General features: G+C 43.4%; 4 protein-coding genes across 6 annotated transcripts; 3 read left to right on the top strand and 1 right to left on the bottom strand.

Annotated features, from left to right (window-relative positions):
- Positions 1-2,048: 2,048 nt before the first annotated feature.
- LOC137096287 (dnaJ homolog subfamily C member 21-like) lies at positions 2,049-9,216 on the top strand. The gene is made up of 4 exons (XM_067465386.1): positions 2,049-2,173; positions 4,721-4,830; positions 5,729-5,779; positions 7,538-9,216. The coding sequence occupies exons 1-4, from the start codon at positions 2,049-2,051 to the stop codon at positions 9,214-9,216; spliced, it is 1,965 nt and encodes a 654-aa protein (XP_067321487.1).
- Positions 9,217-10,597: 1,381 nt separating this feature from the next.
- On the top strand, positions 10,598-31,222 carry LOC132765347 (dnaJ homolog subfamily B member 2-like). The gene is made up of 8 exons (XM_067465463.1): positions 10,598-10,689; positions 18,895-19,004; positions 19,844-19,903; positions 20,824-20,940; positions 25,320-25,421; positions 27,957-28,059; positions 29,461-29,531; positions 30,625-31,222. The coding sequence occupies exons 1-8, from the start codon at positions 10,598-10,600 to the stop codon at positions 31,164-31,166; spliced, it is 1,197 nt and encodes a 398-aa protein (XP_067321564.1). The 3' UTR covers positions 31,167-31,222.
- A 4,784-nt stretch (positions 31,223-36,006) lies between these two features.
- Positions 36,007-61,113, top strand: LOC132773638 (dnaJ homolog subfamily B member 2). 3 transcript variants are annotated; one of them, XM_060772971.2, is made up of 12 exons: positions 36,007-36,242; positions 36,860-36,935; positions 45,821-45,912; positions 48,089-48,198; positions 48,941-48,994; positions 49,979-50,095; positions 51,078-51,155; positions 51,432-51,537; positions 54,041-54,111; positions 55,809-56,051; positions 57,747-57,801; positions 60,116-61,113. In XM_060772971.2, the coding sequence occupies exons 3-11, from the start codon at positions 45,848-45,850 to the stop codon at positions 57,773-57,775; spliced, it is 873 nt and encodes a 290-aa protein (XP_060628954.2). In that variant the 5' UTR covers positions 36,007-36,242; positions 36,860-36,935; positions 45,821-45,847; the 3' UTR covers positions 57,776-57,801; positions 60,116-61,113. The 3 variants fall into 3 exon arrangements, with proteins under 3 accessions (XP_060628954.2, XP_060628963.2, XP_060628973.2); XM_060772980.2 differs by having other exon boundaries at positions 36,007-36,237; XM_060772990.2 differs by lacking the exon at positions 57,747-57,801 and having other exon boundaries at positions 36,011-36,242.
- Positions 61,114-61,794: 681 nt separating this feature from the next.
- PTPRN (protein tyrosine phosphatase receptor type N) lies at positions 61,795-119,457 on the bottom strand. The gene is made up of 23 exons (XM_060772955.2): positions 119,097-119,457; positions 89,760-89,810; positions 87,999-88,112; positions 87,281-87,386; positions 86,164-86,347; positions 84,614-84,908; positions 84,329-84,412; positions 83,556-83,593; positions 82,830-83,152; positions 82,388-82,474; positions 81,191-81,270; positions 80,570-80,634; positions 79,381-79,593; positions 78,407-78,622; positions 77,019-77,166; positions 76,649-76,722; positions 75,422-75,499; positions 73,678-73,797; positions 71,483-71,649; positions 65,409-65,462; positions 64,651-64,715; positions 64,295-64,368; positions 61,795-62,871 (listed from the first exon to the last, which is right to left on the bottom strand). Exons 1-23 carry the CDS (start codon positions 119,443-119,445, stop codon positions 62,800-62,802), a joined length of 3,057 nt encoding a protein of 1,018 aa, XP_060628938.2. The 5' UTR covers positions 119,446-119,457; the 3' UTR covers positions 61,795-62,799.
- Positions 119,458-123,174: the final 3,717 nt, after the last annotated feature.

Below are 123,174 nucleotides of genomic sequence, written 5' to 3' on the forward strand. Positions count from 1 at the left end.
TGCGGAGCCCTAAGAGAACTGCTAGGTTAAGGAATCCATATAAAGTGAGTTTTGTTGCTTTCACTGTTGAATTGTGGTGGTGGTGGTGGGGGGGGGGGGCACTGCTTAATTGTTAACATCTTTGCCATATCTTACCATAGTTAATTTAATTTACAGATAGATAGCGTAAATTATTATCAACTTACTTCTTTGGTTCATATCACATCTGCACAATACATATTTCAATGACAGGCAGCACTGTGCCTGTTTGATTTGTCATAGTCTGTGGACTTTATCACATGACACAAGCAAACTGGCATTGTAGTTAGACTATCATCTTTGGTGACAATAGCATTTACATGATGCTGTATGCACCTTCTTACTGGTTTGCTTCACACACCCTCCTTGTGATTCTACTATACCTTTTAATTGAATTAAATCCATAGATAACTCTTGATCCCACTATTCTTCCATCACCTGCCTGACTGCAATGAGACCCTTCCACTTCTGTGGCAGTATGCCAACTGTCACGTGGCATCAGTGGGCAGAATTATTTAATGGTTCCCCATCCACCTTGCTTTGCTTTTAAAAAGATCTTTGTTAGTCTTGTGTGTGTGTATTGACATTGCAGAATTGCATTAAAAATTAAATTAATTTTAAAAATTAAATGAACCGTAAGGCATGCTGGGTTGGGAATAGTTCAGGAAGGCAGAGTTAACAGAGAGTTTGCAGAAGAGTTGATTGCACAGCTACAGAGTAGCAAACCAGAGCATGAATGCAATAATGCACTAATGAAGAGCAGTGTGATACTGAAGCTGCTCACCTCGGTGTGTATCCATTATCTGCACTAATATCGTAGAATGGTAGGTTGCTGTGGTGAAACCCTATGTATGTGTTGTGGTGTTATCTCCCCAAGATTGAGTATATCTGGATGTTGTGTTTCCTATTTGTTGCTAGCCAATCACAAATCATGGGTGAAAGGTGCAAGTCCCCTGACATCACAATAAACCTTTTTCCTTACTCCAGGCAGCAACCCTCAGAGATTATGGCTTTGCCTTATATGGACAAGGACAATACCAAAGGATGTGACAATAATCAGGAAAATAACTTTGACACTGTGAGGTAGGGTATTGGTTTCACTCAGATGTTCACATATTTTGTTAAATTGTTCATCTAAGACTATTTCTAATTTTTTAAAAAACACTCAGACTAGATCTTTTTATGACACCTGAAAACTGGTGCTTGATTTTAAAAAGGATTCAAACCATTGTGATATTTAGCATGCTATAGAGAATAAATAATTTAAGAGTTCATTTTAGAGTAATGTTACAGTGTCAAGATATACAAATATTCCTTTTTGAGTAGTAGTTAACATTTTGAGAAAAAAGTTTAAGATCTTGATAGCTTACTAGTGCATAGCATCTGACCCTTACAGGACCGTGCCGTTGCTTATCCTCTGCTTTCTGTATTGAAGAATTCCACCCTGACTGGCACAGATTGATACAGGTTTGTTTTTACAACCTATTAATGATAATTTTATTTCAAACTATGCTCTGATTATCATGGCAGTTGACCAATTCCTAGTTTTTTGTATATACGCTGTAAATCAGCATCAGCTAATTTAATGACCTAGCACTAATCCAAGATATTTTTTGTGTGTGTCGGGAGTGACTTGAGAAACTGCAAGTCGCTTCCGGTGTGAGACAGTTGGACATCTGCAAGGAACTGCCCAGGGGATGCCTGGATGTTTTACCATTGTGTAGGAGGCTTCTCTCATGTCCCCGCATGAGAAGCTGGAGCTGACAGATGGGAGCTCACCTCACTTCCCAGATTCAAACCGTCAACCTTTCGTCAGCAGTCCTGCCAGCATAATGGTTTAACCCACTGCACCACCAGGGCTCCTACTAATCCAAGATAATTTTATAGTTTAGGCCTTTATAGTATTAGCCTTTGAGTAGATTAATGGAGTAATGAAGGTGCAACCATTATACCCAGGACTAGGTTGATTGCCTTTGCTTTTCCATCCTATAGGCCCAGGTGTTTTCAGCATCTACCTGTTCCTACCCTCCATGGGTCTGTCAAGGCACCCCAATGTCTCTTCAGCCGTCTCTACAAGAGGGAGGAAAGATGAGATGGACTGTTATGAGATCCTAGGTGTTCCTCATGGTGCAACTCATGATGAGATTAAAAAGGCGTAAGTTAGCCTTTGGAATATTGAATATCTCTAACTGACAGAATTTGAACGTACCTGGAGACCAGTGTCCTTGCTGGGCAGATGGCAGGATTATAGTGTCTAGATCCATGGAAGTCATACTACCCCTCTATTCTGCATTGGTTAGACCACACCTGGAATATTGTGTCCAATTCTGGGCAACACAATTCAAGAGAGATATTGACATGCTAGAAGGTGTCCAGGGGAGGATGACTAAAATGATCAAGGGTCTGGAGAACAAGCCCTATGAGGAGCGGCTTAAACAGCCTGGGCATGTTTAGCCTTCAGAAGAGAAGACTGAGAGGAGACATGATAGCCATATATGAATATATGAGGGGAAGTCATAGGAAAGAGGGAGCAAACTTGTTTTCTGCTGTCCTAGAGACTAGGATGTGGAACAATGGCTTCAATCTACAGGAAAGGAGATTCCACCTGAACATTAGGAAGAACTTCCTGACTGTGAGAGCTGTTCAGCAGTGGAACTCTCTGCCCCAGAGTGTGGTGGAGGCTCCTTCTTTGGAGGCTTTTAAACAGAGGCTGGATGGCCATCTGTTGGGGGTGCTTTGAACATGATTTTCCTGCTTCTTAGCAGGAGGTTGGACTGGATGGCCCACAAGGTTTCTTCCAACTCTATGATTCTATGATTCTTTGCACTTTACATGAACAAACCCTGCTAAGAAAACCCCCTGATAAGATCACCATAAGTCAGAAGCACTTGAAGGCACATGACAACAACATGTATTGATCTGGGCTTTAAGAAATGGAAAGGCATATGACGCTTACATCAGTTCTATACTGAATTCTAATATTCTCTGTCTTAAAACCTGAAATTAGTTTTCCCTTTGTTTTTGTTGAATCTTGTAGGATTATATCATGAATAGGTTTGTTATTGACTCCTGGAGTAAAGTTTTTTTTAAAGCCTGAGGTGGATTTATGGGCCAGAATAGTGTAGTACAGTGGTTCTCAACCTGTGGATCCCCAGATGTTCTGGTCTTCAACTCCCAGAAATCCTAACAGCTGGTAAACCGGCTGGGATTTCTGGGAGTTATAGGCCAAAACACCTTGGAACCACAGTTTGAGAACCACTGGTGTAGCAAGAGACACTAAACCAAACAAAACAAAGGAATCAAATACAAAAATTATCTCATCATGTTCCCTACCCATAACACCCCCCTCACTTGTCAACTAAAACTAAGGACCTCATCACATTGAGGTCCCAAACGTGGGCAACAGTGAGGGGGTTCAATAAGCAGCGTGGAAAATCTGTGGGGCAGAGGAGGAAAATGTTGCTCCATGCGCCGCATTGCCACTTTCCCCATCACACGGGAGAAAGCATTGTTGACCGGCTTCCCCCTGTGCTCACTCCGTTCCAAGTAATGAGATCATTGGAATCCTCCCATGTTCTCTGGGCTCTGTTTCAGGATGCTCCCAGGATGGAGCCGGGATGGAGTCCTGCCGGAAGTAGCCCTGTGGCGTGCGAAGAGCTCTGACGGCCTCCATCCTGGCTCTGTCCTGGAAGCATCCTAGGACAGAGTAAGAAGGCAATGTGATGGAGTCGTAACAGATTTTTAAAAGGGGTTGGGATGGAGTTCAAGGGCCGTTTTTCAAATAGAAACTAACCCAGGTGTTGATCTGCACATCACTTTCTGTTGTAAAACAACAAAAAGTCATGTCCTGGTTTAAAATCAATTAGAGTAGGTCCCAAATAACAGGCCTCGTGGTGGTGCAGTGGTATAAACCACTGAGCTGCTCAACTTGCTGATCAAAAGGTTGGCGGTTCGAATCCGGGGAGCGGGGTGAGCTCCCCCGTTAGACCCAGCTTCTGCCAACCTAGCAGTTCGAAAACATGAAAATTTGAGGTACTGTTTCAGGAGGAAGGTGACGGTACACCATGCAGTCATGCTGGCCACATGATCTTGGAGGCATCTATGGACAACGCCGGCTCTTTGGCGCAAAAATGGAGATGAGCACCCCCCCCCCCCCAGAGTTGGACATGGCTAGACTTAATGTCAGGGAAAAACTTTACCTTTACCTTAGACCCCAAACATGACATTGTTCCCCTCATTTGGAACAAAACATATATCATTTCCCCCCCCGAGGGTGAGCTTTCTAGGATCTAATGTGATCTTAATCATTCTTATTTATTTATTATTTATTTATTAGGAACATTTCTATCCCATCCTTTTCACCTCCGAAGAGGGACTTAGGACGGCTACCAACAGGGACCATTCAGTGCTGAACAATAAAAACAAAGCATAATATACATTTAGCATACATTAAAACAATTATAAATACTGTCGAAGGCTTTCATGGCCGGGATCACTGGGTTGTTGTAGGTTTTTCCGGGCTATATGGCCATGTTCTGGAGGTGAAACGTCAGGAGAAAAATTGCCTCCAGAACATGGCCATATAGCCCGGAAAAACCTACAACAACCCAATTATAAATACATTAAAACCAAATTATTTATGGCTTTTCCCGAAATTATCTATGCCTTATCATTATTTATGGCTTTTCCCCATAACTGATAGATACAGAAGAAAACTAAAGAAATGGCATCCTGACAAAAACCCTGATAACAAAAAGGAAGCTGAAGAGAAGTCCAAGGAGATCACGGAAGCATATAAAATGTTGACATTTGGTAAGGCTCAGTCTCCTCTCTTCTGCTGCTGTTCTCTCACTTCCTTGCTTCTCTTGTTTTCCTTGTGATTTACAAGGTGACCCAAGAATCTCCAGAAGAATTTAGATGTTTAAAAAGTTGCATATCAGTCTAGCTAATGGAGAAAGCATATTTGTAATTCCAGAAATGTCTGCTGTTGGTTTAATTAATGTAAAGAAAGCCAATTAGTTTATGTCTTGGGCTTTTTAAAGCCAAACCTGTTGGGCTTCTTTTTATTTTAATAAACATGTGGCTACATCTCCTTTTTCTTTTGATCCACACTATGCTTGCTGCTGTTTATATCCCATCATTTAATTCTACCAAACTTTTGGGAATTACTGTGGGACCTCTTCTACAGTTGCAGAGTTGTGAGAAAGCGGCAGTACAGTATCAGTTTAGGATGCAACAACACTTAAACATACAGAAACAACTGATTTGGGAGTCAGGAAAGGGAGACATGTTATTAGTTGCTTTATTTTTATTGTTATTTTTAATGCTACAATTACTACTAGTTTAGGAACAGGGGAGAGGATTTTTTACTATCTCACTTACAGCTGTATAATGTCTTAGGCTGGATCTACACTTCCCTATGTCCCAGAATCTGATCCCAGATTATCTGTTTATCCCAGATGATCCAGCAGTGTATACTCATGTAATCCAGTTCAAAGCAGATAATCTGGAATCTGATCCTGGGATATAGGGCAGGGTAGATCCAGCCTTAGAGATTTTATTTCAGAAGAAGGAATGAGCAGAACTACCTCCCAGTACTCTTTGCCTAAGAAAACCCTGTAAAATACATGGGATTGCCATGAAGGCACAAAACACATATAGTATAATATGCTTGATAATATCAGAATGCACAGTATTTTCTGCCTTTCAGAGAAGAAGCACATGTTTGAGTCTTCCTCCAAGGACAAAGAGAAAGAAGCTGGTGAGTGATTACAACAATTCCGTTTTCTAAAAGTTGACTGCAAATCATGTAATACCAGAGTTAGAAATGTTTCTATAAACCTGTTCTCAATTTATTGAAAGATGTGGAAGCTCAAACAATATATTATGAGGATGTGACTGCCAATGTCATACAGCTCCTCTTCATACTATACTGAAAATGTTTAATTTTCATTAATTAACATACAGGTAAACCTCAGTTAATGAAATAGATATGTTCTTGAGCTTTGCTTTTTTGTACCAGAAATAGAGGTAATATGGAAATAGCAATAGGTTTCTATATCCCGCTCCAGAAAAGGAGGCGCACAATGTGGTTCAGCAAATTTTTAATTCAAAACTAATGTTAACAGATGTGAAATCAAACAACTTAGGTAAGCTTTCCACAAGGAAACAAAAATATTTTGAAACTAGAGACCACTTGAAAGTTTTTTCTAAAATACATTCCAGAATGTTTTTTTTTTCTTTCCTTCGCTTGTCTTATGATTTTTATTTGGGAGCCCAAATGTATAGATCTATGCTTTTTCAATATGCCAGTATAGCTGGTGAGGCAGTCTAATCACTTTTACTCCTTTTTTTCTGTTTTGCTCTCTATACATGCTCAATAAATACATAATTCTAGTAGCAGCAGTTCAACTTGCTTTTTGTATGTGTGGTCACACAGTTATAGTACTATCACCAGGATTAGAATCCCATTCTTTCCCAGAATAAGATTTATTGCATTGTTTACAGGAGACATGCTGCCACAGCCCAATATTGAAAGCCTGCCTTGTCCAGGCCCCTTTCACCATCTCTCCAATGCCAATGCTGCAAAAAACAAACAAACAAACTCACCTTCAAGCCAGGCAGAAAACAAAGCTTGGTTTCCATTAAAGAAGTTTTGTAAAAGGAAGCTTCTTTATTAGAGGTTTTATTAATTGAGGCATGTCTGTATATGATGTTGGTGTGGTACATGTACTCTTGGTCACTGTTCCACTCTCCATTGGCTACCACATGAAGAAATGAAGAAATGGAAAATTGAGATGATGTTACATCCCATACCACCTTTAAACACATGTTACTAAGGAGTTGCAGGCTGGCAATAGTTATATGATCTTCTTAATGTGCCTTCTGACCTAAAGGAGCACTAACTGCTGCTCTGGGACCAGAATGAAGAGAGGGGCCAGGAAGATAGTTCCACCTTGACTCCTGCACTGTGCTAATAATATAATATAAAATATAATATACATACATATAACATTGATAATATTATAATGTAATACAATATAATAATACTACTACTAATACGATATTATAATTATATATTTCATATTACATGTAATATTATTAATAATATTGCAATATAATGGTATAGTACAATATAGTAATATATAATACTAATATTGTGCTATGGTTATAATATATTGTATTTTTACATATTACTTGTAAATTGCTCTGAGTCCCCTTTGAGGTGAGAAGGGTGGCATATAAATGTTGTAAATAAATAAATAAATAAATAGATAAATAAACTGCCTTCATCCAGCTTTGTCTCAATCCCACTCAGGTTGTATATGGGTTGGCTGATTTGCATTGGATCTCAAGTCAGCCATTGACCAGCCAGGGGCAACAAAATTAATGTGAGATAACTATCTGGTGAACTAGGACTGAGAAGTGGGGTTGTTGGGCTGAGATGTGGGGTTTATCATTGTTCAGTATCTCAATTTGAATTATTCTTTAAATAAACTAAAATTCTGGTTTCCTACAGGTGTGTCATCTGCTCATGAAAACCACAAGGAAAAGACAAAAGTGGAGGAATCCCAAACCAAACCAGACCAACTGAATTCTCAAGAAGATGGCAAATGCACTCCAAGGAACTCCAAAAACTCCTGTTCTGAATATGACGACTCATTGTTTGAATCTGATATTGAGTCATCGCATTCAGAGGATAATTTCAGCCCTGAATGTGAAGATGCATCCAATGAATCAAGTTCAGAGTCCAATTCTGGACCTATCAAGTCGGATTCAGAGTCCAGTTTGCTTACCAAGTCTGATTTTTGGGCCAACTTAAGTCCCAAGCCAAATAAGTCCCTTCCTGTGAGTGTGTGCGTCAAGCCCAACAGAACCTATCAGGAAAAAGAAAACAAATTGAGTCATGGGAAAAAAGATTTCCCAGTTGTGAAGCACAAAAGGCGCCGGGACAGGAAAAACAGACTACAGAGCAGGGAGAAAAACCCACCTGCTGTGAAAAATGAGCAACTTACCAGGAACAGAAAGTCCAGCAAAGAACCCCATCCTGAGAACAAGGAGGTTTGCAACTGCAAGAGAAAGGCCCAAATTGAGAAGAATGGGGCCCATGCAGAAAAGATCAGCTCACAGGACGAAAACTGGGAGACTCATACTGGGAAGACAAACCTCCCTAAATTAAAAACTGATTCACATTGTGAGGAGAGGAAGAGCCATACTGGGAAGAAAAAACAAAGAAATAGGAATTCTGAGATGCGTTCCAAGAAGAAAGTTGAGAAAGAAATGGCCGATGATCCCACTGAAAAATGTGAAATGCAGACCAAGAAGTCTAGATCAAAAAAGAGCAGATCTTATCCAGAAAGTGAATCTAACACAGAAACAGAGCAGCAAACTGTGCAGAAAGAACAATCTAACAAACCAAATTCAGGCACTGGCAGCCCATGCCTGAGACACGCTAGGAAGAAAACTGCTTCACCATCCAAAGCAAAGAGGACCCCAAGTGAGAAGGCAGAGTTACAATCAACAAAGAGTGAACCAAAACTGGGAAAGACAAGATGTCTCCAAAAGAGGGAACTGCAAGCTGAGAGAAACAAGTTGCGTGTTGGGAAGAGTATGGTGAATGTCCACAAGGGACAGCTCCAAACAGAGAGGGGCAAGATAAAAATCCAAATAAATCAGCTGTATCCTTTGAGGAGCAATGCAAACACCCAGAAGAGGGAGCTGCACCTTAGGAGCGGCATAACACATATCGAAAAAAGTGAATTACATAATGGGAGAGGTAACAAAGCCACCCTGCTTCAATGCAAAGAATCTGCCAGTGAGAGCAATGTACCAGCTTATACATGGAAAGTCCCAGCAACCGTCTGGTTTGGCCCAGCAGAAAATGCGGCACGCTTCCTGTTTGGGGAGACAGTGGAATTTCCTGGTGGGCAAACACCTCTGCTAGGTAAAAGGCGGTCATGTGGGCCCCAACAGCCCTTGCCTGGAAACCAGTGGGCAAATATCCAGACCTGGAATAAAATTAACCAGATATATCAAAAGAAGAATTTTCTTCCCTATATCAACAATCCAACTCAGAATGGAAAGAACTGCCCCACTTCATATGTAAGCAGTCACTCTTCAGTCACTAATCCAGATGCCTCTGATTCCTGTTCAAAATGTTCCCAGTGTTGGTGCAAGTTTTTTCATCAAAGCTCATGAAATCGGGCGCTGGGTGTCTACCATCAGAAATTGCTTTAATATACACAAATGATCCAATAAAGCAAGGATCAGGAACCCATATCCTGTTTCTGGTATATATTTATAATCAATAGGGAGAGGCAAGGCAGATGCAATGGGAAAAACTGTCAGTACTTGGGTGAACATAAAACAAGACACAATGTTGGGGCGTTTTGTATCATCCTTGTAGAGTTTGGGAAACCTACTGACCATTCTGAACAGGAGTACCGAGAGCTGAAGTCTCAGAAAGTAACCTCCAAGCACCACATATTTATCAGGTTCATCCTAATTTCCTTGTCATTTTAAAGCACTTGCCACCTAGTTTGAATGTATTCCCTTGGCACTCACTGTTTTCCCTGACAGTTTCTGCTGTGTACATCGATAGTCCCCGTGCCTTTAAATATGACACCTATAATCAAGGGTTAGGATGGTGTGCACAAGTGAAGAATCTTCTTAGTGGTGACCCAAAAGCTCTTACACCCTCTACTGACATGCAGCATGGCGCTTTGGTATTTAGCTAACCATTTCAAAACAAACCAAAATACTAGCTTAATGAATGCCTAATGGTTAATTTGTAACAATTTTGCAAAGTATTCTGCATGTTTGTTACTTTGGCTGTCCTATATCCTGCATGTAGCTGGGCTCTTTTTTTGAGGGGACGACGACACTATTTGCCCAGAAAAGAAGTGAAAATACTAACAAATAAACAAGGGAAGGAAGAGTCCGAGACACCAGTAGTACAGAAACAGGCATACATGAATGCAAAGACAGCATGCAAGAGGCTTAGCATATTCCTTGGACTTTATTGTACGGAGATGGTCAACACGCACAGTAGCAAGACCGCTACCTTATTGCACAATGCCATACAATATGTGTTGCAGATCCACCACCTCCCCATGATGAGACTGACATCATGGGGAAGGCTTTGCCCATCAATTGATTGCACCACGATCCTAGAACTTATCTTGTGCAGTGAGTCCAAGCACTTCTGTGGTGACATCTGTCGCACAGAAATATCCCTTTTAAAATTTTGGTCTGCTATGATTATATAAAATTCTTATTAGCCAAACATGTGCATTCTTAGTTATTCTTCCAAGTGAGACTAGATTAGCATATTGTATTATATTAGCATATTTGACTGGGCTGTGGCCCAGCTAGTTAGTAGCCAGCTGCATTAAACCACTACTGCCTGAGAGGTCATGAGTTCAAAGCCAGCCTGGGTCGGAGTGAGCTCCTGACCATTAATAGTCTAACCAAAAGACAGTTGCATCTGCCAAGTGGGAAATTTAGGTACCGCTTTCTGCGGTGTGGCTAATTTAACTAATTTACAACTCTATAAAACCTTCTAGCAGTGTACGTAAGAATGAGGAAATACTTCATCAAGGAGTCGGTGTCACACGTGCACAGTGAAGCAGCAGCTCCCCCTGTGGCCGAAATCAAGCATACCTTCATGAAGTAGGAAAGATGGAATGTTAAATTGCCTCTGTGTCTGTCTATATATGTTGTAAGTCTAATGACGTCGAACGTTTGCCATTTATATGTGCATTGTAATCCACCCTGAGTCCCCTGCAGGGAGAGAAGGGCGGAATATAAATACATACATACATACATACATACATACATACATACATATTCACACACAATAGCCATTCCCAAGGGTTGCATTATAATGCCTAAAATCAACAAATGTAAAGGGTACCAGGTTGAAAAAAATACACAGCATGACCATTAAAAAATTAAATAATGTGTGTTTTGGTTGCTATAAGAACGAATGCAGCCGTTAGAGATCTTGATTGAGAGCAAATGCATTAAGGGCTTGGAGAAATAAATACTCCATTCTAAAATGCAGTTGATAACTCAGGGTGCAGATCTAAGCTGGCTACCTACACCTCTGAAGGATGAGAAAAGACTCATGGGAAGAAGAAGAGGTGCAGAAGCACCCTAAATTTACAGCAGAGGGGTCAGGATAAGTGGACATAGCGGAAAGACACTTTAGATAACTTTAACTCTATTAGTGCTCCTCACAATGAGGTACTCTCCATCCTTTAATGGAAAGGATTATTGCATTTCCAATAGCTGCAACGTTTTAACCTTCAAGAGTCATTCCAAGTCCCACTGCCATTTATTCCTTTTCTGGGGATTTGATTTCTGAAACTGCTGGATTTCCTGGATCCCATTTTGAAAAATGGCACCATGCACACTCCTTATCTGTATATGCTCACACAGTTCCTTATCAATCTCAGGGTTTACAAACAAACTGGGATTATATGCTCAAGCAAAGCAATAAATGTTTCAAAGCTCTGTGAGGCACACGCACAACAATATCAAGGATGCCAAAAAACACTGAGTGTGTTGAGTTAGCCCTGTGCTACTTGGTAGGAGTTTTTTTGAGTCCTCGGGTGTGTCCACACTGTGGAATTAATGCAGTGTGACATCACTTTAATTGCCATGGCTCGACGCTATGCAGTCACGGGAGTTGTAGTATTACAAAATCTGTAGGCTTCTCTGCCAAAGAGAATTGGTGCCCCACCAAACGGCAACTCCCAGGACTCTAAAGTTTTGAGTCATGGCAGTGAAGTGGTGTCAAACTGCATTAATTCTATAGTGTAGATGCACCCCCTGTTAGCATCATGGTCAAATGTTAACAGCTGCTCAGTAGTAAAGAAAGAATTGATTTGTGTTAATGGCTTTATTTTATCCCTCCCACCTTCTTCCATTAGTTTGGCATCTGAGGCTGGCAATACACATGAAGGCTGAGGACTGAATGGGGATTTTCCCCTTTGTTATTAACCCACTTCTCATAGCTACAGGGGAAAAACATTGATAATCAAACAAATGGATTTGTTTGTTTGTTTATATAATCCTTTTAACGCCATCTTCCATTGGCTTTGCTTGCAGGTGTCGGAGATGTACACCAGGGGTCCCATAGCCATCCATGGATAACTTGAATAGAGTTTGTTTTGGGGCCCAATGCTTTGTTGAGCTCTTTGTAAATTCTGGATGCCATCAGCAAAAAGGATGAAATGCTTCTCTGCTGTATACCACCTGTTGCATCACTTACCATCAATAAAGCTTTTAGCAGTCATATACAGACGCGGAGTTACAAACATCCAACTTACAAATGACTCATAGTTAAAAACTTGGGTGAGTCAACAGGAAGTGAGAGAAATCTACCCATTGGAAGTAAAAATCACTCCTGAAAGAGTTATCATGGGGAAAAGGGGTCTCCACTGAAGCTTTATCACCAACCCTTGTTTCTATAACAGGCCATTTTTTTTTTTCAAAATCCAATTCTCACAGGAACAGAAAGTGAGGTGAAATCTTCTGATCAGGCCATAAACAGCAAAACAAGCACCACAGGGGTGTTAACCCTTCCCTATGCTGTCCAAAGCAAAAATACATATATTTGTGGAAGTTACATTTTAAAAATGTGTGCCTGTTTTGACTGACATATAGTTTCAACTTAAGAACAAACCTATCTTGCTCATAACTTGGGGACTACCTGTATGTCAGTGTCCACAAAGTCTTGAAGAAGCCCAGAGTTAATGCCAATTCCAGTACATTTCACTTCTTAACTTCATATAAACAGCCCTTCTCTAAATATTTACCTGCCTATTTTCTTCGTAGCTTGCCCAAACATTCAATGTGGAGAACTCTGCAAAACTAGGCTTCTTATTCTCATAGATCATGTTATTTGGATATATCTTTTCTACTAAGTACTAAAAGTTTTGGAGAATTTCAGCTCCAAAGGAAATTCTGGTATGCCTGTGAAGTCAAGAGAGCCTTCTTTAACATTGGCTGCCCTAGGACAAGCACACCAATATTCACATGACCACAAACATTTCATTGCTGTATCAGTGGAACAGCTGTCCTATTGAACCTGCATTCAGCCCTAGTGGGAAGAGGATAAGTACACATGTAGGAAATGCACAAATGGTATAGTACAGCAGACATGAGCACAATTCTCCTGGAAACTTCACCAAAGCTTCTGAGAAGTCTCCTGAACTGGTAAGGCTTTGTCTGTGGCTCTGACAGCAAACTGTCCAACATCCAAGGCCTGGCTGAACACAGAGAGGTTTATCACCAGAGGGGCATCCACCAGACAATGCCTGGCAGTTATGAATACAATGAGAGAGTTCGTATAGGTGTGACTTGCATCAGCAGTGGGATTAACTACACCAGAGAAACCACAGAGCACAAAAATTACCTCCTATACATAAGTAGACCAGTATGTTAACCATTCTGCAGCAGATGTATGTTAATTATGATTTTACTAAATTATAGCTTGTCTCAAGCTTCCTTTATAGCACAGTGCCTATTCATTACATGACATGTATCACCTACTAACAATTATATCTACAGTTTGGCTTGAGAAAGTTCACAGATTCTTTTTCCCAAGAGGAGGAAAGAGGATAGAGTCCCTTCTGGCATCTTCACTTATTTCATGATGAAGCAGCTTTTGGTAGCCACCAATACTATGCTTTTTAAAAATAGTTTCATAACTATACTCACAAGGAAAGGCCAAGAAATTCCTTGTATGCATTTTTAAAATTTGCAAAGTAGGCTTCCTTTTCAATTATTGGTGAATGAAATTCCCCAGCCACTATGTATGTCTAATGTACACATCAAGTACAGTAGTTGTTTGAAAAACCTAGATCAGAGTGGTACAGAAAGGGTATCTTCTGACTGATTTTGAAATTGAATTTACTCCTGGAAGAGTTATAATGCGGAAAAGGTGTCTTTACTGAAGCTTTATCACCAATCTTTGTTTCTAATTTTTTCAAGATCCAATTATCATAGGGACAGAAAGTGAGGTGAAATCTTCTGAACAAGGGCATAGATAGCAAAACATACACTACAGGGTGTTAACCCTTCCCTATGTTGTCCAAAGCTTACATCTATTGATCAAACAATCGATTGATCTATCTATCCCTGTTCCAACCTGCATACAAATTCAACTTAAGAACAAACATATTACTAATTTACTTCATTTATATACAGCTTTACTCACCCCTGAGCGTTTCAAAGCATTTCCCAATATATTCACTGCAAAATTCAGTGCCTTACAAAACATGAAAACCTAACATAAAACAGCAGTAACATAAAACTATCAATTAAATAATAAAAAGTAACTACATTAAACATTAAAGCTATCTTTTTCATAACTTGGGGGCTGCCTCTACTCTGTTGATGCTCACAGGTGTGTTCTTTCAAAATTATATATTTTAATATGTCATAGGATTGTGTCTTGCTATTTCAATGATCGTTCCCTTATTTATTTATGTATTTGCCTTATTTAAATCCCGGCTCTAGCTGCTACATCTGTTTCCCTTGCTTGGAACCCCCTTCTCCCAATTTCTAACTTCTCCTGTTATCCTTCATCTTTGCCATGGCCAGGAGCTTTCAGCTGCACACCCCTGACATCACAATCTGCAGAAGATTGCCATTGGCTGCAATATATGCTCATCCAGGGAAAAGGATAATGAAGACCTCCTATTGTCCTTTCCTATGCTCAAAGAAACAACAGGCCAAAACCGAGGTAGGGCTAGTATGAAAAGTAACTGACAATAATCCTACAATGTAGACAAAACTATTCTCCTTCATTCTTTCTCTTCTGAAGGACAGAGCATAAAGAAGTTCCATTTTAGGCTATAACTCAGGCACGGGCAAACTTTGGCCAGGTGTTTTGGACTTCAACTCTAGCTTTTAAAAATCCATGGTTTGCTGTGGCATTCTAACTCACAATTGTAACTTGTCCTGGGCTTGTTTCTCAGTCTGCTCATCTTGACAAAATTTCATTTATATATTGAATTTATACTGTTCTTTGTCTCAGACTGGAATTCAGTCTGGGAGAAGATGGAAAAAATACAAACCAAGTGTGTGCAAGATCAACCATGGTTTGTTTGCTTTGCAATTTGAGCAAAACAAAGTTAAATCCGTTAAATACGGATTTTTGTGTGAACTGTGAACATACTCAAAATCTAAAGCAGTGTTTCTCAAACTGTGCTCCTCCAGGTGTTTTGGATTGCAGCTCCCACATTTCCTAATAGCTGGTTAACTGGCTAGGATTTCTAGGAGATGAAGTCCAAAATTCCTGGAGGAGCACAGTTTGAGAAACACTGGTCTAAAGCAATAATGGCCAATTTATAAGACCAAACATACTCAGTAACATGTGGCAGGGATGCAGACCCCAACACTGGCTGTAAGAGATTGGAGAGTTAATGAGTGATGTTTCTTCTTCCTGTGGCTTTGTCTAATACCCACAGCTGTTTCCTGGGGCTCTTGCCATTCCTGAAAGTGCTGCTGGTCTGTCTCCTTACACCTTGCTTGGGCTTTGACAGCTACTGTAAAAGATCTTTATACTGTAACAGTTGCACTTAGTGCTTAGCACCTTTCTGCACAACAAAAGCATGTCCCAGACCCCTTCCACAAAACTGTATAAAATCCACATTGAACTGAATTATATGGCAGTTTGGACTCAGATAATTCACTTCAAAGCTGATATTGTGGATTATCTGCCTTGATATTATGGGTTATATGGCTGTGTGGAAGGGCCCACAGACACACCCCTGCTTCTGTCTGATATTGCTGTTGATAGTGCTGTATTCTAGCTTTTGGCAAAATACAGTAGGAGTAGAGTGCTTATAAAAGCAGATCTATTAGTTTTGCCTCATCTGTTTTTTTTAGGCAGATATATCAATGCAGGACAGCCTGAATGAGCACTATGGGGAAAGCAATGAAAATGGAGAAGGAGGGATAAATATGGGCAGGAGAGATTTCTATTTGTTCTTTGCAGCAGTGATGGAGACTGATTCAAGCAGATGAAAATCCTGACATTTGGAACAGGGTCTACAGGTGTAAAACCAGTGAGCCGGCCAACAGTGCAGTAATTCCTGAAACATAACCACGTGGGGTCTGAAATGCTGGGAGGAGAAATGTTCTACCCCCCCCCCCTGAAATTACTTTCCTGCACATCTACCTCAAATGACTTTTGAACAGTTTGCATTTGGAACCCACATGTGTTTTGTATGTGGGGTGTGTGTGTGTGTGCGCGTTATTCCTGGAACAGGCCTCCAGATACTGTTAGCTGGGTTTTTTGGAAAACCAAGAGAGTGGGCAGGTTGTTCATGTTACTTGTCATTTCTTTTGCTTTACAGCTGGCCTCTGCCAAAAATAAATCAGCACCATGGTTGACTATTACCAATCACTGGACATCCCACAAACAGCCTCTTCAAGTGACATTAAGAAAGCGTAAGTCGTCTTCTATTAGAGGCTCCTTTCTTAACAATCATTAATGCCATTGTCTCATACCATGGGTCATATGACTTTAGAAGCCCAATGTGTCATATTGGTTTGAGAAGTGGATGACTCTGGAGAAGAGGGTTCAAATCCTAATTGGCCATGGAAGCTCACTGGGTGACCTTGGGCAAGTTACACACATTTAGCCTCAGAAAATCCCAGGATAGGATTGTCTTAGGGTCACCTTAACTCAGAAATGACTTGAAGGCAAACAACACAAACAAATATAACATTAAGCCAGACTTCCTCAATGTGGTACCATCCAGATGTGTTTGCATTACAACTCCAGTCACCCTAACCATGTCAAATTGTATTTCAGAACCACGTTGCAAAAATCTAAGTTAAGCATTCTTTGCCTTTCTCACTGCCTCTTTGGGAGGGATAAATGAAATAAAAATAAGGAATACTTTTTCCTGCTTTGACTTGAGAAGTCCAAGCCTTCATTCTAATAGTAATAATTTTCATACAGTGAGTGACATCAAACTCCAATTGTATGCTGACAGAAATACTTGGAAAGTTGGAAGCTATAACTATTTTAATAATCTGTGATGAAGTTCTGAAAGCAGTCAATAGGTCCAGGTTCTGAGATAAGGGATCTTGCTTTCGATATTTGAGATCTGAGTTGAGACCTTCAGTTACAATTGCTGTAAAAGGGGGGGGGGGCAAAGTGGATGATGAAGAATGGGGAGCAGGCAGACTGTGTATGGCACACAATCCCTGGAATTCTGTTGGGTTTTTCTAGTTAGAGAAAACTCATTCAATGCATTAATGAGCAGCGAGTCAACAGATAGGTAAATTCAATTGATTCTATGAGTACATTGTAGTCAAGACTTGTAACAGTGGTCAATGTAATCTTATTCTTTGTCCCTGGTAGAAAATAGACTTAAACTAATCCCATCTCTTCTGTGAAATAAATCTTCCAAAGACTAGAAAGATGAATTGGCATATGTTGGGTGAAGATTCAACCTGCAGTGCTATTAATCTCTCCTGCAGTCCCTAAAATGATTGGCTGTCCACAAGTATATCTCCAGATTGGATTGCTGTAACACACTCTACGTGGGGCTGCCTTTGAAGATAGCTCGGAAACTTCAGTTGGTTCAAAGATCTGCAGCCAGATTACTAACAGGGGCTAGTTACAGGGGGCAGTTCAACCCCCCTGTTTAAACAGCTCCATTGGCTGCCAATAAGTTTCTGGTCCCAACACAAAGTGCAGGTTATTACCTATAGAGCCCTAAACGGTTTGGGACCAGCCTATCTTCATGATCGCATCTTCCCCTACAAACCAGAACGTAATCTAAGATAATCTGGGGAGGCTCTTCTCTTGCTCCCACTGCCATCACAAGCACGAACGATGGGGATAAGAGAAAGGGCCTTCTCTGTGGTGGCCCCCCGGCTCTGGAACTCTCCCCAGGGAGATCAGATAGGCCCCCACTCTGTCCACTTTCTGCAAAGAATTAAAAACTTGGTTGTTCCGTTGTGCCTTTGAGTAAGCAGCTCTCCAGAGAATCTTAGATAAGATTCAATAATAATAATTATTATTATCCAGAGAATAATAATAATTATTATTATTGAATCTTATCTAAGCTCCTGCACCTTAGCCTGGCCACTTTAATGGTTTAAGAGCATTTTGCCTCTTAGCCTGGCCTTCTGACTGTCACAGTTTCCCTATGGTTCTACATAGGAATCATTGCACTGAGAAATCATGAGCCCGAACCCATCATTATTTACAGCCATTATACTGTTTTTTATGATTTTATTTTATTATGATGTTTTTTATTGATTTTATTGTTGACTGTATTTTCTGTTCTGTATTTGGCTTGTCCCTTTGTAAGCCGCCCTGAGTCTCTTCAGGGAGATGGAGGTGGGGTATAAAAATAAAGTTGTTGTTGTTGTTGTTGTTGTTATTATTATTATTATTATTATTATTATTATTATTATTATTATTGTAGACATTGTCCCATTGCCAGTATTCAAGTAACATTTAACAATCTGATTGACTTTTGTATGAGGAATGAAGAGGAGGGGAGACTCCATCTTGTTTGCCTCATAATGCCATGAGCCAGCGATTGGTTGTTTAAGCCATTGATTCCCATGTTTCGGACTTCAGATTCCAGAATTTCTGACAGCTGGTAAGATGACTGGGATTTCTGGGAGTTGAAGTCCAAAACAACTTGAGGACCAAAGGTTGGGAACTACTGATATATGCTTTCCTTTATTTGGTGCTCTCCTCAGTCGTTGCAACATGTAGGTCAGCGTGTCCAGAGTCACCAAATTAGGAAATTCTAGTTTATTTAAATTGTAAGCTCTACAGACAGCTCTTCCTCACCTTCTGTCTTTTTCTCTCTGCCTGGAATGTTGCAGGTACAGAAAAAATGCACTCAAATGGCATCCAGATAAAAACCCAGGAAACAAGGAATACGCTGAGAAGAAGTTCAAGGAGATAGCAGAAGCATATGAAGTGTTATCAGACAGTAAGAGGCCAATCCCCTGTTTCCACACATTTCATTGAGGTCTTTCAGTCCCCGAACTGCTCCTGTTGACTTGCTGTCTGCCCACTGGTTTCCTACCTCGTAGAAGCATTCCCTATAATTTCCCATGCTTCTCCTTGAGATACAGCTGGCTTTGTAGTCTCAGTTCCTGCATGTCATGGAAGCAAAAACTTGGCCTAATTACAGCCTATCCCACACGAATTACTGTGAAATCATTACCCCGCTCACCTGAAATTACCTGGTTAGCCAGCTTTCTCTTCTTCCTTCTCTTTCACCTCTTGGAAAAACCCCCCCAGAGAAATGAGCCTAGGGGTATTTCTACAAGTCCATCTTTTCTGCCACTGAATGCTTTTCTGCAGCTGGCCATGGCCTTGGAGTATCAGTGCTGGAGGCAATGGGATCAGATGTCTCCATGACCTAACCCCACTGTTCATCCATTATGAGCTCCTCCCCCTCAAATACGCTTTTCTACAGCTATCTCATCCAGGGTTTTATAATTTTATCTTGTGCATTTGGCATGCCTATTATGTTCTATTTTTCATTATGTTATTTTGCACTGTTTATTTTATCTTGTTACTTTATGTATTCTATTGTGATCTAATTTTTCGTTGCTTTGTATTTTATTTTGCTGTATTGTATTTTTGGGCTTGACCTCATGTTAGCCACCCTGAGTCCCCTTTGAGGAGATGGTGGCGGGGTATAAATAAAGATGATTATGATTATGATTATTATTATTATTATTGAACCTTTACTAGTTTCTAGTAAAATCTGCATGTGTTTTAAAAATGCTTTGATCCCAAAGTGTTCCTTCTCTTTTCCAGATTATAAGCGAGATCTTTATGACCTCTATGGGACTGATGGGCTTATGGATCTGAGCATAGGTAAGTGTCCTGCCCCTTGGCGATTCAAAGCAGGCTGCTCCAATACAAGGGAGGTGCTCTCCCAGTAAAACTGGGGTGTGCTACATGTCTTAGGTCTGGTGTCAGTTTTCACTCTGCTCCTACTTATAGTTTCCCTGAATTGTCCTCCTTTGTGGTTAAGGCATTTCTTGCTATCTTGTTGCTCTGCATTTAAGTGGAGACCTTTTCCTTATATATATATTATTGTAAGAAAATTGATCATTTCAAACATATCTGAGAAATTTTCCAGGAGAGTGGGGAAGTGCTGCAACTGTTCTTATTTGTGGCAACATAAACAGCAAACAGTCTCATGACATTTTAAAAAACACTTCATCTGATGCATGGAGTATTATCTCAGTTGGCCAATCATTCCACAAATGCTTAGGTGGGTGGAAGATCTTGATGACTGAGACAAGAATGACCCATGATTTGAGCAAGGAAGCATGTGTGTGTGTGTGTGTGTGTGTGTGTGTGTGTGTGTGTCCATGTCCTTCCTTGTTCAGAACATGGGTGCAATGAGATCAGAGAGAACTGAAATGCAATTAGATACAAATAGTACTCATTATTTAAGAATTGGCCATTAGGAAACAATAGTTGGGTGGTAATACAAACATACTTGTTCTGATGAGTTTATTAAAACACACACACATATTAATTGTCAATGGCCACTTTCCATATTTCTATTTCCTCTCACCAAACTGAGAACAATCCTCCAGTATCTGTTCACTCCTCTTCCCAGACACATTAATAATAAACTGCCAAACAAAGCATTCTTTCCATGAACTGCACTACTGTCCAGAAAAGCATAGACCAAATAGCATTTAAAATTTTTAAAAGACCAAATGGCATTTGTTAATCTTTAAAGTACCACAATGACAGGTGCCTGATTTGCTTTCTGCAAGGAACTGGCCTTTATCCGAGCTCAGCGGGGACTCCTGATCTCATGTTCACCTTTCGGGATGCGGATGAAGTCTTCAAAGAATTTTTTGAAGGACAAGACCCATTTACTGAAGCCTGGGGTACGTTCAGCTAGTTTTATATGCGTTTTTATACACATATGTGTTTTATTTTATTGCATTTTATATTGTGCTTCATTTTTATGCCATCTGTAAGCTGCCCTGAGTCCCTTCGAGAAGATGGTGGCAGGGTATAAGAATAACGTTATTATTATCATTATTATTACAAGAGGAAGAAATCACAGAAAATCTTATAGCTTATTTATTGATGCTGCAAATGGAATTCAGTGCTGTCCACTTTCATTGGCAGCCCTTCTGAGGTCTCGGGCAGAAAAACCCTCCCCTGACTGCTGTCTGAGGCCTCTTTGCTTAGCCTGGAGATGACAGAGACTAAACTCGTGAAGCAGCTCACACTCTTCTCTTTGTACATATTGCTTTTTCCATAAAAACTGAGAATTATAATGTAATTTAATTTATAAATTAACCAACAGAAGCTTTTTACTCATGGAGACAGAGACAAAATGTGCACTTTTACAGAGCCCCCGGTGGTGCAGTGGGTTAAAGTGCTGAGCTGCTGAACTTGCTGACTGAAAGGTCGCAGGTTCGAATCCGGGGAGCGACATGAGCTTCCGCTGATAGCCCCAGCTTCTGCCAACCTAGCAGTTCAAAAACATGCAAATATGAGAAGATCAATAGGTATCACTCAGGTGTGTACTGTTCCATGTAGCCATGTCGGCCACATGACCTTGGAGGTGTCTACAGACAACACCGGCTCTTCAGCTTAGAAATGGAGATGAGCACCGAACCCTAGAGTCGGACACAACTGGACTTAATGTCAGGGGAAAACCTTTACCTGTACACTTTTCATTTAAGAGAGTTAATTCACCAGATTAAAAGGGTCTGGTTCTAGTATTAAAAAAGGATGAATTATAGAGCAATTAAAATAACCTAGGTATTTATTTACTGCATTTGTATACTGCCTTTCTCAGCCAGAAGCGATTATAGCAAAAAGTACATCATAGAAACATAATGGAAAAGCCCACCTGCTTATTGACATGTTCATGCTGCCCTTTACCTCAACTTGTCAATAGGAAGCTATACTGAGTAGCCCCATCCTTAGCATGACCATTATGTAACTCCCCTCTCCCTCCATTGGGTGTATATTGCTGAAAGGAAGCCTTCACATATACTGCTGTTCCCACAAAGGGCTCCATCCCACATGGAAGCCTCCATGCACACACCTGTATACCCAAGAGTAGTTCCCTATGAACACTGATGTTCAACAGACATGGATGGGAGGGTAGTAGTCGCTTAAAATGTGTGATGTTGTGGTCTCACTAGGGAACTTTATTTTTTGGGCAGCAGTTCTTACAACCCCATAGTCCTCCATGACCAGGCTGTTTGGAGGATTCTGGGAGCTGTAATCCAAAAAGCAACATCCCCACATTCCGGCACATTGATTGGTAAGGTTAGTAAACAGAATTTGAGGGTGTGTTCTGATTCATTTGGCTGCTGTTATATGGCCACCGTAGTGTTTTCTAAGAAAGTTTGGTAAAATCAGGCATTTCCATGAAATGCCATTGTTGGTAATCTATGGAACAGAGCAGGTCTACCAAAACTTCAGTGTGATAAACTCATTTCTGCAAATGGAACAGTCCAACAGGTGGGATGCAAAAACGTCAGATGATCCAGGAAGCACCAGATGGTCAAAAGTCTTGCTCACTGATTGGGGGAAGTAGGTATTTTGGATTAAACCTTCCAGCTATGGCAGTGGTTCTCAACCTGTGGGCCTCCCAGAAATTCCAGCCAGTTTACCAGCTGTTAGAATTTCTGGGAATTGTAAGCCTAAACATCTGGGGACTCACAGGTTGCGTATGACTGAGCTACGGGATCATTTCAGAGCAATTCAAGTTAATGAATGTGAATACTTCAGAGCTCAAGATAATTAGCCCCACATCTCTTTAAATGGCCTTGGCCTTGTATTAGTATCCTTTTACAGACTGTATAGGGCCATTGAGAGACTGAAGAAGATGAAGTAAAGCATGAAGAAAGTTTGACACATAAATGATGAAGAGTGAAGATTTGGCTCTCCTTGTTCAGTTTTGCAATGTGCAATTTGCTCCCATGATAATGGGGGCTTAACTGTGAGAACAAGAGGGTGGTTCTAAGGCTCCTTAGTGATACACCTCTGTCTAATATACTTGATTTGAAATACTATTATCTGTTACCAGGAGATATATTACAGAGCAGTGGTTCCCAACCTGTGGTTCATGGGCTACCAGTGGTCCACAAGAACAAAAATATGCAGCCTCACCGTTACTACACCGTTGTACCAACTGGTCTCGCAAAACCTTCTTATAGTGTTGAGGCTTATTAAATACTAGCTGTGCCCTGCCACGCGTTGCTGTGGCCTATAGTAAAACTTATCAAAGTTGAGGTAGATATCTGGACTATTATGAAAGAGAGGTACCTACCTATTCCTTGCCCCTTTTCCTCCCCCTTTCTCTCCTTTCTTCCTTCTCTACCTCTTTCTTTCTTTCCTTCTTTCACTACTTGGTTTCATCCTTCTCTCTTTCCTTCATTCCCTCCCCCTTTCTTCCTTTGCCTTTCTTCCCTCCCTGTTTGCTTCCTTCTTTCACTTTTTATTTCCTTTTATTTCACCACCATCATAACAATAACAATAATGCAATGCATTGCCTCTGGGACCTGACACCTCTCCCATTCCCCCTAAAAGGGTCTCATAGGAACAATAGCATCATCATCATCATAATAGAAATAACAACCTTTACCCGCCACGTGTTGCTGTGGCCAATCTTCCCTCTTTCTCTCCTTCTTTCCCTCCCTCCCTCCCTCCTTCTTTCCTTCCCATCTTTCCTTCTCCTCTTCTTTCTCTATCTCTTTCCTTCCTTCCCCCTTTTTCTTTCTCTTCTGCTGTCTCTCTTTTCTTTACTTCCATCTTTCCTTTTCTTTCCTTTTCTTCTTCCTCTAACTTTCTTTCCTTCCCCCTTTTTCTTTACCTCCCTTTCTCTTTCTTCCTTCTTTCCTTCCTTCCTGTCTTTCCTAGATTTTGACAGGGCGGGAAGGTGCGGGGTGGGGTTTGGAGGTGGCGTGAAGTAAAAGGAGGTAAGATTGGGGCAGGGGAGTGATGGAGCGTGGGGTTGCGTGTGTGTGTGCGGCGGCGGGGGAGTGGGGTTGCGTGTGTGTGCGGCGGTGGGGGGAGTGATGGAGCGTGGGGTTGCGTGTGTGTGTGTGGCGGCGGGGGGAGTGGGGTTGCGTGTGTGTATGCGGCGGCGGGGGGAGTGATGGAGCGTGGGGTTGCGTGTGTGTGTGCGGCAGGGGGTGTGTGTGTGCGGGAAGCGGCGCGGCGGGGCTTGGAGTGGGCATGGTTTCCGCAGAGGGAACATTGGCCGGAAGGCCATGTGCGCGCGCCAGGGAACTTGCGGCTGGGCGCCAATGCGCATGCTCAGTTGTTTTGCCGTTTTGTGAGTGTGTTGTTGTGTTGTTTTTCATTTTGAGTAGATATGTTTGTACCTTGTGGGTTGTGTTATGGGTATGGGAATTTTGGTTAAGTTTCGTTGGGGTTTTTTTGAGTTTTGTTCTTTTGCCGTTTTGTGAGTGTGTTGCTGTGTTGTTTTTCATTTTGAGTAGATATGTTTGTACCTTGTGGGTTGTGTTATGGGCACGGGGATTTTAGTTAAGTTTCGTTGGGGGATTTTTGAGTTTTGTTGTTTTGCCGTTTTGTGAGTGTGTTGTTGTGTTGTTTTTCATTTTGAGTAGATATGTTTGTACCTTGTGGGTTGCGTTATGGGCACGGGGATTTTGGTTAAGTTTCGTTGGAGGATTTTTGAGTTTTGTTGTTTTGCCGTTTCGTGAGTGTGTTGTTGTGTTGTTTTTCATTTTGAGTAGATATGTTTGTACCTTGTGGGTTGTGTTATGGGCATGGGAATTTTGGTTAAGTTTCGTTGGGTTTTTTTTTGAGTTTTGTTTCCTCGTTGGATGCCCCTAACAAATTTATATATATAGATGGTTTCCTGTAGTTGAGCTGATGGCAACTACTGGATGACATATGTTCAGTATCAGAAACTAGAGCTGCATTGGTCTATCCAATGCAATTTTCTGAATCAGCACCTCAAATAACTAAACAAAATCTAAAGTTGACCAAAAACTGATTTGCAACCCTTTTGGCACTAATGTTGGAGAGAGGTCCCTGGTCAAAGTGGTTCCTGGTCAAAATAAAATAAAATAAAATAAAATAAAATAAAAAGGTTGGGAACGACTGTTATAAAGGATATTGCCTGCAGACTTGTATATTCCAAAAACTGTGTGACATTTACTGTAATAAGCATTCACATTTAATTAGTTTGTGAATTATAACGGGTATTGTGATGTGACTAGAGATCATTGCCAAAATCCAATGTAGCCATCTTCTCCTTCCATCACAGATGACTTCCCTCCGTTTACAGATCTACAAGGAGGAACGTCCCAGTGGACTAACCCGGGTGATGGAACATACTCTTATTGCTCCTATTCTCCAGGCCAGACTGGTAAGAGTAATGACTTACCAATGGTGCATTGTTGCCAGCTTTTATTATTTATTTATTTATTTATTTATGTAGAACTTTTATATACCGGTCTTCTCACCTCCGCAGAGGGACTCAGGCCGGTTCACAACCAAAGATTCACAAACAGTAGTTTAAAATATCACACCACATAATGCACTAATACATAAAATACATTAAAATACAATCATATAATTACATAAGGCCAAGTCATCAGAATGAAATCACAATTCATCACCTTCTGTCTGTGTGGTCAAGAGTTATTGACTCACTCACCGAATGCTAAATTCCAGAGCCAAGTTTTCACCAGCTTTCTAAAAGTCAGGAGAGAAGGGGCAGTTCTAATCTCCAGTGGGAGAGAGTTCCAGAGCTGAGGGGCCACCACTGAAAAGGCCCTGTCACTCGTCCTCACCAGACGCGCTTTCCAGATTTTATCCTTTGCATTTCTCCAAATCCGATTCTGTCCATGTTGTCAGCTTCCTTTTCTTAAAGCTCTGATTCGGTCAAGTCTCTGCTTTTGAAATGATTGTGGAGCCTTCTTACTTATACCCTCCAATTGTCCCAACGTAGTAAAAACAGTTCACTTAATCTGTTGCCCAACTTTCTAACCTGTGTTTAAAATGACCCAATGTTTTTCTCTTCTCCACTAATACCTCTCCCTCCATCCTCAGCTTACTTCAGTTTCTGCAAGAAAAGTGCAAAAGTTTGCATTTAATTAGACCAATAATGGGGCAAGGAGAGATGGAGGCAGAATTTTTCCTTTCCCTGTAGATTCAAAAGAAAAACAAACTACTGCAACCTCTCCAAGTTGCATGTTCATCCCCATAAATGAAATGGTCATATTATTTGAAATTCCATAACCTATTGGAAATAAGTGCACTATAACCTTATTGAAAAGGTAAAAATAATGTCATCTCCGTTTGGCAAATGTAAATCTTCATGAACATGTGGAGACCACCTTTTGAAAACCACTAGTCAAGAAAAACATGACCTTGTTAGAAGTCAACCCTTTGAACAAGTGATATTCATAAACATTCATGTAATGGCACATAGGTAACTCAGCTGTTAAACTGAACCATGTCTTTGCACTGCCAAGGATAAAGACATGCTACTACAAAAATATATTTGGTTAGCAGAGGATGGTTTTTTCTTTGCAGTTGACAAAAAAATATTCACTCCCTTGAAACCCCTTCATTAAAATATGCACTCAGAGATTTTTTAAAAAACAAATCAGTCTTCTTTGAAAAAGAACGTATCAGGTTTACTCATAAACAACTTGCATATATTCACCATACGGGCACATTTCTTATTAGAGTTCAGTTAGATAAAATAGACAATTGTCCATAGTCTTTAAGTATAGCTGTACACACTGAAGTCCATAAGTCATACTTCTCTACTAAAGTCCGAACAGCAACATGCATTCACCTCCACTGAGGTCTGATGCAAAACTAAATACAAAATGAAGACCTGTGTCTGAAGCCCCTCCCACACCAAAGGAATACAGTCAAACTTGCAAACCAAAATGTACGAAGGTTGAATGAAACGTAATGCCTCCACCTTCGTTACTTGGGTTTGGATGGGAATCTTTTCATAAATTAAATGCAGAAATAATCCTTAGAATGTTCTCTTTAACTACCACTATTCACTTTTCCATAAAATCACCAAACAACTGTATTCATTTTTGCCAATGATCAACAAGTTTTCTGAAGCCGTCACGGAAGAAGTCGACACTCTGTTTCCACAACCCATCATGCACATTTCTTCCGATAGCCAAGCAAAGCAATAATGTGACCCACACTTTCTTGTGAAATGCTGATTATGCTTGAAATTTCTCTCTGAGTGATACGACGATTGTCCTGAATCAATCTGTCAACCTTTTGCTTGTGAAACTCAGTGGTTATTGTCACAGGATGTCCAACTCTTTGTTTGTCATGCAAGTTAGATGTTCCCACCTCAACATCCTTAAACTTACTTGCCCAACGATGCACAGTACTCAGATCAACACAATAACCACAAACAGCTTGCATTCTCTGATGAATCTCTTTTGGGGTGACACCTTCTGCTGTCAAGAATTCAATGACTGCACGTTGCTTAAGTTGCATTAACCAACCGTCAGTGCAGGGTTTCATACTTCGCACTTTAACAACATAATCATTCACTGCTAAAGCTTCCTGCCAAAATGGAACTGTAGAGGAGAGCCTACTGAACATGCCAGTACCTGCTGCATACCAGTATTGCCATCTGTTGAGGAGTTAAGAAGGTGGAGGCATTAGTTTTCATTCAACCCTTGTACATACCATATAGGTTAACAATTATACACATTTACAAACAGTGGAGGGTTGGAAGGTTGCTATTTCCAACACATATTGACCACACTCTGACCATGTCCTAGTTTTTATTTATAAAATGAAAATAGTGTGTATTAATCATTTGGGGAAATCTCTTTTATTACTCTTGGTTTAGTGGGCTTGACATTGACCATGACCCCTCATCAGTGATATTACTGCTGCTTTTCCTTAGATTTCTTCACTACTTTTGGCCCTGGTGCTGAATTGGGAATAGGGTTCAATTCCATCTCTACATCTACAAAATACATAAATGGCAAGCGGATAACTACAAAAAGGTGAGGCGACAAGTGGAGCAGAAGGGATTAATTAAAATGGAGGTCATGAGAAGGAAAGGGGGAGAATGAGACTGAAGAAAGAGGAGGACTGGAGAACAACACTCGCCTGCCCATTATTACACAGATGGATGGCATTGCATTTGAAGCTCTCATTTACCTTCACATGGTTTTGTGCATTCTGTTTCTTATTAACCACAATCACAAGTGGTTAAAATAACAGATGAAAGCTAAAAGGCATTTTGAGCCTCCTGTGTCTTGAACTACTTTTATAAATTGGAAATCTTTCTAGGTGTTTAACCTAAATGTACTTCCTTGCAAATTAAGCACATTATTTTTGCCCTTCTAACCCCTTTCTTCTCTTTTCCTTTTAAATATCTGAAAGCTGTCGGCTAAATTCAACTTCTAACAAAGCACTGGAAACAAAGACTTACCATTTGCCATGTAGAGTGCTCTCTTTTGCTGCATGCCTTATTGCTCTTCCTACTCAGACCAGCCTTTTACTGGGAAAACTTTGAATTTCTATCTTATCTGTTATAATATTAGCAAATCGCCTCCTCTTTTTGTATTACCGAAAAATCTCATTCCTTCATTGATGAATTCCTGAGAAAGACCAAAAAAATAACAATAACCAGGTCTGATGCTGCAGAGCACAGCTGAATAATTCTCTTTCCTTCCTCAAATTGATCTAAGGACAATTTCCGAAAGTCTAGTCAACAGCCAGGGTTTGTTTGTTTTTTTTTTTTGATCCCAGGATAATCCAAGAAATGCATGAAAATTGTAGCATCTTAGTAGTGCAGTGGGTTAAACCACCGAGCTGCTGAACTTGCTGACTAAAAGGTTGGGGATTCAAATCCGGGGAGTGGGGCGAGCCCCCGCTGTTAGGACCAGCTTCTGCCAACCTAGCAGTTCGAAAAAATGCAAATGTGAGTAAATCAATAGGGACCACCTTAGCAGGAAGGTAATGGCGCTCAATGCAGTCATTCTGGCCACATGATCTTGGAAATGTCTATGGACAATGCTGGCTCCTTGGCTTAAAAATGGAGGTGAGTACCACCAAGGCTGTAGCCAGGGGAGAGGAGGAGGGTAAAAGTTCAACCTTGCCCTGAAATGTGTCAGGTTAAAAAAGAAACCTGTTTAACTCTTAGCATGGTTAACCAGTTAAAATTCTTGAGTAAACCAGGTTTTTTTTGGGGGGGGGGGGTTAGGCACCTTAACACACACACCCCGCCCCCCGGCTACGGACACAACTAGATTTAATGTTAGGGGAAACCTTTACCTTAGTATCTTAGACAGACCCAGGGACTGCTGCAGTTGTGAACTAGCAGAAGGGAATCAGGGAAGAACTCACCAAGAATACCTATTGTGCTCTTCAGTTCCTCCTAAAGTTTGGTTCTTTTGCAGGATTCTTGAGCATGGGCAGGAGAGGGTAGAGATCAATGAGGATGGAGAGCTCAAAGTGGCAGAAGAACATGGTAAGATATTGAATCTGGTGATTCCAAAGAAGAACAAATCCTTGGGGGGAGGCGGGGGGGGGGGGGATGCCAAATCCAGAAAGTATATTGATATAATGGTGTGTTCTGAAAAAATTACAAGCTGCTGGAGAGTTCACCCTAGGATCAGTTGATCCTTGGAGGGAGATGGGTATCCTACGTCATGAGTCACTTGAAGCTATACATAGCAACCTTTCCCCTCACTTAGGGTTGCACTCCCTCTTTGGGGCTGCAGGAGTGGGAGTTTAGAGCATCTCATATTCTCTCTACCATCAACACCATCCCACATTCTTAATGTACTTTAAGAATCCCAAGCATTTTAAGATCACAACCACCCACCCACCCCACGCACCAAAGCATAGATAAGTACACAATCCCTCCATCAGTTCCCATAATCTACATACATACTATCAATCTAGTCCATGCAAGCACAGACACATACCACAGCCTGCTAGTCATGGCAGTATAGAAAGGGATAGGAAAATTGAAGGGGAATGCATAAAATAACACTGAATTTTGCATATACTCCCTGGGTTGCCTATCTTTCTAAATTAGGCGATCATAAGCAAGGTTATATAATTGGTAACCCACAGCATATTGAGCCTCACTGGTCATCATCACACTGTAGCACCATATTAATTCAAAAGGGATATTCCTAGGGATCAGGACTCTGTGATTGTGGCGGTAGGGTCCTCCTTGCATCAGTGTTACCAATGGAAACCTTGGCTAGAGAACAGGAGGATTCTTCTTCCTTGATGCTTCTATTCCCAGTGCTAAACAATCCCACTCCCTTTCTCTAATCTGTTTCACACTACAGAATAATGGCACTGTGATTCTCCTATAGCTGCCATGAGTGTATCCTATGGTAAAATGGCCAGAGATACTAGAATTCCCTGAATGAACACTCTAAGTACTCCTTCTAAATTACACATCCCAGATTTGTATACAGATTTGTCTATACAGGTTTTGTTGTTGCAGGCTTTGCGGTGGGGAATACACCAGCAAGTGGAAAACAATAGGGATAGGCTGCTCCTTTTTGCTGTTTATCTCTCCTTCCCATCACACCTTTTTTTAGATTTGCCTCATTCAGATGTCACCAACAACTTGAAGGCCAAGGTGGAATACATCCAGAAGGAGCAAGCTGAGACCCTAAGTTCTCCAATGGACATCCGGAGTCTGCCACGGACCCTAAGTATCAGCTCCTCTTTTTCTTACCCTGAGAGTGAAGACAAGGAACTGCACCGGGCCATGGCCTGCAGCCTGTCTGATATGGAGAATGTGGGGCAGCGGTCTATAGCCTCCTATGGCTCCAGGAAGAGGCGAGGAAGCTCTCGGAGGACAAACAAAAAATCCCACAAAGCCATTGGCAGGTCAGGTGTGTCTGCCCCTTTGCCCATCCGAGCCCAGAGTCCGGGAGCAGGAGATAACATGGGAAAAGAGAAGGAAGGCAAGTCGACAGAAGGGCTAAAGGCAGAAGGTAACCAAGGGGTGTTAAAAAGTCCGCTTCTGCCTGGCGCTGAGGAGAACGACTCTGCCCTTTGTGACATGCGGTACCTCTTTCCTGAAGTCATTCCTTCACGCAAGGAGAAGGAATCGATCACGTGTACCATTCTCTAATCTCCACGACCCAAGAGGAGAGAGAGACCCACCTCCAGTAAAGTTCACAGTCAGGCTGCTCGTCTCCATAGTTGCATTATTTTGAGGGGAAGCACAGGCTCAAATGGGACAGAGTTTTGGTTCTGCTTTGGTATTGGGAGATGCATTAATTCCCCAAGTGCTGGGACAGGACATGAGCACTTAATTCAGTGGTTCCCAACTTGTGGGTCCTTCAAATCCCAGAAATCCTAACAGCCGGTAAACCGGCTGGGATTTCTGGAAGTTGTAGGTCAAAACACCTGGGGACCCACAGGTCAAGAACCACTGACTTAATGGGTAAATGGACTGAGATGCCAAGAGCTTGGCTTTTCTGGGTGCAGATATTTGGAAGGTTTGGCAGGGGAAGGTTGCCAAATCAGGAGATAGCAGAGATGATGAAGCAACAATGACTGCATACTAGTTGGAACCATCTTTAGGGCTTTCCACACACATACAAAAAGAAGGAACGCCTTGCCAGAAAGTAGGAAAATTAGAAACCATTGTGTCTGTTATGACTGGAAACACTGCTCAGGGAAGGAGTGAGGAACATGTAGTCCTCCAGGTGTTGCTAAAGTGCAGTTCCCAGCCACCACAACCATCTTAGCTAACCGTGAGGGATCATGGAAACTACAGTCCAATATCAGCTGCTCATTCCCCATTCTTCACTCATGTCCGTGTGAGTAGTAAGACATGTGAAGGCCCCAAACCCCATATAGTGTCACTTCTCAAATAAAGGTAGCTTACCTACCCAATGTCTCTCTCTCGAGTCGGGCCAGTCAGTGAATCCTAAATAACAAGTGAGGTTACTGGATGTAAATGAAGACAGGCACCCTACCTCTTAAATTGTTGTGCAGAAATGGGAAATTCAATAGGACCACCTAAGACTCAACAAAATTTGTGGCCATTTTTTCTCCACACATTGACAAAGAAAGAAGAAAAACCCATACAGACATGGGAAGAAGACCATTTGGTTTGGGAAAAAATGCAATTTTAAAATATTTTCCTTTTTTATAAGAATATTAAACAGTGCCAGTGGGTACTGCATAATTAAAAGATTATTTGCTGTTCCTAGTGGCTTCCAGGAGAGGCGATTCCCCTAACCCAGGTGTGCTGTTGCACCAAGCTGCTCTAAATGTCTTTAGCGCTAACATGTCTTAACTTTATATCGGCTTGGGGGATGCTGGTTTGACTTTCTATTTGAGCAAGAAACCCCACAGAATCAATGTCCACACTATTGCCTTCACGAAACAGTAAGGATTTATTAATTGGGCCTATCTCCACCCATGCACAATCTTGGTTTCCCCACAACAAAGTCCATACTTAAAGTTTGAAGGTAACTGGTAGTTCTTGAAGTTGCTGCTCATGGATAACTCTAGAGATGAAGGACAGATGAAAAATCCCTCTGCTCACTTTCTCTGGTAGAGGGGTCTCTGGGGCACCCAATGTCCAAAGTGATCAGGCCGGAGATTGAGAGAGCACGTCTCTCCTATTGAGGCCTGGCACCTTGCTGAAGATGCTGAAAACTCCACAGGCTGTCACTGACCAGCGGTAGATCAGTATAGCCGCATGAGTTCCCAGAATAGTACTGGTAGTAGTATATATAATATATATAATAATATAAAACTTTGGGTTGTTGTAGGTTTTTCAGGCTGTATGGCCATGTTCTAGAAGCATTCTCTCCTGACGTTTCACCTGCATCTGTTGCAGGCTTTCCCAGAGGTTGTGAGGAAGGGGCCAACCAAGGGCAAGATGGATGGATGGCATCCTTGAAGTGACTGGATTGACCTTGAAGGAGCTGGGGGTGATAATGGCCGGCAGGGAGCTCTGGCGTGGGCTGGTCCATGAGGTCATGAAGAGTTGAAACGACTGAACGAATGAACAACAACAACAACAAAAGGCCGGGAAATTGAGGCATTATGGCTGTTGTATGGTTGTTGGCTGGCTTCCCAGTGGAGAGGGGAAGACAATCTACCGTGCTGTGGGAGCTGAGATGGGATCATGGGGGGAGAGGGGTTCATGACAGGTGGGTTGCTGCTGGTCCTGGGGGGTCCCGAGGGACTGCGGGAGATGGAGGTCATTCTCAATTCACTATGGCCTCCATCCTTGGGAGAACTACAGATTGCGGGATCCACATTATGTGTATCTTTTATTGGGGTGGGGGCGGGAGGATCTGGGATCCTTGATATTAATGCCTGTAAAAGTGGTGTCAAACTGTATTAATATTACAGGGTAGATCAGTTGTTCCCAACCTTTTTTTGACCAGAGACCACTCTCTAACAATAGTACCAAAAGAGTTACGAATCAGTTTTTGGTCAACTTTAGATTTGGTTTGAGGTGCTGATTCAGAAAATTGCATTGGATAGACCATATCAGCTCTAGTTTCTGATACAGAACATATGCCATGGTCAACAATAGGGAAGGAATGGCAGGCAGTGCGAAAGGGGCAGAAATAAAATAAAATAAAATAATGGACTTAGATTTGGATTTGTCTCTTTTAACTTTTGATAATGTTTTAACTTATGTTCAAGTGTGTTTTTATTATTTTTGTTGGCATCTAATGGTTACTTGTTGTAAGCTGCCCTGAGTCCCCCTCCGGGGGTAAGAAGGATGGTATATAAATATCGGAAATAAATAAATAATAATTAAAGAGGAAGGAGGCTCGTGAACCAGTTTTTCATCCTCATGGCCCACAGGTTAAGAACCACAGGTGTAGATGCACCCACAGACTTCTTTGAAATCCCGGAGACTTGACAACCAGCCTTGCTTCCAAATTGCTGAGTCACTGCATCTGGCCATTCCAGGCTCTCTTTTCTGCCATAAATGCAATGTCATGGCTTAGCTCTACTGCTGCTCCCGCCCACTGCTTTCCAAGAACAAATAACATTCTGGCATCTTGTCATCTGAATTGTTCTGATATAGCTGCAGTCAATTACTCACCTTATCTCACTCATTTATTTTCTTTCACACTGTCAAGTTTAATAAAACAAGGCGTGGAAGGGTTTTGAGCCAACCTGAAGATGGTCAAAAGTACTTCTGATCTGAAATACAGCCAGTGTGGTGTATTGCTTTGAGAGTTAGACTCCGGTTGCATGCGGTTTGACACATCTTGAACTGCTGTGCCTCAATGCTATGGAATCCTTGGATCTGTAGCTTGGTGAAGCGCCATCCCCTTTTGGCAAAGAAGGTTTTGTGAAACCACAACTCCCATGATCCCATAGCACTGAGCCAGGGTAGTTAAACCGGGGACCACAATGCATTAATTCTACAGTTTAGATGGGTCTCCTTCATGCTGGTTCTCATACTGGGAATGCACAGTTAGGAAACCACACACAGCAAAGGACACACTAAAGTTGCATCACTACCCTATAGACTTAATGCAGTTTGACCTTACTTTTAACTGCCATGCTCTATGCTATGGAATTCTGGGAGCTGTAGTTTCACCATAGCTTTCTTTTTCAAATAATACCGGTGCTTCACCAAACTACATGGAGTTGGGTTGTTGTAGGTTTTTCCGGGTTATATGGCCATGTTCTAGAGGCATTTTCTCCTGACGTTTCGCCTGCATCTATGGCAAGCATCCTCAGAGGTAGTGAGGACCATACTACCTCTGAGGATGCTTGCCATAGATGCAGGTGAAACGGCCATATAACCCGGAAAAACCTACAACAACCCAGTGATTCTGGCCATGAAAGCCTTCGACACTACATGGAGTTCCCGGTGGTGCAGAGGGTTAAACCCTTGTCCTGGCAGGACTGTTGACCGAATCCGGGGAGTGGGGTGAACTCCTGTCTGTTAGCTCCAGCTTCTCATGCAGGGACATGTGATAAGCCTCCCACAGGATGATAACATATCCAGAAGTCCCCTGGGCAACATCCTTGCAGATGGCCAATTCTCTCACACCAGAAGCGACTTGCAGTTTCTCAAGTCACTCCTGACACAGAAAAACAAAAACAGAACCAAACTACATAGCAGTTAAACTTGCAGTGGTTCTCAACCTGTGGGTTCCGTAGGTGTTTTGTCCTACAACTCCCAGAAATCCCACCCAGTCTCTATTGAAGAGAAATATCCATAAGCTGGAATGTGACCAGAGGAGGGTGACCAAAATGATCAAGCGACTGGAGAACAAGCCCTATGAGAAGCGGCTTAAAGAGCTGGGCATGTTTAGCCTGAAGAAGACAAGGCTGAAAGAAGACATGATGGCCATGTATAAATATGTGAGGGGATGTCATAGGGAGGAGGGAGCAAGCTTGTTTTCTGCTGCCTTGGAGACCAAGGCATGGAACAAAGGCTTCAAACTACAAGAAGGGAGATTCCATCTGAACATTAGAAAGACTGTGAGAGCTGTTCAGCAGTGGAAGTCTCTACCCCGGAATGTGGTGGAGGTTTCTTCTTTGGAGGCTTTGAAACAGAGGCTGGATGGCCATCTGTCAGGGGTGCTTTGAATGCTTCTTGGCAGGGGGCTGGACTGGATCGCCCATGAGGTCCCTTCCAACTCTATGATTCTATTGAAGAGTTTACCAGCTGTTAGGATTTCTGAGTTGAAGGCCAAAACATCTGGGGACCCATAGGTTGAGAACTACTGAGCTAAAGAGCTAAGCTCCATTCATTCTGTATTGTAGAAGCACCCCAAAAGAGGAAAATACTAGCACCAAAGCAGGCTGGATGCGCGCGCATGTCAGGGGGGCGGGACCTAGCAAGGCGAGTTGCCAATCACTCCCTATGTCCCCGCCCACCCACCCAGTCCAGAGAATTCCACTCTCCTCTCGACCCAGCTGTTTATTCGCGGCGGCTTTCTTGCCTTACGTCACCAGTTCAGAGTGCGAGGCTCGCGGCGTCACAATAGGGCTGGCGCGTTCCATTGGCTGCGAGGCTCCTGTCAATCAGCGCGCTCAGCCCGGGTCTGCCTTCTCCTCGGCCCGCTTGCCTTCCTTTCCCTTGACAGCCGACGGCGGAGCTTCTGCAGGGAGAGATCGAGCCGCGGAAGAGGAGGAGGAGGAGGAGGAGGAGGAAGATCGGCGGCCATGGTCCATTCCGGACGCTGCCTCCGCGAGTGGTGAGGTAGGGCCGCCTCCCAGTAAACAATGGGAGGAAAGGGAGGAGAAGGAGCTGCATCCTTTGAGATCCAGCAAATGCAGTCTGGTGCAGGAGTGCATCCACACTGTGGCATTTAATGCAGTTTGGCATGGCTCAGTACTATGGGATCAGGTAGTTTGACTCTTCTCTGCCAAGGAGAGCTGGAGCCTCAGCAAACTACAATTCCCAGGATCCTAGAGCATTGATCCAGGCAATTTAAGCGGTATAAAACTGTATCAATTGCACAGTGTAGATCAGGCATGGGCAAACTCTGGCCCTCCAGGTGTTTTGGACTTAAGCGGCTGAGGGGGGAAAGGAAGGGGCCTGAGGCCAGGAATTATGGGAGTTGAAGTCCAAAACACCTGGAAGGCCAGAGTTTGCCCATACCTTTTCTAGATGCACCCTCTGATCTGGGTCTCTGGAGGGAATATGGGGCATTTACATAGGCCTAAACCCCATAGTTGAACTCCTCAACTAGAGTAGACTAATGCAATCCTTAGTATTGTTTACATGTTAACAGATTGTTCAACCATTGTTTCTGGGAGGTTACGATGTATCTAGGTATGCATCTTAAAGGAGGAATCTTTCTGCTTCTTTCCCAGAGGAGGAAGCCCTCTTCCCTACTGTGGAAGCCAGCCACCCCTTTCCCGCCTGTTCCATCAAACCACAGGTCTGAAGGTAAGAGTGCCAGTTTCTGGTGATTCAAAGGAAGGAAGGTGTTGGAGGAAGCTACCTTCGCAAGCCTCCTGTATGTGAAATTTGTCTATTTTAATACACGTTGTTGTATAACCTGAAGTATATGTCTTATTGGATTTGCAATTTCCTTATCTCTATATACCTAAAGCAGTGGGAGGGGCTGCAGATCACGTGACTGCTCAGTGACAGTTCAGAATGTTTAGTTCTAAACAGGATGACAGTTAGAGAAGTCAGTTGCGCAGTTGAGGAATGACTGTTAGAGAGAAGTGTTGGGTGAGCCTTGTGTATAGAAATACTACTACTACTAGTAATAATAATAATAATGCAAAAGGCCACCCTACTTATATCTGCGTGCATCATTCAAGGTTTGAATTCGGGGAGAGTGCGGATGAGCTCCCTCTTGTCAGCTCCAGCTCCCCATGAGGGGACATGAGGGAAGCTTCCCACAAGGATGGTAAAACATCCGGACGTCCCTTGGGCAACCTCCTTGCAAACTGCCAATTTTCTCACACCAGAAGCGACTTGCAGTTTCTCAATTCGCTCCTGACACAGAAAAAATGCTGATACATCAATAATAATGCAAAAGGCCACCCTACTCGGATCTGTGTGCATCATTCGAGGTTAAAATCCAGGGAAGGTGCGGATGAGCTCCCTCTGTCAGCTCCCGCTCCCCAAGCGAGGACACGAGAGAAGCCCTTCCACAAGGATGGTAAAATATCTGGGCGTCCCCTGGGCAACGTCCTTGCAAACGGCCAATTCTCGCACACCAGAAGTGACTTGCAGTTTTCCTGACACGGAAAAAAAATGTCGATACATCACACAGTCCTAGACACTTGGGAAGTGTCCAACGTGTGCTCATATACAAAAGCCAGCATACTGTTCTCGTTTGCTGTGTACTAGTCTTGTTATGTATCTAATAATAATAATAATAATAATAATAATTCAAAAATACATCACACAGTCCTAGATGCTTGGGAAGTGTTCGACTTGTGATTTTGTGATATGAAATCCAGCATAGAGATCTCATTTGCTGTGACATACTATGGTTCTGTGTCAATAATAATAATTTATATATAATCCACCCTCTCTCCCCAGAGGGACTCAGGGCTTGGCCAGGTAGCAGCCTTGGATAAAGCAACAGCAAAGGGAGTTTTGGTGATGCTTTGGCAGCGTTGGTAAAGGTGCAAGAGCACTATCCTCCTTTGACCCTGGAAAGGGGTAGGCAAAGTCCTGAAACATGCTGACATTTGGGATGGGATTTTACATCATCTCTAAATTTTGTAGGGGACAGATGGGGAAATAATAATAATAATAATAATAATAATTATTATTATTATTATTATTTTGAAACATGGTGACATTTGGGATGGATTTTACTTCATCTCTAAATTTTGTAGGGGACGGATGGGGGAATAATAATAATAATAATAATAATAATAATAATTATTATTATTATTATTATTATTTTATTTTTATAACCCACCTCCATCTCCCTGAAGGGACTCGAGGTGGCTTACAAAGGGACAAGCCCAGAGAGCAGAGAGTTAAAAACATAACACAATAAAATAAAATCAAAACCAAACCAAATAGAAACATATCACAATACAATATAACATCATAAAAAACAGTACCATGGAGAGCAATAGAAGTGCTGAGTTCAGAGGGCTCTGAGTTTGTGCAAAATTCCTAGATAGAGTTAAGGGAAAGAGTGGATAAGCCCAAAGGAAATGGGGCCTTATTTATTTATTAATTATTTTTATTCACCCTATTTATACCTTGCCTTTCTCTACCCCAGAGGACAAGGGGGACAAGGCAACTTACATATGGCAGCTATTCAATGCCTTAAACACATACAACATTAAGATTAAAATCAATTGAATTAAAATTAATACGTATTAAAAATTTAAACCTTGCATTCAATATTAAAAACATGCCATCCAAAAATTGTAGTCTGAGGTATAAGGGACTTAAATCTGTTAAAGGAGAAGGCTGCATTGCCCAAATTGTATCATCCTAAAAAAGGATCACATTCAATTTTCTATCTTTTTTTAAATTCAAATTTTTAGCAGAAGAAACACAAAGGAAACAGTGGTGGTGCCTATACATTACATTAACATACTTCAACATTTCCTAACATTTACAAAACTAACTACACATTTTTCCCACCAACCTACATCTCTACTCTAACTAAACATAAATATAAGATGCAAACATGTATACATAAATTGATCTTAGATTTGAGAAGAATAGAGTTGGATAAGTACAGACTAAGTTTATATTTATCCAGAGCCTAGGAATAATAATAATAATAATAATAATAATTATTATTATTTTGTGTCAGGAGTGACATGAGACTCTGCAAGTTGCTTCTGGTGTGAGAGAATTGGCCATCTGCAAGGTTGTTGCTTTCGAGACCCCAGGATTGATGTTTTACCATCTTTGTAGGAGGCTTCTCTCATGTCCCTGCAAGGGGAGATAGAGCTGACAGAGGGAGCTCAACCCACTCTCAGTGGATTTGAACCGCTAACCTGTCGATCAACCAGTCCTGCCGGCACAAGGGTTTAACCCATTGCACCACCGGGGGCTCTAATAATAATAATAATAATAATAATAATACACTTTATTTATATTTTGCCCTTCTCCCCTAGGGGACTCAGGGCGGATTAAGCATTAACATTAATAAGCAAACATTCAATGTCTTTCCAATCATATATAATGAGACACACAAACACAAACAAAGGCAGAGGCTTCTCCTTTCATTTATGGCTTCTAGTGGCAGTGCTGATCTCTGGCTCTGGGGAGGTGCTTTCTTCATTTTCAAGCCAAGGAGCCTGCATTGTCACTTGGTTGTGTGGCTAGCAAGATTGCTTAGAGCATCTATTTGCCTTTTCCTGCCAAAGTGGTACTTATTTATCTACTCAGATTTGCATGTTTTCAAACTGCTAGGTTGGCAGGAACTGGAGCTGACAGATGGGAGCTCACCCTGTCTCTTGGATTCAAACTTAGGAATAAGCTGTGGTGCATCTACTTAGAATCATAGAATCCTAGAGTTGGAAGGGACCTCAAGGACCATTTAGTCCAACCCTATTCAGTCATGCTTCTGAATGGGATTGCAACTTGATTCAATCGATAGCCCTCCCTTCCTCAATGGTTTTCCTGTTTATTGATGCCGCTGCAGCTATTCTTGCTTCTCCTGGAAGATTCTAATCTATTTTAGAAACACAACGGCAGCTAAACCGCTTAATGCATAAAGATCCTTAATGAGAAAGGTCTGGAGCAGAAGCATTCTTAGACACAGTGGGGATAGGTCAACTCAGGTGGATGTTCACTCATTCTGTCCTTTGGGAGGATTGAGCCCCGGCAAGACCCCTAATACTCCTGAGCAAATTGCAGACCTCCTTATGTTTTGAATTCTCCAGATTCCCTTTCTGGCTAAGGATGATGGAAACAGCAGTCCAGGGATGTCTGGATAGCCACGTGTTGTCTGTTTCCAAGGCCCAATTCATGGAAGGATAGGTGCGGTGACTGCACTGTGATGAAATACGGATATGTGGATGCAGTGCCTCACAATAAACCCTTCACTGTGGAGCATCTCTCCATTTAGTTGTAGCTATTTTCACCACAGGAGGTATCAGGTGGCCGCAGCTCAAATGACATCAGGAAGTTCCTGTGTGGAGTTGATCTCACATAATTGTTTTTCTTTCAAGCAGCAGTTGTGGTGCTCTGGTGACACATCTAGATTGGGCCCGTGACTCCAAATCGCAGTCAGAAAGACCTCTTTGGACTGTAAAGACTCTTTAGGCACCAGGGGGCATCAGCCAAGTTTGCTATCTCCTTTTTAAAGGCATTTGTTTAGAACTAAAACACCTATAGGTCATGAAAGAAACAAGCAGAGACCACCCAAAAGGTGTCTGTTGTATCGTGCCCTGTTACTCTCTCCACATTTGCAGGATTTAGGGGCTTAGGACCCCTGTAAAAGTAGAAAGATTGGAATACTTTTTAAAACCAGAGACAACACTTTTCTAGGCATCACTAGGTCCTCTGAGACAACTCTGTCCTTTGTTTCCAGCTGAAGACCTAGACATGAGGATCTTGAGGTGATCATGATTATAATCCACCCCTTTTCTCAGAAATGAGACCCAGAGTGGCTCATATTTTTAAAAAAGCAATACAATTAAAAATATAAAAGGTAATTTTCCCCCTTGACATTAAGTCTAGTTGTGTCCGACTGGGGGGTGGTGCTCATCTTCATTTCTAAGTCGAAGAGCCAGCGTTGTCCATAGACACCTCCAAGGTCATGTGGCCAGCATGACTAAATGGAGTGCCATTACCTTCCTGCCGGAGCGGTACCTATTGATCTACTCACATTTGCATGTTTTTGAACTGCTAGGTTGGCAGAAACTGAGGCCAACAGCGGGAGCACCCCACTCCCCAGATTTGAACTGTCGACCTTCCAGTCAGCAAGTTCAGCAGTTCAGCGGTTTAACACGCTGTGCCATCGGGGACTCCATTAAAATGTACACAGGGCAAACATTGAAATTGAATTAAACCTATGCAGTTATTGAAACCAATTACAGTAATTAATATAAATTAATAAAAACGTTTAATAACAACTGAACCAGTGCAAGGCCCTAGCCCATTCTTTTACAACTTTCTGCTTTCAAAGCTTGTGTGAATAAAAAGGTTTTAGGCTGCTGCTGGAAGGACAAGGACAACAGGATGGGCTCCTGAGAAGGGAGTTCCAGATTCAAGAGACAGCCACCAAAAAGGACTTCTTTGTGTTTGCGATGGTTTTGGAACTGAGAGAAGAGCCTCTCCTGAGGATCTCAGAGCCTAGGCTGGCTCATACAGGGAGATTCAATCTGCCAGATAGCCTGGGCCTGAGCTATGCAGGGTCATAACCAGCTCTTTGCATTGTGCCAGGAAAGAAATTAGAGATAACATATTAATCAAGTCTGTAAAACTTAAACTCACAAATGCAGAGGGCTGACTGTACATAGTTTTCGCCACAAGTCTCCTCCAGAGCCTCTTGTAAAACCAGATGCCTTTCCACCCACCTAAGGAAGGGAGTGGCACTCATTGAATAACACTACGCAACATGATTTTTGTTCCTGGGTTATAAATGTCATTTCCTAATTGGCCCTTCTCTCGGTCTCGGCCCTTCTCTCGGTCCCGCCTGCCTCACAGGCACGTCTGGCGGGGACGAGGGAGCGGGCCTTCTCGGTGGTGGCCCCCCGGCTGTGGAACACTCTCCCTGCTGAAGTTAGACAGGCGCCCTCCTTGATGGCCTTCCGTAGGGGCCTAAAAACTTGGCTCTTCGAGCAGGCCTTCAATTGAGTGTAGTTAAATTGACACTGGAATGAACTAGGACTACGAATTTCGGCTATGACCCCAGGAATTGACGAAGCGGATTTTTAGTATAAGTATATGTTATGTTGTATCTGTCTGGTTTGTATCGTCCTGACTCACTGTACACTGTCTTCTTTGTTGTTGTTCACCGCCCCGAGTCGCCCCCGGGCTGAGAGGGGCGGTCAATAAATGCCAGAAATAAATAAATAATAAATAAATAGATGGAAAAAGTTTATTAAACTGAAAAAACATTGTTTTGGGGAAACATCCTACAGCTCATTTTGCTATAGCTTTTCAATGAATATCTCACCGAGTCTCAACCACTTCAACATATTTCGTGGCAGCCACAAGAACTGGGTTTCTGGAGTGTAACAACTATTTTCAAAGTAAGTACTAAACAATTAAACAGGAAAAAACACTTTCAAAACCAGGAACAGACTTTTTTTCAAATTTTGTTACATAGTGTAATTTAACACTGTTGTGATGATCACTTGTTTTCTTAAAAAAACAAAAAAACAACAACCCAGAAGCATTGCCAGCTATTTGTGTGGGATAGGACTTTGCAGTTGGAGAATAGTTGGCCTCCCCTTCATGATTCTGTTTCAATGTAAGGCCATCGGCCTTTGTGGAGAATACCTTCACAAAGCCATATGGAGCTATTTTACATCGCAGTCCTGTCCCTGTTCACTCAGAAGCAAGACCCACTGTGTTTGCTCATTCTTTTTACTAGGTAAATGTGTATATGTTGGATTGTGGCTGAAATCTTACACAGAGTGAGTGTCCCTTATCTGGAATTCCAAAATCCCTCAAAATCCAAACTTGTCCACATGTGACACATTTACTTTCTTAAATAGTGATACATTTACTATTTAGATAAACTTTGTTTCATGCACAAAATTATTTTAAAACTGTATAGACTTACCATCAGGATATGTGTATATGGTGTATATGCAACACAGATGGCTTTAGCGTTTAAACTTGTGTCCTATCTCCAAGATAGGACACATTATGTATGCATACACAAGTATGGGTATTCCAAAATCCCCCAAAATTCAAAACACTTCTGGTCCCTAGTATTGTAGATAAGGGATACTCAGCTTGAATACAGTTAACTGGGACTGGAAGTGAGCCCCACTGAACTTGAAGTGGTATATCTACTAGCCATATGCACATTTACCCCGTAAAAAGAATGTGTCCAGAGGAGGGGGACTAAAAAGATCAAGGGTCTGAAGAACAAGCCCTGTGAAGAGCAGCTTAAAGAGCTGGCATGTTTTAGTCATAAAAAGAGAAGGCTGAGAAGAGACATGATGAGGACCATGTATAAATATGTGAGGGGAAGAGGAGCAAGCTGGTTTTCTGTTGCCCTGGAGACTAGAATGCGGAACAATGGCTTCAAACTATCTGAACATTGGGAAGAACTTCCTGACTGTAAGAACTGTTCAGCAGTGGAACTCTCTGCCCCGGAGTGTGGTGGAGGCTCCTTTTTTGGAGGCTTTTAAACAGAGGCTGGATGGCCATCTGTTGGGGGTGCTTTGAAGGTGATTTTCCTGCTTCTTGGCAGGGGGGTTGGACTGGATGGCCCACAAGGTCTCTTCCAACTCTATGATTCTATGATTGCATAGGATCACGATATCAGAGTCCAACTTTAATCACTTTCTTAGAGATGCAACACCCTTAGAAGGGCCTTTCCTTCCTGGTAAGATGTACAGCCATTATGAGCATCCTTCAACTCTCAAGAAATTCCTATCTGGCTGTAGATCTCACCAACATTATCTTGCAACCAAACTTATCAGTTCCAAGAAAAGGCTTGTATCTAGTATATTCAGAAAGAAGGTACATGTGTGTGTTCTTCCTGGTACATTATACTGACACACATACACCAGTGTAGGTGGAGGAGGCAGCAGCAGCCTCAAAGGAAGTCAGGCACTGGAAAAAATAAGCTGCTTGGAGCTGGTAGATTCTTTCTGCCTTTTCTTGTCACCAATGCACAATTCTGGAAAAAGTGCAGCCATTAGCATAGTACACCACCTGGTCTCTGGCATTTCTCTCTTAGTTCAGCTCTTCTGAATGCCCTTTGTCTCTGAAAACAGCCATATATGCATTCTGATCACTTTCCTTATAAAGAATTTGGGATTTAATGAAAACTTGGAATTGCTTTACAAGGACACTGGGGAAGCAGGGAGAGAAAAGAAGATTATTCTTACTTGCATATATTTTGTTTAAGTGCAGAGTCTAACTTTGTGGAATTAAAGGGACTTTATTTCTACTTATTATTTATTTATTTATTTGCGGTATTTGTATACCACCCTTCTCAACCCCGAAGGGGACTCAGGGCGGTTCACAGTGTTGGCAACAATTCAATGCCATTGATAAAAAATAGTTTAAAACATCAAAATTGACTCTCCCTTTATAAAACATTGAACATTAACTGGGAGCAAGCTCCACAGAGCACAGGATGGGTTTGTTTATGAGTTGGTAGACACGAGATCATGCTGCATGCCTAGTTGGAAACAACACATTGCAAGTTTCATCCAAAAAGAGTATTTTTCAAAAGAGGACAGGGTTTCATCAGGGATTTTATCTTTATTATGAAATTTGCCCTTTTCACTGCATATTTCTTTCCTTACCAGACATAATAAGCTTAGCAAGGATATTTTTTGGGATTGTGATGTGAGCATAGCAGTTGTTCTTCTTGGTGTGTTTTTGGAGATCTCAGACTGATGCGGGGCCCTTCCATATAGCTCTATATCCCAGAATATCAAGGCAGAAAATCCCACAATATCTGCTTTGAACTGGGTTATCTGAGTCCACACTCCGATAATGTGGGATTTCCTATCTTGATATTCTGGGATGTAGGGTTGTGTGGAAGGACCCACGGTCAGTCTTCCTTCTCAAGCTCTTTCACCAGCCTAGTACCCTCTGGGTGCATGAGACTACAACTTCCATTGTCCATATCTAACAAGGATTTTGGAGAATATGTAACAGTTATGGAGGGAAGAGATTTATGTGGCCCTCCAGATGTTGTTAGACTAAAACTCTTACCATTCCTTATCATTTGCTGTACAGGCTAGAGCTGGTGGGGTTTACAACCCAACACCCTTTGGAGGAACCCATGATTCATATCCCTGATACACAGTGAAAATGAGAAGTCTGACTTTTTGCTACCTTAGATATTACTGCTACGCACAAGAGAAGCCCTGTGTTGAATTATGGAATGCTCTCTAGTTAAATGGATAGAGTCATGTAACCTCAGTCATGTGTGCCAGATCTTTAGCAGTGAATGAAAATCCTATACTCCTAAGCCAGAAAGTCGCAAGATGGAGGGAAAGAGGAGATGGGAACACAGTGGCTCAACAGTCAAGGTGCTCGTTGATGCAGTTTTGCTTTTGAGTCCTATGTAGTCTGTACATTATGGAGGTCTTTCCTCAAGACTCAAATACAGCTCGCTCCCAGACTGTTGGCTACTTTTTGTTTCTTCCTGAGAAATGTTATAACATATCTTTTCCCTTCCACTCCAGTTTCCCAGCTCGACATAACCAGAAACCATGGTGGATTACTATGAGGCCCTGGGTGTGCCCCGCAATGCCTCACCAGATGACATCAAGAAGGCGTAAGTTGTATTCATGCCTGAATTGCTGCCTGAAAGGTCTCCTTGCTAGGAGAAAATCTACACTATAATAGTTCAATCCTATTTTAACTGTCATGGCTCATGTGGAATCCTGGGATTTGTAGTTTGGTGAGGCATTTGGAATTGTTTGTTAAATATATCTTTGGAAAAGTGCAACTACCAGGCTTCTATAGAATGGAACCATGACCTTTAAAATATTATCCAACTGTTGTAACTCTGTAGTGTATATGTACTCCAAGTGATGCTTTCCTTAACCTTGTGCCGGGTGTGTTGCTGAGTGTATGCCATCATAAGGGTGATATATCATGTTGTTGGCACCGTTTTCCTGATTGTGGAATAAAGTAGAAGACAAAAGTACATTTTCTTGGTTGATTCAGCAGCCCAGAAAGGAGAAGTCTGAGCTCCACCTTTTCCTATGGAGAAGCTAGGAGTTACTGGCTTAAATTAGGGACTTTCAGTACTTGGGATAGGTGACCACATTGTTCCTGATTCTCTATCCCACGGAGTCTGCATTTTCTGTGCTGATAAAATACCAAAAACCTGCAATTTTCTCTGAAAATAACGTCTGTGGGGAAATTATGGTTGTTACAGGCAATGTGGCAAGAAAATTTGGTGATTGCAGCCATGAAATGTTTTGTTTACTTTTTAAAAGGAACATTTGAAAGAAATTTCAGGGACAGAAGCGAATGAAAAAGAAAGTGAAACAATCTGACGCTTTGTAAAATGGTTTTTAAACCACTTTACAGAAAGATCACCTTATATTAGGCATAGATAGGAACCATGTGATCCTAGAGATGTTGTTAAACTGTAAGTTCTTGCAGCTGTATGCAGCTTAGTCTTTGGTGAGGAATGCAGCTTTGCATCTGAAATGATTCCCATCTTGGTGTAGAGGTGTAACCTGTTTGCAGGACCGTGTGTGTGTGTGTGTGTGTGTGTGTGTGTGCATGCATTTTAAGGTGGAGTAGGAGATGTGTATTCCAGTCCTGTAAAAATTGGGTGCTCATGGCTAGCAAAGGGAGTGGGCTGTTGCTTAAAGACAAATATTAAAAAAATGAGGCGGCATCATGTTATTTCTGCTGTACCTAGTGTTCTTTGCAGTATTTCATAAAAATAAAAGTAATATAAATCAAAAAGTTGTTTAGCCCCTAATTGCCCAATAGAGAAAAATGCTTACCTTGAATCATGTCCTGGATGGGTCTGACAGCAACAATGTATTCCATAAGAAGATAGCCCTTAGAGCAAATTATTCGATGAACATGATTGTTTTGAATCTACCTTTTCCAGTTGCACACCATTCATAGTGGCTAATAAACAAATCCTATCTTAAAATTCCGTGAAATTATCAATCAGCAAGAGCAATGATAAATGTATATAGCAGCAAGAATTCAGACGTATCCCCTGCTTTGCATATGAAGGCCCCCAGTGGCTGTTGTGTGTGCGGGGTGGGGCTAGGGAAATCTGTCCCACTCCCAATGTTTTTGGACTGCATCTCCCAGCATTCTGGGCATCAGCAATGGCTGGCTGGAGCTAATGGGAATTTGGGGTCCACTGCCATATGAAGGCTGCCTCTGTCAAAAGACAGAGCCTTGATTGAGTACTCTCTTTTGGGCATGTCGCATATGTGTAAGGTGGCTCGTCTTACCAAATGGGGTTTTTATCTTCATTTAGTTCAGTGGTTCTCAACCTGTTGGGTCCTCAGATGTTTTAGCCTTCAACTCCCAGAAATCATAACAGCTAGTAAACTGGCTGGGATTTCTGGGAGTTGTAGGCCAAAACACCTGGGGACCCACAGGCTGAGAACCAGAGGTTTCGTTTGTGCTTTGGAGCAAGTGAAGTCTCCTCACCCCCAGTTGAGAACAGGTAGCAGAAGAAAAACAGATACTTGCTTCAGTTGATCTGGGGATCTGAGATAATGAATGATGTCAATTAGTTCCTCATCAAGCTAAGAGTCTGTCATCCCAGGGAAAAGAAAATCCTCTGCTGTTACAGGGTCTGGGTAGAGAAAGGCTTGGAGGGATGCCATGGTGAATGGGTGGTGCTCAAGTCATAGTTGGGCAAACTGATGGGAGAAGAAAAGTGTGTCTGCAGAACTGAATCTCACAAAATATATATACCAGCAGAGCTAATTCTTGTTGTCTCTTGGATTCTGTGAAAACAGGTACAGGAAGAAAGCTCTGCAATGGCATCCAGACAAAAACCCTGACAACAAAGAATATGCTGAGCAGAGGTTCAAGGAGATAGCCGAGGCCTATGAAGTGCTCTCAGACAGTAAGTGGATGGGCTTTTGATTCTCGACCCTGCCTACCATACCCTTCGTGGATGTTTTACTCCACTCTGGCTCTTTCTTTGAGATTCTTTTTATTAAATTGAGGGTATGTTTCCTTACCTGCTACAACTGAGCACAGGCTGGCACTGGAGGAGAAGAGGATGTCTGTAGGCCTCTGCAGTCGGGTGTAAAGTTTGGTGCATTCACTCAAGTCTTGGAGAGTAATTGATTGTAGGGACAGTCCACCTTAAGCCAATTAGACTTCCTTTTAAAAAGATGCTAAACATAAATTGTGTTTCATTACTCTTTTTTTGCCTTAGCTCCCATCTTTAATAAAGCCTTAGTTCCAACAGACCCCTCAACCTCTGAGGATGCTTCCATAGATGTGAGTGAAATGTCAGGAGAGAATGCTTCTGGAACATGGCCATACAGCCCAGAAAACTCACAGCAACACTTAGTAATTGGCTTATTTTTTTCTGGGTTTGTGTAAGTGAAGAATAGGAAACATATAGCACTCAAGATATTGGACAACAAGTCCATTATTTCTTTCCAGCATAGACATTGGTGCAGAGGGATGGGAGCTGCAGTTTCATAAATTCTGGAGAGCTGAATATTTCTCATCTTGGTTATGTTGTGGAAAAAATGTTAGCTTTCTCTGTTTGTCATGCAAACTCTGCTAACCCTTAACTGAAGCAGGATGTGGTTGTAACTGGAAAAAATAACCCAGGGACTTTCTGATTTCAGAGAGCAAGCGTGAAGTCTATGACCGATATGGCAAAGAAGGCCTCATAGGTGCAGGTAAGCAGACCCTGGACAGGATTTGGGTTATGTTGGGGCTAAACAAGGGCCATCTCACTGCTTCAGTGCTTGGGTTAACTGAAAAGCAGCAGTCCACATTTCTGAGTGAGAAGCGAACAGAAATAAAACTACTGGCAGTGAACTTACGTGAGCTAAGAAACGTTGACTGCTTCATCAGTTGATACTGCACCATATTACAATGTGAGGGATGGTCTGTATGGAGCTGAGCTTGGGAAAACAGTTTCATGGCTGCTTTGTTACTGAAGCTTTTTCCCAGCTCATATCATAGTACCAAATCTACGTGGTTTGTAGTGGAATTAGCCTTTTTCCTCATCAAAAGCAGGGCTCCTTAAACTTTTCCACTTAGGCCCCTTTAAACTCAATAATTTTTATGTAACCTTGAGTATATAGGTGTAAAAATCTAGCATTTGCAAGGTTTGCCAAACAGGCTGATTTTGTTTTTTTATGAAGTACAACTGAAGCATCTTCTGCATAGACCACTATAAACACTGCACATATAAATGTCAAAAACAGCTGCTAGGTGGTGGCATCCAGAAAACTTTTACTATTGACATTTTTTGTAACCCCAACATTGAGCTATGATGACCCCATTTGGGGTCAGGACCACAGTTTAAGAAGCAATGATCTCAAGAATAGAGAAACCTGTGTTTTGGGGGAAGTAAAACCACTCTGTACAAGAGCATGGTGTGTTTTTGGTTTAACAGCTTTCTATTTGGTTAAAATGGATTTCTCTAGCTTTCTGGCTTTCATGATACTCCTGGACCAACAACAGACTGGCTTGGCCTGCAGACTCTGAAGGCAGCCATGCCTAGTTAATAGTTCAAAGACTGGACAGGTAGTAATCTCAAAGATATTTTAATTATCTAAATCCCCAAAACTTTAACTTGAACAGGAGGTTTTAATTTTTCTGCATAGAATGTTACCATGTTATCATATGGGTCCTTGCCATTTTTTTTCTTCCAGGTGGGCCCAGTGGTTCCAGACCTCATCCAGGACCTGAATTCACCTTTACTTTCCGCAGCGCACATGACGTGTTCCGGGAGTTCTTTGGAGGGCGAGATCCTTTTGCTGACTTCTTTGGTATGTACAAGTTTGAATTCTCAAGGTGGTATCTCATCCTTCTGGTTTGGGATGCTCTGTGGAAGGCTCTCTTTGTCATCTCTTGACTTTGGTTCTAGAAGGACAGACAGTGAAATCCTTCAAGGTGGGTAGTACTTGAGTGATTGAAAGGACTGGCAGTGAAGGGTTGAGAAAGAATTCATGGAGACCTGCTTAGCTTTGTAGCAGCATCAAACAATCTCAAATCATTCTGTGGACCTTTTGAAATATGTCATATGTTGAAGTTGGTAATTGGGGCAATTCCAGAAAGCATACAATGGTAAAAGAAAAATCACCTGTGCGTCTAAGAAAAGTAAAGGCTGAAAATCTTAAGTAGAAGGGAGTTAAACAGCTTGCAGTCCTTTCTTTTTGGGTGAGTCTTAGACAGCAAAGTGCAATGTCTCTTTGAATAGGAGATGGACTAGTTGAAGGCAAAGTGTTGACATTAGCTACAAAGTGTTGACATTAGCTCCTATCACTGCTATTAGCAGAAAATCAATGAAGTTTATGGAAAATGTTCTGAGTTGAGGGATTCCTCTGCATCTTCTAGCAGCTGACAATCTATAGACCTCATCAGAGAAGGGAGGATTAAACCTTCTCATTGCCTTGGCTCTGAGTCTGGGTGGTGGTCGGGGAAAGGAGTTCATGCATACCTGTGTCAGGGACATAATGGGTATCTGTGCATATCAAGAGGAAATGTGTGTGTGTGTTTGTGTGAGGGGCACTCAGATGGCAGATCTCAGTGGCCAAGGAAGGGAGGCTTTAATTTCCCTTTTATGTGTGCTGAAGCCAGGAGTGGAGTGGCAGAATATCTATCTGTATTGGTATATCTGTATGTTAAACAAATGGTGGGGAATGTGTGTGCACATGGTGAGGAGGAAATGAGTTTTGTGCATGTACTAATTTGAGGAGGCATCAGATTTTTAGCATTTGCAGACTACCTCTGTCCTTGATGTATTTCCAGATGACCCCTTCTCAGACATGCGTGGTCCCCGACATCCTGCTGCAGGAACATTCTTCTCACCCTTTCATGCAACACCAGGTAAGGAAGGAATATTTGCTCCCTTGGCCCGCCTCAAACTCTCTGTAGTCACTTTTTTATTCTAGGTCCCACTGACTCTGTCTCTCCTGCCAAGGTTCCACCCTACAGTTGAATATTTTGGGTTTGGAAATCCTGGTTAAGGGATTTTCAACTTGTTTTTCCTCTCCTTTGCTGGGTTACTCTGCTGGGTTTTGCAGGTTGTTTCTCAGTTCCGACAGCACTTTCTCTCACAAGCGCTTCTCACATTCTCTCCCTCTCTCTGTCTCTCCCTTGCAGAGTTCTTTTCCCCCACACTTGGTCCTGGGATCAATGCAGGAATGGGCTTCCGCTCTGTCTCCACCTCTACCAGGTTCATCAATGGCAAGCGAATCACTACTAAGAGGTATGTAAGCTTGACCAAACTTTTCTCGTCAACTTTGCTGTCATTTGCTTTTGACAATTTTCTGCCATTCTTCCAGAATATTAGAGCATAAGACGTGTGTGTGTGTTGAAGCCTGTGGCCCTCCTAATCCAGCCAGTATGCTGGATTAGATGGGAGATAGACCTCGCTAATATGAATTGAATTACATGTTCCTTGCAATACAGAGCTACAAGTATTTCCAGAACAAATCATCTCTGCTCATTCAGGATAACAAGCTGCTTGGGATCCCACCCATTATAATAATGGTTTGTTTGTAATATTTATTACCTGCCTTTCCTCCAGTGAGGTCAGGTTTTCTTTCCACATGTCATCCTCTTGGCAGCCTTGTATGTTTAGCTCAGGCTGAGAAAACCAGGCCGGTAACATTTCTGCTCCTGATACCCAAGGCATTTTAATAGATGTCAAGAAGGAACTTTTGAAATTTCTGCATGCAGAACTTAGTTGGGTACCAAGCAGTTAGACAGCTCCCATAGGTGGTTAAAAGCCACTTCCTATTACTTGTAGGCTATGCTTTCCACTTTCTGCTCCAGTGGCCTCTAGGTTCAGATGTTTGGGTGTCTTAGGAACCCAGTGCCCACAGCAGTGTGGAGTTGGTGAGAGAAATAACGCAGTCTTCTCCCAGTGTGTCTAGACTTTCTTTCTTGGTACCAGCCCTCCTGTCAGGATTGGGATTACAGATGACGGTGAAGGGTGAGGTTCAGAGTTTGAGAGTTGCTGCAGGCTCGAGAACTGCTCCTAGAAACCTGAATAACTAGACCACTTTTGCCCTGCGTTAGCTGTTATGCCAGCTGTGCTTCATTGGAAAGGACAGATCTGGCCATACTGTTTGATCACCTATTTTTGTTTTTCACTGCCAACTTCAAACCATGAAAGAGAGTCTGCCACAGGTCAAGGTGCTTGCTCTTTAGTTATCAGTCCTTCAACGCTGAGGGCCAGGATATCTGAAAATGCAAATCATATGCATTGTAATTGTCAGGATGCCTGAGACAGCCGTGTGAAAAGGCTACTCCTCTTCTCCTGACATGAAGGGGGGCTTGAGAAGGAGATGTGGAATGTGGTACAGATAAGAACATCTGGCAGTGTTTTGAGAATTGAAAGTGTAATGTGTGTTTTGGGAATTGAAAGTAGAAGCTGTGAGAATACATTATGAGTTGGGTGGTGGTGGGGATTAATTTCTTGATCTATGCCAGGGAAGGGGAGGGAAAAGTTAGAATTGACTTTCTTGAATTCTGGCAAGACAGAATAATAAATACTTTGTTTCCACTGATCTGCATTGTGAGTGCGTCTCAATTCCAAAAGTTGCCAGGTTCTGACAGTAACAATATTTCAAAGTTGTGTGTCTCACAGCCAAAAGTAGCTGTGAAGAAGACAAAAACAAGGTCTTTTTTTGTAGCCCATTAGGAATATTTCTTCCCCTAATGGTTATAGTAGTCCTGGCTACTATAACCTAATGGTTATAGTAGTTCTCAACCTGTGGGTCCCCAGATGTTTTGGCCTTCAACTCCCAGATATCCTAACAGCTGGTAAATTGGCTGGGATTTCTGGGAGTTGTGGGCCAAAACACCTGGTGACCCACAGGTTGAGAACCAATGTAGTAGTCCATTCTTGGCAACTTTGTAGGTTGCTGGCAAAAGTATGTTTGTCCTTACTGGACTGTAATGCTTTTTCATTCAAGACTGAAGATTTTAACATTACAATGTCTGTTATTAATACTCAATTTTGACTATATTAGTCTTTTGTTTTTAGAGTTGTGTTCTGTGAACTTCCTTGGAAGTCTTTGTTATGGTGGAAAGGCAGTTTAGCAATCTCTTATAAATAAAATATAAAATTATCAGCAGGAAATGGTTCAGTGGGAGTTGCTATGCACTGTTTTCAAGCTTTTTAAACTGTTTGCTGGCTTCCTTTCACCTGCTGCTATTCAAAAATTTACTTATCTTATGAGCTGAATTACAGATCCTCTTCTGACAATCAGCTGGAAGATGTGTGTCAGATCACAGCAGCATGTACTGGATAGGGTACGCTTTAGAACAGTGGTTCTCAACCTATGGGTCCCCAGATGTTTTGGCCTTCAACTCCTAGACATCCTAACAGCTGGTAAACTGGCTGGGATTTCTGGGAGTTGTAGGCCAAAACATCTGCAGACCCATAGGTTGAGAACTGCTGCTTTAGAATGTATGTAGTTTGACACCAATTTAACTGCCATGGCTCAGTGTTACGGAGTCATGGAAACTGTAGTTTTGCAAGGTCTTTAGATTTCTCTACCAATGAGTGCTGGTTTACCACCAAACTACAACTCCCATGATTCCATAGCTTTGAGTTATGACAGTCAAAGTGGTGTCAACTCCATTAACAGGGAGAGCATAATATTCAATATTTATTAGAGCAGGTTGGATGGGGACTGATGCTTTCCATTTGCTTCCATTGTGTAACATAATCTCTCCATCCCTCCGCAAATGTTCTCTAGGATCGTCGAAAATGGGCAGGAGAGGGTAGAGGTGGAAGAAAACGGGGAGCTGAAATCAATCCAGATTAATGGTGAGCAGCTATAAGGTGATAAGGGGGTGGTATCCTGAGTTCCCAGGACAAAGCCTTCTGTTGGCTCAGCAGCACATGCTCCTGCCTTGAGCAAGAGTCAGAAATTTGATGCCTTCCCTTCTGCCTGATCTCAGTCTGTCTCCTGGGAGACGGGGAGTAATAGACCCTTGTCCCCATGGATTTCTTCTCACAGTGACACTTAATCTCCAGCTTTGAGGGAAGTGTGTGAGAATGTGCACACGCACATGCATGTAATTGGTAGGATGCTTTTGGAGCAGCTGTGAAATGTGCCTGATGATTCTGGGGACTAGTTAAAATGGTATCTGGGTTGTGGTGAAGGACGCTAGAGGCTTAGAGGATAGGAAAGTTACTTTTGAGGGACCACAACTCCCAGCACCCGCTAATCAGCATGACCACTGGGCATGGTGGTTGGGACCTTCTGGGGTTGTTGTCTCCAAAAGTAGCATTACCAATCTTTTTTTTTCTCCCCATGTCAGGAGCGACTTGAGAAACCACAAGTCGCTTCTGGTGTGAGAGAACTGGCCGTCTGCAAGGATGTTGCCCAGGGAGCACCCAGATGTTTTTGATGTTTTACCATCATTGCTGGGAGGCTTCTCTCATGTCCCTGCATGGGGAGCTGGAGCTGACAGAGGGAGCTCATCTGTGCTCTCCCCGGATTCAAACTTCTGACCTGTTGGTCTTCGGTTCTGCCGGCACAAGGGTTTAACCTCTTGTGCCACTGGCGGCTCCTGATTCTCAAGCTGTGCATAAAATAAAAAAGAAGTGGTCTAATATGGATTTCAGTCGGTGTATACTGCGTTCAAGGCATTTGTTGCTTCAATAAATGACAATACAATTGGAAGAAGATAATTTTGCTAGCTTAGTTCTCAACTTTTGCAGCGATAAAGCACATCTTTTGTTCTAATAGGGATGTTCCATTTTGTTCTTGTATCGGCTCAAAAAAGCCAGGGACCACACGTCTCCACAATTAGAGTGCTCTAGTTAGGACCCACCTTAAGACAGTCTAGAACAGAAGTTTTCAACTGGCTGGGATTTCTGGAGTTGTAGGCCAAAACACCTGGGGACCCACAGGTTGAGAACCACTGGTCTAGAACCTAAAAGGGATCTTGCTCTATCAGTGGGAGACCTGTAGTCTACAGCAGGACTTCTTAAACTTTTTCCACTTGTGATCCCTTTCTGCTTGAGAATTTTTTTACGTGACCCCATGTATATAGGTATATCAAATAGATATAAAAAATCAAACATTTTCTGAAAATAAATCTGCATTTGGTTTCTTCTCTGTGGAGTGTAGCTGAAGCATTTTCTGCAGAGTCCATAGTAAATGCTGCACCTTGTTGCTAACAGATTTGTGTCAGTGGGTGGCATTCAGAAACCTTTTACTGTTGCCAATTTTTTCCTGACCCCAACATTGAAATAAAGGAATCGGGACCCACAGTTTAAGTAGCAGTGGTGTAGAGTAGGAATGGGAGAAGCACTGATACTTCAGGCTTTAACTTTAAGCCAGCAGTGATAGAGAATTGTAGGAAGGCCAAAGATCCCCAATTGTTGGGCCCTACTGAGCGAGGCTGGAGGAGAGACGAAGCATTTGTGAAGTTGAACTGTGAAGGATGTGAGGAGGAAGAGGGGCAATGGAGAACAGGTCTCTCTCACTGTGATCTTGGGCTTTTCCCTTGCAGGTGTTCCAGATGACCTGGCGCTGGGCCTGGAGCTGAGCCGGCGGGAGCAGCAGGCCGTGCAGAGCCGCAAGACATCGTCTTCTCCCCCAGTGACGCCTCTCCAGCAGCCACCTGCAAAGCGCCCATCCCCCAGTTCCTCCCCTGTGATCTTGTACACCGACAGCGATGAGGATGATGAGGACTTGCAGCTGGCGATGGCCTACAGCCTGTCTGAGATGGAGGCCGCAGGCCAGCACAGAGCAGGTGCGAGAAGCCCCATGAAAAAGCGGCCCCAAGGAAATACTCCCTTTGCGCAAGGGAGTCCTGTCATGGACAGCCAGGCAGGGGGGACTTCCAGAGGCTCTTCAGGGGCCACGGGTGGGAGTGGACAGGGGAAGGGCAAAGGGAAGGGCAAAGCCAAAGACTGCTCCCCCAAGAAGAAGAAGGACACGCAGTGCAGCCTTTTGTGACTCCAGCCTGAGGCTTGTATGATCAGGACCCGGGCCAACGGTGGAATGGGTTGTTCCTTGAGGACTGCAATGGTGCGTTACTAACAGAGATGCCCAGGGCCCTTTCTGCCAAAGAGGTGGCACTATTGAGTAAAGGGCAAGCAGGATCCGATTGTGTTGACTGTGTGTGTATGTGTGCACGTGTGTAATTTGGCTTGTAGAAGCATTGCCTGAGCAGCCTGCGCACTACAGACAGATCTGGTGGCAATCTGCAAGCTCAGACTACACTCTCTGCCTACCTGTTTTATTGCATGGTTTGACTGCATGGTCCTGTTTCTGTCCCTCCCTCTTCCCATGCCGGATAGATAAATCAAGGGGGAGGAAGGGGACTTGCTATTGGCTGTCATTGGTTGACTGCTTGTTATCAGGGTCGAGCCTTAGGCCCTGTGGCAGCAGAGGTTGCTTTCACCCTTGGAGTTTTGTGCCGGCTTAGCTCCTTGGCAGAATTGGCCTTTACTAAAACTCTGTCTCAAACTAGAATAGCTTGATGCCTTATATGGGAGGGGGAGGGGATTAAGGCCATCTTGGCATACATCCTCCACTTTTCATTTGAACCAGAGAGGAGGATGGGTGCCTTTTTCTTCACTGTAATATTCTCTCCATCCCTTTCTCCTAGTTTCAGCATGTGCCTTTGTCCTCTAGCAGAGTTGCAGGGGATGGGACAGAGCTGCCTTGCATTAAGAGCTAGCAAGAGAAAGAACATTGAGCTGGAGATGCTGTTTACAGTGGTTGGATTCACAGCCAGATGAGGCAAGCTGTAGCCATGGGTGGGGGACACCTGTGGCCTAGAGCTGTATGTCCTATGAATCCCTCAGTTTGCTGTGCTGATGTAGGCTAAACGTATTTGGAAAGCCATAGCAGTAAGGAAAAGCATAACTCTTAAGATGTCTCCCATTTTCTCTTGGCAGTATTATAACATTTTCAATCCCACAGAGACATCCTGCACAGGGAGATTGGCTAAATAGCTCTAGCTTTAATTTAAGTGGCATATGGGAGTGAAGTTAATATCTGCCGTCATGACCTTGCCGTCCAAAGCATTATGCTTTCAAGTAGAAACAGGAACCAAGCCGTGTGTGTTACTTGTGTCTCATGTTTCCTTTTATCTGTATGATTTCCCAAGTGCATGGGGATTTCCCTGCAGGTGCTACTGCTCAGCCACTGCCTGCTCTAAATCTGCCTTGTTTGTATTTTGCATTACTTACCCATTCGCACTGTGGTCTCCTGCTTCCTCTCCCTTCCTTTGCTTGAGAGTAGTATCTGGTAGAGATCCTCCCTCGGTTTCCCCCTGGTGGCAGGCCCTGGATAAGGCTTTGGTGGAGGCTTGATGTAGGAATGTAACTTGTTGGTGCCCTCTCTTTCTTTCTTTGCCGCCGCCGCCACCACCACTGCTGCCGCTGCCGCTTGTCTGCTCACCTGCCCATCCTTCCCTCCTGTGCTTCCCATGCCACAGACCCTGACGGACAGGCATATTCTGTCTGATGCCCTTCCATGCTGCCTCCCTGCAGGTAACCCTCCAACACTCCTTTTACCTGACTCAGGGTCATTTAACAGCAGGGCTGTGTATATCTCTTACGTCATTGCCTTTTGTCATTCCAAGTGTCCCCAATGATTTTGCCTTGCTTTGTTCGTTTAAACTGTGTTTCTAGCTGCAAGGTGAAAATATCTCTGTGTGTCTTATCTTTGTCCAGTCTCCTCTGTTGCTCCTTCCTTGACCATAAAATATACGGATTTTCAATGTATCATCAAACGCTTCAATGGCTGGAATCGCTGGGTTCTTGTAGGTTTTTTGGGCTGTATGGCCATGTTTCAGAAGCATTCTCTCCTGATGTTTCGCCTGCATCAATGGCATGCATCCTCAGAGGTTGTGAGGTCACAGCCTCTGAGGTTGCCTGCCATAGATGCAGGCAAAACCTTAGGAGAGAATGCTTCTGGAACATGGCCATACAGCCCAAAAAACCTACAACAACCCAATATACAGATTATTTCAAATTGATTTGGAGAACCCCTCTCCTTCCCAAAAAGCTCCATCCTTCAATGTATTATTCTTACAGATCTTAAGTGGTCTGGATGGAGTATTTTAAATTGTACTGAGAAGGTACATGAGAGCTAGCCAGGGTTTGAACACTGGAATACGACTTTGGAGAGCAGGGCTCACATCCCTCCTCAGCCATGGAAACCCACTGGGTGGTCTTGGACAAGTCACACACTTTCAGCCTCAGAAGAAAGAAAAAAAAAACTTCCTTTGAACAAAACTTATCTGGAAAACCATAATAGGGTCACCCTAAGTTAGAAACTACATGAAAGAATACAGCAGTGTTTCTCAACCTGTGGGTCCTTAGGTGTTTTGGCCTACAACTCCCAGAAATCCCGGCCTGTTTACCCACTGATATGATTCCTGGGAGTTGAAGGCCTAAACATCTGGGGACCCACAGGTTGAGAACCACTGGAATAGAGGAACAATGCAGAGGTACTAAATATACACAGCCCCAGAGTGAATGATCCGTGACGCCTTTATCTTGACAGCCTGTATTCATGTGCTGCTCTGTAAATTCTGTCTTCTGTCCTTAGTATCTTCCCCAATAAATAAATGCCTGCCCAATGTTATTTTGGGGATGTAGAGTCAGGAGAAGTATAGGAATAAGTAGTAGCAGCTTGATGTTGTTGTGGGGGATCTAACAGGGCCCATGGAGTGATAACTTGGTCTACTGAATACAACGAGAACATGGTTTGAATATGCAGCTGTGGATTTATGCGAGAAACCCTGTAATATCACAGTATTCCAGACAACTTCCTCAGTGCAGTGCTGGCTTGATGAATTTTGGACCCCTGGTTCAAAATAACAAAAACAAATCCACAAGCAGATACTTTGTGCCTGGAGCATGCCCATTTTTTCTTCTTCAAAAAACAAGTTTAAGATCAGTCTATGTCTTCAATGCCTGCTTCCTTGGGTATAGAAGATCTGGAAGCATAGGTTTTTCTTTGTGTCAAGAGTGATTTGAAAAACTGCAAGTCACTTCTGGTGTGAGAGAATTGGCCATCTGCGAGGATGTTGCCCAGGGGACACTCGGATGTTTGATGTTTTACCATCCTTGTGGGAGGCCTCTCCCATGTTGCTGCACAGGGAGCTGGAGCTGACAGAGGGAGCTCAACCCACTCTCCCCAGATTCGAACCATTGACCTATCAGTCAGCAGTCCTGCTGGTACAAGGGTTTAACCCATTGGCATAGGGAAGCCTAGGTGCCCTGGAGGGATGACTTGGTCAGGGGACTATTTCCCAAGGACTCCTGCCTCTGGAAAGCAGGCACTGGGCAAATAGGCTGCACAGAGAAGCAGCAGCCTTTCCTTGCCATTGCTGCACCCTTGGTCTTTTCCTTCCCCCTGCCTACGTAAGCAGTTAGCCAATAGGAGATTGGCATTCATGCTTACTGTAGTGTGGATGTTATTGAGGGGTAGGGATGGGCAAGAAGGCACCTCTTCCCTGGAGCCATTTACTACCACTGAGTCTACAAATATCTGTTTCCTTTGCCTGCCTTTACATCGGTCCAGTACTTACCCATACAGTGGCTCATGCATGACCTTGTATAGGCCTAGGTATGGAGCACCTGTGTCTTTAAGTTGAAAGCTTTTATGCACACACACGCCATTTCTTTTTCACTACTGAAAGTAGAAATGTTCACAGCTCCAAATTTGCTTGCTGTCACCCACTTTTCACTGCTGTATGATTCACTTGTTGCCTGTGTTTTTTTCTCTCCACCCGTTCACCCCCTCCTTCCTCTCTCTTTCTTCCCCCCCTGTTCTGTCCCTCCTTGTTTTCCCCAGGTGTGTTCTGAGTCTGGAAGAGCCATGGGGGATGGCCTCTCTAGCATTCGTGCTCACAGAAGGCTACTCAAGCCTGGACTTCGTTTGCTCTTCCCCTACCTGAGCTCTGCCCCGGGGACCAGCAAGTGCCGAGTGTGTGACTTTCTTCCCCGTTAGTTCTCTCTGCTGCGTGTCAGGTAGCGCTCACTAGCTCACGAGGGCCCAGGCTGAACATAGCCTGTTCCATGTACAAGTAGCTACACTGCTGATGCTGCTCCTGAATGGAAAAAAAGAAAAACTCTTGGGAGGGGTAGGTTCTCCAGTCTGGGGAAGCCCAAGGCCTTTTCTGTCTGTATTCCCCCTCACTCCACCCCCAACACACATTTCACCCATGTCCTTCTCCCTCAGAAGAGCTTCTGGCTAAGGAGTGACATAGATTTGGCTGTGAGGACAGACACTTACAGAGCAGTGGTGGGAGAGAGATAGTAGGGGTACCAAGTGAACTTTAGCAGGCATGGAATCCAGTCAGGTTGCTAGTGTGGCTACTCTGTGCTGCCACACTATGCTGCTTGTCCTCCTATAGTTGCACAAGGATGTGTGTTTGTGTAGGGAGAGAGGAAAGGGGTATTGGAAGTTAAGTTTTCAGGTGCAACATCATCAGATCATCCATCCCCCTGTGTTATTGCTGAGGGCCTTATGCTCTAGTGCCAAGGGCTAGAAACAAAGTCTACCCATCCCATCAGAGCAACGGGAGCTTTTCAGGACCAGTTCTTCCACAGGTAGAGCAAGTGAGAGCAAGGGAGCACAGAGCACCAGCTTCTTCTGATGGCAATGAAAGAGAAGGCTGTGGCTGTCTCTCTACCCCCCTTCCCCTGGCAAATTGGGAAATTCTACAATTAGCACATAGCTATTCTACATGTCTGTAACTTGGGAGTGCAAGACTGGTCTCGTTTGTAACTCAAAAGTGTTGGCCTGGCATAGAACAGAAGGCATTTATCAATAAACTTCTTTGCAATTAACACCATGTCTGTAATTCCTGGGAAAGGTAAATGTAAAGGTTTTCCCCTGACATTAAATCTAGTCGTGTCCAACTCTTGGGGTTGGTGCTTATCGCCATTTCTAAGCTTAAGAGCCGTCATTGTCTGTAGACACCACCAAGGTCATGTGGCCGACATGACTGCATGGAGTGCTGTTACCTTCCAGTAGAAGTGGTATCTAATGATCTACCCACATTTACATGTTTTAAAGTGCTAGGCTGGCAGAAACTGGGCCTAATAGTGGGAGCTCACCCCACTCCCTGGATTCGAACTGCCAAGCTTTCGGTCAGCAAGTTCAGTGGTTTAACCTGCTGCACCACCAGGGGACCCAATTCCTGGGAAAGCAAGAGGGAAATATTGCATTAGCCCTAAGCAAGGTTTTCAGCTGCATTTGTTTTATATGTCTTTAAAATGGAACAATTTCTGATTCTTCCTTTAGATAGAGGTCACATCCTTTTGCTTCCTTGCAGAGTTAGTGTCATATATGTCCCCACCCCTGAGGCAAAGCATTCAGTGTAATTCATACGTGCTGTGGTTAGGTCAAATATTGCCTAATATGACTGAAGAACTAGTGTCCTAAGTAAGCAGAAAGTGCAATAAAAGAAAACGTCTCTCCCCCCCCCCCCCCGCATCTTGATGATACACAACAGGGGGAGGCTGGGCTGCAGCTGCACAAACACAACACAAACTTTATTCACATCAAATACAAAATTAGATTCTCTAGAAATGTCTTCTCACTGCAGTGAACATGGGGTGTGGGAGAGAGGAGGGAGACAAACACGGGGAGGGAGAACTGCGGTGCACCCTACCACCTTTGGGGAAGGAGGAGAGTGGCTGTGGGGAGGCCGGACTCCTGGGCTTCAGGGAATTAAGGAGGAGGACAGAAGAGAGTCAGTGGTAGTGAAGAAGCCGGACAATCCTTGATCCTGCCCCTTGCTGTGGCTTGGCTCCAGAGACCCTTTTAGGCTGTCCAGAAAGTAGGCTTAGCAAAGGGTGGAGCAGAGGGTGAAGTAAAACCCTGTGTTTGAATACGACGGACTTCCTGCTTGCTGCCCAGAAACTTACATTGCCACTTCCATATAGTGGGGATACGACATGGGACCTCAGCTATGCAAATCCACACTCCTCTCACTGTGGAAACAAGCAAGTACAGAAATGGCATGGGCACAAAGTATGCTTGAGTATAAGGGTGATGAATAAGAGGTGTTCCTGCAGTTGGACTGCATCTCCAATCAACCCCAAGAAACATAGCTAATGGGATGGGATACTGGGAGTCACCACCTAAGATCTGGAGGGACACATTTCCCTACTTGGGCTTAAAAAGGTCAGTAGTTGCGTTTGGAATTTCAGCCCCTGTATTTGTCTTCAGGGGATCGAGTGTAAGTTAACAAGACAGCTGACTAATCTGTTGGGTTGCAAAGTAGGACCTCATCAACCAAAGCCAAGGGGGATGTGGGTAGGGGCAGGAGGAGGACATCAGATTGACAGGACCCAGCTGGGTGAGAAAGCAAGGGGCCAGCATCTCTGCAGGTAACAGATGCAGCCACAGTTGACAATGTGGAGATAAGACTTCAATGGAGGGAGAACACCCTGGGGGCAAGGACATGGCACAGCAGAGGCAAGGGGTCAAGTTGGGCATCACCAAGCTAGAGTACGCTGAGTAGGGCATCATTGTGGCAGCGCCTTCAGGATGGCATTCACCTCCTCCGCAACAGCCGTCAGCGCAAACTCAAACTGGTCCTGGGGATACAGAGGCAGTTGTTTAAAGTGGGATGACCATAACACAAAACTATTACGGGCACCAGACATTCCCTTGTTTCATGTTTTGAATAGCTCCCACCCAGAAGAATGAGAGAAAGAGCACCCGCACAGCAGATGTGTGAAATATGTGGTCTGCATTTAGCTCATGTTAGGAAATTCCACCACATTTGGAAGACTTTCTTCTATTTTTTTTCTGAGGAGGGGACTTTCCCCAAAACCAAATGTTAATTTCATTCACTTCCTGGCTGGGAAAAAGGCTCTCCTAGAGCTAAAACAGAAGGCCAGTGTGGTGGTTTTATCCATGGAAAGCAATGGCAAATCCTCTCTGAAGAAATCTTGGCAAGAAAGCCCCTAGATACTGTCTCTGTTAGCTGGAGAGTCTTGAGCAAGGACTCTCAAAAGATCTCAAAATTTACCACTTTCACAGCTCTTAGAAAGCCTGGGATAAGATTTTTCTCAAAAAAAAAAGTGAGTGATTTTGCCACATAGGGCAGCTGGAATCACGTGTTTGTGCCTACTCTGCAGCAATAGTTCTCCTCTTTTGATCCTCTGAATAATTTTGGAATCCAGTTTCCAGAAGCTCCAATACGCAGCACAGTTAGTGAACAGCAATTTGGGAGTTGAATCCAAAAACATCTGGAGGATCAATAGCTGAGAACAATTTCTGTACAACAACACTAGTTAGAAAACAGAAGACTTCTTTAACTAAGCCAAACTTTGATCTCTCAGGTGTTTTGGATTCCAGCTCTCAGAATTCCTCACCACAGGACAAGGTGGTTGGGGCTTATGGAGCTGAAATCCTTAACTCGATGGCCAAGGTTTGGGGATCACTGAGCTATTTTTTATTTCAGTCTCAACTCTCCTATTGCTGAAAACCAAAACCAAACATCATGTTTTATATACACTCTTGTACTATGAAGCACAAAGCTCTAAGATGGTGGCATCTTAATCTGGGTTGCCCAAGCAGTAGTATTTATTATTTATTTACTCTATTTATACCCTGCCCTTCTCAACCCCAAAGGGGACTCAAGGCGGTATGCCTGTGTAACTGTTGGACAAGCAACCACGCTTTCTAGAAGTGCACTTGAGGGAATGACAACATCTCCACTAGAATATGATCTGTGGGGATATATTCCTGGACTTTATGTAGATATATGAAACCTCAGGTAATAATGAACCCTTTTATTTTCAATGGGACAAGTGATTGAGAAAGCAAGAAGGTTTAACTTGTATAGGAGGCTCCAAGTAAGTAAGTAAGTAAGTAAGTAAGTAAGTGAAGCTATGAATGAACAAAACCATGTATATTGGTTCCATGGATATGGGGGTTGCACTATATCATCAACCTTACAGCAAATGCTTCCCTTTCACCCATAAGGACTACATAGGAAGTGCGACACAGTACCTTAGTCTGCACCATGCCAGGTCGCTGATCACGCACATGCTCCAGTGTGGCTGCGATATCAATCTCCTTCACGCCTGACATGGAGGGGAAGAGATTTTAAAAATTGGTTAGGAGGAAGAAAATAGCTGGTGGTGCAGCTGGGGGCAGGGAATGGGGAATCCTGACACTGAAGTAAAATGAAGGCCATAGATTACAAGGAGACAGCAAAACCTAGAAAAGATGGTGGATGGGAGGGCTGGAGGAGGATTACAGCAATAACTTGAAAACATGAATGAATGTAATATTCTGTGCATCTGAGGCCTTGACCCTTCTGAGCCAGGCAGGCTGTATCCACGGAATGGGCCCCACCCTCTCACCTTTGGCCATTCGGTTCAGAACCATGTCAATAAGGATGTATGTCCCAGTCCTTCCTGCACCATCACTGCAAAGATAAAATAAATGGTCACACTGGGGAAGGCCAAACATAGAAACATCCAACATTGTTTACTAAAATGGATAGACTGGGTAGAGGTGTATGGCTTGGTTGATTCTTCCAGATGGACCAGATAGATTTGACAATACTTTTTAGGTCTGAGAGCAAGGCAGGCTGGGTATGTTTGTGTTGGGCAAGTCACTCTTCCCACCCCATGGCATAACCTTTCTGTGTTCTCCTTTAGAGGAGCATAGAATCAGAGAATTGGAAAGGGTCCCATGGCTTATCTAGCTCAACCTTCTGCTAATGTAGGAATTCATAGCAGACCCTATCCCTTTCAGACCCTACCCCTTTTCCAGGCAGACTACCATCAGAAGCCTCTTTCTAATGTTCACTTAGAATTTATTTTGATTTGATTCCTTTTGTTGGGATGTTACCCTCTGGAACAGCAGAAAGCCAGCTTGCTCCATCTTCCACAAGACTGCCCTTCAGATTTTGCAGATAGCTGCCGCATCCCCTTTTGATGTTCTCTTTTCTAGGCTAAACATATCCAGCTCCCTCAACTTACCCAGCTCCCTGAGAGTTGAGTTCCCTGGCATTGTATTGTCTTGCTTGCCTCCCCAGCTTTGGACACATTTTTATGTTATAGCACATATCTCTGATTACTGCTAGATTCATTCCTCCAGCCTACCAGGGCATTACCTGCAGTGCACCACGATTGGGCATGAACGACCTCGGTAGCATTTGTTCACTTTTCTGCTGGAACAAGGAGAAGATGAGATCAGGGAGCAGCTCCACTGTGGTCCCACTGGTCTCCCCCACCCCAGCCTCACTGCACAGTCAAGAATTAGAAGCAAGTATCAGATTAACACAAGACACCAAGATGATTTCTTTTCTCACTTCCAATATAGAGCTCTGTGTAGCAGGTGGAAGTTGTGTTAAGTGGAGTGCAGAGGATATTCCCTTACGTGTCCATATAGAGCAGTGGCTCTCAACCTGTGGGTCCTCAGATGTTTTGGCCTTCAACTTCCAGAAATCCTAACAGCTGGTAAAGTGCCTGGGATTTCTGGGAGTTGAATGCCAAAACACCTGGGGACCCATAGGTTGAGAACCACTGATATTGAGCATCTGGAATGAATTCAAAAATGGTCAAGAAATGTGGGAGTCTTACAGGAGAGCATAGAGAGCTATCAACAAGGCAGAATGTCTTGAATTTCTCCTTTCCTGCAATTCAGGGTGCTTCTAGGCAGCACCAAAATGCAGATTTTAAAGGGGAGGATAAAAAAACCCAGGTCCACAGAGCAGGTCCCCACACAGACCTGTCAGTTCCAGACTTTATCCCGTTGTCCTCACAGCCCTTCTGTAAAATGGAGGGATAAAATGGAGGGCAGATGGGGGACATCTGCCAAAATCACTCATTTAGGTACTGATCCGCATATGTGCCTATACGAATATCCTAATACAAATATGGAGATATTCCTATGTGTGCATATAAACTTCAACACATAGCAGAGGGAATTTTAATATATATATATATATTGCTGGATTTCCCTTTTCCCCCAATTGCTTATTCACAATCTGTTTAATATCATAAAGTTTAAAATAAACACTTCAGAGACCTCTAATGGATCTCGGCTTCTCTTCTCTTGAAATCAGCTGGAAATCAGCTGTCTCTCCATGGGATCCCGAACAGCTGATCAGCTGTTTCAGGCTTTTTAAAACCAACACGGGTGGGAAGCAGTCTCCACAGGGGGTAAAGAGGGAAAGCCAAGGTGGTGGGTAACACTGAGGTTGAGGTGAGGGGTAATTGTACTGTGGGTAGTGGGTTTCTACGAAAGTGTATGTGTATTGGTATATGTATACAATGTATATGGTCGGTGTATTACATTTTAAAAATTAAATAATATTTAATATTAAAAAATGAGGGAAATCCTGAACTTTACATGACTCCAGGACAACATAGTCATGGGAAAATTCATTTTTTCCTCCCAGAACTGGGATAAAGGAAGACCTTTATGAAATGGGGTTTCCCTCCATTGCTGCAATTGAGTGCCGATTTAGCACAAATATCAGCTGGCTACCTCCATTTTTAACCCGTTCTCTCCCGAATTATAGGTACTGTGTGGAAGGGCCTTCAGCAACCCCCACTGTGTTTTACCAAATTCAGTTTACCATGTAGGATTCCCAAGAACAATATTTCTTATCAACACCACCTTAATCTCAAATAATGTGAAGCTGGAGCCATCCATGTGCGGTGGTCTAAGACCTGGAGAACAAATTTTGTAGATCAGGGCTTGAATTCTTGCTTGGTGCACAGGACAGTGGTATTTGTGTTATCTGAGGGTGAAGAGAAGGTTTTGCTCTACAGCACATAATTTACTAACTTTATTATTGTTGTGTGTCTTCTAGTTGTTTCCAGCTTACAGTGATTTTACTAAATGGTGAACTGTAGAGCAAAAAATTCCCTTCAGTCTACCCTCCCCTCTCATCCACCCTCGAATAACCCAAACATCACCTTTCAGTGTGCATTTACAATTTAATTTGAGTTCTTTCTTGGCTTGAATTTTATTATGTCTCACGAAAGCCTACATTTATTTTACATATTAATAATAGAAAGGATGCCTCCTTTCTGTAATTAACAAGTCTGGAGTGGATGGGAGTTGCACCTCAACATACTCTGGAGGGCTACATGTTGTCAGTCTTAGGAGATTTGTCTATTTTCCTTTTTGAAATATTTTGACATAAAATATTACCAAAAGAACAGCAGGGAAGGCCAGATGTTTTTTTTGGGGGGGGGGGGGTGTACTTAAAAACATACTAGTGCCATCTCCTAAGTCAGTGGTTCTCAACCTGCGGGTCTCCAGGTGTTTTGGCCTACAACTCCCAGAAATCCCAGCCAGTTTACCAGCTGTTTGGATTTCTGGGATTTGAAGGCCAAAACATCTGGGGACCCACAGGTTGAGAACCACTGTCCTAAGTGATTTGCAAACCTTTAATTTTTAACAGAGCTGGAAAAGAACTATTTTCTGGGTTGGAGGTTGTACACATTGCCTGTTTTCAAGGAGCATTTTAGCAGGCATGCTGCACAGAAAAAAAACCTTCCTCTGTACCAAAGTGATCCCACTTGCCATTTACATGTAGACAGGCTTACAACAAAAACTAAAAGCTTTTTACCCACACAGAAATCCCATTAATTTCTAGGCACTTCCTGCCTTAAAGCATGGACCCTCTGCCCGCTCATAAATATGGCAGCCTGGATATTCAATGGAAATGTGCATAAAAGAGAGAGCGAGAGAGCAACTAGATTCTCTTCTGCCCCAGTGGACAAGGAAGCGGGGGAGGCAGAAGGTGGGGCAAAACAGCAGCCTGGGCCCTGTTCTGTTCCATGCAGCTGGCACAGCGGCCAATGATCACTTTTGTGACTATGCAACTGGGCCAGGATTACTAGCTGCAAATCACAAAAATGACACTGACGGCTGTGAAAGAAAGAGAGAAAAGGAAGGAAGGAAGAAGAGGAGCAGCAGCGAAGGTGAAGGAGAGAGAATGGCACAATGCAGGCAGAGAGGAAAGAGCAACGGGGGAGCTCCACGAGGTGAGACTCACAAAGAAAACAGCACCAGAAAGGAGCGTTGTTGGGGGAACACAGGCAGAGCTGAGGCCAAAATCAGATCCTCTCAAATAGCAACTTGCTGGGTCAACTCCCAAATACCACAGAGTCTGATGTGGCAGAAAAACATTGCATTCTCCCAAAACCCCCAGTGCCCTCTCCTCTCTACCATCGCCCAAGCTTGAAGGCACAAATCCAAAGCATTTCTACCCGTTCCTGAAATGCAAGAGTGGTGATAACATATGCCAGAGCTGCCTGTTGCAATGTCTGCCTGGTAAGATTAAAAAATACAGTCCCACACCACACCCAACACCAGGCTCCACACCAGCACAGATGTCAAGCCAACCGGAGTCCCCCTGCCTTGTCTGAGGAAGACGGGGGAATGCAAGGAGAAAGGAGCACACGGGAGGAATAAGACAGAAGGGATAAAACAAGTTAGAATAATTTCAAAAGCAGATTGCATTAAATGCCAGCACTTGGCCAACCAGTAGACACATGAGCAGGTCCTTCAGTGGCCTTGTGGTGTTCTGTCCCTTTTTCCCCTCCCAGAGTAAAGTTTTTATCTATCGGGCTTCTTGGATAAAGAGGTGAAAGTAATAAGATACCAACCATGAAGTTTTTTTTTTTTGTATCAGGAGCAACTTGAGACACTGCAAGCCGCTTCTGATGTGAGAGAACTGGTCATCTGCAAGGACGTTGCCCAGGGGATGTCCAGATGTTTGATGTTTTATCATCCTTGTGGGAGGCATCTCTTATGTCCCTGCATGGGGAGTTGGAGCTGACAGAGGGAGCTCAACCAACTCTCTTAGGATTCAAAAAAACTGACCTATTGGTCTGCAGTCCTGCCGGCACAAGGGTTTCACCCATTGCGCCACCAAGGGCTCCTACCAACCATGAGTGAATTTGGGATTTTTCCACATGTGAACTCTTTGCTGCTTTCAGGAAACACATATATAGTAATCACAATCTTTAGCATAATTGTCTCTCCTGCTTAGTATTTCTGATTTAGGAGGCAAGGGTGCCATTTGAGGTGAGAGTGAATTTTGCTGTGATAATACTGAAGAATAATTTGATATTTTGGGAAGAGCATTTGTGATAATCAAGTGCCCATAACTCCTACCAAAAGATAATAGATAGCTCTGTATTTTTTCATATGAGTTATGGGCATTTGACCTGGCCTGAAAGACAGGAATATGCTCCTTCATTCTTTCCTCTAAATGACACCCCTTCATAAGTTATAAGGTCCACCAAGTAGCTCCTATAATGTTTTAAAATGTGTCAGTCACAAAATCTCCTTGCATTCGAGGCATTCGTGTGGCATTTCCCCATCCTTGCCTATTATGAAGTGTATATTTCCCAGAAGGTAGTTCAGGTACTAAAATCCCCAGACATTGGGGGCAAGGTAGAGGCACAATCACTCCTATCAGTAAATGTTGCTGCATTTGTGATCATGCATCAACTTTTTGTAATGCCCTGAACCTCTGCTCATCCATTCTCTTTGCTGCTCTGAGCATTAAGCATAACAAATCCAAAACATTGCTTCCCCATAATGCCAGCACTCTGGGTTACTTTCTCCAAAGCCAATACTATGCAGCCAACCTGGAAAGCATCCTTTGGCTGTGTTAACATTTTGCAGCACCTGCATCTTTTCTCCCTCGTTCCACTACTATGATGAAGAACAGTGGTAGCTAGCTACTCCTAAAGGCCTCTCTTGGTTCTTTAACCATGCTGCCTTTATAAGCTATAGCTGAATTAAGCAGAGGGAAAATTCCCCAAAGAACGATATGCCTTTCCCCCAAGGCACTATATTTCTATTACCCCAGCCATTATGGCTTCCAGGAGAACTGCTGCCTGGTTGATCAGGACCTTCTCTACAGCAAAGTTAAAGACATTACTCAGTTGCTGGCCATTAAAAGAAAACCAGACAGTGTGCTTCATTATAATGTACTTTGAAATGACTGTAAGGGAAGCAGTTAATAGCCAGAATGTGCTAACTGCTGCTAAAAGGGCCCTGATGGCTGTCTTTGGTGAGACAGGGAAAAATGGGGCTTTGTGAGTTTTCCAGGCTGTATAGCCACTGATGTTTCATCCACATCTATGTCAGGCATCCTCAGAAGTTGTCACAACATCTGAGGATGCCTGCCATGGATGTGGGTGAAACGTGAGGAGAGAATGCTTCTGGAACATGGCCATACAGCCCAGAAAACTCACAGCAACCCAGTGATTCTGGTCGTGAAAGCCTTCAACAACACAAAAACAGGGCACTTTAAAACAGGAAAAATAGCATTCAACTATGAGGAAGGAAGAAGAGTATAAAAGTGACCAAATCTCATGTGGACCCAACATTACCCTAGAAGGGAAATGAGTGCCCCTCCAGATGTTGTTGGACTGCAGCGCTCATCATCCCCCATGTATTTGGCTGACAGGCGTTACAATCCAAAACTGTCCTAGGTAAAGGTAAAAGTTTTCCTCTGACATTAAGTCCAGTCATGTCCGACTCTGGGGGTTGGTGCTCATCTCCATTCCTAAGCCAAAGAGCCGGCACTGTCCATAGACACCTCCAAGGCCATGTGGCTGGCATAACTGCATCGAGCATTGTTATTTTCCTGCCGTAGCGGTACCTATTAATCTGCTCACATTTGCATGTTTTCGAACTGATAGGTTGGCAGAAGCTGAGGCTGACTGCAGAAGCTCATGCCGCTCCCCAGATTCAAACCTGAGATCTTTCAGTCAACAAGCTCAGCAACTCAGCGGTTTAACCCACTGCGCCACCGGGGGCTCCTTAAACTGTCCTAGGGTTCCACAAATTGCTCATCTTTCCATAGAATGACAGGTTCATATTAAAAGAAACCAGGGCACAGCTTCTCTCCTGTTCCTGTGACATGGGGACCCTGTCACCATTCCTGTGAGCCTTGTGCTCTTCTTCCCAAATTACCTGCTCCTCTCTCCTTTTCTCCACAAAAGCTCCCAACATTAACTCTCAGAAATAACTCTCTCCAGCCATCTTTTCAATATCAGGGAGAATAGCCATGAAGCATGGAATAGCCATGAATAGCCTCTGACTGGAATCTTTTTCTTCTTGCGGCAATGCTGTCCCTGTGTAACATGCACCAAAGCCCACCCCGGACACCTCAGCCCCTAGTGGAGGGGTTGGGGTGAAACCCCGCACCTGCGGAAGTCTAGAAGGGGCCGTGTGGTGGTGGGGATGCCCTCGGCTGGCCAGCTCAGGAAGTGGAACTGTGTCAGAGTCCGGGTCTCCTGAGACTGCACATTCTTCAGGTAGAAGCTGCGAACCAGGAAGTCCTCACACCAGATGTGTTCTGAGACCAGGTTCACCTGAATGGAGGGACCAGGATTTGGAGGCAGGATGAGAGAGGAGAGAAAAATAAGACACTTCCTTGGTCCTTCACATCATAATTCTATATATAATTATCATCCAATGATTCTAAGCTTTCCTTCTAGTTCACGCCTTAGATACTTTATTCTTCTGTTCAGTCAGCTACACTTCCTCACTTGTTTTGAGATTGGATTACATCTACCAGCAGCCTTAGCCAGCACAACTGATAGTAAAGAATGTTGGGAGTTGTAGTCCAACAATATCTCAAAGGCTACATATTTTCTACCCATGGAGCAGAGGAGATGCAACTTTGTTCATGTAGGGCAGTGGTTCCCAACCTGTAATTTGTGGACCACCAGTCGTCCCCAAGATCAAAAATGTGGTGGTCTGCTGCCTCACTATTACTACACCATTGCCTTGAAACTACAAGGCAATGAGCATGACCGGTCTCGTAAAACCCTCCTATACTGCTGAGGCAACAGGGATGTCAGGAGGGGAGAGGCTGTCTGCCCACGAAAGATTACTACTACCACATCAGCTCTAGATTATTAGATATGGTTTTCTGTGGATGGGAAGATGGTGACTATTGGGTGGCAAATGTTTTGTTTCAAAAACTAGAGCTGATGTAGTCTATCAAATGCAATTTTCTGAATCAGCACCCCAAATAACCAAACTAAAGTTGACCAAAAGTTGATTTTAACCCTTTTAGTACTTATGTTGGAGAGTGGTCCCTGGTCAAAGTGTTCTCTGGTCAAAAAAAAAAAAAAAAAGGTTGGGAACCACTGATGTAGGGAAAAGAGATTGAATTACATCTACCAGCAGCCTTAGCCAGCACAAATGATAGTAAAGAATGTTGGGAGTTGTAGTCCAACAATCTCTCAAAGGCTACATATTTTCTACCCTTGGAGCAGAGGAGATGCAACTTTGTTCATGTAGGGCAGTGGTTCCCAACTTGTGATCTGTGGACCACCACAGTAGAGGTAGAGGACACATTAGTTCTGGAGGTAACCCATTAAAGTGTGCTCAGTCAGGAGTTAGAGGTCAGCTTCTTCCAGACCTAGTGACTTGATGTTGACCTCACAAGGTCTTTGCTGAACTGTTTCTGTCAACTACTTCATTTTCTTCTCTACAGAGCACTGTATTCTGGTCAAAGGAATTGCAAAATCACGTAAAATGGTCAGGAAGTTTGATCAAGAATTAGGGATGCTTGAATCCTACAAGTCAATCAGGAAGATAGGAAGCAGGACAGAATTCAAAGACATTGTTGCATTAGTCTGGAATACTACCATGCAAAAGGATTTTGAAGCACCTTTGCAACTAATTGAAAAGAAAAATGAAGATGTAAGCCTAAGTTTTTGTAGATTGAGTCTACTTCCTCAGACGCAATCAGGACAATTTAGCATCCAGCTACTTAAGAGCCAGTTTCTTAATTTTCAAGGAGCATGAAAGAACTGTTGGATTGCCTAAAAGTGATATACAATTTGATGCAGATGGAGTCTAGCTTCTTGGTAAAAACTTGCTGCTGTAGGAGGGAAGAATGATGGAAGGAAGGAAATGCCATTCTGTGATGTATCTTCAATCAGTTGGGGGCTGCCTGGTTCATTAATGCTAGAACTCCTAAAACTTCCCCACTGATTAACCATGGAGTCTTGGAGCTTGGAAATGTTGTTTTATTTTGGACAGCAGGTGCTGGTAATCATCACCTGAACCACAGTCAGGTAGCTTCCACACACCTGGGAGTCTGTATTAGAAGGGCATGAACATGATATGATCCATGGATGGCCACCTATCTTTAGAGGAAAGCCAAGCGAGAGTATCTAATAAATAAGGAAAAATGTATCTTAACAAGAAAACGCTTTGATAGGCCCATCTTAGAAACGTCATAGGTTAGAAATTATCTGAAGGTACACAACAACAACCACAGCCACCACAACAACCATGGAAGCCACTAGTTCTAAGGCTGTTATCTTTAACACAACAATGTGAAGTTATGCAGGTCACTGAAGACCAAGACTTGTTCGGCTCACCTCATAGATGTGGTAGAGTGAGGATCCCTCATCTGGCCAATAACGGTCGCACTGTTTAACGCCATCCTCTACCAGGGGACTCAGCATTACAATGACCGTGCAGCCATTCTCCCACACCATCTGCACAGAAGAAATAGGCATGACTTGGCCCACCTTGCAATAATGTGGTGTGGGAGAGCTAGGTCTACTGCCTTGAGTTCATGAGTAGAAAGCTGGGATAAATATAGCAAATAGAAAGTTGAGTTAAATATATCACCGTTCTCATGCTCCAAAGCAGAATGCATTCTTCTCCAAACTGAAATGAGGCAGCATCCCCAATAGGTAGGATTTTTTGTTGTTGTTGTTGTTGTGTTAGAAGTGACTTGAGAAACTGCAAGTCACTTCTGGTGTGAGAGAACTGGCCGTCTGCAGAGACGTTGCCTAAGGGATACCCAGATGTTTTACCATCCTGTGGGAAGCTTCTCTCATGTCCCCACATGGGAAGCTGGAGTTGACAGATGGGAGCTCACCCTGTCTTGTGGATTTGAAACACTGACCTTCAGGTCAGCAGTTCAGCTAGCACAAGGGTTTAACCCATTGCGCCACCGAGGCAGGTATAGAGAATGTGGACTATTGATCATGGGACAAGAATGAGATTACAATAATCTCACCTTTAGGAGGCAAAAGACACACTGACACAAACCCATTCTCTCTCATTCCCACAATGGCTCTTTCTTGTTCCAAACAGGACGTGAACAAGTCTGGTATGAAACCCACCCCAGTGCTGTTAGTGTACTCAGCGCCTCACCTGCAACTCTGCAGGGCAGAGAATTTAGCATATTGACAATCTCTACTTCCATTTTTTAAAAGCAAGGGTACATGTTTCAACCCATCAAGATTTGGGCAATTATTTGGCCACAGGGAATACAATTCCTAATTTACACCAGGGGTAGGAACTGTGTTGAACTGGAAGCTCTTGCTGCCCTAGAAGACTGCAAGGAGTCCCAGGAGGCTAGCACAATCCCCACCCCTAATTTAGAAAGCGAGGCCAGCCAGGACAGTCAGAGATTGAGTTTCAGTGTCCCCTCAGTTTAGAAACAGTGAAACAAAGATAAAAAGGCAAAATATGAGGCGGAGGTTTGCCAGACGCTGGCCTCAACCCTCCATCCTCACAGCACAGCTGCATCAAATACCTTGCCCATATCTTAATGCCAAACCCCTGAAGCTGCCTCATATAACTATTCCATGATTCACAATCAGCTCACAGAAGCACTTCTACAGCTTCACAGTCAGACACAAAATGATCATGACATTGCTGAGAGCACAGGATGACATCATGGACCTCAGCACTGATATTATTTCATGTCTGGCTATGGGGACATAGCCAGATGTTTTCCAAAGATTGCCTGATAACTGATGAGCATGTGGAATAGAACTATTTTAGACCTTTCTCAGTAATTTCTGTGACTTTGGGTGCTGCAATGGAAATAAATAAATAAATACCAATTCTCATTGCATCTGAAAAAAGGACACCTGCATACAGAACAAGGATGTTTTCATAGACAGCATAAGGAAGAGTTTGGAAAAGTTACTTCTTTGCACTATGACTCAAGTAATATTTCATCCAGGTGTGGAATTGCAGTACACAAAAGCAGTAACTGTGCAGAAAGATCTGTGCAGAAAAATAGTCTTCAGATGGGAAAAGCCACCTTGGCGCTATCACCTACTCCAGACAAGTTTTTCCCCAAGCCACCCATGGTCTCACCTGCCAGAAATCAGCAATGGTGTGGGACAAGGGCCCCTGAGTGGCAAGGTATGCTGGCATCCGTGGATCATGGTCAATCTGTAATGGAAAGAATAAACGCTGTAGGTTTCCTGGAGGGAGGCAAAATGGGGAAAGGGCTAAGTCCAGGATGAGAGAAGGCAGCCACAAGGGGCTAGGCTCCTAATAGGTATTTGCTGAGGATTGGCAACTAACCTTCCCTCATCTAAGATACAGTGGGTTACAAGTCTCCTCAATCCTTCCCAACTTAGTGGTTCTCAACCTATGGATCCCCAGGTGTTTTGGCCTACAACTCCCAGAAATCCTAGCCAGCTTACCAGCGGTTAGGATTTCTGGGAGTTGAAGGCCAAAACATTTGGGGACCCACAGGTTAGGAACCACTGCATTAGATGATGATTACAATCCAAAGTGATGGGGAAGGCTGCCTGCTCACCATGCTCACTCTGACTAGAGATCTTGCACCAGTACAACTATCATATTTGTCCATAAATTAACAAAAATATAATCTATCTATATGAAATACAATTCCCAAATCTCACTAATCCATTAGCATCAAGAGAGGTGATCTGCCCACATAGAATCATAGAGTTGGAAGAGACCATCCAGTCCAACCTCCATTTCCAAATGGATTTGTTTGGAAGCTGAATTGGGGCCAGCTTTATCTCATGAAATACTGCACTCAACTATCACACTCAAGGACACCCAGATAAATGACTAAAATCTCCTGCCTGAAAGCAGAAAGAGAGGGCCATACAATCTCCTTCCAAAGGCAAAAGATTGTGCAGACAATTTGAAAGAGTGGGATTGAAGATGAGTGGAGCAGAAGTTGTCTAACTGGAAGTGCAAGACTTCACACCAAGAAAGTGTGAAGGTGTGCTTGATTCTGGGAGACAGGTGGCAGACAACATGTAGCATAACTTCTCCTGCACTGGCAATACTGGGGTAGATAGGGCAGAGGATGCTAACCCAGAAGATTAAGCCATTTGCACTCAATGAAAGAGTCACACAGCAGGAAACAGCAGAGGGGGATGTTCTTCCATTTATAATGGGTCTGCTGCCTTTAAACCAGAATCCTATGGTCTTTTGGAGGGCCACTTCCAATGGACTGTCAAGTCCCAATAGGAATGGAAGAGGTTCTTCCTTATAGTGGGGGCAGTGAGGTTAGATGGAAGTGTTCAACATGGGAATCTGGGTGACTTTTTCACTCACGATAGGACTGGCATTAATGAAGTCACTCCGGGATGGGTTGCTCTCTGCTTTCAGTTTGATGCGGGCATGGTCATCTGGGAACAACAGAAAGTACCAAGAGTAAATGCAAAACGCTCTGCTGGAACAGGTGGAGAAGTTGGGGGTATTGTGGGCTTCAGGCCTGTCAATGATAAACTTCTTGTGGGGTGGGTGTTGAGAGTTTTTACCCAACCAAACCCAAAAGACTGAAAATTATGGGTCAAGTTAATCAGTCAGGCTTATACTCCAGCCCCATTATGCCAGTGAAGGTCTTGAAAAAAGTAACACTACCAGTGTTGAGGGAACTCTGTCTTGTTATGCTGCCTATATACAGTGACTATGAGATACTCACAGGGCACATAATCCGGGTTGCGGTTTTTCTTCACATTGGCTTCACACTGGGCAGCATCACATGAACTTGGCTCAGCCTGATATGCGCACAGTGCTTGCCACTCCTTGGCTAGCCGATCGCGATTGCGTAGGTGGTCTTCCATGTATGCCTGCCAAAAAAGGGGAGTGGGGAACGAAATAAAGTGATCATTTCCTGAACTTGACTATGGGCAAGAATCATAGAGTTGGTAGGGACCTCGTTGACCATCCAGTACAAGAAGCAGGAAATTCACATTCAAAGCACCCCTGACAGAAGGACATTCAACTTCTGTTTAAAAGCCTCCAAAGGAGGAGCCTCACCACACTCCAGGGCAGAGAGTTCCACTGCTGAACAGTTTCCACAGTTAGGAATGTCTTCCTAATGTTCAGGTGAAATCTCCTTTCCTGTAGTTTGAAGCCATTGTTCCACATCCTAGTCTCCAGGGCAGCAGAAAACAACCCTCCTCCCTCTGACTTCCCCTCATATCTTTATACAGTATATGGCTAGCATGTCTCATCTCAACCTTCTCTTCTCCAGAGACAAAGAAAACCTCTCTTTATCTCTGGAGTACAACTCACACAACTTCCCAGGTTACTGTAGCCACTGGCTCTTCTGGACCAGGGTTTCAATCAGTGTGGCCCACAGGATGAAAATTTCAAAACTCTGACACCCAAAATAAAAACTGCCAGTACAAATTTTGAAGCTATAAAACGCAGGCTTTGTATATAGTCAGCCTTAGTTTTAGCCGTTGGCATTTCTAGGGAGGGCCAGGGGAAAAAATTAACAGCTTCTGTTTAAAACCCTTAAGAGCCATTGCCAGTCAGTACTGATTATTCTGGATTACACAGACCAATTAATTGTCCAACTCTATGATAGGAACTTTCCTCTGATCCTTTGACCTCTGACTACACTGCTGCTTTTGCTTAGTTTCTAAAATAAGAGGTCCAATGCGGTCTGACATGTGTACAGGTTGAACATCTCTCATACTTGGGACTGGTTTTTTTTCCAGATTTTGGAATGCCTACATTTGCACAGGTATACATAATGAGAAGTCTTGGAGATAGGGTCAAAGTCTCAGCATGACCTTCATTTTATACATTATTTTTTAACAACTTTGTCCTCAAAACAATGTTTATTGGACCATCAGATTGAAAAAGGTAACACTATCTCAGCCACCTGTGTAAACAATTTTGGATTCTGGAGTATTTTGAAATTCTGGATGAGGGATGCTATTTTGTTATACAGGAGATGCGGCAATGAAAGCCCTAGCAGTTGGAAAGCCATATCTGATAAGCTCATGCCTCTTAATAAAGTATTTCCCTCAAAACACACATACAGACAGAATCAGACTAAGTGCTAATGTGACTCACCAGGATCATGTGACCAGTGGAGATATCCATGTTGGACTGGACAGGCTCCTCACACCAGGATGGTGTGCTGCTGTGGGAGCTGGGACTGGCTTGCGGAGCATCGCTGAACTGGGAGGAGACGCTGCTGACGCGAGAGTTCTCGGCTGGGGCAGTGGGCGGCGGGGCTTCTGCCCGACCAAAGAGTGACTTGGCAGCCATATGTTGCCGGCAGAGCTCCTGTGGAAAAGGCTGCAGCTGAGAAAGCTATTCCACAACAGCCTGGACAGGTTCACATAGGGAGGAGCAGCCATTACAAGGCAAACACCAGTACTAAGGTGGACAAAGACACCCCCGTTCCCAACCACAACACCAAATACCCTTATCTCTGCACTCAAGAGTTGCCAAAATAAATACACAAGGCATTGATGATTAGAGAATGACTCATTTTTGCCAGCTGACAGGTTGGGGAAATACACCTGTTCAATCGCAGGTACCAGGAGCAAATTGTCTTGGGGGTATCTGAGGCCAATGGGAGTCAGAGTGGGTCTAGCCAAACAGGAGCGAACTCCTTTGCAACCAGGAAGAGGAACTATGTCACGTAGGGGTGAGGGCAAGGAGTGGGAATTAGAAAACCCAGATTGAAGTTCCCACTGAGTCACGCTCTTGTGGTGGGGATACAGCGAGAAAGAGAAGAGCCATGTGCACTATCTTGTGTCCATTGGAGAAAAGCTAGCTATAACTGTTAACTAATATGTAAATAAATAAATAAATAAGCAAAGTGTAAAAATTCTTGATACAAACTCTCTCCTCAAAACCAGGTCTTTGAAGTTTTGAGGTTCTCCTTCCTCCACACTTTCCATAATTATTTAATACTTGGTCTTGAAAGGGACATGGAGGATCCTCCCCTGGCCCAACTCCCTTGTGTGCCTAGAGCACTCCAGCCATTGCAGAAGACAGTTCCCTGCTCCCTACTCCAATGCCCACTGAAGTGGTACCTGGTACTCAAAGGTGCTGTCAGCAGCTCCCTCGGGGCCCAGTCCTGCCAGCCGCTCTTTCTCTCGCTGCTTCGCATGTTGGCGCAGGCAGAAGACCACCGCAGCAGCAATAACAACACCAGCTACGCAGGCCAGTAAGACAAAGGTCAGCAGCACAGAGCGAAAAGTATCCCCAAAGTGTGTTGGGTGTGGGTAGGTTGCTGCCTCATTGCGCTGTGGGAAGACACACATCAGAACTGAGCTTTCACTGGAGAGAGGAACTGATTTTTTGCAATAACATGATGAAGAGGATAATACACATCTCCATTAGAGGTTGCTTGATTGCTTTTGCAGTGGAACTCAAATCAAATATCTACAGTTTCCCCTTGGTATCTCCTGATCTTTGGTGTCAAAAACTGTGGATGCTCAAGTCCCATTATATGCAATGGTGTAGTCAAATGTTTTCCCATAAACAAAATGACAAACCAAAATCAAGGTTTGTCTTTGGAAATTTTCTGGGATGGGAATATTTTAAAATATTTTAAATATTGTTCCTCATCTACCATAATAGGATTTGGGACCTTGACAGGTAGTGCCACCTGCAGAATCAATGCCTATGAAAGACCAATGGTACCCCATTTTCTCATATGCTTTGCTTTCCTCCTTGGGAAAACAAACTTTGTCCACACTACCATTAGCACATTTTCATTCACCCCACCAGAATACTGTATGCTGCAGGCATTGCAGCATATTCCCTCTCCTGAACTTTGTACTTCCATCCTACATACACATTTCTAGAACTGGGTGGATGATACTTGGCTCTTGGCTGATAATGCTCCATGGATACTGTGAACCATGAGAGCAACATCCACATATCCTTAGAATCATAGAGTTGGAAGAGACCTCATGGGCCATCCAGTCCAACCCCCTGCCAAAAAGCAGGAACATCACATTCAAAACACCCCTGGATGGCCATCCAGCCTCTGTTTAAAAGCCCCCAAAGAAGGAGTATCTGCCACACTCCATTGCAGAGAGTTTCACTGCTGAACAGATCTCACAGTCAGGAAATTCTTCCTAATGTTCAGGGGGAATCTCCTTTCCTGTAATTTGAAGCCATTGTTCTACATCCTAGAATCCAGGGCCACCTGCCCATTTCATCTAAACAAAGACAGGTTACAAAAAATGCATGGCCAAACACATCCAGATTTACCTGTCCAACACCCATCTGCACGATCTTCACTCCCACCTCTGTCTCCAGCTGTGGCTTCACCAGTGCTAGAAGAGAAAAAGAGAGGAAGGGGCAGAAAAAGAAATCCATCTGGGAACACAATCTTGAGAACGAGAGACTGGTACAGCAACAGTTCTCAAGAGAGAAATTATTAATAGGTTGCTGGACAGAGCTTGGAAAATTACTGTTTTGGATTACTGGCTAGGGGAATCTGGGAGTTTTCATTTCAAAGAAGTTAGTAGTAGCAGCTCTTTCAAAGGATGGAGAAAGAATTCAAACAAGAAATTATCCAATCCTTGATTCATAAAAGATGATTTCCTCCATTGATAGTTTGCTCACTGAAGTACAAGTGGCAGGTGGCATGGGAGACTTCAGGAGGAATAACATCCAGCCAGCTGGGCAAGAAAAGTGGACAAGAATGTGAACAGAGGAAGAAACAGGTTGGGAAGCAGGGGCTTATGGGACTGTGTTGTGATTCAAGCCCACCCCCCCCCACCCCCAAATTTTACCTCTTTGACAAGAATTACCAGTCCCTTGGTAAAACCAGGACAGGGCAATGGATCTGTAACCAGATGGCTTCTCATACATTTGCAGTCAGCTTACCAGCCCTGTTGGCCACATCACCCAAAGACAGGTTTTGGTGGTTTTGACGGATGCGGAAAGTGAGGGCCGGGCCCACAACACTGCAGGGGGAGAGGGCTCAGGTTACAAGAGTCCGATTCCTATCCAAGTGCACCCTTACCCAGTAAGCAATAGTAATAATAATAATAATAATAATAATAATAATAATAATAATAATTTATTTTTATAACTGGGGGGAATCAGAGCGGTTTCCAAGTAACATTATCAATACATACAGAATAAACAACATAACCATAAGATTAACAAAACAATATAAGCATAAATATTGTTGCCATAACACATATATATTAAAAGTAATCCTGCCTGTTCAAGGCAATTTAAAAGGCCTTAGACTGAGATTAGTGCAAGCTCAAAAATTCTAAGGGGCCCAGGAATTAAGTGCAGTGCTATAGCAGGGTCTATGGCTGTTTATTTCCGGGGCCTATTAGAGGAAGTGACCTGGATAACTGGTAGGAAAAATAGGGCCATATTTAACAATGTCTAGGGCTGAGCTAGAACTAGTCATCCTCAAAGGCTTGTTGAAACCACCAGGTCTTCAAGCTCTTACAAAGGGAGGGGAGGGATGGGGTCTGTCTAATTTCCCTGTGGAGGGTGTTCCAGAGGTGGGGAGCCACCACTGAAAAGGCCCTCTCTCTTGTCCCCTATTCCCGTCCTTCTATTCTTGCATGCTACCCATTCTTGGTATCCAAGGGATAGCAAAAATGGTAATGGCGATGAAGAGTTGCCTGAGGCCCTTTCTACACTGTGATATAACATTTAGATTATTTGCTTTGAACTGGATTATACAGCAATGTAGACTCACATAATCCAGTTCAAAGCAGTAATGTGGATTATCTGATTTGATAATCTGGATTATATGGTAGTGTAGAAGGGGCCTAGGACACCTTTAAGTTCTCTGCCCATGCAATAAAATCATATTCAGTGTAACAGAAGTAGTTCAACCACCTTAAGTACCTCCTTCTATATATACAAGCAAGCATCCTGGTGACCTTTGGGAATGTATCAGGACAATGGGCTATCAGCCACCCGGAAAGGCTGGGAAGATCCTGAATATCCTTCAACCCCAAGAGAAGCTTATTCTGACAGATATGTCACCAGCACTCCAGGTTCCCCCCTTCTGCTTCCTGAATTCCCAGACGTTTGAGTTCTGCTGCTTGCCTGATGTTGATGAAGCTGGCGGTAGACAAATGCACATGTTCCGCTAGGATCTCCAGGAGCCTGATGCCAGCAGCAAGTCCCAATGGCCTACAGGAGACAGAGACAGAGTAGACTAGGAGTCAATAAGTGTATGTGTATGGGGGACTACTTGGTAACAGAGAACAGATGGACAAGACATTGGTCTACGACATTTGCATTCACCTGATGAACAGGGCAAGACCCTCCCCTCCTGCTGTCCAATTAGGAAGCAAGATCAGTGATGTGGCCTCATCACAGCAGAGCCTGACACCAAGAGAGTCCCAACCACACTTCTCTAGACCTTGTGTCTATGCTAGATGTTTATTTAGTCCCATCTTTGAAACATTAGATCTGTCCCCCCATTGACATCACCCATATTTCCTTGGTTTCTCCCCCATTTTCAAGCCCCTACTCCCTCTCTCACTTCTGGTCGGTGACGATGTAGCCGTATTCCTCTGAAGCCAATGCCATCTCTGTCCGCTGATCTTCCTTGCTGGGTCCCCCATATGCCGTGTGGCTTTTCTTTACCACAACCTGCTCCACAGGGCTGCTTATTTCCTCCTTGGCAGCATGCAGTGGATCAGAGTTTCCTGGGGAAGCTGTTGTCACTGCTGTTCTGACCTCAGTTGGATCAAGTGTCTCCTTCTGGGCCAGAATTTGTCCCTCTGTGGGAAAAGCACTACTGTGGGTCCCCTGCAAAGGTGGCAACTCCAACTTCTCCCCATGTTGCATTTCAGCTTCTGTTGCCTGAGGAGAAAGAGGTTGGTCAATTGTTAGAGGTTAGCGATAGCTGTAACCATTGCTTCTAAGCTGCAATGACCAGCTATGAGTGGTTCATCTTGCCTTGCAAATTGTTGAAGCCCATTCTGTCTCACAACTGTCCATCTAGAAACTGGCCATCAGACAGAGCATCTAATGAAGTGGGGGATGTTGTATGCCAACAACAACTTATGGTGACTCATCTTGGGTTGTTAAGATTTGTTCGGAAGGGTGTTGTCTTTGCCTTCTGAGTGTGACTTGCCCAAGGCCATCCAGTAGATTTCCATGCCTGAATGGCGGCTCAAACCCTGCAGTCCTGCACGTAAACCACTACACCACACTAGCTCTGAATTTCAATCTACTGAATACACTCAGAAGGAACTATGCTTACCCGCTTAGACTCCAGGGCTTCTGGTCCAAGCCCACCAGCTGGAGAGAGAATTAGAAAAGGGAAATGCTTAATTTTCACTCTGCAAGATCGGAAAGTTCAAGCTTGACAAGAAGGCAAATGTTTTGTTTCAGAACTGCTTTTCAATAGTCCCAAATATGCAGGGTGGGTGGGTGGGTGGCCTTGGCTACAAAATGAATGTGGAAACTTGGACCTTCTGGGGCCATTCCATTACTATTGGCCCCAGTCAGCAGGATTAAGGGAAAGAGATAATGGGAATTGTGATCCAGCATCTGGAAAGTCCCACTTTAGAAGTTTTTGGTCCTCATCATCACTCTCATTTTTATTATTCCTTGTAGGCACCAAGACAAAGGTGCTGATATAGGAAAACAGGTTCCAGACTGAACCCTAACACAACCGTAGCTCTGGACTTTATGAAGAAACAAGACAATTAGGACAATAATTACAATGCACAACAGCCTATCCTTTATGAATGGAGATATAGTCCAGATCCTGTACTCTTTTGTCTTTAGACACAGTCTTTCTTCATTTTCCTTTTCTCCAGCAACACCTATACCAGTGGTGACTTCTGCTACATAAAGACACATTTTTTATTCTCTTATACAGTGGTCCTCAATCTGTGGGTCCCCAGGTGTTTTGGGCCCCCAGAAATCCCAGTCAGTTTACCAGCTGTTAGGATGTCTGGGAGCTGAAAACCAAAACATCTGGAACCCACAGGTTGAGAACCACAGCTTATATTACATCGCCATATTTACCTGGATAGTGTAGGAGTCGGAGCATGTCCTGCGGTTTGATTCCATAGCTAGCAAGCACTGCCATCAACCTCTGTACAGCTTTGTCTGTGATAGCAAGGGGAAAAAAAATGAAAGGTAGTTACTGCAGGACTAGAGCATGGATTCCCAGAAAATTTCATCCAGCGTGGCTATGGGAACTCAAGGAGTTGTAGTCCAAAAGGCCATTTTCCAAGCTGTTTCCAAACTGAGATCCTCACCAACACAGTGCACAGGGAGAGATGTTGAAGAAAGCAAAGACAGCCTCACCTGGATCTGCTCCAGCTTCAGAGCTTTCACCATAGTCCTGAAGGACCCCGCTGTTTCTGGAACTTTGCTTGTACTGGCTCCTGGGCCTGGATTTTCCAGACTGCTCCTGGGTCAAGTACAGCGCTCCTAGGTCTTGGAACAGCTGACCTCCATCCAGTCCCTGCTGCCCCCTGTAGGAAGGGGCAGTGCTGGCCCCAAAAAGAGCCTTGGAAGCAGCGGCTCGGTCCAGGAGTAGGGGAGACTCTGGGTTGTGAATGCTGGGGCGGTCCTGGAAGTTACCATCGGTGTAGCTGAACTGGAGCAGAACCGTAAGAGAGGAGCATAAGAAACATTGTCCTGAACTAAGGGTGCATCAATAATGTAGAAGCAATGAAGCTTGATACCACTTTAACTGCCATAGCATACAGGCATACACACACACACACACACACACACACAATGGGGTCCCAGATGTTGTAGTTTTCGCCTTCTCTATGCCAAAGAGCACTGGTTCCTCACCAAACTGTAACTCACTTCATTGAGCCATGGCAGTTAAAACTGACTAGCATTTGTTTTCAGGAGGGAAGTAAAACTGAATTCACTTTATAATATAGATGAACTCCAAGTCAAGCTGCTGTTCCATTGAGCTCAGCATTGATTTGCAATTCTTTCTGCAAGGTTTCAGGGAGAATACTTTCCCAGCCCCACCTGAAGACCCTAAGGATTGAACCAGGGACCAACTCTATACAAACAATTGGCTCTGCCACTGAGTGATGATCCATCACTTGAAGAGCCCAGGGCACAGAGAGAGAAATAAGTTAATGGGTACATGTGTTTGCTTGGTTAAAAAAAACACCAAAAATTCCCAATGAATGAAAACATTAAAGTCAGAAATCTGCCTTTCAAATTGCATGGTATTCACTATGGTATTCACTATCCTTATTTTGAACATCATGGTCTTTGGTACTATTTGCTTTCAGGAGGGGATATTTGTGTAACAGTTGCTCCACTGAAAAGAAGGCTTTGGGGATATAACCCTTTATTTAAATAGCAGCTCTGCAGATCACATTGGAATGCAAACCCCAGTATCTCTAGACAGCAAAGTCAATGTTGTGGAATGCTGGGAACTGGACCTCAGCAACATCTGGAGGACTGCAAGATTTCCACTCCCGTTTTAACCAATCTATTTTTTAAATTAACATAAAAGGCTATTTAAGGTTTAAAGATGTATGTAGCTGAGCCCCAGCTCTTGATAGTCACAGGCAGCATGGGCAGTGGTAAGAGCGGATGGGAGCTGGAAATACAACAACTTCTGGAGGGTCACAGTTTTCCCATTACTGTTTTAAATAAAAGTGCTTTAGAGGAAAGTCCACATAAAGCAATGGTTCTCAACCTATGGGTCCCCAGATGTTTTGGCTTTCAACTCCCAGAAATCCTAACAGCCGGTAAACTGATTGGGATTTCTGGGAGTTGTGGGCCAAAACACCTGGGGACCCACAGGTTGAAAACCACTGACATAGAGGAAAGGGCCACCCCACAAGGTGTTAGAGGTTGCCTTTTGGGACACACACCTGGTGATGAGGGTAGGAAGAGAGGAATGCATCCTTGTAACCCAGCTCAGGCTGTGAGGCCAACAACAGTTCCAAGTACCGCTGCAGGAGGGCAGGAGGGAGAGGGGGCTGGTGAGCTGTCTGGAGGGAAGCAGGCTCAGGTGGCAAAGACGTTCTCCTGGGAGCTGGATACATGGGTGGAAGCCTGGAAAAAGAGCAAACCAGGACACTGTCATTTTACCACCAGGGGCACACAGGGATTCACATTTTTCAACCCAACAAAACATCTTTTTTCTGTTCATTATTGCATAATCCCAGCTCTAGCTCTAATTCTGGCTTATTCTGTACAGCCAAATTCTCTCAGAACAACCAATTCAGAGATACAATATATATTGACTTTAATGAAAATTTCTGGCTTCAAGAGTTGTGTTCTGAATTGTTTACAAATTGTTAGCATGCCCTTGACTTGATCCTGGCATGGGAAATACGAGGATTTCAATAATTTAATCCTGATTTGCATTGAGTGGCCAGCACCCCCAATGTGCATTATCACAGAAGCTCCATAAATATACATGAACATTTTTTGGTAATGTAAATTACAAGTTCAGGATCCTGATAAGGGAAAAGAAAACTCTTGCCTAAGATGCTCCACCCCAAATCCTGGTCTCTATGCTGCCCGGGAAAAGAGAAAGCCCTGTACTCAAGGCCAATATGATGCAGCTAATCAGGGTTGGGCAACTGTAGAAGGTGCAGACCATTTTTGACAGGCAAAACTAGAAATGACATCAATGTCACTCCACAGCAGTGTTCTGCTGGTTTTGGAAGGGTTTGTGTGATGCATTTTAGTTACCCATAACTCACGGAGGCTGTCAGAGTAGTGATTTACTAATGTTTACCCCACAATGTTTGAGTGTGGGCTTTTGGGAGAATCTAGTGGGCCACAAAATAAGTTCACAGGATCATATGTGACTCCTGAGAAGCAGCATCTCCATTCTTGAACTAAGACATACATTGCCATTGTCAAAAGTTTGATAGATAGCTGTCACTTAGAGTGCAAGAGAGTATGAGAGTAGGTACCTTCCCCCTTATTCTGACATACAAAAGGTGGACTCTTGAATCCCCGACTTGATGACCCTACCTGTTCTCAGCCACTGACTCCCATAGGGTTGGAAGGTGAAGCTTAGGAATGCGTTCCATTTCCCGGGAGATCACGTACTGGGTAAGACCATCTTGCCACGACAATCCTGCCATGAAGATGTGAAAGCAAAGATAACAAGAGTGTGGTAATCAAAGCTAGGTACTAAATCCAAACCTTGAGAGGATACGGAGCCTCCTAAGCATGAGAGCAACGTTTTATCAAAGGATATTCCACCCCTACTAACAAGGTATAAAAGAGGAGGGAGAATTATGATGTTACTGAACTACAATTCCTCATTATTACTTATATTAGTTAGGACCAATGGAACTTGCAGTCCAAAAATATCTGGATGGTGCCTGATTCTCATACTTGGTATAAAATATATGGAAGAATTTAGAAGGAATATCTAGCAAAACCGCTGATGACTTTGGATGAGTTGCAATCTTTCTTTCTCTCTGAGCCTGACTTTACAAGGTGGTTTTGAAGATAAAGTGGGGAGAAGGAGAGCTATGTATGCAACTGGAAACTCATGAAAGGGCAAGATACAAATGCACTGAATAAAAAAAGAAGTGAATACATAAAGTGTGCAAGCAATGATGCCAAGGCTACAGGAAAGAACACAAAAGTGCTCATAAACTCTCTCTCCAATTTCATGCAGAGTTGGCCCATTTTCCCATTTTGTGTTTACTATTGTCATTCAGCCTGGTAGACAACACACCTTGTGCCATGAGGTGCTGGAGGACATCCTGTAGACGTTGGAGTACAGCTGCGGAGACCTGGAAATAAGGCCGGTCTTGCTGCGAACTTTCCTGGCATTGACCAAACAAGCCATCTGCAAGTACAACATGACCACAGAATGGGGTGCCACACAGCCCAAGTGGCAAGTGGTATGGGGAGGGGAGAGGAAAAGGTACACAGAATAATGAACTGCCAGATGGGGTGGTAATTAGCAGTCTAACACACATTTAGTGAGGAGACTTAAAAATAAATAGGAGCATAAAATGGCTTAAAAATTGCACCACTGCCCTTCCTAAGAAAAGTACATGTGTTAGCTTGATTATGCAATCTTATGTGTACTTTTCTGGGAGAAAACCATAAAGAATTTGGTCGCACATACTTCTAAGCAAGCATGCCTACGGCCACATTATGAGATACAGGAAAAGAAAAACAATATCTTTAAGTAAAGGTACAGTTTTTCCCTGACCTTAAGTTTAGTCGTGCCCAACTCTGGGGTGGCGGTGTTCATCTCCATTTCTAAGCTGAAGACCCAGCATTGTCCATAGACACCTCCTAGGTCGTGTGGACAGCATGACTGCATGGAGTGCTGTTACCATCCCACCAGGGCAGTACCTATTGATCTACTCACATTTGCATGTTTTCAAACTGCTAGGTTGGTAGAAGCTGGGGCTAAGAGAAGGAGCTTACCTGCCTCCCCAGATTTGAACCACCCACCTTTTGGTCAGCAAGTTCAACAAGCAGCAGTTTAACCCGCTTCACCACCAGGGATCCCTAAATGTCTTTATGGCAAGGTAATCAGCCTTTCCTTTCCCTCTGCTGCTCCACCAATATACCCCACAGGGACTAATAGTAATATATACTCCTCTAGAACTTCCAGACCAGATCCTGCTTGCAAGCATTGCTGTTAACCTGAAAAGCTGATTGCAATATTAAGAAGTATCTTGAAGACATATGCCAGCATAGAAAGAGATAAGCCCTAGACCAGTGCTGCTCAACCTGTGGGTCCCCAGATGTTTTGGCCTTCACCTCCCAGAAATCCTAACAGCTGGTGAACTGGCTGAGATTTCTGGGAGTTGTAGGCGAAAACACGTGGGCACCCACAGGTTGAAAACCACTGCCCTAGACTTAGCCTGGAGCTGTGAAAAGGAACTCTTGTAAACTTTAACTCACAGAATATTCCCAGTTGCAGAATTCCTTGCCACGGCATGCTAGGCTCTCTGTTGTTCAATAGATATACAGGGTTAGTCAAAATGCATAGGCCAATAAGCCATTCAATTGAATGGCTTATTGGCCTATGCATTTTGACTAACCCTGTACTTTGGGCAATTGATTTGCTGTTGTGAAGGGGTATTCAACATCAGAGGGGGGCTGCACCACTCTTCCCCTTTCCATATGGTTTTATATTGCCTTTGAATAATTTTTATAGACAATTGAATTGTATCTTTAAAAAAATCTGTTATTGGTCCCAGCATTGGAAGATAGGTGGGATCTAAAATTTAACAAGCAATCTTTCTCAAGCTCTGTGTTGATCCATGGTAGAACTTCCAGAGCAGATCCTGCTTGTAAGAATTGCTGTCCAACTCTTCCTTCCACCATGTGAAAAGTATAGCTTAACAAAATGAGGAAATTTAGATTATATTTCAGGCCAGTAACAGCCAGAATACTTTTATTTTTTGCTCTCATCCCTATTAATGCCTCTCTAATAGCTATCCACCCACACATCCATCCCAAGTTAATTCACCTTGCACACAGACTTCTTCTTGGGAGCAAAGTCTTCTATCAAACAGGCATCCTAGAAAAGAGAAAGCGAGAGAGAGAGATGTGTCAGAGTCTCCCAGACAGAGGAATAATTAATTCATAGAGGAGATGACCCGGCTGCTTTTATTTCAGCTGGGGCTGAAATCCACGTGGCTGCTGTGATGATTCTTTAACCAGAGCAAATATCATAATTCAAAGTGCTGGAAATAGGCTGCAGACTGGATCCATGTCTTTCAACTATGGGAGATGCTTCATACACAAATTTATTAGACTCAAATATCACGTAGCATTTATGAAAAAATAATGATGGGGCTCTGGCTTGCCAGCTAAACATTTGTATTGAACTAAAAGTCAAAAAAATAAGAAGGTCTCGCCAATCTAGAATGTCCAAACGACCTAGCAATTGGCCTAGATGTTATACAGAAATTCTCCTTTCTTATAGCAGGGAGAATAAAACTAACTCTTGGATCAAATCTGTCTTGCAGGACATTATCTTCAGTGAAAAGAAGAGAGGGCCAAAGGGGATACATATGTATTCTTTGGCTGATTTGGGAATGTGACCCCACACCAATTGCTTGCATTAGAGGCTCTATTTTTACCAGCTCTGTGGTACAAAGTAGCCTTACTCATTAAAAGGCTGATTCTGGAGAGGAAACTGAAATACATGAAGCATCTGAAGTAACTGAAGTACATTCCCTGATCAGGCATTGAGCTTTATGGATTTTTAAAGAGAAGGAACTGGAGCTACAACTGTCAGAAGCTACAAATGGGACACAGAGATAAACAGAGATCCCATATATCTGGATGGCACAGGCTAAAAACAGCATATTCTTTCAACGAAAGGAAGGAAGTGTAGCCCACAAGAGGCTGTTGAGGATGGGGCAGAAATTGAGATTGGAAGCTTTTGTCTCCTTAACTTTCTTAGCTTAGCTTTGGCTCCAAGTCCCACCATACTTCATTGAGAAGGCCCACTTCAGGACAAGCTAGTTTGTGGGTAGGGGCTCAAGAGGCTGCAAGAGGAGAGGAAGGGGATATTGAATCTTTCCCCCATGAACTCCCCAAAGTTACCTTTAGTGCAGTGGTTCTCAACCTATGGGTCCCCAGATGTTTTGGTCTACAACTCCCAGAAATCTCTCCCAGTCTGGGAGTTGAAGGCCAAAACATCTGGGGACCCACAAGTTGGGAACCACTGCTTTAGTGGATTGGAACCCAACTGCTCAATTAAACATTTGACAGGTTGGCTTGCCATTTCCCCAGATGATAGCTTTCAAAAGTGAAGTGACAACGACAAACTGCTAAGGCCAGCAGGACCTTCACCTTAACCAGCTACTGCTGGATTGTAGCTCTATCATCTCAAACCAATGGCTACAATGATTGGATGATGAGATCTGGAGTCAAGTAACATGTGAAGGGCCATAGATTCCCCAGCCCTAAACTAAACCACTAAGTTAGTCCATTCTTGCTTGCTTCAAAAGCAGAGATATTATTACTTGTTTCCTCTTGGCAGATAGAATGTTTATTAACTTCATTAATCTTTTTTGGGATCAGAATTGGGGGATTGCGCTCATACTAAAGAATTTAAAAATAATTATAATGAGGAATTGTAATTAACACAATGAGGAAACCAACCATTCGAACCCCCAACCCAACCTAGAAACCAGGCATTGATTAATTAAATGGAACTCAGAAATGCTACAGGAACAGCCACCAGAACGGAACAGGAAGCAACTAGCTATGTAGGTTTTTTTTAAAAAGGAAAGAGGTATAGTGGCCATGGTTTCTGACACCAAGCAGATGGGATGCAGAATCCTTATCAGTATTAGCACGGAGGCTCAAGACTGGAAACAGAGCTGAGGCTGAGAAATGTTCAGTAGAATAAACTTTGCTGTAGGCAACTAGTTTATACAATTCACATGTCTATTAGGATGTTAGATGCATTATGTCTGTACTGTGCAATTTCCTTTGGTTCTGCCCTAAGGGATCTACCCCCCCCCCACCCCCAGTTCAGCCATCCTGGGACACCAGTTTGGGGATGAAGAGTTTTGGTTTTGGGACAGTCTTGGGTAGAATTCCTAGTTTAGGGGTCCAGTCTACCACTTGCTGCAAAGGGATGACTAGATCCTATGAACTAAAGGATGTTGATGTTTCCTTTGCTGTAGACCACCAGAAGCATTCATTTTTTTACTGTGTTGCTGTTGTTGTTGCCTTTATTTATATATTTTCTTTTTCCCAAAGGGAAGACTTAAATTAAAATAAAAATACTATAGTATAATATAATATAATACTATAATATAAAATGATCAGGATTAAAATGCAATTACCAATGTGGTGTAGTGGTTACAGAACTGAATCAGAACTCTGAATCTTCATTCAGCCATGGGAAAGCTTTAGATTACCTTATTCAAATCATACTCTCTCAGCCTCAGCTAATCTCCTATAAACAAATTTTACCAAGAAAAACCTGTTGTTGTTGTTATTATTTATTTATTTATTTAGTTTCACTTTTCTCCTATGGGTGACTCAAAGCAGTGTACAATAATTAGGAGCAACAGAAAATACATGGCATACAAATTAATATAAATTAAATAAAAACAGGATATAATAATATTAATAATAATAAACAGCATTTATATACTGTTCAGGGCAGTTTCCAAGTAACAACACCAAAGTATACAAAGTAAACAGCATAAATATAAAATTAACAAAACAACATAAGCATAAAATATCACAATAACACATATATATTAAAAGTAATCCTACCTATTCTTCATGCCTATTTGCTAGGGCGAGAGAAAAAAAGGGTGATAACAACTTAAAAGTGCTGGGTTAAGGCTAGTACAAAATTGAAATATGAGGAGGCCGGGGAATAGTCTGATATAACAGACTAATAGCAATAGTAGGTACGGGCCTATGGCTACTCATTTCCAGGGCCTATGAGAGGAGTGACCAGTGTAATAGGTAGGAAGTACAAGGCCATATTCAAACAATGTCTAGGGATGGGCTAGAACTGGTCATTTTCAAAGGCTTGTTGAAACCACCAGGCCTTCAAGCTCTTGCAAAAAGACAAAATTGCCCCTACATAAACCATAAATAACAAATTAATAACTTATGACATATACAACACTACAGGGTTGTCCTAAGGTTACTATAAGTCAGAGAAGACTTTAAGTCATATAACAATAACAACCAACATTTAGAGACAATTTAGACCATACAGTTAAAAATAATAAAATGCATCTATAAAAATAATGGTTTAAAACATGTTTTAAGTATAGCATTTTATTAAAAGTTCCATAATTTTAAAAAGTCACTGATAAAGCATATCTTACAGCAGTGCCATGTGTCTGTTTTCAATACCAAATCAAGCTTCAGGGAGATCTGGGACTGTATCTGTTCCAGCTCAGAACAAGGAGGACATGATGTCATTTTTTAAAAGAACACACATTAATTAGTCAAAAGCAACATATGAGCAAGTTAGAAGGCATGAGAATAATACATTCTGACAAGGATGTTACCTGGATGCTGTTTAAACACTGATGGAATTACAGATACTCATTCTGTACCAGAGACCAGAGTTTGCATCTCTGCTTAGCCATGGAAAACCAGTTGGGTGACCTCAGGAGAAGTCAAAGGTAAACCCCCTCTAAACAAACCTTGTCAAGAAAACCCTGAAATGCATTTGCGTTCCTGCATTGGAAACCACTTGAGGGCACACAACAGCAATAAAGGAAGTGCAGATGTAGCTTTATAGTTGAACAAGGAATCAGATAGGAGCTGTCTGCATGGAACTAACCATGGTCCTGAAATCTACCAGCGAATACATTTGGAGCTAGGAAGGAATGTCCACTTAGCTCCCTTTTCAGAAAAATGTAGGAATGGCACAGCATAGCAGCTTCACAGCAATTGGTATATCCGGAGCAACATTTATTTATTTGCTGAGCCTTATCTTTGATCTCAGTGACAAGATTAACAGCAGCAAAAATAAGTATGGGATTATAAACAAGACAGTACAGATATGCATTATCTGTGTTTTTGAGGAAAACCGAAACAAGGAATTGCCAGGCTGGTTTCATAAGGCCAGGGGAAAGATAAGGAGCCAAAATTAGAATTAAAACATGCAGTGAAAGTTTCACTTATGGTTCCTGTCTTTTGACAAACACTTGCAATATTTTTCAGCCCCAACCCGTTGATGGTGCAAACATTTCCTAAGGTTTGAAATATGACACCTGCTAATAGCAGCCAAAAGGTAGATGCAGAAGGAAGCACAGAAACTGTGAAAGCTCCCTCAGGGTTGACTGATATTTTATGGAACAGATGTCTGCCATATGTATGCTGATATCTTTTAACGAAGACCATAAAAAATGAAGGAGAGACTCTTATCTCTATAGACACAGGGACAGACAGTGGGGATGTGCCACAGAGCTCCAGCTGGACACAGTTCCCTCTAGGGTATCCATCACTTGTTTACAGGTACACACATTTCCTTCACACTTTAGAAATCCATCACAGCAAATACTGACATATCAGTGACAGACATGTTTGTTGCATAAAATGTGAATAAGCCCTTACAGGGCTCCAAGAATGGGAGGGTGGAAAAGATTGCTATAGGCATTGCTCATCCATCCAAAACAGATTCCAATAGTATTATATCAATAGCCCCAAGCCTGCATCTCTTCTAGCATTTGGGAAAGCTTGTTAATTAGTGGTGCTGAAACAGATGACAATTTCCAAATCCCCACTAGCCATGTTTAGGAATCCTGGGATCTGTAGTCCAAAACGTAGGACTTCCAAAACCTGCTTTTCTTTGTCAACACAACTCCAGATTGTCTTGGGAGGAATTGATTATTTGAATCTATTCCAATATGTTTACATATCAGAAATAGCCTTGGTCACCTTGGTGGCCAAGGGTTGGACAGGAGAGTGTATCCCTGTTGGTCCTCCTGGGCCATTCAGTGGCATTTAATACCATCAATTTATTGGTTGCTTGGCTGATATAGGACTTGGGGCATCACTTTGCAGTGGCTTCAATCTTTCTTGATTGAATATTCCCAAATAATGTTGTTTAGGCTATTTGTCACTAGTTGTGGGGCTCCACAGGGGTCAATACTGTTCCTTATGCTATTTATCATCCCTATGAAATCACAGAGAGGTAATACAACAGTTTTGGATTAAGTGTCATCAGTATGCTGATGGTATACAGCTCTATCTGCACTTCAAACCCTTGCCAAAGAATAATTAGAGACAGCTTTGCCAATTTCTTCCTTGGTGTTATAAAGAATAGGGCAGGGAGCAATGGATTAAAATTCCAGGAAAAGAAATTCCACCTAAACATTGGGAATTTTTTTCCTGAGAGTAAGAGCTACTTGACAATGGAATAAGCTGCTTTGGAGTGAGGTGGATCCTCCTTCTCTGAGGCATTTAAATAAAGGCGGAATGGCCATCTGTCGAAACAGCTTTGTATGTTCCTGCATGGCTGGACTCGATGGCCTTTGCGGTATCTTCCAACTATGATTCTATGAAATATAGCCTACAGGACCTGTTATTTTATAGTGACCTCCCATCCATGTACAAACCAAGATGGGCTCAGATTAATTTCCAAGATTAGACAGTATATTGTCCCTTTAGGCTTTTTAGGCTATCTACAAACCCTAAACAATTTGGGAGCAGTTGTTGAGAAACTGCCTCCTCCTATATGAGCCTGCCAAAAAGTTGAGATCTTCAAAGAATGCTCTGTGTTGTCGAAGGCTTTCATGGCCAGAATCACTGGGTCTGACCTCACAACTGAGGATGCCTGCCATAGATTCAGGTGAAACGTCAGAAGAAAATGCTTCTGGAACATGGACATACAGCCCAAAAAACTTACAACAACCCAAAGAAAGCTCTGTTGCATATCCAAATACTTTGTGAAATTGGGCTAGTGGATGCATGTAACAGGTCTTTGTCTGCAGAAAGGCCTTGACCATGGAGCTCCCTTAAATGGCTGGCTGCATCTCTTCTAAAATTCCAGCAGGCAGGCATAACAGAACTGTTTCTTATGGGATTCAGTGTCTGAAATTGCTGTTTTGACCAATTTAAAACTGGATTTTACAAATGTTTTTAGACTGCTATTAGGAGTGTTTAAAACTGAGGTCCCCAAATTAAGGTCCACAGGCCGGATGCGGCTCTTCAAGGTAATTTACCCCAGCCCCTGGCCTAAACTTTGGGTCTCTCTCACTCTGAAATGACTTGAAGGCACACAACAACAATCCTCATTAACCTGATTATCTCATCAGCCAAAAACAGGCCCATACTTCCCACTGAAATACTGGTAAGTTGGTGTTGGTTAAAATTGTTATTCATTTTAAATATTGTTTTGTTCTTCCATGGTTGTTTTTTACACTACTAGTAAGATATGTGCAATATTTTTTGCACTACTAATAAGATATGTGGGAGCCCCCGGTGGAGCAATGAGTTAAACCGCTGAGCTACTGAACTTGTTGACCGAAAGGCCGCAGGTTTGAATCCAGGGAGTACTATGAGCTCCCGCTGTTAGTCCCAGCTTCTGCCAACCTAACAGTTCAAAAACATGCAAATGTGAGTAGCTCAATAGATATCGCTCTGGCGGGAAGGTAATGGTGCTCCATGCAGTCATGCTGACCACATGACCTTGGAGGTGTCTATGAACAACATGGGCCCTTCAGTTTAGAAATGGAGATGAGCACCAACCCCCAGAGTTGGACATGACTGGACTTAATGTCAGGGGAAAACCTTTACCTTTACCTTAATAAGATATGTGCAGTGTGCATAGGAATTGGTTTATGTTTTTTTTCAAATGATAATCTGCCCCCCCCCCCCCCAAAAAGTCTGGGAGACTGTGAAGTGATCCTCGGCTTAAAAGCTTTGAGGACCCCTTGTTTAAAGAGTACTTTAATGTATTTCACACCATTTATCTCTGTATTGGTTTAATTGGTTTTTATTTGTTCATCATTTCAGGATCGTTTGTGATGTGGGAAGTTCTACAGAAATACTTTAAATAACAAATAAATACATGGTATTGATATAAGATATGACATAAGATTGCTAATCTCATAGATGATTCATTCTTTTAGAATATATATTTGTCCTCCTTCTCAGAATAAGGAGTACAGCGTTTTTTCAACCAAAATTCGAGACTTCTGCTTCTTAGCAAGCTTACATTTTACTTCTTAGCAAGCTTACATCTAGCTCTCTTACATTTTACCCATGAGTGACTCTCTATTTAATAAGTCATTTAAAGATTGTTGTTTTTAAAACTGAATCTTACATATTGCAGTTTTGCCTTCCTTTATGGTGCTTCCTAACAGTTCTTTAAATTTAAAATCTTCCTGCAGTTTTTAATCATGATTTTATTGCCATTTGATGTACATCTATCTTTTACATCTTATGCATTACTATCTTAAGTGTTTTTATTAGAGAAGAAAGACAAACTAAGAACATTTAAAACATTCAATAAACAAAACTATGAGATGGCAAACATGGAAAACATCCAAAATACATAATTCAAGCTATTAAGCAATAAATATGTATGTACAGTAGCAGATAAATATTCTAAAGGCACCAGATCCTATTTGATCTTGGAAGCAAAACAGCATCAGACCTGTATTTGGATGGGAGACAGCCAAATAATGTCAGGTGCTGTAGGACTACATATTAGAGGAAGAAACAGGAAAAATCCCTTTGAGTATTCCTTGCCTTAAAAAACCTAATGAAATCCATGGGGTCATCATACATTGACAGGTAACTTGAAGGTATATTCATTAGCAGTAAAAATTCAAGTAATTCAAGCCAAGCCATCAGAAGTATAAAACTGCTGGAGAAAACTTTAGTGTTCCCTAAAAAGCATTCTTTGTTAAATAGTGAAAAGCCATCCAAAGAGCCTGAAAATGACTTATTGGTAGGGGACAGGCAGTGTGACTTCTGAAATTCAACTCAGAGAAATTCAAATTCTATCCTTGGTCGCTTTTCCAAAAGCCACCAAGTAACATAGTCACTCTCCCAGCTCATAAGACTGTTGTGAGGAAAAAGAGGGGGAGAGAAAAGCCATATGCAGTATAGTGGCAGGGTCTCACTGGAAGAAGAGCGATTTGTAAATGTGGCATATAAATAAATAATACAGAAGAAATTTCTGAGAGCGAGACAAATTGAGCCTCATTTCAAATGCAGGTGAGTTCTTTCCTTAGCAATGTGTTCTCAATAATTCAAACACTCTTAAAAAGAAACTTATCAGATAAGATAAGTTACTCAGGAACCCGAGTAAAGCTTATTGAACAATCAACGTCACCCAAGATCATATAGATAATTTATTAAGAATCTGTTTTTATTACTCCCATGAGAAGCTCTGGAATCAATGGTTAGACATTGCAGGGAGGCAAAATTTGGGTCACTATTAGGAGAAACTTCCTAAATGAGAATTATGAATAGTGGAAAAGAATGATCTGGAACATGTTGGGCTCTTCTTCTTTGGAAGTATTTAATCAAAGGTTAAATAGCGCTCTGTCATTGAAAATGGAACTGCTGAATTCCTTTAAAGCAGTGGTTCTCAACCTGTGTATCCCCAGGCGTTTTTGCCTACAACTCCTGGAAATCCCAGCCAATTTACTAGTTGTTGGGAATTCTGGGAGTTGAATGCCAAAACACCTGGGAACCCACAGGTTGAGGACCACTGCTTTAAAGGGACATGAACAGTTTATCAGCAGGGCTTTTCCATCTGGAAGTTGTTTTTCTTGCATTTTGGGTTCCAGTGAAATATTTCTTGAGTCCCAAGACCAAAAATGATGCAATATTGTCCATCATGGCTGCTTATGCAATGCATTGTGAGTTGCTGTTATTCCATCCCAAATTATCAGGTAGATCATTGCATAGCAAAGGTCCACGATTTCATGAATTGCTGTTGAATTTTGTCACTATTTTCTAGGTCACTGTTTAAGAAACAGATGGTTAATATGCAATCATACCATTAAAATGTATACATATTAATGATATGGATTAATTATATGAATGATAATAGTATCTGCTTGTTTTCTGCTGCCCTGGAGACTAGGACGCTGAACAAGGGCTTCAAACTACAGGAAAGGAGATTCTACCTAAACATTATGAAGTATTTCCTAATGGTGAGAGATGTTCAGCAGTGGAACTCTCTGCTCCAGAGTGTGGTGGAGGATCCTTCTTTGGAGACTTTGAAACAGAAGCTGGATGGCCATCTGTTGGGGGTGCTTTGAATGCAATTTTCCTGCTTCTTGGCAGGGGGTTGGACTGGATGGCCGTTGAGATCTCTTCCAACTCTATGATTCTATAATGTTCTTCAACAATAACATATTTTTCTTTAGATCAATATTGTTCTTGTTCATTCTCTTTCTCCAAGATCTCCCTCACATATCCAAAAGTTGCACTGTTTTTAAGATTGTGAAATGTTATTTTAGCTCACTCATGTCAATTTTTGAAAGAAGATTTCAATTCATTTTCTCCTATGACCAATATAAAGCCAATATCGTCACAAATGTCAACATCTAGAAATCTTTCTCTGTGCTCTTCCCTCTTTGCAAGGTCAATGACCATAAAGCTGTTGGTGGCATGCCTTCAAGCATGTACAAAACTCAGTATCACAATGAAAAAGATTAAGATGAAGAGCACAACTAATATTCAATTTATTCCTTGATTCCAAGAGCAAGCGTAAATGTACACATCTGAATTAGCTCTCTCATCTCACTGCACTCAGACCCAAAGCTTCAAAGACCAGATTATGGTTTGTCAAGATAAATCTTCTTAAACAGATCAAAGCTTTGGTATTTTAAAAAGCACCTTACAAATAAGAAGCCATTTAAACATAGGAATTGCACTTAAAAGAGAGCTCCGAATGCATACAAATAATTTCAAAAAGGTGAAGGGCAGACAAGAGCCCTTAACTATAGCTGCAAAACTTCACAGGCAGAAGAAATACTCTCCCCATGTAATGTTACCTGCCATAGATTATGAATACCAATGATCAAGGAATATATGTGGGCAAGTCATACCATTTTGTTAGAATCCCATCCTCTGCCAAACATTAGCATGTGCAAGAGAATCAAAGATCACACCGTGTTTTAGGAAAAGCAGGTCACTGAACAGAATTACGATGAATACATATATTTCACCATTTGGTTGAACGGCTGACTGCCTTGAGGAAAAACAGCCTTCCTACTATATAAGCATCTTGAAATATAGGAGACAGCTAAAGCAGTGGTTTTGTACTGTGAAAACTGGCAATTTCCCCCCAACTGTGCTCACTGAGTACAATTGTTTTTTTTCCACCATGGACATTTGCAGACGACTGGGAACGAATGGATTTGCAATCAACACTGGTCATTGAGGCACCACTTTAAGAAGCTCTGCTATAAAAAGTCTCACCTGAGGACTAAACTAGATCAAATATGAAATGTACATGTTTGTTGCATTCATGTTAACTGTGGAGGTTCATGTTGGTTGTGAGGAGTTGATTCTAGTGCATCCTCTCTGAAACGGTTATTATAATGTAAAACAGCGGTTTCAATGGAGATCCTGTGCTCAGTATGGCAGAAGGAGGAATGTTAACCTGACCTCCAGCTGTCATTTTGATAACAACAGCACTCATACCACCCACATGTACATAATTAACATGTAATATAATAGCAGTGTGTATGTATGCGTGTATTTAGGTAGGGAGAAAGCTCAGTTAGGGTGAAATTACTCAGCCGATCTTGAATCGTGTGATTAGTCCAGCTACAAGGCAGCACAATATTGTAAGAGTGAAAGAACAATAATACAGTGTTCCCTCCCTACTTTGCGGTTTGCTTTTCGCGGACTTACTGTTTTGCGGTTTTCCTTCCTTGCTACTCACTGGGCTGAGTCCTGGTTCTGTCACCAGGACATTGCCCAGTGAGTAGCGAGTGAGCAAGGGAAGGCAGGTGAGTGAGGGAAGGAGGGTCACAAAGGCAGAAGCAGCGGCAGAAGCAGGAGCCTGAAAGAGGTGGCCAGGCTCCTGCTCCTGCTGCCCTTGCCACCCTCGCTCGCTCACTCACTCACCCGCCCTCCCTCGCTCACTCACTGGGCCAGGTGCCAGTGGCAGAACCAGGACTCGGCCCGGTGAGTAGCGAGCGAGGGAGGACAGGTGGGTGAGCGAGCGAGGAAGAGAGGGAGGGCTGCAAAGGCAGAAGCAGGTCTATTGTATATAGCGTCCCTAATTTGCAGATTTTCACTTATTGCAGGTGGTCCTGGAACATAACACCCATGATAAGTGAGGGAACATTATATAGACCCATCAGTCTGGCTTTAAAAAATGTAATAGATCACAGATGTCCTAATTTAGATTCCGGAATCAAGCATAATTAGATGTGCATATAATTTGGTTGGCCAACTAAGTAGTCTTTGAAAAGGAGAGAGCACGAAACTCTGGTCTCTGGACAGTTGCCCTTGGTGCTTTGTTTTGTCATTTCTTCTGAACTGACAATTTTCTGCACCTTTTATATCTTGCTATCACAAATCTCTGCACATGGCGTGATGTCAGCTTTGTTTCCATCTGGTGGCAGACAACATGATGAGGCCTCTGAGCCCATCTAGAAATGGTATCTTTGCACCCCGTGTTCAGCTGTTGGTTGGTCTCCTTCTCCCACAGAGAAACACCAGCTGTTCTAAAGCTCTTATCTTAGTTGTCTGAATTTTCCTTTCCCTTCTCTGTATCACAGGCCTTCTGGATCAATATCAATTTAAAATTAAAGTACTTTATAATTTGTCAAACAATTTAAAGTCTGCCAAATCTACCTTTTTATGGGCATGTTTTGGAAATTTTGATCTCGGTCAGGTCATGTCAGGTAATGCTACTTAATGCCCTTTCCTTTTCAGCTTTCTTTCAAGACAATTAATAATAATAATAATAAAATAATAAAACTTTGTTTATATTCCGCCCTATCTCCCCGAAGGGACTCAGGGTGGATTCCAATCACAAAAAGACAAGTATTCAATGCTTGAATACAACAACCAATACATTCACAATAGCAAAAAACAATAACCCAACATATAGAAACAAATTATAAGTTAACATCTAAAACTCAGATAAAATATAACCTATCAATCAATATAGAACAAAGCAACAAACAAAAGCCTCAATTTGCCAGAGCCAACTGAATTCCTTTGGGGTGTATTAAGTAGATTATTGCCAAAGATGTTAACTGGGTTAGCAAGGTAAACAGGGCCTGGAGACGGATGACAGATATTAATCAGAGGTATAGGAACAGTATCATTATCTAATCCTCCTCCTCCTCTTCATAAGCCAATTAGCAGAAGTATGTTTTCAGTTGTTTTTTGAACCACTCCTCATAAGCCCCCTTCTCTTTGTTTCCTTAGGGAGGGAGTTCCATAGCTGGGGGGTGATCACGGAGAAGGCCCTTTTTCTCATTCCCACCAGCCGTGCTTGAGACAGGGGTGGGACCAAGAGCAGGGCCTCCTCTGATGACCACAGTGTCTGAGTTGGTCTATAAGGGGAGATGTGGTTAATCAAATTGCCCCATTCATATCACATTCTCTCTATAATATTACTGTATTGCAAAGCATGACTAATGTTATATTATTCATATAGTAAAATAACATCACCTAGAATTAAGAATACATGGATCCATGAACTATTTGATATTTATATGGTAATGTAAAGCATTACAATCATACTTAAATGGAAAACTTGCCATAATTTGATCTAACAACTCTTCTGACTTCAAGATTCTCTCCCTCCTGAGCCTGTAATTTATTTACATTATTTTTATTTTTTATTATAAACCAGCCTCTGAGAACATAATCTAAAAGACATCAAATAAATTGCTCAAATAAAACCAGTTTTTTTATAGCGGTCCCCAGGGACCTATCTTATAGCTCAAGAACCTAAGAGTTAGTTTATCCTCATTAGTATTAAAAGCCCCTCCACAGTGGCTCTGAAAACGACACACAATGTGAATTTATTTTATCTTGTTACTTCTAGGCATTTCTACCTCCCTTCTATCAAGAGATAACCAGAGCAGTGATGAATCACATAGAGAAGTCTCTAGAACTGTGAAAGATTGCTTGCTATTCCCAATGTTCCAGTTTATCAAAAACCAGACAAGCTAATGCTATGCCTATCAAGACCAGAGAGACCCCCTAATGTGCCTATCTAAATCCCTCAGGAGAGATTTAGAACCTATGCAGGGTAGACACAGGCAAACAATACTCCCAATTTGGGGACGGGGGGGACGGGGGGGGGGACAACACATATTTTCAGAAAAATTAAAGTGCACTCTTTACATATTGAAAGTCACCTTGTACTTTAGAAACATCAAATGTAGTCTGTATAACTTGGTTTGGCAAAACATTCCTGTGTTTGGCATGTTTAAATACAATTTATTCAGATTTTTTAGAAGTTATTATTAAAATAATGATGATTATGATTATTAGGCACATATGGAGCTTCAAGGTCCTGAACTGTTAAGAAATTGTAAGGTACCACTTTCATTTTGCCAGTTTATGAATAATAGGGAGAAAATGAAAACAAGAAATTGTTAGCACTAGTAAAACAAAGAAAACTATAATTTCTTGCCTCATCTAGTAAAGGTAAAGATTTTCCCCTGACATTAAGTCCAGTCATGTCCGACTCTGGGGGTTGGTGCTCATCTCCACTTCTAAGCCGAAGAGCCAGCGTTGTCCGTAGACAACTCCAAGGTCATGTGCTGAAGAGGTGCTTATTGATCTACTCACATTTGCATGTTTTCAAACTGCTAGGTTGGCAGAAGCTGGGGCTAACAGCGGGAGCTCACAGAGCTCCCTGGATTCAAACCTGCGACCTTTCAATCAGCAAATTCAGCACCTCAGCAGTTTAACCCACTGCGCCACCGGGGGCTGCCTCATGTACTCCTCTATAATGTTAAGTAGACATAAAGCACTCGTTCCTATGAAAAAGGAAGCAAGTACTGAAATTGCTATGATTTGATGCTGTGCATAGTATTGAGAAGACAATTATGCTGGGGAAGGTGGAAGGTAAAAGGAAGAGGGGCCGACAAAGGGCAAGATGGATGGATGGCATCCTTGAAGTGACTGGACTGACCTTGAAGGAGCTGGGGGTGGTGACGGCCGACAGGGAGCTCTGGCGTGGGCTGGTCCATGAGGTCACGAAGAGTCGGAGATGACTGAACAAATGAACAACACGGTATTGTATAAAGACTTTATTGTTATACACTTTTTAGAAATAATTTGGGATAGTAAATATATTACTTACTTACTCATATCCTGCTTTTCTCCCACAAATGGGTCTCAAAGCAGTTAACAAATAAGAAAGACAATTACATAATACATTTTTTTTTTTACAAAAATACAAAAACCACCATCCCACCCAACATATAGCAAGAAATACAGACACTGCAAAACACAAGTTACATAAATATAAATAGACATAAAAATAATCACATATATCATAATTATAAAGTTCCTGTGCCTCAGGCCAGTAAGGTTGTCCTAACATGTTAAAAACATTTGACATTAAACTAACCAACTCTGAGCTTCAAGTCTTGACCATGTGAGTCTGAACTGGCCAAGATGACTGCAATTTTATCTTGTCAGGGAAGGCCTGCTTACTCATTCTAACTATGTTATCTATAGTGTAAAATAAAGTATTCTATAACTGAAATTTTTAAAAATTAAAGATTTCAAGAGATAAAAAACAGGAAAAAACTGTTATTTCCCCATATTTTCCAGAGTTTTCTTCCCCATGTTATCAATCCCCAAGAAAACATGGCCCATGATAGACCCTGGCTCTTTGGTGGGTCTGAAGCCTGCAAGGGAAAACAGATTCCAATACAGATATATGCCTCAGGGTTTTCACCTTTGTTTGTGTATAAGACTGTAAAAAAATAGAAGAAAGCAAACCAGATTAGAGAATAAAAAAGGCATAAGACCAACAGGCATTTTCTCTTTTCCGTCACATCCACATTGAATATCACAGCTGCCCAGTTGGTGAGTCAGAGAGGACCACAGCGGCATACGTTGCATTGCCTCTGACGTCTTTGCCAGCGTGAGTCAGAGGTCTCTGGAGGAATGGGATTCTGCCTCCAAGCAGAGCAAGGATGGCTCTGGCTCCATCAGCACACCTGTCCAAGCATTTCCCACCTATACATTTAGCCTAGTAGTAGATCTAAGAAGGCATATCTCAGCAACTGGAATTGGCCATAAACATAAGCATACCCCACGATTTTCACCAAAAACAGCAGAAGATGCTAGATGGGGATAGGTCTAGACTTCTACAAGTGGAAGACCTAGGACTCTACCACACAGCTGAATAAAACCCCTCATTATCTGTTTTGAACTGGAATATAAGGCAGTATGGTCTCAGATAACTCAGAGCCCTTCCACACAGCCCTATATCCCAGAATATCTGTTTTGGACTGGGTTATCTGAGTCCACATGCCATATATTCCGGTTCAAAGCAGATAACGTTTCTACTGCTCCCTCATTTGGATGAAGATGAAGAAGCCTCATTCTGTTCATCTTACAAAGACTATGTAAGTTTGTTGCACTTTTTGTAACATTGCAAGCTTATGTTTTAACTCTGCTGATAAGAGTAAAGTTTTTCTCTTCCTTTTCCTCTTGCCTGGGTGCAATGTTATTGCGTCTTCTGCTTTGGACCAGACTAAATTCCGCTTAAACTTCATGGACCATCCAGTCCAAACCCCTGCCAAGAAGCAGGAAAATTGCATTCAAAGCACCCCCGGCAGATGGCCATCTAGCCTCTGTTTCAAAGCCTCCAAAGAAGGAGCCTCCACCACATTCTGGGGCAGAGAATTCCACTTCTGAACAGCTCTCACCATTAGGAAGATTTCCTAATGTTGAAGTGGACTCTCCTGTCCTGTAGTATGAAGCCATCGTTCAGCATCCTAGTCTCCAGGGCAGCAGAAAACAAGCTTGCTCCCTCCTCCCTATGACTTCCCCTCACCTATTTATACATGGCCATCATGTCTCCTCTCAGTCTTCTCTTCTGCAGGCTGAACATGCCCAGCTCTTTAAGCCGCTCCTCATAGAGCTTGTTCTCTAGACCATTGATCATTTTAGTCTCCCTCCTCTGGACACCTTCAAGCTTGTCAACATCTCCCTTCAATTGTGGTGCCCAGAATTGGACACAGTGTGATTCCAGTTATGGTCTGACTAAGGCAGAATAGAGGGGTAGCATGACTTCCCTGTATTTAGACACTATACTCCTATTTATGCAGGCCAAAATCCCATTGCCTTTTTTTGCCACCGCACAACATTGTTGGCTCATGTTTAACTTGTTGTCCACGAGGACTCCAAGATCTTTTTCATGCATACTGCTGTCAAGCCAGGCATCCCCCATTCTGTATCTTTGCATTTCATAAAGCTGCAAGTAGAAATAGAGTCCAACAACCTTCTCAGTGCAGGATCTCCAGCTAATACCACCCCAGTAAATTATTGTGTTGTATATATTTGAAGACACCCAGAAAAAGAGAGCACACTATCATTCTAGACTAGTGTTTCTCAAAGTCTGCTCCATCAGATGTTTTGGACTTTGCCTCCCACAATTCGTAACAGCTGGTAAGTTCACTGGGATTTCTGGGAGCTGAAGTCTAAAACACCCAGAGAAGCAGTACTGGAGAAACGTTCTAGACAACTTGTTCCAGTGCCAAACTATTCTTACTATCAAGAAGATTCTTCCAATGTTCAATTGAAGTCTATCATCCAGTAGCTTAAAACCATTAGACCTAGTTCTACCCTCTGAGGCAGCAGAGAATAGGCTTGCCCCTTCCTCTTTGTGTCAGTCCTTGAAGTATTTAAAGGGTGCAATCATGACAACCCTCAATCTTCTTGTCACCAAGCTGAACATGCCTAACTCCTTCAACCTTTCATCATACATTTTGTTCTCCACAGCTCTTATCATTCTTGTTGTCCTTCTCTCAACCTATTACAACTTGTCTATATCTGCCAAGAGCTTTCCTTCCAATGGCTTGGAGCCTTCAAAATTGCAAATCACAATATTTATACATTTCAAGGCTTCAAGATTTTCAAAGCACAGACTGCTGACTTTTGCCTCGGGGCCTGAACAATCACCAATATATAGGCAGGACAGCAGAGTGTCTGCAGAAGACCTTCAACCAGTTTCTTGGCACTGGGTTGGCAAATTCCTTTTCTTATCCCACATGCCCCATACAAACTGAAAGAACATAAATGTATTTTTACCACTCCAGCTTTTTTTCTATAACCAGTGATCTCCACATTCAAATCTTCCAGGTGTTTTGGATTTCAATTTCCAGAAGCCTCAGCTGCCTTTATTAATGATCAGGGATACTGGGAGCTGAAGTCCAGTGTTTGGGGAACATTGTGTCACACACACACTGTTTCAGAGAGTACATTTTAGAATATAGCAGAAACAGGCACTCAAGGGCTTTTCCTAACATCCAATATATAAAAAGGCCCTAGGATATCTGCAACATGTATGCTCAGCCTGCAGCTATTTTTGTAGCGTATTTCATTAAAACTTAATGGATGTTAATGCTATGTTAAGAGTGCTGTCTATGGTTTTCTGTCCCTCGTAAATACAGAAACATTAACATCAATGAGGCTTATGCACTGATAACAAGATTTGGCTTGTCAAATTCTGGAAGGCCACGAAAACCTTGGTATTTACAAATCCTTGATCAATCTGTAAAGGCCCCCTCGGGTCCAGCACAAGCCGAAAAGCACCTTGTACTCAATTCCTATTAAGGCTATGAAGAGATAGAAAGCAGCATCACGAAATCCAGATTCTCAGAGGGGCAGAAATATTTTTTTGTTGATAAATGACGGAGAACTATACCATTGAGTCACATCTTGCTATCTTGAGCAAGGAAGGTGTTCCACTTGCAGTGACTAATCATATGAATATAACATCTGGGATGTAATAAAGGTAGGAAACAACGTAATAAAAAAAGGGAGATGAGACAACGGTTTTAAAACTGAGTTTTTCCTACTCATCTACCATCACTGAATGGAACTGAGTAAAATCTTTATGGCTCCACTGAATTGAACAAGGAGCTGCCACTTATTAAGTATCACCTGTCCATTATATGCATATAATCACTTCCATGTTAGATGTTTGTAATTATCCTTAAATTAGGAGAACAATACTATTCCTCTCTTCTGTTTCCCTAGATTGCTAATCAGGTGAGGTTATATCAGAAAACTAAGCTGCTATATCATTGATTCACAAATCAGTTACATAAACATGATGTAGTTAAGTAAAGGTAATGGTTTTCCCCTGACATTGTCCAGTCGTGTCTGACTCTGAGGGTTGGTGCTCATCTTTATTTCTAAGCCAAAGAGCCAGCATTGTCTAGAGATACCTCCAAGGACATGTGGCCAGCATGACTGCATGGAGTGCTGTTACCTTGTTGCCAGAGCAGTACCTATTGATCTACTCACATTTGCATGTTTTCGAGCTGCTAGGTTGGCAGAAGCTGGGGCTAACAGCGGGAGCTCACACCGCTCCCCAGATTCGAACCTGTGACCTTTCGGTCAGCAAGTTTAGCAGGTCAGTGCTTTAACCCACTGTGCCATTGAGGGCTCCTTTGATGTAGTTAATTATTAACCCAATGGCCATCAATAGGTTAATATTATCTTACTATATTAGAAATAGAGCCCTTTGGTGGCACAGAGGGTTAAACGGCTGAGCTGCTGAACTTGGTGACCGAAAAGTTAGGGGTTTGAATCTGGGGAGTGGAGTGAGCTCTTGCTATTAGCCACAGCTTCTGCCAACGGAGCAGTTCAAAAACTTAATGTCAAGGGGAAAGCTTTATCTTTTCATTAGAAATACAGTTCATATCAAATGCCTCATGGGGAGATTTAAATTTAATCTTACGCTCTTGTAAAATTACAATTCTCACAATAAACCAACAAGCAGAACCTATCCAAAAGGTTGCTACTGAATACCTTCAAGTCATTTCCAACTTATGATGACTCTAAGGGAGTAAGATCTGTTCAGAGGAGGTTTGCTTTTGCTTGAGACCAAGAAAGTGCAACCTGCCCAAGGTCACCAAGTGGGTTTTCATGAGTAAGTAGTTATTTAAATCCAATGCCCTAGTCTAATACCCAAACCACTACATCACTCCATGGCTCCCATCAGCAAATACATCAGGAAAAAATATGCGTAAGCAAGAAATGGCTAAACTAGATGAATCCATGGTAATATGAACATTGCTAGTAAATGGATGGATAATAGCAGATTGTAAAACCATTGCTTGTATATAAACTGAATATCCGAGATATAATAATTAATATATTTTAAAACAGGGAGGAAAGGCATATCTGTCACATTCACTGCAATAGACTCATGCTGCCAAAGGTTCTTCCTCCTACCTGGATTAAAACAGACCTTTAACTTAAAACAGGAGGTATTTAGAAACTGAGAGTGGTTGAACAGGAAGCAGCAAGATCAATATTTCTGTCTTCAGACCTTCTTCAGACTCATTAGGCAGTAATAACTTCGTGTAATCTGCCAAAGGGAAGGACAAACCTTTCAATGCTGCTCTGAACTATTTAGTCTAGTCAGGTACTTAGAATTCCCTCAAATAACAAATTTCAAGAAACCATTAAAAAAGAGGCTGAAGATTAAATCAGGGCACCTTGGGATGTATAGTTCAGAGTGATGTTTAGTGTGCGCTGGTCTACAATCCCAAGTATTTTATGAAACAACAAATTCCAGAATTCTTTAAAGTTAAAGTGGTATAAAACTGCTATAACTGTAGATAGATACACCTCTAGCCAAAGGTTTCTTTTCTAACACCTTAGACCTCCACAACAAAAAGGAGACCTCCTGAGAAGAAGCACAGGACCATTCTGAAATGCAACAGGCAGATATACACATTGTCAGCAAGGTATCTATAGATAACATGATTGGTTTTGCTTTTTAGGTTCATGGCAGAGACATGACCAAACAGGATACAGATCTTGCCCACAGGTCTACCACATTTCCTCCTTTTCTAGCCACCTCACTTCTTTTAGATTCTACAAATACAATATTTTGTCAGCTCCACTGGCTGCCAGTCTGCTGCTGAGCACAATTTAAAGTGCTGGCTTTAGCCTATAAAGCCCTAAATGATTCTGGCCCAACTTACCTGTCCAAATGTATCTCCCTCTATGAATCATCTTGGAGGTTAAGATCTTCTGGGGAGGCCCTGCTCTCGGTCCCGACTCCTTCGCAAATGCGATTGGCGGCGGAGAGAGATACGGCTTTCTCATTGGTAGCCCCTCAGCTGTGGAACTCCCTCCCCAGTGATATTAGATTGGCCCCTTCCCTCCTGGCCTTCAGAAAGAAGGTGAAAATGTGACTTTAGGATCAAGCCTTTGGAGAAGAATTGTAGTGCAGTAGATGGGTACGGAATATGTGCAATGACTACTGGAATGGCCTCAGATTACAACTGTGGATGGCGTGGTTTTAATAGTGAATGTAATGTTTTAAAATGTTTTAATGTATATTTATTTAAATTTAAATGGTTATTTTAGTTGTATGTTGTTTTAAGGCATTGAATAGTTGCCTATTAGAGAGGCACATTGAGTCCCCTTCAGGGTTGAGAAAGGTGGGGTATAAATATGATAAATAAATAAATAATCTTCCTATTTCCATTTCACTACAAATCTGGGGCTACAACATACATACCACCACAACACTCCCCCCCCCCCCTCCTGCAATTGTTATTCCCCTGCATTACAGTCCTGGCTATCCACTCACACTTCATATAGCCATCATCTTGTGGAAGGAAATATCTTCTCATTTCAACACCATATCCCCAATTTAGCCTCCCTGGTCAAGAAATTGCTGAGCAAAGGACTCCATTAGTAACTCAAATAGTAAGAAAACGGTGACCTCAGACAATCATTCTATGTCAAAATGCAACAACAGGGCAGGGACTAATGCCTCACAGCACTACTTTCCTTCTCAGACACAGAATATACAGGCAACAACTCCATATGGAAACAGTTTCTTCCCTCAAACAGACAAGCAAAAATCTTTCATGGTCTTAAAACTGAGGTAGAAATTATGTAGTTCTCCATATGTTGTCAGTGTAACACGCACAAGCCTCAGCTAGCATTGCTAGTGGAGAGGAACAATGGGAGTTGAAATTCAACATCTTGAAGAGACACAAATTGCCAAACCTCATCTAAAAAGATGAAGAATTGTCAGATAACGCCACTTAAAACAGAGTTTCTCAGGATTGAGTACCCATCATCAGATATAAAAAATTCACACCTGTACTCACTGGGTTGCTGTGAGTTTTCGGGGCTGTATGGCCATGTTCCAGAAGCATTTTCTCCTGACGTTTCACCCACATCTATGGCAGGTTGTGAGATCTGTTGAAAACTAGGCAAGTGGAGTTTTATATATTTGTGAAATGTCCAGCATGTGGGTGAAACATCAGGAGAATATGCTTCTGGAACATGGCCATACAGACCAGTGAGCGAAGCAGGCCAGAGAAGGAGGCTCTAAAACTGCTGTCTCCCAGCTGCTCTTTGTTTAACATCTTTGCCTGCAAGAACAGGAGAAAGAAGGTGTTCTGGCTACTCACTCCTATACCAGTGAGCGAAGCAGGCCAGAGAAGGAGGCTCTAAAACTGCTGTCTCCCAGCTGCTCTTTGTTTAACATCTTTGCCTGCAAGAACAGGAGAAAGAAGGTGTCTTGGCTACTCACTCCTACACCAGTGAGCGAAGCAGGCCAGAGAAGGAGGCTCTAAAACTGCTGTCTCCCAGCTGCTCTTTGTTGTCCCGGTAAGATGGCGGGAGTTCCGGTAGGATGGTGGCGTGGTAGGAGCAGCGAACCTTAGCTCCTGCAGAGGAAAAGAAGTTTACCATCCAAATTCGGCAGCCTGGGTCACAGAAAACCTCTCCTATAGTTGTCAATCCAGGGTCACGAAGGTGGCCTTGGGGAAACAACTGAAGGAGCGTTGCAGGAGCGCCGACAGAGACAGAGGCAGAACTGGAAAGAAGAAGGAGGTAGAGCGGCCAGCCACCATTGCAGCCCGTGGCTTGCAAACTTGCAAACTTGCTCCCTCCCTACTCCTCACTCCCCTTGACCGCACGCCGTCCCCTGCTCACCTTTTCTGGCGTTTGGGCGGAATTGAGGCTGCTCGGGCGAAGGGCGAGTACCATCCCTCCGTGCCTGCTCGGGGACACGCTTCGCCGCGTCGGCCCGGGCTCCAGGACGTGCCGGACCGAAGACGCGCTGACGCCGGACCGAAGACTCCGTGGCCTTGCTCTGCTCTGTGGCCTTTGCGGCCTTTGCGGCCTCCGTTTTTGGCCCTGCGGCCTTCCGTTGGCGGCTTGCCGGGTCATTCTGCCGCTACTGCTGTTTCCTGTGGCTGCTGGGAGGAGGCCTATCCGGAGCCGGCTGCCGACTGCGGAGCGACCCCTGCGGCCTTTGCTGACTGCTTTGCGGCCTTTGCGGCCTTGCTTTTCGACCTTGGCGGCCTTCCTGGCGGCTCGCCAGGCTGTTGCGCCGCTACTGTTGGTTCTCCGCGGCTGCGGGGAGGAGGACTGTCCGGAGCCGAGAGGGAACGTTGCTGCTCCAGTTGACTGGCCCCTTGGGTTTCTGGGCCTCCGTTGTCCTGGCTGCCTTCGCTCTGGCTTTCGGTCAGCTCACAATTTGTTCCCTCCCTATTCCTTGATCAGCCTTCCAACGCACCATCTTGAGGGCTGGCTGTTGGCCAGCTTTCCAACGCGCTGGCCTCATCGCCCTCCAACGCGCTACCGCCATCTTGAGGCTTGGTCTGCTTGTCCAGGACTTGGTCAGCCCTCTTAACATCTAAGTATATGACCTTTAGCAGGCCTGGAAGTGTTTTACCCTGCAGGACAATTAGAAAACAGAACCAACACTAGCCGCTGGCTACGACTATCTTTCCACCACCTTATTGAAAACTGCCGCCATCGCATGTGATCTCTAACATCTCACTTGCCAACCATCAATTTCCGGAGTATTGTGTTGACCATCTTCTGGCCCCAGCATTTTGGCATTTGGGCATCTCGTTGCTTCCAATTTCAGATAGAATCTTAGATAGACTGTGTTGACCATCGTTTTTAATTCCGTCTGTTTGACTTTTGATTGTGTGGACCATCCTTGTTTATTGCTAATTGCTAATTAATTCAACTCCATGACCAGTTGGTTACCTTGTGCACTTTACTAATTGTTGATCTTGCACTTTATGCCACTAGCACTTTAAACGACTTTTCGGTGCATTTAGCCAACTACAGCACTTTAATCTTGATTGTATAGCTAGTACCGATGCAGGCCTCCATGACGCATTTTAATTAACACCTTGGGTTATTAAGCCATCGCATTTATATTGTTGTTCTATTATATTGTGTTAAAACACCATCAGTAATTTAACAGCGTAATCCCTGCTCTAACTGTGTGTAACTTCTACCACCCATGTTTCCATCTGCTCCTTGGCAGCTGTTGACTTGGTTGCTAATTTTATATGTGGGTAAGGATAAATGGAATAGTGCGAGGGATCTTGAATATAGCTTAACGGGACTGAAGTACACCTGGAAGGATAAGCTATGGCAAAATGCAATTATAACATCGTATGTAAACCATAACGATCCCTGGTTTATTAGTATAAGCACCAAATGCGTCATGGAGGAGGGAGAGGCTTCCGTTAACCGAGGAGCCCCCATAGAAGTCGTGGTGGGGAAGGGGAGATACGGGAAAAGGAGACCTTTAATTCGGCCTAGGGAACGTGGAACAACTTTAGTAATCCCAAATCGGTCTCCTGATACGGTAAGCAGGTGTAACCAGGATGGCGGTCCCTCGGGATTGAAAGTGGTGCTGTTGAACGCCAGATCTGTCAACGGCAAAACAACTGTCATCCAGGATTTAATCTTGGATGAGCGGGCAGATCTGGCGTGCATCACGGAAACCTGGCTGGACGAAGCTGGAGGTGTAAATCTGACCCAGCTTTGTCCACCCGGGTTCTCTGTGCAGCATCAACCGAGATCCGGAGGGCGGGGAGGCGGGGTTGCAGTAGTCTATAGAGATTCTATTTCTCTGACCAGGACCCCCATCCCGCAGTCAACAAATTTTGAATGCGTCCACCTGAGGGTGGGTGACCGGGACAGATTAGGGATTCTGTTAGTGTACCGTCCACCTCGCTGCACTACAGTCTCCCTACCTGAGCTAGCGGGGGTAGTCTCGGACCTGGCATTGGAGTCCCAGCGGCTGCTTGTGCTGGGGGACTTCAATGTCCATGCTGAGGCTGCCCTAACGGGAGCGGCTCAGGACTTCATGTCTACCATGGCGACCATGGGTCTGTCCCAACAAGTATCTGGCCCCACCCACAGTGCTGGACATACATTGGACTTGGTTTTCTGTCAGGGATGGGAGGAAGGTGGCGGTGTTGAGGAGTTATCCATCTCTCCGTTGCCATGGACCGACCACTTCCTGGTCAGCTTTAGACTTACTGCGCCCCTTAACCTCCGCAGAGGTGGAGGACCTATTAAATTGGTCCGCCCCAGGAGGCTTATGGATCCGGAAGGATTCCTGATGGCTCTTGGGGATTTTCCCGCCACCGCGGTTGGTGATCCTGTTGATGCCCTGGTCGCTCTCTGGAATGGGGAGATGACCAGGGCAATAGACACGATCGCTCCAGAACGTCCCCTCTCAAGTAGCCGATCTAAACCGGCCCCTTGGTTTACTGAGGAGCTGGCGGTGTTGAAGCGAAAGAAGAGGGAACTAGAGAGCGTGTGGCGTTCGGATCCGAGCGAGTCAAACCGAACACGGTTTGTGGCCTTTTTAAGGTCATATGCCGCGGCAATAAGAGCCGCTAAGAAAACTTTCTTCGCGGCCACTATTGCGTCTGCAAAGAACCGTCCGGCTGAACTGTTCCGAGTTGTCAGAGGCCTTTTAAAACCCACCATTCAGGATGGGTGCCCTGATGACTCGGCTGCTCGCTGTGAAGCTTTTGCTCGGTTCTTTGCAGACAAAGTCGCTTTGATCCGCTCTGGACTGGACGCCGCATTAACGGCAGTCTCTGAGGATGTAACACGAGCATCTGCTTGTCCGATTTTGATGGATTCATTTCAATTGGTTCAAACCGAGGATGTGGACAAGGTGCTTGGAGGGATGAGAGCCACCACATGCATCCTAGACCCCTGCCCATCCTGGCTTCTAAAGGAGGCCAGAGGGGGATTGGCCGAGTGGGTTAAGGTGGTGGTTAATGCCTCCCTTCGGGAAGGCATTTTTCCAGCCAGCTTAAAGCAAGCTGTGATAAAACCGCTGTTGAAGAAGCCATCACTGGACCCCACTCAATTGGTAAACTATCGGCCTGTTTCCAATCTTCCCTTTTTGGGCAAAGTCATGGAACGTGTGGTGGCCTCACAACTCCAGGCATTCTTGGTAGACACGGATTATCTAGATCCGGCACAGTCTGGCTTTAGGCCGGGACATGGTACCGAGACAGCCTTGGTCGCCTTAGTGGATGATCTCCGTCGGGAGCTCGACAGGGGGAGTGTGTCCCTGTTGGTGCTACTCGACCTCTCAGCGGCCTTCGATACCGTCGACCACGGTATCCTTCTGGGACGCCTCGCGGGAATGGGTCTCGGAGGTACTGTTTTGCAGTGGCTCCGGTCATTCCTCGAGGGTCGGTCTCAGAAGGTGTCACTGGGGGACTCCTGCTCTACCCCACAACCTTTGTCTTGTGGGGTTCCTCAGGGTTCAATACTGTCCCCCATGTTATTTAACATCTACATGAAGCCGCTGGGTGAGATCATCCGGAGTTTCGGAGTGCGGTGTCATCTGTACGCAGATGATGTCTAACTCTGTCACTCCTTCCCACCTGCTACTAAGGAGGCTGTCGAAGTCCTGAACCGGTGCTTGGCCGCTGTGACGGTCTGGATGGGGGCGAACAAATTGAAATTGAATCCAGACAAGACAGAGGTGCTCCTGGTCAGTCGCAAGGCCGAACAGGGTATAGGGTTACAGCCTGTGTTAGACGGGGTCGCACTCCCCCTGAAGACACAGGTTCGCAGTTTGGGTGTGATCCTGGACTCATCGCTGAGCCTGGAGCCCCAGGTTTCGGCGGTGACCAGGGGAGCATTCGCACAGTTAAGACTCGTGCGCCAACTGCGACCGTACCTTGGGAAGTCTGACTTGGCCACGGTAGTCCACGCTCTGGTTACATCCCGTCTTGATTACTGCAACGCTCTCTACGTGGGGTTGCCTTTGAAGACGGCCCGGAAGCTCCAACTAGTCCAACGGGCGGCAGCCATGGTATTAACAGGGGCTGGACGCAGGGAGCACACAACTCCTCTGCTGTACCAGCTTCACTGGCTACCGATTAGCTACCGAGCCCAATTCAAAGTGCTGGTTTTGACCTTTAAAGCCCTAAACGGTTCTGGCCCTACATACCTATCCGAACGTATCTCGGCCTATCAGCCCACCAGGACCCTTAGATCTTCAGGAGAAGCCCTTCTCTCTATCCCACCTGCTTCACAGGTGCGGCTCGTGGGAACGAGAGATAGGGCCTTTTCTGTGGTGGCCCCCCGGCTTTGGAATGCCCTCCCTACTGAATTAAGATCAGCCACCTCGCTAATGGCATTTAGGAAAAAACTAAAAACCTGGATGTTTGAGCAAGTCTTCAATTGACCTTCGATGTGATGTTTTATCTGACCATGGATTAGCAATCAAGATAACGAATTGGATGATGATTTTAACTATGAGATGTCCCGATCTGTATTGGTGGCCCAATACTGTGTATGTTTTTTGTATGTATTTTTATTTTAATTTTATATGCTTAAATGAATTGTATATTTTAACATGTTGTAAACCGCAATGAGTCGCCGCACAGGCTGAGATATTAGCGGTATACAAGCATACCAAATAAATAAATAAAAATAAATAAAAATACAGCCCCGAAAACTCACAGCAACCCAGTGATTCCGGCCATGAAAACCTTTTATAACAGTTTTTTTTTTTACAGTGGACTGTCAGTTAACTGGCACCCATGTGAATTGGTAGATGCCAGACAAAAATAGTTTCTGGTTGCTTGAGAGTTACTATTAAAAACAGCCCTAACTGATACTATATCCTATACTATAAACTTCATATCAACTTGATATTAATATTGAAATGCAATAATTAAAAGCGAATAAAGACAAACTGAATTTAATATAACACAGTTTTACTATATCGACTTAATATTAATATTGCAATAATTAAAAGCAAATAAAGACAAGCCGAATTTAATGTAACACAGTTTTACTATATTATAAACACAGTATTTTACTTAAAGCACTACATTACTTCTTTTTTGTGGCTGTTTGATAGTTCTAGTTACTTGAATTCTGAAGTCTATGTAAGACGTTATTATCCATCCATCTTCTTCAATTGCATGCCTGGTTTAGTGCTGAATTACACAACCCAAGAGTATAGGACAAGTATGAGCCAAGCAAGGTCCTCCAGATGTTGCTGAACTGCACCTCCCAACACTCCTCATCGCTGGCTATCCTGGGCTGGGGCTGATGGAAGATGCAGTCCAACACAATCTGAAGGACCAAATAATTGCCCCAATCTGAGAGCAGCCAAACAAAGAGCCTTATTGAACCAACTGTGCCAATTCCAGCTGCGGTCTCACAAAACTGACTTAGAGATTAATTCTGCAAACAAGGAAGCAGAAAACCATAAGCAGAGCCAGGAAGGATACTGGGATGCACTTCCTCACCACTTTGTGTGGGCTTTCAGTTGGGAATGAGGGGTGTGGTGAGGGGGAAAGATGGAAGAAACATCAATGCTCATTGCTAGAAGGAATCCCAGCATTAATAGAAAAAGGAAGCCCAGTTAAAGCAGGAAGGGTGCAGCTGACATTTGCAACAGGCAGCTGGCTCAAAAGCTGGAAACGGGAAAGCAAGGAAGATGGAGAAAAAGGCCCAGCAAAAGCATGACGTCAGGGACTGAATTAATAAGGAAAACATGGAAGGGGGAGGGAAAAAGGGAGATGGAGAGATCCACTCTGGAAGTAAAAAAGGGGGCGGGAAAGAAAAAGCAGAGAAGGAGAGAAAGAGGGAGCTAGGCGACCCTGATAAGGCTGTGACGTTAGCATCTTGGGCTGCCACGCAAAATGGTGACAATATCACTCCAGAGGGGGTTGGATCCTCAATCGGGGACACACAAAAAGGCGAGAGTTAGGCCAAGGAAGAAGAGGAGCATGTGCTACATTTCCAAGAAGGGAAAAGAGCTTGCCACCCACCCTTCTATGGCATTGGAAGGGGAGGGATTTTCAGGGAGCAAAAAGGAGAAAGGGAAGGGTAACACGGGGCACAACCCATATTTGTGGGCGAGTGGGGCGTAGAGGAGGTGGATCTTTCCCAGAAAAGTGATGCAGGACCTATTGAGAGGGTCCTGTTTCGTCTTTCCAAGTGATGTAGGACTTACTGGCAGGTACTGCATGGTTTGGAAGCACTCAAAGCTCTCCGATGAAAGGGCAACGGGGACAGACAGCCTTTGCAGAAGGTGGGCGTATTCAGAGGCGGCCCTAGAGAACTTACAACGGTAAGCAAATAGTATTTTGGCGCCCCCCCCCCCCCAACCAATCACTGATATATATTTTCTGTTCATCGTGGGAGTTCTGTGTGTCATATTTGGTTCAATTCCATCATTGGTCGAGTTCAGAATGCTCTTTGATTGTAGGTGAACTATACATCCCAGTAACTACAACTTGCATATGTCAAGGTCTATTTTCCCCCAAGATTGCCTCAAGAGCGCCCCTGGGCAAAATCAACTATACTGCAAATGCTTACTTTGCGTAATGGGTTGAGCCGCCCCTGGGCGTATTAGGGGGCCACGGCATTGCAAGTGGGGCCAAACTGCATTCATCATACAGTGTAGACGACCCCCACCCCCCCCCCCCCCCCCAAGGCAATGGGAGACCACGATTCAGCCATGGAAGCCCACTGATTGACGTTGGGATACCTTGCTTTGGAAAGGATGATTTTTCCAAAGAGAAGAGAGTTGATTTGGATGGAGGGAACGAAAAAGAAACCAAGCCAGCGCTTTGCAGAGCAAGCTGCACCTTACCATATGGGACCGAAGGAGCCAAAGGACCGCTGTTACCATCCCTATGCCAACCTAGGGCCCTTCCACCCAGCCCTATATCCCAGAATATCAAGGCAGGAAATCCCACATTATCTGCCCTGATATTCTGGGATATAGGGCTGGGTGGAAGGCCCCCCAGAAAGCAGCAGCACAGCAGAGGCAGTCACGGTGAGACCTCAAAAGCCCCTCAATTTCGAGCACCCCGAGTCTTACCGTGCAGCACTTGCAAGGGGCGATCCCCAAGGGCTGACAATGCCGGCGGTGGCGGGAGCAGCAGCAAGAGGAGGAGGCGACCCAGAGCCCGGGGCAGACTCGGCTGCCACCCCCGCCCCATCCCGGCTGGTGGAGGTGCCCTCCGATGCTCACAGCCCGGGCAGCCGCCGCCTCCTCCACGATCGCCCAGGCTGCTGCTCTTCCTTTTGCTGCTGCTGCTGCTGCAGCTGCACCATGGCTCAAACCTGGCACGCGACGCCCCCTCCAGACCGGCCGCGAGACGCTCGCCTGCCCTGGAGCGCGCGCCCACCGCCTCCCTCCCTCCCAGCCGGCCAATCGCGAGCCACATGCAAAGTAGACCCGGGACTGGAACAGCCTATCACGGCGCCTGGAAAGGACACGCCTCCGTCCGTAGACTCTACGGCCGCGCGCCTCGTAACCACGCCCCTTTCCCCCCAGCCCCCCCTCCCCAAAAGAGAGAGAGAGAGCCCCGCCCCTGCTTCAGGCTCTGCATTAGGCCCTCCGCATCCACATAATATTGTGGCTTAACCGCTTTGGGTCTAGGATCTTAGTTTTACAAGCCTTCTCCCAGCAAACTCCAACTCCCATTATTCCATAGCACTGAGCCATTGTAAATACAATGGGTCTCAAACTGCATTCATTCTCCAGTGTGTAGATGCTTCCTTGGCTGGCACACCTCTTGCTGACTGATCGGTTTCCCCGCCAATCAGGGCGCAGCGAGGCGGTTGCAATCCCACCCCCCGCAAATAGGCACCGAGTCCAGCTCAAGGTTTTGGCCGCTTTCCATTGAAACTTCCTCCACGACGTTCCCCAAAATAGCCCCTTCTAAATCGACAGCCCCTCCGGATTACGCAGCTCCCATTCAGCCCACATCCGACTTCCGCCTCCCTTTTTTTTCCCCTCTTGGACGTCGATGGCGAGGAAGCGAGGACTGCTCGCTGTTGCTTCCAAGGCAGCCAAGGCAGCCTCCCCCGCCTCCCCAGAGCGGATTGCTTCCTTCCACACTCGAGTTCTTTTTAAGGCTGGTGAATATCTGAAGGATGCCTACTCAGTGGGCAATATCGAAGCAAGCTTGCTCCGTTAGGATTGGCATAAAGGGCAGTCACACTGTAGAACTGATGCACTTTGAAACCCTTTTCACTACAGTGCTATAGAATCCTGGGAGTTGTAGTTTTCCAAGGGCTTTGCCCCTCCCTGCCAATGAGTTCGGGTGCCTCACCAGTCTACACCAATTCCACAGCTTTGAGACATAGTCATTAAAGTAGGATCAAACTGCATCAATTCTACAGTGTAGCTGTACCCATACGCTGAGTTTCCCATAGGGAACAATCTAGAACACCTGCATCACATTTTTCTTGTGTTTTCAGACACAGATTTGTCCTATACTAACAGACTTTGTATTTCTAGGTGCAAAGATTACTGCAGATGCAGACTGTGGCCAGGAAATCAGAAGACGCTTACTTCTTGGGAGGAGAGCAATGTCCAGTCTCAATAGAATAGTAAAGAGTAGAGACATCACACTGGCAACAAAGATCCGCCTAGTCAAAGCCATGGTATTCCCTGTAGTAACCTACGGGTGTGAGAGCTGGACCTTAGGGAAGGCTGAGTGAAGAAAGATAGATGCTTTTGAACTGTGGTGTTGGAGGAAGGTTCTGAGAGTGCCTTGGACTGTGAGAAGATCCAACCAGTCCATCCTCCAGGAAATAAAGCCCGACTGCTCATTGGAGGGAAGGATACTAGAGACAAAGTTGAAGTACTCTGGCCACATCATGAGGAGACAGCAAAGCCTAGAGAAGACAATTATGCTGGGGAAAGTGGAAGGCAAAAGGAAGAGGGGCCGACCAAGGGCAAGATGGATGGATAGCATCCTTGAAGTGACTGGACTGACCTTGAAGGAGCTGGGGGTGGTGACGGCCAACAGGGAGCTCTGGCGTGGGCTGGTCCATGAGGTCACGAAGAGTCGGAGACGACTAAACAAATGAACAACAACAAAATGCATGCAAATTAATAAAACCTTTTAAAGGGCCCCCTGGTGGCACAGCGGCTTAAAACCACTGATCTGCTGAACTTCCTGACTGAAAGATTGGCAGTTCGAATCCGGGGAGCAGGGTGAGTGTTACCCCCAGCTTCTACCAACCTAGCAGTTCGAAAACATGCAAATGTGAGTAGATCAATAGTGAGAAGGTAACGGCCTTCCATGCAGTCATGCCGGCCACATGACCTTGGAGGTGTCTATGGACAACGCTGGCTCTTCAGCTTAGAAATGGAGATGAGCATCACCACCCAGAGTCAGACATGACTAGACTTAATGTCAGGGGAAAACCTTTACCTTTACTTTTAAAGTCAAATCTTTTCCCCAAGAGATTAACATATTCAGCTTAGATACATTGTGCAACATCAAGCAAAATTTGCTTAAATGTTGGGTAGATAAATGAGAAGACTACTTGCAGCAGAACTAAATGACGACAACCCCCACACCATTTACTACAATGGGTCCGATCAATGATGTAACAGACCAACAACTTTTAGAGTACTACTTATTCCTCAGTCCTGGCCTTGTCTTACTCAACTGCTGAGTATGCCTGCCCCATGTGAAGCAGGTGAATCTAGCACTGAATGAGATATGTAGAATAATCACAGGATATCTTAAACCTTCACCTGTTCATAGACTCTACAACAGGCATGGGCAAACTTTGGCTCTCCAGGTGTTTTGGACTCCAACTCCCACAATTCCTAACAGCCTCAGGCCCCTTTCTTTCCCTCCTCAGCCGCTTAAGCAGCTGAGGGGGAAAAGGAAAGGGCCCGAGACTGTTAGGAGTTGTGGAAGTTGGAGTCCAAAACACCCGGGGGGCCAAAGTTTGCTTGTGCTTGCTCTTCAAGCTAGCTGGCATTGCCCCGCCCCCAATGTGTGACTGGAAGTTGTTCCTAATTGCGAGAGAAATAAGGTTGAACACTGAGAAAGCAAACCACTGCATGGCTATCAACCTATTCCCGGTAGTCTTAAATCAAGGGAAAGTTTCATGAGAACCATCACTCCTCTGTATGTTCCTCCAGCAACAGGAAGACTATCCTTCTGGGCAGCTAAACCAGGCAATCCCAACTGGATGGCACCCCGCGAGGGTCTTCCTCCAGGGGCAAACCAAGAATGGGCCACTTGGAAGTCCCTGAACAGACTCAGAAGTGGAGTTGTTAGATCAAAAGACAAGCTGGCAAAATGGCACTATCTAGAAGAATCCTCCATCTTGTGTGACTGTGAAGCAGAACAAATAACTGCATATGTATGCTTGCCCACAATGTCCTGCCTCATGTACAGAGGAAGAACTGTTTAAAACTACAGACAATGAGGTTGCTGTTGTGTGTTTTTGGTCTAAAATTATTTAGCTGCTAGTGCTCCCTTTATTTCATCAGCTTTATGAGCTGCTGAACTTGCTGACCAAAAGGTCGGTGGTTTGAAACCGTGGAGTGGAGTGAGCTCCTGCCGTTAGCTCCAGCGTTTGCCAACCTAATGGTTCGAAAACAAGCAAATGTAAGATCAATAGGCACAGCTCCGGCGGGAAGTTAACAGCGCTCCATGCCGACCACATGACCTTGGAAGCATTTATGGACAATGCCGGCTCTTTGGCTTAGAAATGGAGATAAGCATCACTCCCCAGAGTTGGACAAGACTAGACTTAATGTCAAGGGGAAACCCCATCTTTTATTTATGCAATGCTTTTGACATGAAATAAATAAATAAGCCCTGGATTGTATAGTGAAGATGCATGCCTTATTTCACAGCCCACTTCTCCTCCTACATACCTAAATAACCCAGAGAAAACCATTTTAAGGAAAGGAGCAAGGCATTTCAATTTAAAAAAGAGATGATGGGTTTCATATTTAGTTATTCCACATGGTTTGTCCTCTCCTCAGTGGATCTAAGAGGTTGGAAATACCCACCCACTCAGCAGGTGCTAAGCCATTTCTTAGTCCCATCTGCCTCACAAGGTTTTAGAGTAAAACTTGAGAGAACTATATTCCCCACTCTGAGCAATTTGGAAAACAAAACAGTTGGATATAA

This window comes from Anolis sagrei, chromosome 1 (assembly GCF_037176765.1).
Source record: "Anolis sagrei isolate rAnoSag1 chromosome 1, rAnoSag1.mat, whole genome shotgun sequence".
NCBI classification, from domain to species: domain Eukaryota; kingdom Metazoa; phylum Chordata; class Lepidosauria; order Squamata; family Dactyloidae; genus Anolis; species Anolis sagrei.

Excerpts from the sequence above, each read along its gene's own strand:
- LOC137096287 (XM_067465386.1), top strand. The coding sequence starts at position 2,049 with ATGGGTCTGTCAAGGCACCCCAATGTCTCTTCAGCCGTCTCTACAAGA. Across the intron at positions 4,831-5,728 it reads ATATAAAATGTTGACATTTG|AGAAGAAGCACATGTTTGAG; the intron begins GTAAGGCTCAGT and ends TCTGCCTTTCAG. Across the intron at positions 5,780-7,537 it reads GGACAAAGAGAAAGAAGCTG|GTGTGTCATCTGCTCATGAA; the intron begins GTGAGTGATTAC and ends GGTTTCCTACAG.
- LOC132765347 (XM_067465463.1), top strand. The coding sequence starts at position 10,598 with ATGAGGAAATACTTCATCAAGGAGTCGGTGTCACACGTGCACAGTGAA. Across the intron at positions 19,005-19,843 it reads ATATGAAGTGTTATCAGACA|ATTATAAGCGAGATCTTTAT; the intron begins GTAAGAGGCCAA and ends TCTCTTTTCCAG. Across the intron at positions 25,422-27,956 it reads CTATTCTCCAGGCCAGACTG|ATTTCTTCACTACTTTTGGC; the intron begins GTAAGAGTAATG and ends GCTTTTCCTTAG.
- LOC132773638 (XM_060772971.2), top strand. The coding sequence starts at position 45,848 with ATGGTGGATTACTATGAGGCCCTGGGTGTGCCCCGCAATGCCTCACCA. Across the intron at positions 45,913-48,088 it reads CCAGATGACATCAAGAAGGC|GTACAGGAAGAAAGCTCTGC; the intron begins GTAAGTTGTATT and ends CTGTGAAAACAG. Across the intron at positions 51,538-54,040 it reads AAGCGAATCACTACTAAGAG|GATCGTCGAAAATGGGCAGG; the intron begins GTATGTAAGCTT and ends AATGTTCTCTAG.
- PTPRN (XM_060772955.2), bottom strand. The coding sequence starts at position 119,445 with ATGTGGCTCGCGATTGGCCGGCTGGGAGGGAGGGAGGCGGTGGGCGCG. Across the intron at positions 83,153-83,555 it reads AAGCCCTGGAGTCTAAGCGG|GCAACAGAAGCTGAAATGCA; the intron begins GTAAGCATAGTT and ends CTTTCTCCTCAG. Across the intron at positions 79,594-80,569 it reads TGCAGATGGGTGTTGGACAG|CGCAATGAGGCAGCAACCTA; the intron begins GTAAATCTGGAT and ends GTCTTCCCACAG.